The sequence below is a fragment of the Muscardinus avellanarius genome, assembly GCF_963383645.1.
Source record: "Muscardinus avellanarius genome assembly, chromosome: 10".
NCBI classification, from domain to species: Eukaryota; Metazoa; Chordata; class Mammalia; order Rodentia; family Gliridae; genus Muscardinus; species Muscardinus avellanarius.
In genome coordinates, this window is record NC_137796.1 from 16,593,253 (window position 1) to 16,737,431 (window position 144,179).

Genomic DNA, 144,179 nt, shown 5'->3' on the forward strand with positions numbered 1-144,179 from the left:
ACAGGCGTGCGCCACCACACCTGACTAACCCAGTCCTTTTTTGAGTGTGTGTGGTACTGGGGATGGAACCAGGGGCAGTCTACCTCTGAGCTACACCCCCAGCCCTATTTTTTTATTCTTTTTTTGGAAACAGGGTTTTACTGATTTGCAAAGGGCCTCACTAAGTAGGTGAGGCTGTCCTCGAACCAAGATCTTGGTGTCTCAGCCTTCCAAATGCTGGGATTACAAGCGTGTACCATGAGCCCAGTCCTTTATAGATTTTTTTTTCAGACAGGGTCTTGCTAAATTGCCCAGACTGGCCTCAAATTTGAGATCCTCCTGTCTCAGCCTCCTGAGTAGCTGTGATTACAGACATGTACTACTACACCTGGTTTAAGCTTCTTTAATAGTATATTCATATTCCTCTACCATCTGTATTACTATTTTTCTTTAACTTTCTCATTGTCTAGTAGGTGAACACATTTTTTTTTTTAGTTAAAAAATCGTATTTAAGCCAGGTGTGGTGGCGCACGCTTGTAATCCCAGCATTCAGGAGGCTGAGACTGAAGGATCGCGGTTCACAGACAGCCTCAGGTACTTAGTGAGGCCCTCTGCAACTCAGTGAGACCTGGTTTCAAAATAAAGAATAAAAAATAGGGCAGGGGGTGTAGGTTGGAGGTCGAATGCCCCTGGGTTCCATCCCCAGACCCGCAAATAAATAAATAAATAAGTAAATAAATAAATTGCTGGGCATGGTGGCACATGCTTGTCATCCGCGCGCTTGGGAGGCAGAGACAGAAGGATCACGCAGGTTCGAAGCCAGCTGCGCTGGCTTAAGAGACCCTGTTTCTAAATAAAATATAAGAAATAGGTCTGCGAGTGTAGCCCGGAGGAAGAAGAGTTTCCAGGAACCCCAGTACCACCAATAAATAAATAAATAAATAAATAAATAAATAAATAAATAAATAAATAAAATAAAATGTCATATTTAAAATGCTTATCTGTCTGTATTTGGGAGGATGAGAAAAGAGGATCACAGTTCACAGCCAGCCTCAGCTACTTGGTGAGGCCCTTTGCAACTCAGTGAGACCCTGTTTCAAAATAAAGAATAAAAAATAGGGCTGGGGGTGTAGCTCAGAGGTCAAATGCCCCTGGTTTCCATCCCCAGTACCACACATACACACACAAACCCCCACTTAATCTGTATATTACCCGACACCATTTTGAGTACCACCAGTGGTTTTATGTATCACTCTAGTAAACAGTAATTTGTGTATATGGAAATATCTACCAAAATGAAAAGAGATTACCTTTGGGTGTAGAATTGAGGGGTAAGGAGACTTGGTTTTCATTAAAAGTACCTTTATAAACTGGGTGTTGTGGCACACATTTATAATCCCAATACTTGGGGAGGCTGAGATATGAGGATCACAAGTTCAAAGGTAGCCTCAGCAATTTAGCGAAACCCTGTATACAAACAAACAAAAAATAGGGATAGGGTAGCTCAGAGGTAGAAAGCTCCTGGGTTCAATACCCAGCACCACAAAAAGAGAAAGGGCAGGGAATTTAGCTTAAAGGTAGAAAACCCCTAGGTTATCCTCCCTCCCTCCCACCCTCTCTCCCCCTCCCCCTCCCCCTCACACACACACACACACACACACACACACACACACACACACACACACACACAAATTAAGCTGGGCGTGGTGGCGCACGCTTGTAATCCCCGTGCTTGGGAGGCGGAGACAGGAGGATCGCGCTGGTTTGGAGCAAGCCTTGCTGGCTTAAGAGACCCTGTTTCCAAATAGAGATGGGGATGTAGCTTGGAGGTAGAATGCCCCTGGGTTCAATCCCAGTACTGGGGGGAAAAAAAATTAAGCCAGGTATGGTGATACATGCCTGTAATCCAAGTATTCGGAAGGCTGAGACAGGAGGACCTCAGATTTGAAGCCAGCCTCACCAACTTAGGGAGGCTCTCAGTAACTTAGCAAGACTCTGTTTCCAAATATAAAAAAATTTTAAAAAGTAGGGCTAGAGTGTAGCTCGGAGGTACAATATCCTTCAGTTCAAACCCCAGTACCAACATAACAAAAATTAAATAAGTAAAACATAAAAACTGTCATACTTGTACTTTATTTATTTATTTTATTATTATTTTTTTGTGGGTCTGGATATGGAACCCAGGGGCATTTGACCTCAGAGCTACACTCCCTGCCCTATTTTTTTATTCTTTATTTTGAAACAGGCTCTCACTAAGTTGTGGAGGGCCTCACTAAGTAGCTGAGGCTGTCCGCGAACTGTGATCCTCCGGTCTCAGCCTCCCAAATGCTGGGTTTACAAGTATGTGCCACCACGCCCGGCATAGTTGTACTTTACCTGGCAAAATGGTAAGCACAAAATCACTACTAAAAAAGATTCCTGTATTTCATGTCTCCTTCCTAACGACTGTAATTTCAACTACTTACGGTGCTCAAAACCAACATTCATTCACATACACAAAGTCTAAGGAAAAAAAGACTGTTACCCACTGCAAAATGAAAACTTTCAATGTTTTATTTTTTGACTGCAGCTGTTTACAGAAATATAGTTGCGAGTATACAAATGTTCCAATAGAAGCAAAATATCTTTTTAATATTTAACAAGTTATCACAGAGAGCTAAAAACGTAGATGCAAATGAAATTCCCCCATAGAACAAACAAAATATCTGGTGTCAGTGCTCTGAAATCCCAACTATGAAAGCCACATACACAAAATGTAACCCTTATGTCACTGCAGGACAGTGGAGGAAGGCAGTCCAGTGGTTGATCAGTGCGCTCGAGCAAATAAAACTAAATCCAATTGAAAATGGCAGAACGGCAGCTAAAGCACTTGAGAACAGGCAAAGGAAGTATCTGTAGTATTCTTATTGAGACCGAGTTAAAGACGTGAAAGAAACTCAGTAAAAGTTGTCCAATAAGTAGCAACTACTTGGAGCTTATCAGTAGAAGGAGGGAAGGAGGTGAGCAGATACATTCACTGATCAAAAGAAATGAGCTCCAGGCTGTTGGGATCAACCTGAACTGGTTGAGGGCACAGTACCTTCAGTGCAGGACAGTTCTTTTTTGTGTGTGCGCGTGTGGTGGTAGGGACTGGACCCAGGGGCATTCGACCTCTGAGCTACACCCCAAACCCTGTTTTATTTTTATTCTGGAACACGATCTCACTAGGTTGATGAGTCTCACTATTTGCTGAGGCTGTCCTCGAACCTGTGCTGTGATTCTTCTGTCTCAGCCTCCCACGTACTGGAATTACAAACGTGCACCACCACACCCGGCTAGAACATATACTGGAACCCCAGCTCTTAATGGGACACCTAGGTCTGATTCCAAACCCACGCTCACATCTGAGAGCTGTGTGTATGTGTGTGTTGTCCTGATGTTCATTAGCTAAAATAGTGTTAACAAGCAAACAAGGCAAACAACTTTGAGGGGGCTGAAAGGAAATGCTGTGAGTGGGCATGCAGGAGTGATGTGGATAAAAACGGCTCTTTTTAAGAAGCATTACCATTAAGGCAGAATGCTCTGGGTGCAGGACTAGATTGCAACACGGTGGGAAAGGGAGTGAGAGAGGAATGTAGGACAGCATCTCCCGACAGTTCCCCACGGCTCGCCAGCACCAGTGTAGAGTATGCCATTCGCTCTTCCACTGCCAGTACTAAGGAAAGATAGCAGCAGTAATTTTTAGAAGTGATTATGCATTTATTTTTTATTCTGAAAATTTTTCTTCTATGAGTTAACTAATTAGTGATTTGTCAACAATGAAAGATTAGATTATGGAGATACTGAATTACACAAATGAACACAAATAAATCTAGTTATCTTGAGGTTAGTTTATATTTACCTTGATATATATATAACTGAGAAGGGAGAAATGCCCAAATTATATAATGCATTATCTTATTTGGTATTTGTTTTCATAAATAACTCTTATCTGAAGCATAAGCTCCAAGGATAGCTGTATCTCTATTGCAACATTCTTATACCAAGCAAGCTACTTTTAAGTTTTACCTATTAAAAGAACAAATGAAATGAGGTGCTATCCTGGTATGGCCAGCCATCTTATCTACTATCTCAGATTCGGATGCAGTGATAAGGAAGGATGACTTCGTTCTGAGAGTCAGGAGAGCCAGAGCAAGACTGTGGCCTGCTGGTAAAGTGAGAGGCAATGAGGAGGATTGTATTACACTGCCCACAATGTACCCATCTTATGGGTAAACAGAGACTTTAGCACCCATCAATTGTATTAGCTGTTTTAAATGTCATAACCATTCAAAGAAATATAGAATGTTGCACCTATTTATTTAAATCAGTCCGTTAATGTAAACTTTTTGGTAATTTGTAGGAAAATGTCAAGCTAAGTTAACTGAATTATCAATAAGTAGACTAAGTGTATATGTACATAAAATATATATATTTCTTAGGCAGTACTGAGAATTACCATTGCCAATAAATGATTATAGATAATCAAGTTAAGCTGAATTTACATAAAAGCAATGTATAACTTTATAAGTAAGAAAATAAACTTTCTTGCTCTCGCTAACATAGTTTATGCCAGTGGTTTTCAAACATCAGTGTGTACTAGACTCACATGGAGGGTGTGTTGAAACAGATTGCTGGGCCCCATTCCAGAATTTCGGATTCAGACTATCTGGGATAAGGTCCAAGAATGTGCATATCCAGGTGATATTGATGCGAGTTGGTGGGCTGAGGACCAGACTCTGAGAACCGCTGGTTTATATAAACTGCATATGTAGAAAACTATAGTTTCTAATGTTCTTATATACATGACACAAAATATATAGGAAGGGAGATGGTTTTACTTCCAAACATATAGATTAGCAAACTGAACATCTTAATGTTTCTAAATGATTTTCTCAAGTATCATAATTTCTTCTTAGAGTCCATTACATTTCAATCTAAGGCCTACTGTACAGTAATTTCAGAAAATATTCACATAACACCTACACCAAGTTAGCTCCCAAATGAAAAGGGACTCAGTCAAGAGTAAAGATCTAAGGTAAGGAATCATCACTAGTCAGCATTCTCTGCTTCTCTGGAATGATTAAAGTGCATGTCAGGAGTATTAGAATATTGCATCAAAGTCTGCAGTATTCAGTGCCACTAACAGTCACAAAAATATTTGCACAGAGAAAGCAGCTCTAGCTCAAAGGTCCTGCTGTCCTGACCTGTTCCGAAGGCCCTTTCACCCAGCACCACCCCTGTGGTAAGGAGCCAGAAGAGAAGCAAAATTAACAACAACAACAACAACAACAACAACAACAAAAAGGACACTCAGTCCAATTGGATCTGGTAGGGAGGAATTATTATCTTAGATATGAACTCAAATATAATTTCTTTCTCATTTCCTTCGACACTAGTTTACTTAGGCAAATTAACTGAGGTTCTGATGGGCAAGAAGTATGCTATAATGAACTATACTTTGCCATTTAGTTAGAAAAATTGATATTATCAGGCCTCGCCTACCTATTTTCATCCATCTAAGATCAGAAAAGATGCTATAAATGGTCTTCTCTTGACATTTAACTACATACATTTATGTGCATAGGGTTTTACAGAGAGTAAAATTTTCATTAGTATTCAGGTAAGAACTATTATTTGTTCATTGAGCTAAAGACAAATTTAATTTATATAAATGTAAGTAGTTTATAATTCTGAGAGAAAGTCATCTTTTACTTACTCTTCCCAAAGAATCAATTCTAGCAATGTGTCTTTTCTGCTATTCTTAAGCCAAGGAAATTTATGAAGTTGCTGTCTATGGTGATCCAGAAATGAAGAATAGCTAAAGGGAAAAAGTGAAAGTTGGGACCTATTAAGAGTTGTTCATATGTTTTTGGTAATAGTGAAAAAATACAATTATAAGGGGGCACTCTCAGGGTAAAAAAAGGCACTTTTTTTATAAACATTTAATCTACATATAAAATATTAATGTAAAAAATTTCCTGAAATAGCAAGTGGAGTAAAAACAATTGTATTAATAAACAAGGCTGAGAATGGCATGACAATAAAGATTAAAAGAGTCATTAGACGTTGGGACAACTCAGAAATGATACTATAGATATTATACTGATATATGTCACATTATAAACATCATCTCTACCACTTAGCTCTAATGATACAAAGAGGCAGAAAAAATTTTAACATGAGGCTCAATTAATCCTCTCATATATACTCTAAGTTCTGGCCTCTCACACACTACCCCTGAGCTACACTCCAGCCCTGTCCTTTTCTAATATATCATCTGAATTATAGTTTCTCTCTTTGACCAAGTTCTTCCAAATAATCAAAGGCATGCAGATTTAAGTTATGTTTTGGTTAGAGATGGAACCAATACTCAAGATACAGAGTAAAGTTAATAGGTTTTACATCATTTTTAGTAAAATTAAAAAAAATTATGAAAAAGAGAACAGGAATTTTCACTAGAACAATGAAAAATTCTAATTATTTCTAGTGAATATTTATAACTGCTGAATTTAAGCACTTAATTATTAAATCATTTTATTTGGGTCCTTAGTTGTTGATACATCTAACAAATTACATTTTTCCCAGACAAGCATTTATGATGGCTTAAAAGGTCAAAAGGTATTATTATCTTAGTTCTGGAGGGCATAATGCGGCTTCTTCCTCATTTCTTTCGACACTATTTTTCCTAGGTAGATTAGCTGAGGTTTTGATAGTTAAGAAATTCATTGTAACAAAATTCCAAACTATAGCACATATGTTATTTAAAAAAAGAAAGGAAGGAGAGAAGAAATAAAGATCCCTCATTAATACTGCTTCTATAATAAAGCCCTTTCAGAAGCTGTTCTAGAGACTGTGCAAAAGAGATTTGCACTAACTAGATAACAACATGATATACTGTAATCACAAAGGTAACATGATAAAGCTCAGAAGCCAAGTGTGACTTTTAATTATCTTCTCCCACTCTTGGATTTATAATGGAATGACAATAAGGAATAACAGAGGAGGGGGGAAGAAGGGGGGAGAAGAGGAGGAGGAGAAAGAGATAAGCTCCAAGCATTTATATGAGTTGCTGAAAGCAAAAACAATTGAATGTACCCAATAAAGAAATAAAATGTAGTTCACAGTTTATTTAGGTCCTTCTGCCATAAATAAATTTAATAAATTGTTGTTTCCAAGGCCTTTGCTGGCTTACTAAGTCTCTCCCATATGGGGCTGTAAATTGTAACAGTAATTGAGAAACTGCATTATTAGCACAAGTATCAACCACTGAGCTAGCTCTTCAATAAGAAGACAAATACTCTTTGTAACCAAATCATATACTCAGAATGTTGTATTTAACATTGACCTTTAGGGGTAAGGAACATTTAACAATGCAAAAAAAAAAAAAAAAAAGGAAAAGAAATAAAAAGAAAAAGGGAAAAAAAAGAATAGACTGAACTATCATTATTGAATAAGAATATGGTAGTATGACACAGCCCTTGTATAAATAACCACAAAATTTATGAGAATAAGAATTGGGGTTCCTATCTCCATCCAATCAAACCACTATAGTTCAGGTATATGTTCTGCTCTAAACTTACATATTATAAAACAGAAAATTGGTCCCGGTGACTTAGCATTGCCAATCAGTCTTTTCTAAGGATAAACCTCTTGCTAAACCATAGAACAGTACAGGTCACCACACAAGCCAGTCTTCTTGCTACTACGTTAGCCACGTGCAGTGTTAAAAGCATCCTAACTGGAATCTGGAGAGTCTCCTATATGATCTCAGAGAAAAAAATTTCAGAAAATCTAAAAATAAACATTTAGCAAATTTCTATTACTCTCTTTTAAAAAAATGTCTTCTTTTAATACCTCTGGGTTTTCTTTCTCTGACACTGCAAGTGATTCTTCAGGGGTAGAATTCTGCAGTTTAAAACTGAAGCACTGGATTGTGTGGTTGACCCTCTTTACAACCTGAACTAGATATTGGGTAGTTTTTCCCAACAGGGGCCAGGGGAGAAGAGATATATTGAGGGAAATACTTTCAGTTCAGAGAATTTATAAAGTAGCTCTGGATATTACAAGATGGGGAAAATGTTATTAAAATTACAAACATGGTTTTTTTAGTGTCTTTATAAATAAAAGGCATAGAATACAGAAAGCCAATTAATAACAATAACAACAATAATAAAATATTAAATATATAGTGAGCAAAGACTGAATGGCTCATTCTTGTGAAACACCATCTGACACAACTGCCTCAATCGGTCTCCTTGCTCTTCCACTCTGCGAGTGAGAGATGCAGCCCACACACAGGAAGCTAGCTGCCTGAGCCCACCTCTAACATCAAGGACTGCCTGATGGAATGGCTACAGATGAACAGGTCATTTGTTTCAAAAGGTACTTAAATACTCAATAAAGACATAACAAACCCCCCCTTCACTGTTATCAGACGCCACGTTGTGGTAGAACATCAGACAAACTCACAAATTTACCACAAAAATGTGTGGCAAAAAAGAATAGTTTATATATATGTATATATATAAATTTCTATATTTATGCCAATGTACTCACTCAGTACAAGTAGCAAAATAGTATACCATTTCCTAAATACAAAATATAGCTTTCCAAAAAAATGAAACACACATTAGATATAAACCATCCAAAACTTGAACGATTGAAAACTGTATTCAAAATTAAATGACCTAGAGTAGGTCTCTTTCTGAAAAGTTCCCTTCATATCGGCAAGAAGCCTGTACTACTGAAAACGTAATTCAATGCCTCTCAATCAGAGAGTGAAAGAAAGAAAGGGTTGAGGGTGGAGGGAAGAATACAAGAGAATGAAGAGATAAAAAAATTAGAAGAGCACATTCAAAGAACAAAGAAAGGCCATCGCAAAAAGGGGGAAAAATCAGGCCATATAAACAAACCAAACACCACAATTCCACACAGCTCAATTAAACATATAAGGCAGACAGACAGACAGACAGGCAGAAAAAAAAAGAGAGAAAAGAGCCTTCAACAACAACAATTAACAGGCTATTTTTTGTACACTTAAAAAAGAAAATGGACAAGGATACCAGAACATTTTTCAACACGTAGAAGCCACACACATGTTGGCCTTACACTGAATTGACAGCTTTCCACATGCCCAAAGGAAAATGAGACATAAGTACATGTCCAGATACGATGGTAGTTAAAGCAGGCATCCCACGGGTGATGAAAACACCCAAAACTCTTTAACTAATGCTACGACTGCAAGTTGTGGAGTGTTATTTTGCTCTTTACAGATGTAACATGAGTTAACTCCTCATTTTAAGTCAAATGATATGACCCTGTAAAGCCCAAGGCTTGTGGGAACCATCAGGTAAGTGACCACTTGGAACCGTAAAGCACTGAGGTGACAAGTGAATTACACTCACTGCAGCTGAGGGGGAAGTGATGGTTCAAGAAATTTTAGTTTGCCTTTTTTTTTTTAAATGAGCATTTGTTTTGTTTTCTATTAAAGGGAAATATTTAAAGACTTCAGAACAGCACCGTTCATGGGGGGAAAATGCACTATTTTCTCAGGAATTAACTTCAATAGTTCCTAAAAAAGAACTCCTTGCCTGCGCTGCAGGATTCCTAGGTCACCCTGGATCAAAATGGCCTTTACCTTTAAGGTGCAGCAGGGTCACAAAGCCAGGAGTATGTTAATATTTGTCTAAATAAAGTGAGGAGGAGATGAAAAATAATACAGATGCATATAAAAGGGCACATCAGTCTCAGACTGGGTTAAGAAGAAAACACTCAAATGACTGTCAGTTTACACTACTTTAGGAGAATATTGGAATATAATTTACCATATATATTATCCCCTTTGTTTTTCATAGAGCAAAATTATGATTTTTCTATGCAGTTATGGCTAAACCCCTTAGTAGAATCAGACAACTAACAACTCTTTGAAAATAAAATCAATAGCATTCCAGCTGTCCCCAGTTTTTAAGTCTATCACCTGCCTTTGTGTTTAATCAAGAGTCCTCTTATCTGTATAGAGTTCTTAATATAGCTTAACTTGTCAAAATATTACCCCTTCAGTTTTCCATAAAAGCTGAAAAAAAAAAATTCCTTCACTTTGGCCAGCTGCTGTGCTTTTATATTAAAAAAATCACAGCCTTAGTTATTACTAAGTTTTACTTTTTCATAAGCCATTACTTGACTAAAATAATGCAGGAAAGAAAATAAAGAATAACAAAAGTAAACATGACAAAAATTATTTTCCAATAGCAATAATAACTGAGTGGTCCAGCTTTAAACTATACTTTTAAAGAAATTACACCTAGGAAAATAGCAACAATTCTGTTAGCTGGAAACTCAAATAGATTCTCAGTCATCATTGTTATTAGGAATAAAAATAGGAAGATGTTAACATTGGTAGCTAATCACTGCAACAGGTAGCATGGTGTGCTCTTTTGCAGTCAGAGTAAAATCTACTCATTTACTCAAGTACAATTTTTCATACTTTGTTTTGTTTTTAAAGTAACAGTTCAATAATCTTCATGGAACAATAAGATCGCAAGACATCTTGGAATCACAATTGTCTTCATGGAGTTTCTGAAAAAGAAAAAAAAAGCTTTAAAGCTTTATTCATTAGGGAAGGAAATATTTTATAACGTATCTGTCACCCTGGTGTTGAGCCCAAGTATGCTGTAGTACTACAAATGAAACTTGCTCATCGCTTATTTATTCTCTGCAGACATTTATAACTCAGCATTTCCTGATGAAGGGAGAAATGAGACCTACGCATACCGAATGTATGGTATAAGGGAAACAAAATTTGATTTTGTCAAATTAATGAGACTAAGCTGGGCGTGGTGGCACACACTTGAAATCCCGGCATTTGGGAGGCTAAGACAGGAGGACTGTGGTTCGGGGACAGCCTCAGCTACTTAGTGAGGCCCTGGGTTTTTTTTGTTTTGTTTTGTTTTTTTTTTGGTGGTACTGGGGTTCCTGGAAGCCCTTCTACCTCCGGGCTACACTCCCAGACCTATTTTATATTTTTTTATTTAGAAACAGGGTCTCCTAAGCCAGCGCACGCGGCTGGCTTCGAACCCGCGCAATCCTCCGGTCTCTGCCTCCCAAGCGCGGGGATTACAAGCGTGCGCCACCACGCTCGGCCAGAGGCCCTGGTTTTTTTTTTTTTTTTTTTTTTTTCCGAGTCTGGGGATGGAACCCAGCCAGGGGCATTCGACCTCCGAGCTACATCTACTGCCTTATTTTTGATTCTTTATTTTAAAACAGGGTCTCACTAAGTTGCAGAGGGCCTCACTAAGTAGTGCCCGGCTTATATTTTACTCTTTATTTTGACCCTTAGCAATTTAAGACTGTTTTTGAAATAAAAAATAAAAAGGGCTGGAACTGTAGCTCAAAAGTACAATGCCCCTTGAGTTCAATTCCCAGCACCATAAATAAATAAATAAATAAATATATAAATAAATAAATGGAAGAAGTCAAAACATAGGATTAGAAGCCAGGCATGGTGGCACAGGCTTGTAATCTCATACTTAGGAGGCTGAGACAGAAAGAACACAGGTTTGCGGCCAGCCTCAGCTACTTGTGAGGCCCTCTGCAACTTAGTGAGACCCTATTTCAAATACAAGAATAAAAAAATAGGGCTGGGCCACGTGTGGTGGTGCATGCTTGTAATTCCGGCATTCGGGAGGTGGAGAACGGAGGATCGCAGTTGGAGGACAGCCTCAGCTACTTAGTGAGGCCCTTCGCATCTCGGTGAGACCGTTTCAAGAAATAAAAAAGAATAAGCTGGGCGTGGTAGCGCATGCTTATAATCCCAGTACTAGGGAGGCTGAGACAGAAGGATCCTGGTTCGCAGCCAGCCTCAGCTACTGAGTGAGGCCCTCTGCAACTTAGTGAGATCCTGTTTCAAAATAAAGAATAAAAATTAGGACCGGGGGTGTAACTCAGAGGTGGAATGCCTCTGGGTTCAGTCCCCAGTCCCCAGTATCACCAAAAAAAAAAAAAAAAAAAAAAGGGCTGGGTTGGGCATGTAGCTCAGAGGTAGAATGCCAGAGTTCAATTGTTCAATCCCCCAATACCACAAAAGCAAGAACAAAAACAAAACCATAGGATTGGGGCCGTAGCTTAGTGGTAGTGTGATTGCCTAGCTAGCAGGCATGAGGCTCCAGTTCTAACCCCAGTTCTGAAAAAAAGGAAAAGAAGCCAAAACCTAATACTTACATCTCCAGTTAGAAGGAGCCAGTAAGGTTGTTGCCTTGGTTTTGTAATGAAACAAGCAGATCAATCTTCTCCATGTTCTGGCTGGTATTTATTGATGATGCCAGTGGGGAGCTCTCTGGCATCGGTTGAGAAAGAAGTGTTGTCACAGGTGACTGGCCCTCATTTTGGGGTTGGCCTGGCTGACTTATGGCCATCAATTGATCAGGTAATGTAGCTGGTCCGGAGGTTAAAAGCTGACTACAGTCTGCAGAGACATTAAAATCAGAAGCTACCTGATTAGTTAAGATTCATGAGAAAATATATATTAAAACATATTTATTAGCCAGGCATAGTGGCGCACGCTTGTAATCCCAGCATTTGGGAGGCTGAGACTGAAGGATCGCTGTTCGCAGACAGCCTCAGCTACTTAGTGAGGTGCTCGCAACTTAAGACCCTGTCTTGAAATAAAGAATAAAAAATAGGGCAGGGGGTGTAGCTCGGAGGTCGAATGCCCCTGGATTCCATCCCCAGACCCGCAAATAAATAAATAAATAAATAAATAAATAAATAAATAAATAAATAAATAAAATTATATACTAGTCGGGCATTGTGGTGCACGCTTGTAATCCCCACACTTGGGAGGCTGAGACAGGAGGATCGCACAGGTTCAAAGCGAGCCTCAGCTACTTAGTGAGACCCTGTTTCCAAATAAAGTATAAAATAGGTCTGGGAGTGTAGCCAAGAGGTTTGAAAGCCCCTGGGTTCCACCCCCAGTAACACACACACACACACACACACATACACACACACACACACACACACACACACACACTCACTCACTAGTTGCCAGGGAAAATTTATTACTGTGTTCACCCAATATATTACTAAAAATGGGACACCAAGCTGGGCATGGTAATTCATGCTTGTAATCTCAGTACGAGTAGTATGAAACGAGAATTGCAGATTTGAAGGCAGCGTCAGTAAATAGTGAGACTCTCAGCAACTTAGCAAGACTTGTTTCAAAACTAAAATAAAATAAAATAGGGACTATAACTCAGACATAGGATGTCTTCTGGGCTTAACTGGAAAAAAAAGGCACCAAGAAAAAAAGGTATTAAGCCTAGTGTAGTGGCGCACGCTTGTAATCCCATTTGAGAGGCTGAGACAGGAGGATCACACAGGTTCAAAGCAAGCCTCAGCTATTTAGTGAGGCCCTTTGTAACTCAGTGAGACCCTGTTTCAAAATAAAGAATAAAAAATAGGGCTGGGGATTTAGCTGGATATAGAATGCCCCTGGGTTCCATCCCCAGTACCGCAAAAAAAAAAAAAAAAAAAAAAGTATTCACAAAATGTTACTGGAACTCTTAGGTTTATTCTAAGCAGTATAAAAATACAACTTTTGGGGGATGAGGATTTACTCAGTGGCAGAGTATTTGCCTAGCATATGCAAGACCCTGGATTCAATCCCCAGAACCAAATAAAGCACCAACTTTTCTTTTCTTTTTTAGGTACTGGGGATTGAATCTATGGGAATTCTACCTCTCAGCCAGCCCTTTATTAATTAATTAATTAATTTATTTATTTATTTATTTTGGTGGTACTGGGGGTGGAACCCAGAGGCCTTCTACCTCCGGGCTATATTCCCAGACCTATTTTATATTTTATTTGGAAACAAGGTCTCACTAAGTTGCTGAGAGCCTCATTAAGTAGCTGAGGCTGGCTTCGAACCTGTGCGATCTTCCTATCTCAACCTCCCAAACACAGGGATTACAAGCATGGGCCACCATGCCCAGCGTTTATTCTTTTATTTTGGAACACAGGGTCTGAGTTTCAAAAGGGCCTCACTAAGTAGCTGAGGCTGTCTGTGAACTGCGATCCTCTTGTCTCAGCCTCCCAAATGCTGGGATTATGAGTGTGTGCCACCACACCGGGCTTATTCTTTATTGTTTGAAACAGGGTTTCACTGAGTTGCAAAGGGCCTCGCTAAGCAGTTGAAGCTGTCCGTGAACTGTGAACCTCCTGTTTCTGCCTCCCAAATGCTGGGATTACAAGCGTGTGCCACCATACCTGGTTAAGCACCAACTTTTCTTAGCTATTTTAAGTCCTTTGTAATTCCTTGATAAACATTAAGTAATTGAGAGCTCTACCACTGAGGTATATCCATACCTGAACCTTTTTTCTAAAAATTTTGAGACAGGATCTCACTAAACTGCCAGGCTGGCCTTGAACTTGCAAGTCTCCTGTATTAACCTCCTGAGTAGCTCGGAGTATAGGCGTGTGCCACTATGCCCAGCTTAACACTGATACTATCTGCCATTCTTACTTCATTTTCCTTTCAAGTTTATAGTTTAAAATGATAAACACATACATTTTTATCCATTACCAGATTTAATACTCCCAAAATCCGTGTCAAGTATGCAAATATTACCACTGATTTAGATACAGAAATTTAGGCTCATAAAAGTCAAATATCTTGTTGAAGATCTCATAGTTCTCGATTGGCAGAATTCTACATACAACTGTGCCCTTACAACTACTACATCTGCTGAGACAGGAGGATTGGAGGCTCAAAGCCAGCCTCAGCAACTCAGCAAGGCTCTTAGCAACTTAGCAAGATGCTGTTTCCAAATAAAAAATAAAATAAGGGGAAGGTATAGTCTGGAGGTAGACTACCCCTGGGCTCAATCCCCAGTACTGCAAAACCTAACAAAATAAAAAACCCAAAAAACAAAAAACAAAAAAAGCCCAAAACAACAACATCAACAAAAAAAAACTATGTATGAGCTGAGTGTGGTGGGATACATCTGTAATCTCACTACTTGAGATGCTGAGACCAGAGGATTCATAAGTTCTTGGTCAGCCTCAGCAACTTAATGAGACTCTTATCAAATCTAGCAAAACCCTGTTTTAAAATTTTAAAAAAGGGTGAATTCATTCGAACTACCCCCTCATGGTACCCTTGGGTACATGAGGCTGTAACTGTCTTCTGTATTTCTATCTTTTTAATAAACTTCAAGTCTACTACTACTACTACTGATAATCATCATCATCATCATCTCACCATTTCAAGTAAGTAATAAAAAAATTAAGAGTTTCTTACTATTCTGAATGCCAAATAAGAACATTCCTGAAGTCTGCTGAGATGAGCCAGGAGAGTTCTGTAGCTGGTTCATTGTACCTCCTGCAGTATTGTGAAATAAAGTAGCCTGCGGCTGAGGTGAAGATGTGGCTCCTTGGAGTCCAGGCATGTTGCTCTGAGGGGAATAAAGAGGAGACTGTTGCATTTCTTGTTGGTTTATGCTAGTCTGCAAGGCAGACATGGATGCTGGAGAGAGGAAGAGTGTGACTTGCTGCTCTTGAGAACTAGGTGCCCCTTGTACCAACTGAATCTGAGGAGAGCTATGGAACAAGGATGTCTGTGATGACTCAGACTGGGCAGGCCCTGGGTTCTGAAGCGAGGAAACTGTGGGCTGATTCTGAAATTGCATGGGTTGCTGCTCTTGGTTCACTGGGGCCATATTACTTTGTTGGTGAAAAATCGACTGGTTCTGTTGCTCCTGACTAGCCATTGGATTCTGATTTGGGCTGAATATCATGTTTGGTGGTGGTTGCTTTTGAGATGCTATTGTAGCCATGGTGTTCTGGTTACTGAATAACATGTTCTGTTGCTGCTGCTGCTGCTGTTGCTGCTGCTGCTGCTGCTGTTGTTGTTGCTGTTGCTGCTGCTGTTGTTGTTGCTGTTGTTGTTGCTGCTGCTGCTGCTGCTGCTCCTGGGATGGAGAGTTACTCTGTATGGCAACTATTGAGTGCTGTGATTGGAAAATTGTTCCTTGTTGGTTTGGAGGCATTGGATTAGGTGGAAGGGAGCCCAGGGACACCTGAGGCTGAAATAAACCTTGCTGGGAGGGTTGTGCCTGTTCCTGGGAAAGCATGGGTGACTGGATGTGTGATATTGGAGCCTGCTGTTGGAAAGCAGCTTGCTGTTCAGTGTTCGGTGGTGACTGAAGTGGAGCAATTGAGTTCTGTGCTGCAAAAAATGAAATCTGTTCCTCTTGGGCTACTGTGTTTGTTTGAAGATTGCTCATAGGGGCTTGGGAAAGAAATATGTTGGGTGACTGCTGGTCTTGTGGAACTGAAGAGCCCTGTAACACAGTAATGGTGTTCTGAGAGTGAAACATCGGAGGCTGCATCTGCTCAGAGGAGGGTGTAGAAGTCTGACTATGAACAATAGGACTTGGACTGTGAAAAATAGAACCTTGAGTTTCCTGGGAAAGGTTCTGAGCATCGGCAATAGGATTTTGAGGATGAAAAAGTTGAGCCTGTGAATGAGAAGACTGCTGCAAAAAATTCCCAGACTGAAGTGACATCATCTCATTCCCTTGCTGGAATAAACCATTACCTTGCTGTTGGGTACCACTATTTTGAACATTCATCATGTTTTTTGTGGAAGAAAAAAGGCTAACTTGGGGTTGACTGTCTCCACTATGCTGCATTTGGACCATGGTCTGAAAGACGCTGTTCTGCATCTGTTTTGCTTGTGCTCCAGTTTCTTCTCCATCTCCTGAACTTGATGCCTGAAACATGGTGGTGCCAGGAGTTGCAACCTGCTGTGTGGGGGTTGTAGATGTTTCGTTTGCAGAAACTGCGGGAGAAGAAAACAATTCACACTGCATTTGCATGTCCTCATTAGTGGATAGTGCGCTCATCATGTGAGCTGGCTGCTGGTACACTGGTGACTGCTGGAGGTTTCCGTTTGCTGAAGCAGTTGAAGGGAACAACTCGGACTGAATCTGGGCAGCTGCCTGGCAGATACTCTGCTGCATCTCCATCACCATTGCAGCGGACGAATCCATCACCTGCTGCTGCTGCTGCTGCTGTTGCTGCTGCTGCTGCTGCTGGGTAGACAGTGTGCTTTCAGCCTGTGGATGAACACCTTCAGCTCTTCCAGGTAATAAATTATCTGGTCTGGTATGGACTGTTGGCTCTGATGAGGAAAACATTCCAGGGCTTACGCTATTTTGAATTTGACTGACCTGTTGAAAAATGTCTGCACTAAGCTGTTCTTGAACATTCTCATTACCGTCTGGAGCAGAAAATAAAACTGAAGATAACTGCTGTTGTGCCTCTAGAACTTGCTGGACCAAGTCAACGCTCCCACTGCTGCCACCAGCAGGGCTGCCTGTAAAGCCTCCTGCCTGCAGCTGCTGAATGGTGCTTTGTAGCTGGCTCACACCGCTCGGTGGTGGGAAGATGCTTGACGGGATCTGCTGCTGCAGGGCCTGCGCCTGCTCCTGCAGCGGCGGCTGTGGCTGCTGCTGCTGCGATGCCTCAGTCAGCTGTGACAAATTAACCACGGTCCCATCTGACTGCAACACTTCTCTTGACTGAGTTTCTCTTGTCTGAAACTGTGCAGCTTGTTGTAGTAGTGCGTCACTGCTGGGCAGCTGACTCGAGGCAGAAACTGCTGGGAAGGTCCCAGGCTGTGAGATGTCTTGGGCTTGAATAGTTGCCAGGGTCTCTGGGTTGTACGCTTTGGGTGGAAGCTGCTGCTGCTTTTCATTTTCAGAAGGTAAGTGGGAAGATGATGGTGATGAAAAGGACCCATTTCCTGCTATGCTAGAGATGTTTTCTAGAGTCTGTTGAGTTGATCCAACTGTTTTTGTAGTCTAAAAAATAAACCCCCCCAAATAACATTACATAAGCACACAATACTTTAAAAACATTAATAATATAAATTACTTAGATTTTATTATTGTCCTGCCAGGTATGTTGGCACATGCTTGTAATCCCAGCATTTTGGAGGCTGAGACAAGAGGATCATGGTTTGTGGACAGCTTCAGCTACTTAGTGAAGCCCTCTGCAACTCAGTAAGACCCTGTTTCAAAATAAAAGAATAAAAAATAGGGATGGGGGTGTAGCTTGGAGGTAGAATGCCCCTGGGTTCCATTCCCAGTATTGCAAAATATAAATAAAAAATTATTACTGTTCTAAAAATGTATATAAGACCAGTTTTTTCTTTTCTATATACAATAACTCAGGTAACAGACAATGATTTTCCATGATAAGATAATGTCTGATTTTAAAATATTATAAGCAAAGATTGTCAAGCAAGAAAGTAAAAGAATTATCAGCTATTGATATGCTTAGGCAAATTAAGGGTAATAAGTGAACATTAATTCTACAGTTCATTAATTACAGACTTCAAATACCTCTATTTTACGGATCTGCACAGTGGGGAAAAACAAATGATAAATGGAGGACTTATGGGAAAAGATTAGAAAAGCTGGGCACAGTGATGCACGCTTATGATCCTAGGACTTGAGAGGCTGAGACTGATGGATTGCAAGTTAAAGGATAGCCTCAGCTACTTAGTGAGGTCTCAGCAACCTACTGAAACTGTTTACAAATAAGAAACAAAAAAATCAGTTTGGGGCTGTGGCTCAAAGATAGAATACCTTTGGGTTCAATTTCCGGTACCACCACAAAAGAGAGAGAGAGAAAGAGAGAGAGAAAGAGAGAGAGGGGGAGAGAGAGAGGGAGAGGGAGAGGGAGAGGGAGAGGGAGGGAAGCTAGGAAATAAAATTAATAAAAATGTTTCTAATTCTGAAAATGCTAAAATTAGTACTTTTGTTAATCCCTCTTCCTACAGGTATTAATTCCTCCCTTGTCAAAAAGTTGTTTTGCAGATAATTTTGTTGAAATGTAAAGCATTCACCCTGAAAATCAATGAAAATCAAAATTCATTAAGTGTATCCAATGCAAAGTGAATGTGAGAGCCGGGCATGGTGGCGCACACTTGTAATCCCTGTGCTTGGGAAGGTGAGACAGTAGGATCGCGCAGGTTCAAAGCTGGCTTTAGCTACTTAGTGAGGCTCTCAGAAACTTAGTGAGACCCTGTTTCCAAATAAAATATAAAATAGGTCTGGGAGTATAGCCTGAAGGTAGAAAGCCTCTGGGGTCCCAGTACTACCAAAAAAAAAAAAAAAAGAATGTGAAACAAGAAAAGTCTCTGGGCCTGGTGACACATGCCTGTAATTCCAGCATTTAGGAGGCTAAGACAGGAAGCTTGCAAATTCAAGGCCAGCCTTAGCTTTTTTTTTTTTTTTACGGTACTGGGGATGAACACCCCAGCCTTATTTTTTATTCTTAAGTTTGAAACAGGGTCTCACTGAGTTGCAGAGGGCCTCACTAAGTAGCTAAGGCTGTCCGTGAACCCGCGATCCTCCTGTCTCAACCTCCCGAATGCTGGGATTACAAGCCTGCGCCACCATGCCCGGCTAACCTTAGCAATTTAGCAAGACTTTGTTTCAAAATAAAAATAAAATAGGTTGGGAGTATAGTTCAGAGGTAGAATGCCCCTGACTTTAATTTTAATCTCTAGTCAAAAAGAAGAAGAAGAAGAAGAAGAAGAAGAAGAAGAAGAAGAAGAAGAAGAGGAGGAGGAGGAGGAGGAGGAGGAGGAGGAGGAGGAGGAGGAGAAGGAGGAGGAGGAGGAGGGGGGAGGGGGGAAGAAATTTGTAAGTAGCAATTTTTATATGTGAGGTAACACTGGGGCAATAGTTAATATAACTCACCTTAAAAATAGAAGAAGATCTCTTTTCTGCTGTTACTTCCATTGGAGTAACGTCTTCACTCTTAATCATGCTACTTGATATGAGTGGAGTGATCAGGGCATTAGGAAGGATATTTACCTTATCTAAGTTACATCCAGTATTTTTCATTGCTGCACACATAAAAAAAAAATGAAAGAAAAGTTTAAAACCATAGTAACAAGTATTCTGTAATTTTTGACTATAAGTCATGATTTAAGTGTATGTTTTTTCTTGTTATAATGATACAAAATTAGTAAATCAAAACGTACCTTCTGCCGGGCGTGGTGGCGCACACTTGTAATCCTAGCATTTGGGAGGGTGAGACCAGAGGATCGCGGTTCGCAGACAGCCTCAGCTACTTAGTGAGGCTCTCTGCAACTTAGTGAGACCCAGTTTCAAAATAGGGCTGTGTTGCTTGGAGGTCAAATGCCCCTGGGTTCCATCCCCAAACCCGCAAAAAAAAAAAAAAAAAAAGTACCTTCCTTTTTTTTTTTTTTTTGTGGTACTGGGGATGAAACCCAGGGGCATTCTACCTCCGAGCTACACCCCAGCTCTATTTTTTATTTTTTATTTTGAAAGAGGGTTTCACAGAGTTGCAAAGGGCCTAAGTAGTAGTTGAGGCTGTCCACAAATCATGATCCCCCTATCTCAGCCTCCCAGATGCTGGGACTATAAGCATGAGCCCCACAACTGGCCTGTACCTCCCTTTGAAATATACAGCGTTGAGGATTTCTGGAATGGCCTAATAATGCAGAAATACTTGGGGGGCTTAGATATGAGGTCACAGGTTCAAGGCCAGCCTCAGCAACTTAGTGAGACTTTGTTAAAAAAAATAAGAAAGAAAATAGGGCTAGGGGTGTAACTCAGAAGTGGAATACCCCAGGTTCAATCCCCAGTACAAAAAAATAAATTTTTTTAACTAACTAACTAACTAACTAACTAACTAAGCTGGGCATTTTGGTGCATGCTTGTAATCCCAGTACTTGGGAGGCTGAGACAGGAGGATCATAGGTTCAAAGTCAGCCTCAGCTACTTAGTGAGATTCTATTTCAAAATAAAGAATAAAAAATAGAGCTAGGGGTATAGCTCAGAGGTAGGATGCCCTTGGGTTCAATCCCTAGTACCACAATAAATAAATAAATGAATAAAAGAAACAAAAATAGGGCTGGGATGTAGCTCAGAGGTAGAATGCCCCCTAATTCCATTCCCAGTACTGGGAAAAAAAAAAAAAAGGGAAAAGAAAAAAAATTAATTAAATAAAATAGGGTTTAGGGTTGGGAATGGTTTAGCTTCAGAGGTAGAATGCCCATGGTTTAAATCGCCAGTGCCACATAAAGTAAAATAAAATAATCAAAAAGAGCTGAAAGTACAGCTTGGAAGTAGGAAGCCTTCGGCTTCCAATCTCAGTATCATGTACAGGGAAAGGAAGGGAGTAGGGAGGAGCCAGGGGGAATCTTACCAAGTACTGTGTGCATGTATTTCCCTATCAATCTGAAGTACAGAATAGGAGACTATAATGCACCAATAAAAGTGCATATAAAATAATAAAGAAAATGTAAAGTTGCAAAACAAGTCTCTGGATCCAGTAGAATTAAGTACATATTTATTTTATAACATAGAAGATATCCTGCTAAGAGTTACAAGTACATAAGAGTAAGCAGAACATGAAGGTTTCCCAGATGCAGCAGATAGAAGCACTTAATTATAATTTTTGAGAAGAATCAACTTGGTACCTTTCATGGCTTCTTCAAAAGAGCAAGGTCTTGCAGGACTAGTTATTTCCTTCTTCACATTTACATTCAAAGCACCAGCTGCTGCTATTAAAAAAAAAAGTTCATGTATTTATTTAAATTTATTCATCCTAACAAAACATGTATCTTAAAATTCTTCAGTTGAAATATTTTCCACAGAATATCACTAACTCATTAGCACAAATTTTCATTGAAATAAATGACAGCCAGAAGTCTATCCTGTAGAACTCACTAATCTCCAAGCTGGTAGAGCATATACTAGCCTATCAAAAAAAACTAGCAAAACTAAAGTGATTTTCGAGGAAACTTCTTATACCATTATACACATTACCAATACCACAGGAAAATACTGGCCTCAGAACATATGACATTTAAGACATACTAAATATGTAAGATCCCTAGCAAGAAAATAAATTTGCTACATAAGTTGTTAAGTACTAATTGAAAAACATTGTAGTCAATGTTTCAGCTACATCAAAATAACTGATGAACATACCAAATCTATAATACTATGATACTTTTATGTGTGTGGTGCTGGGGATTGAACTCAGGGGCATTCTACTTCTGAGCCGCAACACCAGCCTTATTTATTTTGAAACAGGGTCTCATCAAGTTGCCGAGGCTGACCACAAACCTGTGACCATCCTGTTGTAGCCTCCCAAGTACTGGGATTGTAGGCATGTGCCACCACACTCAGCTCTGAGTTTATTTGTAATGTATTATCCTTTTTTCTACTCTTTGGTATTAGCGATTGAATCCAGGGGCAATTTACCTCTGTACTAGACTCTCCAGTCATATATTTGAGTATGTGGCACTGGGGATTGAAACCAAGAGCATTGTACCTCTGAGCTACATCAACCCTTTTTTTTTTTTTTTTTTGATACAGGGTCTTGCTAGGTTGATAAAGAGTCTCAGTACTTGCTGAGGTTGTCCTCAAACCTGTGATCCTCCTGTCTCAGCCTCCCAAGTACTGGGATTACAGGCAGGCACCACTACACCCAACTTTTATTTGTTATTTTGTAACAGAGTCTCACTAAATTACTGAGACTGGCCTCTAACCTGTGATCTTCCTGTATCAGGCTCCCAACTACTAGGATTATAGGCATGTACCACCATGCGCAGCTAATGTATTATTCTTGACGTGACAATGTCAATTTTTATTTATTTATTTTGGTGGTACTGGGGATGAAACCCAGGAGCTTTTCTACCTCCGGGCTATACTCCCAGACCTATTTAATACTTTTTTGGAAACAAGGTCTCACTAAGTTGTTGAGGGCCTCATTAAGTAGCTGAGGCTGGCTTCGAACCTGTGCAATCCTCCTGTCTCAGCCTCCCAAGTGCTGGGATTACAAGCGTGCGCCACCATGCCCAGCTCAACAATGTCAAATAATGATTATATAAAAATCAATAAAGAGAGCCAGGTGTGGTGGCACATGCCTATAATCCCAGTACTTGGGAGGCTGAGACAGGAGGATCACAAGTTTGAGACCAGCCTCAGCAACTTAGTGAGACCCTGTTTCAATATAAAAAATAAAAAGGTATGGGGGTATAGCCCAGAGATAGAACACTCCTAGGTTCAATCATCAGTATAAAATTAAATAAATAGAGGGCGTGGTGGCACAAAAAAAGTAAATAAATATTAAAAAGTAATAGATGAAGCTTGGCATGGTGGATACATGCTTGTTATCCCAGTACTTGGGAGGCTAATACAAGAGGATTATAGGGTTGTGGCCAGCCTTAGCAACTTAGTGAGACCCTGTTTCTAAATTTAAAAATAAAATAAAATAAAATAGGGTACTGGCTATAGCTCAGAAGTAGAATGCCCTTGGATTCTATCCCTAGTAATAACACACACACACACACACACACACACACACACACACACCCATATACATCTGCAAAAATGAAGTTAACTAACATATTGTAATATGTTACATAAGAGGCCCAACAAATTATTTATAAGAAATTGAGCCAAAGCCAGGCATGGTGGTGCACGCTTGTAATCCCAGCACTTGGGAGGCTGAGACAGAAAGACTGCAGTTCACAGACAGCCTTAGCTACTTAGTGAGGCCTTCTGCAACTTAGTGAGACCTGTTTCAAAATAAAAAATAAGCTGGGCGTGGTGACGCACGCTTGTAATCCCAGTACTTGGGAGGCTGAGACAGGAGGATCTTGCAGGTTTGAACTCAGCCTCAGCTACTGAGTGAGGTTCTCAGCAACTTAGTGAGACCCTGTTTCCAAATAAAACACAAAATAGGTCTGGGAGTATAGCTCGAAGGTAGAAAGCCCCTGGGTTTCACAACAAAAATAAATAAATAAATAATTTAAAAAATAGGTTGGGAGTGTGCTTGGAGGTAAAATGCCCTTGGATTCCATCCCCAGTAGTGTCAAAATGAAAAAAGAAAAAAAGAAAAAGAGAAGAAAAAAACTGAGCCAGGCATGGTGGCACATGCTTGTTATCCCAGTACTTGAGAAACTGAGACAGGAGGACTGCAGGTCCACCCTCAGTACCAAGGACAGCCTCGGCAACCTAGTAAGGCTCTCAGCAACTTAGCAAGACCCTGCTTACAAATAAAAAATAAAATAAGGCTGGTGGTATAGCGTGGAGATAGAAAGCCCCTGGGTTCTACCACCAGTACCACATATACATGCAGAAAAAGAAAATGAAAGCTAGGCATGGTGGTACATGCTTATAATCCCAGGCTGAGTCAGGAGAATTGCAGGTCTGTAGCCAGCCTCAGAAATTTAGTGAGGCCCTGTTTGAAACTCAAAAATAAAGTAGGTCTGGAGGAAGCTGGGCGTGGTGGCGCACGCTTGTAACCCCCGCGCTTGGGAGGCTGAGACAGGAGGATTGCGCAGGTTTGAAGCCAGCCTCAGCTACTTAGTGAAGCTCTCAGCAACTTAGTGAGACCCTGTTTCCAAATAAAGTATAAAAATAGGTCTGGGAGTATAGCCCGGAGGTAGAAAAGCCTCTGGGTTCCACACCCAGTACCACATTAAAAAAAAAAAAAAAAAAAAAGTAGGTCTGGAGGTACAGCTCAGAGGTAGAATGCCTATTCAATCCTTAGCACCAAAATACAAATTGGGGAGGGGGGGGGTGTTTGGAGATAAAACTCACTGGTAGAGCATCCCTGGGTCTGATCCCCCATACTGAATACACACACAAAAGGCAGCAAAATAAATGCTATGAACAAGTATTATATCCCCATTTCTTATAGGAATCACAAGCATGTGCCACCATGCCCAGCCCAGGATAGAAAAAAAATTTAAAGCTATTCCTTGATATACAACCCCCTTATCCTCCCATATAACTGATGCCTGAGTACATCAAGAAAAATTCTTAACCTGGTGTGGTGGTGCACACTTGTAATCATCGTGCTTGGGAGGCGGAGACAGGAGGATCTTGCAGGTTCAAAGCCAGACTCGCTGGCTTAAGAGACCCTGTTTCCAAATAAAAATATAAGCCGGGCGTGGTGGCACACGCTTGTAATCCCAGCATTTGGGAGGCTGAGACCGGAGGATCGCGGTTCACGGACAGCCTCGGCTACTTAGTGAGGTCCACTGCAACTCAGTGGGACCCGGTTTCAAAATAAAGAATAAAAAATAGGGCAGGGGGTGTGGCTCGGAGGTTGAATGGCCCTGGCTTCCATCCCCAGACCTGCTAAACAAAACAAAAAAACAAACAAGCATAAAAAAAACAAATAAATATATAAAAAATAGGTGTCCAGGAGTGTAGCCCAGAGGTAGAAAAGTTTCCAGGAACCCCAGTACCAAAACAAACAAACAAACAAACAAAAATAAAGAATAGAAAAATAGGGCTGAGGGTGTAGCTCAGAGGTAGAATGTCTCTTGGTTCCATCCCCAGTACCACCAAAAAATAAATAAATAAATAAATAAAATAAAATAAATAAAATAAAATAAAATAGAAGTAAAGCCGGGCATGGTGGTGCACACTTGTAATCCCCGCGCTTGGGAGGCAGAGACAGAAGGATCGCGCAGGTTCGAAGCCAGCCACGCGCGCTGGCTTAGGAGACCCTGTTTCCAAATTTAAAAAATGTAAAAATAGGTCTGGAAGTGTAGCCCGGAGGTAGAAGGGCTTCCAGGAACCCCAGTACCACACACACACAAAAAAGTAAAAATAAAAAAGAAATATATTCTTATGTATTAAGTATGTTATCCTTTCCCCACATTTGCTCATTCTTCTACAAAATATTGTGTATCAGTATTTAGTAATTAGCAGTTATAAAAGTGCTATAAGTACCATTATTTATTTATTTTTCTATTTTAGAGGCCTGAGAAAAAAAGCCACCAATTATTTAGTATCTGAATATAATCTTCGTTTTTCTATTTTTGTCAAAGTTATATTATTTCTAAATTTTGCCTTTTTAGCCCAAAGACTTTGTGACTTTTTATCCTGAGACAAATAACAGAGGAAATTTCATTAGTGCCATATACTGTAGCATTACCTTGTATACAAAACAGTGGGAAAAAAACAATATTGCAAAATTCAGACATGACTGGAAAAACAAAAAAACAAAAAAACAGAGCCAGAAACAGTAACACATGCTTGTAATCCCTGTATTCGGAAGGCCGAGACAGGACGCTCACAGGTTTGTGGCCAGCCTCAGCAACTTAGTGAGACCCTGTTTAAAAACAAAACGAATAAAATAGGGCTGGGGGTATAGCACAGAGGTAGAATGTTCCTTGGTTCCATCCCCAGTACCACATTAAAAAAAAGAGAGAGAGAGAGAGAGAGAAAACAAAAACAGAATTAAATGAATTGAAAAAAATTACCAAGAAATTGTAACTCTATCCTAGCTTTGTTTCTCTTATTTTTATTTTTTTGAGAACAAAAATGAAACAGTACTTGGAAGGTTGAAATAGGAGAATCACTCCACCTGCTTTAGCCTCTCACATAACTGGGACTACAGGCATGTGCTGCCACACCCGGATTCACCGCCCTCACTTTTGTATGCCAGGGCTTTCTTTCCCTGAGTCTACTCTACTCTACTCCTCTCCTCTTTCTCTTCTCCTTCTCCTCCTCCTCCTCCTCCTCCTCCTCCTCCTCCTCCTCCTCCTCCTCCTCCTCCTTCTCCCTCTCTCCTCTCTTCTTCTCCTCCTCCCTCCCTCCCTCCCTCCTACCCCCCTCCCTCCCTCCCTCCCTCCCTCTCTCTCTGTGGTACTAGGGATGGAACCCAGGGGAATTTTATTTCCAAGCTTTACCCCCAGCCCTATTTTTTATTCTTTGAGACAAGGTCTCACTAAATTGCAGAGGGCCTCAATAAGTAGTTGAGGCTGGCCATAAACCTGCTATCCTCCAGTCTCAGCGTCCCAAGTGCTGGGATTACAAGTGTGCACCACCACGCCCAGATCCTTTCCTTTACCTTCAATCTCACTGAATCCTGAACATATCAGTAAACTACAGATACAGAAGAACTACTAAATCTGAAGCATGCCTGAGACTGGAATGAACTGAAAAAACAAAAACTATGACAGGAGCCAAGCCTAAGGCAATAAAACATACAGAGAGTTTCCATTAAAACCTGTTCTCAAGCCGGGCGTGGTGGTGCACGCTTCTTATCCCCGCACTTGGGAGGCTGAGACAGGAGGATCGCGCAGGTTTGAAGCCAGCGTTGGCTACTTATAGTGAGACCCTGTTTCCAAATAAAATATAAAATAGGTCTGGGAGTATATCCTGGAGGTAGAAAAGCCTCTGGGTTCCACCCCCAGTACCACAAAAAACAAATAAACAAGCCAGAACCTGTTCTCCCTATTGCCAGAAAAGTTTTCTCTTCTCCAGGTAACTAAATTAATGTAGGGAACACTTCATAAGATATTCTTTAATCAGGTATCATCTAAACTTTCAACATTCTGTTGTTCTTGCTGCTCTGATGTCTAAACTATATTATTTTACCTAAAAGCTAAAAATTATAAAATATTTACCAATAGTCTAACACAGTTTTTTTTGTAATACTGGGGATCGAGCCCAGGGGCATTCTACTTCTGCGCTGCAGCCCAGCCCTATTTTAAAAAATGTTTAGTTTGAAACAGGGGTCTCACTAGGTTGATGAGTCTCACTACATGCTGAGGCTGTCCTCAACCTGCAATCTGCCTATCTCAGCCTCCCAAGTACTGGGATTACAAGTGTGCGCCAACATGCGTGGCTAGTCTCTGACACTTTCATTTTTTATCACTCCAAGCCTATCCCTCACCACCTCTCTCAAAACCCGCCCTGGGTTGCGGGAGGTACCTCAGTGGTAGAGCACATGCTTAGTACACCCAAGGCCTTGGATTCAATCCTAAGTGTGGCCAAAAAAAAAAAAAAAAAAAAAAAAAAAGGCAGCACTGCCTGCTGTCTGCACTTAAGAGGTACTCAGAGAATGGCTATCTCTACTAGTGACCTGCAGGGAAGCTCTGGAGAGTTCAAGGTCATGCTTCCACTTAGCATGAGAGCACTGGTGGGAATGATTCTGCTAACATAGGAGTAAAGTGCTATCTGATGGCTGCTTTTTAGGAAATAATACCATCTCCGAGATAAATTAATACTAGTTAATCTTAGTAATATTTCTTTTTGGTTGGCTGGTACTCTTCATACCTTTCTAAACAACTAGAATTATTCATTTTAGTTCAGAACTGTGTATTTTGACGTACCTGGGTCCGGAGTGTAAGTGAATGGCTGAACATCATGGGATCTTCCAGCATTGGTTACCACATATATCCCCACTGATACAGGCAAAGTTATGTGTTGGTCATGGTAAGGGGGAACCTTCACAATAAGATGGTTCTAATTTAAAGAAAAATGCAAGAGTCAGAAAAGAAGCAATATTTAAGTTAAAAAATAACTAAGTATGTTTCCTGCTTCCTGTAAAGTTGTAAAAGTCAAATTAGGGGAAAAATGAGAGAGAGAGAGAGAGAGAGAGAGAGAGAGAGAGACAGACAGACAGACAGACAGACAGACTGTGGTATGGTGTGGTGTGTGTGTGTGTGTTTTGCTGTTGTACTGGGGATTGAATCCACGGGCATTTTTGCCTCTGAGCTACACTCCCAGCCCTTTTTCTTGTTTTGAAACAGAGTCTCACTAAATTGCTGAGTCTTGCTAAATTTTGAGGCTGGCCTTGAACCTGAGACCCTCCTGCTCAGGATCCCAAGTACTGGGATTACAAGCATGCACCAACCATGTCCAGCTCCAAGCCATTAATCTTAAATTTTTTTTTAAGGTAAAATCCAAAAGTTTTCGGTGTCTTACTAGGTTCCTGCTTTGTCAGTTTTGTATCATTTCCACCCTCCCCTTGGCTTAACTACACTCTAGCCACAATGACCTCAGACCAGTTAGATTGGCAATCATCAAAACTGCAAACAAAGCCAGGTGTGGTGGCGCACGCTTGCAATCCCAGCATTCAGGAGGCTGAGACCAGAGGATCATGCTTCGCAGACAGCCTCAGCTACTTAGTGAGGCCCTTTGCAACTAAGTGAGACCCTGTTTCAAAAATCAAAGACTAAAAAATCAGGCTGGGGGTGTAGCTTGGAAATACAATCCCCTGGGTTCCATCCTCAGTACTGCGGGGGGAAAAAAAAAAAAAGAAAAAAGAATGCAAACAATAGTGTGGAGAAACAGAAACGCTTACACTGTTGGTGGGATTATAAATTAGTACAAACACTTTGGAGATCAATATGGAGGTTCTACCAAGTGTGGTGGTGCGTGCTGTAATCCCAGCATTCTGGAGGCTGAGACAGAAGGATAGAGGTTTGTGGTCAGCCTCAGTTGCTTAGTAAGGTCCTTTGCAACTCATACTGGAGATGGAACTCAGGGGCAATCTACTTCTGAGCTACATACACGCCAGCCCGATTTTTTATTCTTGATTTTGAAACAGGGTCTCATTGAGTTGCAAAGGTACTCACTAAGCCACTGAAGCTGTCTGAAAACTCAGCCTCCCAAATACTGGGATTACAAGCTTGCGCCACACCTGGCTCACAAAAAAGAAAAAAATTAAATTAAAAAGAAGAGGTGCCTCAGAAGACTAACAACAGAATCACCTTATAACCCAGCCATACTACTCCTTGGTATCTTTCCAAAGGAACTGAAGTTAGAATACCATAGTGATACATGATTACTTGTGTTTATAGTACCATGATTTACAACAGCTAAATTATGGAACTAGTCTATGTGTTGTTCATCAACAGACAAATGGATAATGGAAATGTGGTATATACACACATGGAATTTTACTCAGCCATAAAGATCAAAATTATGTCATTTGTAGGAAAATAAATGGAACTAGAAAATATTATGCTTAATGGTATCAGCCAGTCTTAGAAAGTCAAGGGTCTTATGCTTTTGGTAGTATATAGAAGCTAGAACAAAAATAAAAAGCAAAAGAGACTTCAGTCAAATGAGGAGAGAAACCAATAGAATAGATAAAGGGGACTGAAAAGATGAAGGGGCCTGGAGAAGGAATATGGGAAGGGAAAAAACGAGGACTGAGGAAGGGCACAGTTTGGGGTCCATCTAGGGACGCATAACCAATCTCATTCACATATATGGAGAAAGGAAGAGGGAGGGAGGCAGATATAGGGAGGGAACTACACCAAGTGCTGTGTGCTTACTATGATGTATAACCACATTGTAGCAATAAAAGTATAAAAATTTTCATGTTGTGGCGCAGGCTTGTAATCCCAGCATTCGGGAGGCTGAGACCGGAGGATCAAGGTTCACGGACAGCCTCAGCTACTTACTGAGACCTCTGCAACTCAGTGAAACCCGGTTTCAAAATAAAGAATAAAAAACAGGGCAGGGGGTGTAGCTCGGAGGTCGAATATCCCTGGGTTCCATCCCCAGACCCGCAAAAAAAAAAAAAAAAAAAAAAAAAATAGAACAAAATTGAATTGCTTATAAAAAGATTAAGACTATACCTGATGAAACAATTCCATGTCAATCTCAGCTTCAGATTTCCAAGAGTTTTCATCTGGTTGAAAAAACAAAAAGAGCGATTAAGTTTTTGAACAAGTTTTTCTACTCTATAGACAACTGTGTCTCTACAACAAAGTAAACATGCAACAGTATCTGTACCACTAATCTGCCTACTTACCAGAAACATTTTCTTGGAAAATAACTTTAGTTCCTTTCAGAAAGTTCTTGCCAATTAAAAACACTTCTTCCTCCCCTTTCACTGAACAGCTATGCAAGCTTTTCTTTAAGATCTCTGGCACTCCTGCTGGTTGAGCTGTGGGCACAGGAAAACATTTCATGAGAAGAACCACCAACATTTGTATCTTACCTAAAATCAACAGTGCAATTAAGTATCCAATTCTATAAATTGTCTTTGACCTTGTTGACCTTGGATTTAACTTTCTTTAGCTTTGTTTTTGGTGGTGATGGTACTGGGGATTAACCTAGGAGCATTCATCTCTGAGCTGCAACTCCACCTTATTTTACCTTTTATTTGCAAATAGGGTCTCCTCTAAGTTGCTCAGTCTCACCATGGTGCTGAGGCTATTACAGGCATGCACCACCATGCTTGGCTTGGGTCATGTTTTTGTTCTCTGTTTTAAAAACTTAAAGATAGCAGGGCGTGGTGGCACACGCTTGTAATCCCAGCATTTGGGAGGCTGAGACCAGAGGATCGCGGTTCAAGGACAGCCTCAGCTACTTAGTGAGGCCCTCTGAAACTCAGTGAGACACTGTTTCAAAATAAAGAATAAAAGATTGGGCAGGGGGTATAGCTCAGAGGTCAAATACCTCTGGGTTCGATCCCCAGACCTGCCCCCCCCAAAAAAAAACACTTAAAGATAAGCTTCTCCCACAATATCAAGCCTTTAAATTTCAAATATACATTACATTGTAAGATCTCTGAAGCAAGCAATGAGGGGTAAATGGGTGATTCTGAGGTTTTTTTTTTTTTTTTTTTTTTTTTTTGGTGGTACTGGGGTTCCTGGAAACCTTTCTACCTCTGGGCTACACTCTATTTTATGGGTTGTTGTTTTTTTTTTCCCAGGTCTGAGGATGGAACCCAGGGGCATTTGACCTCTGAGCTACAGCACCGTGATCCTCCAGGTCTCAGCCTCCCGAATGCTGGGATTATAAGCGTGCACCACCACGCCTGGCTCCTATTTTATGTTTTTTTTTTCTTTCTTTTTTTTTTTTTTTTTGGTGATACTGGGGTTCCTGGAAGCCCTTCTACCTCCAGGCCACACTCCCAGACCTATGTTTTAATTTTTGGAAACAGGGTCTCTTAAGCCAGCGCGGCGAACCAGCGTGATCCTCCTGTCTCCGCCTCCCAAGAGCGATGATTACAAGCGTATGCCACCATGCCCGGCTTGAGAATATTTTTATAGATCTAAACACAGGATCCAAGAGACCCTACACCAAAAGAATATCTACAAATATATTGAATCCACTTTGGAACAATTCATTCTATCAGGTGGTTTCCCTGAACTAGGAAACCCTGAGGTTAAAAACTAAGATGGGCTAGACATGATGGTGAACAACTGTAATCCCCATGTGAGGCTGAGACAGGAGGATTACAGGTTTGAGGAGAGCCTCAGTTACTTAGTGGGACACTTCGTAATTTAGCCAAACCCTGATTCAAAGTAAAAAAATTAAAAAGGCTGGGCATATAGCTAGGAGGTAGAATGTCCCTGGGTTCAATCCGCAGTTCCACAAAAAAAAAAAAAGAAAAAAGAAAGAAAGAAAGAAAGAAAGGAAGAAAGAAAGAAAGAAAGAAAGAAAGAAAGAAAGAAAGAAAGAAAGAAGAAAGAAAACTATGCCTGGAATTTTAACAAAGGGATAGTTATATTGATATCCTTGATGATATTATCCTTTTCCCAAAGTTATGGGACAGATTGAAAAAAAAGGAAGCAGAAATTGTTAAATTCAGTCATATTTTGGGGGGAGGGTACTGGGGATTGAACTCAGGCATATTACCTCCAAGCTATACCCCCAGGCACAATTTTATTTCTTATTGGGAAACAGGGTCTCACTAGATTGCTCAAAGCCTCACTAAATTGCCAAGGCTGGCTGTGAACCTGCAATCCTCCTGTCTTAGCCTCCTATGTACTGGGATTACAAGCTTGTACCGGGTCGGCTCAGAGTCAGATTTAATTTTTTTTGTGGTACTGGGGATGGAACCCAGGAGGTATTCTACCTCTGAGCTACACTCCCAGCCCTAATTTTTATTCTTTATTTTGAAGCAGGGTCTCACTGAGTTACAAGGGCCTCACTAAGTAGCTGAGGCTGTCCATGAACCGAGATCCTCCTGTCTCAGCTTCCTAAAGGCTGCAATTACAAGCGTGCACCACCACGCCTGACTTATAGCTTTCTTATATATAGTATTAATATGTATTAGGTTTTACCTTATAATGCTTATTAAATTAAATCTGATGCTTCAGATTTAATTAATTTAAAATTGGATCATATGTATTAAATTGAATCATATATATATATGAAAGAATGAAATATAGGGCTGAGGGTGTAACTCAGAGGTAGAACGTCCCTAGGTTCTATCCTCAGTACCAACACACACACACACACACACCCCTTGATGTAGTAATCCTATCCTCAGTACCAACACACACACACACACACACACACACACACACACACACACACACACACACACACACACACTTGATGTAGTAATCCTAGTACCTGGGAAGCTGCGACAGGATCAAAGAAGCAAGCCTCAGGTGAACACAGTGAGGCTCACATCAACTTAGTGAGACTCTGTATCTAAATAAAAAGTTATTTTTCCTATAAAAATTATAGGGGGGCTCTCTTTCTTTCTTTCTTTCTTTCTTTCTTTCTTTCTTTCTTTCTTTCTCTCTCTCTCTCTACTTCTCCTTTTGAGCCTGCTGCCTAAATAAATCTCTTGGCTATAAAAATAAATAAAAATAAAATAAAATTATAGGGGGTTAAGATATGAAAATCAGTATCTTAATTTGAGGCTAGCTTCAATAACTTAACGTGACATAACAAAATATTAATCAGAAAAGATCAAAAGGCCATTGATAAACCAACATTTCAAAACAAAATTTAATTGATTTTTTTGTTTTTTTTTTTGGTTTTGTTTTTGGTTTTGTTTTGTGGTGCTAGGGATTGAACCCAGGGGCATTCTATGTCAAAGCTACAGCCCAGACCTGTGACCTATCTTATTTTTATTTTTAAATAGGGTCTCATCAGGTTAATGAGAGTCTCACTATTTGCTGAGGCTGTCATTGAACTTGCAATCTTCCCATCTCAGCTTCTCAAGTACTGGGATTACAAGCATGCACCACCACACCTAACTAAAAATTATATTTTTAAGGCCATAAGCACAGTATAAATTCTTGCATCAGGCATTCTCTGCACTGAGAGCCCAGTCTCTAGGTATCAAGGACCTGTTTCCTCTCCTTTATACCTCTGTTTCTACCCCTCATCTCTGTTTCCTCCTATCTCCCAACTGCAGCCTTTCTCACTAACCTGTTCTGTTTTCATTTCATTCTTTTCCAATTGCTCAACCCTGCCAAAAAAAAAAAAAAAAAAAAAAAAGGCTATACTTAAGGAAATAAAACACAAACCAGATGGAACTTTGTGTGTGTGTGTGTTGTGTGTGTGGTACTAGGGATTGAACCCAGGGTTATTCTACCTCTGAGCTACAACTCCCAGTCCTTTTTTATTTTTTGTTTGGAAACAGGATCTCTGTAGGTTGCCAAGAGTCTCACTAAATTGCTGAGGCTGTCCTTGAACCTGTGGTCCTCCAATCTCAGCCTCTTAAGTACTGCAATTACAGGTCTACACTACCACACCGGGCTTTATTTATTTTTTTTTTAATACAGATTTTAAAAACAATAAAACTGTCTTCTGTAGTCATAAAATACATGTTCAGAAAAATGTGAGACAAGAAACTGTCTACCATATGATCAGCAAAGGCACTCCTGGGTATCTAAGAGAACTAAAAACATGTCCATACAAAACTTGTGTACATATGCTCACAAAAACATTTGTCACAAGAGCCTACAATCCTCCTGCCTCAGCCTCCCAAATGCTGGGATTACAGGCGTGCGCCACCACGCCCAGCTTTGGCTTTGCAGTTCAATTCTGGTAACTTATTCAAATTATTCTTTTTGTGTGTGTGTGTGTGTGTGATACTGGGGCTTGACCCCAGGGGTATTCTACTTCCGAGCTAAATCCTCATCCCCCTTTTTATTCTTTATTTTGAAACAGGGACTAAGTTGCAGAGGTCCTCACGAACCTGTGATTGCTCTAGACTTCTAGTTCTGGGATTACAAATATAGGCCACTAATAAGTGTAGGTTTATTTTTTAATACTGGAGATTCAACCTAGAGCCTATCTCCAAGCTACACCTCTAGCCCTTTTTAATTTTTTAAAATTCTGAAACAAGGTCTTGATAACTTCCTGAGGCATACCTCAAAACTGCAATCTTCTTGTCTCAGTCTCCCAAGTACTAGGATTACACGTGTGTACTACCATGCCAAGCTTTAAAGTAGTGTGTGTGTGTGTGTGTGTGTGTGTGTGTGTGTGTGTGTGTGTGTGTGTTTTACTGGAGATTGAGCCTAGAAGCATTCCAGCTTCAAAAGACACCTACAGCCCTATTTTATTTTTATTTAGGTTGAAAGGATTCACACTACTTGCTGAGCCTATCCTGGAACCAGCAATCCTCCTGTCTCAGCCTCCCATGTACTGGGATTACAGGCATATACCACTATGCCTGGTTTCAATTTACTTTTAAAATCAATATATAATGGTAACAGCAAACTATGAAATACTACATAATTTAATTTCTTTTTATTTATTTATTTTGGTGGTACTGGGGTTCCTGGAAGCCCTTCTACTTCTGGGCTAAACTCCCAAACCTATTTTTTTTTTTTTTTTTTTTTTTTGTGGTACTGGGGGTGGAACCCAGAGGCCTTCTACCTCTGGGCTATACTCCCAGAGCTATTTTATATTTTTATTTGGAAACAGGGTCTCACTAAGTTGCTGAGAGCCTAAGTAGCTGAGGCTGGCTTCGAACCTGTGTGATCCTCCTGTCTCAGCCTCCCAAGCACGGAGATTACAAGCGTGCACCACCACGCCCCGGCTCCAAACCTATTTTATACTTTTTATTTGGAAACAGGGTCTCATAAGCCAACGCAGCTGGCTTTGAACCTGCGCGATCCTCCTGTCTCTGCCTCCCAAATGCGGGGATTACAAGCATGTGCACCATGCCTGGCCATAATTTAATTTCAATCACACACCTTTAGTTTAGTCTAGAAAATATAAATACCACTTTTTGGTTTTTGTCTAAAAAACAAGGTCTCACGATGTTGCTCAGGCTGGCCATAAACTTCTGAACTCAAGTGATCCTCCTGCTCCAGTCTCCCAATTAGCTGAGACCACAGGAACACTGCTCCCAGCTCTACACCAAAGCTTTCAAAATATTTCAGATAGTGCATGATCATCAAGTTGGAGGGTATGAAACAACTAAATTTGAGATGCCTATAAGATTAACAGAAAAACTTAGAACTCTCCATATACTTAGTATAGCCATATTTTCTTACTTACTACACAAAATCGGAGAAGAGGGTGTTTGCAATGTCAAAGTAGAGCCGTCTTTCCTCGTGATGTTAACTCGAAAAACCAATCTGGCACGAGTGCTTTTTTTCTTGGAACCAGCAATTCCTATTCTGGCTTCAACATCAGCATTTCTCAACTTCAATATCCCTACACAATCCACCCTAACACAGAAAAAAAAGACATCAATTAACATTTTCTTGTTAACATTTTGTGTGTGTGTGTGTGCTGGGGATAGAACCCAGGGGAGTTCTACCTCTTTTTTTTTTTGGTACTGGGGATGGAACCCAGGGGCATTCTACCTACAAGTGACATCCCAGCCCTATTTTTTCTTTATTTTGAAACAGGGTCTCACTGAATTGTAAAGGGCTTCACTAAAGTAGCCGAGGCTGTTGGCAAACTGTGATCCTCCTGTCTCACCCTCCATATGCTGGGATTACAAGTGTGTGCCACCACGCCTGGCTGTTCTACCTCTTAACTGCATCCTGCTTTATTTTTTAGTTTGAAACAAGAGTCTCACTTGAACACAAAGCTGTGATCCTCCTGTCTCAGCCTTCCAATTACTGAGGTTACAAGAATGAGCCATCACACCCAGCCAAGAGTGTTAATCATACAACTGTGCTCATCTATTAATTCTTTAAATATGTAATATAGTAATATGATTTCAACCAAATTCAAAAAGCACAGACAAGGAAATTTTAAACATTTCATAGTTCCTAATCTTAAAAACTTCTATTTATAATAATAAAAGAAATAGTAAAAAAATAAAATCACTATTTTAAAATATGAACCAAGAGCAGGGCGTGGTGATGCATACTTGTAATCCCAGCGCTTGGGAGGCTGAGACAGGAGAATCGCACAGTTCGAAGCCAGCCTCAGCTACTTAGTGAGGCTCTCAACAACTTAGTGAGACCCTGTTTCCAAATAAAATATAAAATAGGTCTGGGAGTATAGCCTGGAGGTAGAAAGCCCCTGGTTCCCACCCCCAGTACCACCAAAAAAAAAAAAAAAAAAAGAACCAAGCCGGGCATGGTGGTGCATGCTTGTAATCCCAGCACTTAGGAGGCTGACTGGAGGATCGTGGTTCATGGACAGCCTCAACTACTTAGTGAGGCCCTTTGTAACTCAGTGAGATCTTTTCAAAAATAAAAAAGACTAAGCCAGGTGTGGTGGCGCATGATTGTAATCCCATCATTTGGGCGCTAAGACCAGAGGATCGTGCTTAGTGGACAGCCTCAGCAACTTAGTGAGGCTCTTTGCAACTAAGTGAGACCCTGTTTCAAAAAGAATAAAGATAGGGCTAGGGGTGAAGCTCAGAGGTAGAATGCCCCTGGGTTTCATCACCAGTACCAAACAAAATAAAATAAAAAGACTAAAAAATAGGTCTGGAGGTATAGCTCAGAGGTACAATACCCCTGGGTTCCCTCTCCAGTACTGGAAAGAAAGAAAAGAAAAGAAAAGAAAAGAAAAGAAAAGAAAAGAAAAGAAAAGAAAAGAAGGAGGGAGGGAGGGAGGGAAGGAAGGAAGGAAAAGAAAGAAAAGAAAAGAAAAGAAAGAAAGAAAGAAAGAAAGAAAGAAAGAAAAGACAGACATGAACCAAGTAATGGCTTGCAAGAGACTTACTTTTTTAAAAAATAAATTTAGTCTCTTTTTTGCCACTAATTTATGTATTAAAATAGAACCAAAGAGCCGGGTGTGGTGGCGCATACTTGTAATCCCAGCATTTGAGAGGCTGAGATAGGAGGATCTCAGTTTGTGGACAGCCTCAGCTACTTAGTGAGGCCCTCTGCAACTCAGTGAGACACTGTTTAAAAATAAAGAATAAAAAGCCGGGCGTGGCGGAGCATACTTTTAATCCCAGCATTCGGGAGGCTCATATGGGAAGATCACGGTTGCCTCAGCTACTTAAGTGAGATCCTGTACAACTTAGTGAGACCCTGTTTCAAAATAAAGAATAAAAAAGTAGGGCTTGGGGTGTAGCTCGGAGGTAGAATGCCCCTGGGTTCCATCCCCAGACCCACACACACAAAAAAAAAGAATAGGGCTGGGGGGGTAGCTCAGAGGTAGAATGCCCCTGGGTTCCATTCCCAGTACCACACCAAAAAAAAAAAAAAAAAAAAAAAAAAAAAGAGAGAGAGAGAGAGAGAACCTAACCAGGCAGGAACGGTGGCACATACTTGTAATTCCAGTACTCAGGAGGCTGAGACAAGAGGATGTAGGTTTGAAGACAGCTTCAGCAACTTGTGAGGCTCTCAACAACTTAGGAAGACCCTGTTTCAAAAAAAAAAAAAAGGCTAAGGCCAGGCGTGGTGGCACATGCTTTTGGATGTACCAGCATTTGGGAGGCTGAGACGGAAGGATCGTGGTTCAAGAAGAGCCTTAGCTACTACTTAGGCCTTTTGCTACTCAGTGAGACCCTGTTTCAAAATAAAGAATGAAAAAATAAAGAATGAAAAATAGGTACTGGGAAAAATTTCCCAGTACTGCCAAAAAACCAACAACAACAAAAAAAAACCCTAAAAAATAAAAAAAGGTCTAGGGGTACAGCTTGGAGATAGAATGCCCCTGGGGTTCAATTCATTATACCACCCCCCAAAAAGGTTATTTTTTTGGTACTAGGAATTGAACTTATGGTCCTTCTACCTCTGGGCTACACCCCCAGCTGTGTTTTGTTTTTAGGTTGAAATAGGGTCTCAAGAAGCTGATGAGCGTGGGTTCAAATACATGATCCTCTTGTTTCAGCTTACCAAATATTGGTTACAGGCATGCATAGCCAAATCCCACTTCTCTTCTTTTTTTTTTTTTCAGTATTGGGGATTGAAACCAGAGGCATTCTACCTCCCAGCTACACCCCTAGCCCTCCCTATTTTTTATTCTGTATTTTGAAGCAGGGTCTCACTGAGTTGTGAAGGGCCTTACTAAGTAGCTGAGACTGGCCACGAACCGCGATCCTCCAAATGCTGGGATTACAAGCGTGCGCCACCACACCCAGCTCCTGCTTCTCTTTACGGCTAGCAAAAGCAACTCAGAAAAGCCTTCAGCAAATTAGTGAGATCCTGGTTTCAAATTAACAATAAATTAAAAGGGCTGGAGAACCCAAGCATGGTGACCCACGCTTGTAATCCTAGTATTTAAGAGGCTGAAATAGGAAGTCCATATTGTTCAAGGACAGCCTCAGCAATTTAGTGAGGCTCTCAGCAACCTAGTGAGACCGTTTCCAAATAAGGAATTAAAAAAAAAAAGGTCTGAGGAAGTAGTGTCAGCTAGAATGTCTCTGGGTTCAATTCCCAGTAGCCACACACACACCAAAAAAAAAAAAAAAAAACCAGCCGGGCGTGGTGGCGCACGCTTGTAATCCCCGCGCTTGGGAGGCGGAGACAGGAGGATCGCGCAGGTTCGAAGCCAGCCGCGGCGCTGGCTTAGGAGACCCTGTTTCCAAAAATGAAAATGTAAAAATAGGTCTGGGAGTGTAGCCCGGAGGTAGAAGGGCTTCCAGGAACCCCAGTACCACAAAAAAAAAAAAAAAAAAAAGGCTGGGAGTAGTGTCTTGAGATAGAATGCCACTGAGTTCAATTCCCAGTACCAAAAAGAAGCATATCATTATATTTAACAATAGGGAAAAATGCTTGTATATTAGGTGAAAAGCAAGTTACAAAATGATGGAGACACTATGACCTCAATTTTATCTAAAATATTCTTTTTTTAAATTTTTTGGTCGTACTGGGGATGGAACCTAGGGGCCTTCTACCTCCGGGCTACACTCCCAGACCTATTTTATATTTTTATTTGGAAACAGGGTCTCTTAAGCCAGCTGAGGCTGGCTTCAAACCTGCGCAATCCTCATGTCTCTGCCTCCCAAGCACGGAAATTACAAGCATGCGCCACCATGCCAGGCTCAATTTTATCTAAAATAAACTGGGAAAATTAACATCAAAATAGTGGTTATTCCTAGAAAGTCAGATTTTAAAGGATTCTTTTTTGTTTGTGTGTGGGTTTGAGGATGGAACCCAGAGCATTTGACCTCTGAGCTACACCCCCTGCCCTACTTTTTATTCTTTATTTTGAAACCGGGTCTCACTGAGTTGCAGAGGGCCTCACTAAGTAGCTGAGGCTGTCCGCGAACTGCGATCCTCCGGTCTCAGCCTCCCGAATGCTGGGATTACAAGCGTGCGCTACCACACCCGGCTAAAGGATTCTTTTAAAAAGCTTTTTATTACTCTGTGTTCTCAACTTATTTTTTATATTTTGGTGTTGGGGATTGAACCCAGAGGCAGTCTACCTTTGAGCTATACATCCAGCCCTATTTTTTAAAAATTAATATCCCCTTCTAATTAACTTTTTTTTCCCCTTTTTTCCCAGAGATTGAACCCAGGGGCTTTCTACAACCCCAAGTCCTTTTTATTTTGTAGTAAGGTCTTGCTAAGTTGTTGAGGGTGGCACTAAATCATTGAGGGTCTTAAATTGCTGAGATAATACTCAAATCTGTGATCTTCCAGTGTTAGACTCCCAAGTACTAGAATTACAAGCACCACACCCAACCCATAATTAACCTTTTATCAATTTATTCTAAATGGTTTCAAAAGGAATCTGAAAAACAGGTGGAGAAAAGTCTTTAGCAGCTATTCTTTAAAAGTAATTACAGCACAGACCTAACCCAGGACAATGCATTTGCTGCTGTCCTGGTTCAATTTTAGGATTAAAGATCCTTTACAAAAGGGTTAAGTAAAAATAACAACAAAAAAAATTAAGTCATTAACACCTGAAATATTTTTCATGCAATGAAAATTCATAAAATTAAAAACACATGCCGGGCGTGGTGGTGCACCTCGTGCTTGGGAGGTGGAGACAGGAGGACTGCGCTGGTTAGGAGCAAGCCTCACTGGCTTAAGAGACCCTGTTTCCAAATAAAATATAAAATAGGTCTGGAAGTGTAGCCCAGAGGTAGAAGGGCTTCCAGGAACCCCAGTACCACCAAAAAACAAACAAACAAACAAAAAAACACACATATGGTCTCAGGACTTAATTTTTTAATAGAGGAAAATAAAAACGAAGGGAAATTTACACCAGCAATATGCTTTTCACATTAAGATGTGTATTCATATGCCAGGCGTGGTGGCGCACGCTTGTAATCCCAGTACTCAGGTGGCTGACACAGGAGGATCACAGTTCCTCCTACTTAGTGAGCCCCTCTGTAACTTAGTGAGATCCTGTTTCAAAATAAAAAATAAAAAATAGGGCAGGGGGTGTAGCTCGGAGGTTGAATGCCCCTGGGTTCCATCCCCAGACCCGCAAAAAAAAAGATGTGTATTCATGGTATTTATTCAACAATTTCTGAAGCAAACATAGAAAGAGTAGAATTTAGAAAAGCCATCCAGAGCCAGACATAGTAGCTCACAGGTTCGAAAATAGCCTCACAATGTACAAAGACTCTCAGCAAACGAGTGAGACCTTGTTTCAAAACAAAAAAATAAAAAGAACTGGAGGATGGAGCTCAGAATGCCCCTAGGTTCAATCCTCAGTACCAGAAACAAAAACAAGACCAAAAACCAGCAAATCAAATTGTAATTTTTTAGCTGGGTGTGGTGGCACACACTTGTAATCCCAGTACTTGGGAGGCTAAGACAGGAGGACTGCAGATTTGAAGCCAGCCTCAGCAATTTAGGCTCTCAGTAACATAGTAAGACCCTGTTTCCAAGTAAAACAAAACAAAACAAAAAGGTCTGCCGGAATAGCCTGAATGTAGAAGGCCCATGGGTTCCATTCCCAGTACCCCTCCACACACACAAAAAGTAATTTTTATTTTCAATGATAATATTATAAACCATAATAAGTCTATACTTCTCCAAAAAGCCAACATTCTAATTAGCTTTCACCATGTAATATTTAAAATATTTTAATAAAATACCCCAAATCTTCCTTAATACACTAGAAACTGAATTTCTGTCCTGCCTAAAAAAAAACATAATTTAAGACTTCTTGTGAAGTACTTACGCCAGTGTCATGTTGTTGCTAGGATCGAGGCCAACTTCGATCACAGTGGTGCCTTCAATGTCCACCTCTTTGCAGGGGGTTGTGTTTCTTCCAGTTACCCTGCAGGCCTGATAAAATCCATGTGGCTTCACTCGGCCAGAGTCATTGCCCACAAACACCTGCAATACCACTGGTTCATTATGGCCTTCCAGCTGAAACCAGATGAGATGAGGTGGGGCAGAAACACATATTAGCATTTCAAATAAGGTAACTGTATAAAATCAGACACGTAAGACCTATATTTGTAACTAGATTGCATTAAAAATTTAAATCCTCAAGAAAAATAGAGGTAATACAACCTTAATAATGCAGAGTTGGCTGTTTCTACAAAAAACTATAGTTTTCATTCTGTAGTAACCATACTGTAGTTAAAATTTTAGATGTTATTTGATATAAATGATCATTTCTAGCTTATTTGTACCAGCAGATAAGAATGGTTACTATTCCTTTAGACACTGTAGGCTGCCCAGGACATATCACTGTCATTGGCAGAAGATTTCACTGTACTGGTGGCATGGTCTTCATCATTAAATGAGAGTATGTTTACTAAGTTTTTACTCTCTATAGTTGAGTAGAAAAGTATTTCAAGTGGAGGTATATGAATAATAAAGGAATGAAGCTCACTTTTTTTCTGTTTTTGTTGTTTTTGTGGTGCTAGGGATTGAACCCAGGGGCTTTGTACCTCCGACCTACATCCCCAGATCAATTTTTTATTTTTATTTTGAAACAGGGTCTTGCTTTGCTGAGGTTTGTCTTAAACCTGTCTCAGCCTCCCAAATACTGGGATTCTAAGTGTGCACCACCATGCTCGGCTTGAAGCTCATTTTCAAAGATAAACAAATAAAATATCAAAATCCTGGGTCAAAACATAGCTAGAAAATCTTTCTAGTTCAAACCAGGGTCCATGTATACTTACTCATCTCTAGCAAACCTTTCAAAAATTAAATTATAATTCATATATGGAATAATACTTAAAAGCATATGAAAACAATGTTTCCAATCTTGATTCTTGATAAGACTTGTATGTAGTTAAGCACAGAAACTGATGACAGAGAATGCAGAAATCACAAAGTAATATATATGTATGGACACAAAAGTGCTCTCAAACTTGTATCTTTTCTATCCTAGTAAAGTGGTATTTTGGTGAAATAATTATCCTAATGAGACAAATATGCAAACTATTCAAACTGTTAACAATACTGAGACCAGGATTGAGTAGAGGACATAGAGAGGTATAATATTTATTCATTCATTCGTTTATTTATTTATTTATTTTATTATTATTATTATTATTTTTTTTGGTGGTACTGGGGTTCCTGGAAGCCCTTCTACCTCTGGGCTACACTCCCAGACCTATTTTTACATTTTTATTTGGAAACAGGGTCTCCTAAGCCAGCACGCGTGGCTGGCTTCGAACCTGCGCAATCCTCCTGTCTCTGCCTCCCAAGCGCGGGGATTACAAGCGTGCGCCACCACGCCCGGCTCATTTGTTTATTTATTTATTTATTTTCGTGGGTCTGGGGATGGAACCCAGGGGCATTCAACCTCTGAGCTATACCCCCTGCCCTATTTTTTATTTAGGAACCGGGTCTCACTAAGTTGCAAAGAGCCTCACTAAGTAGCTGAGGCTGTCTGCAAACCACGATCCTCCTGTCTCAGCCTCCTGAATGCTGGGATTACAAGCGTGTGCCACCACACCCAGCTCTATAATATTTATTGAATGAATGAATAAATAAGCTTTTAAGGTCAGCTAATTCATTTTCTACCATAATCAGAGAATTAGCTTAACAATATATCTAACTAGGTAAATTCTTAGACAAAGCCTAATTAAAAGTCAAGAAAAATAGGTTAAATGACCAATGTATCGTAGTTTTAAGGAGTAGGAACACTTGTTAACCTTCACACCATTTTTTTTTTGGGGGGGCAGGTCATATGATATTTGACCTCCAAGCTACACCCCCTGCCCAATTTTTTATTCTTTATTTTGAAACAGGGCCTCACTAAGTAGCTGAGGCTGCACCCGAACTGCAATCCTCTGATCTCAGCCTCCCAAATGCTGGGATTACAAGCATGCGCCACCACGCTCAGCTTCACACCACATTTTTTTTTGTTTATCTTTTATCACTAGGGATTGAACCCAGGGGCATTTTACCTCTGCGCTACACCCCCCAGCCCTATTTTTTTTTATTATTACTATTTTAAAACAGGGTTGCCGGGCATGGTGGTGCATGCTTGTAGTCCCAGCACTTGGGAGGCTGAGACAGGAGGATCACACGGGTTTGAAGCCAGCCTCAGCTGGTTTAAGAGACCCTGTTTCCAAATAAAATATAAAATAGGTCTGGGATTATAGCCCAGAGGTAGAGGCCCCTGGGTTCTATTCCCAGTACCACCAAAAAAAAAAAAAAAATTAATTAAAAGAAATAATAAAACAGGGTTTAACTAAATTGTGAAAGACCTCATTAAGTAGCTGAGGCTGGCTGTGAACCTGTGGTCCTCCTGTCTTAGCCTTACAAGTACTGGAATTAAAAGCATGAACCACCATGTCTGGATTGTTTTATCTTTCAAAAGAAGTATTCTTTATATTTTATATCAAGATATCTGATTTTTTTTTTTTTTTTTGCGGTACTAGAGATTAACTCTACCTCTGAGGTACACCCCTAGACCTTTTTTTGTGTGTGTATGTGTGTGTATGTGTGGTACTGGGGTATGGAACCCAGGGGGCTTTCTACCTCCAGGCTACAATCCCAGCCCTATTTTATATTTTATTTGGAAACAGGGTCTCACTAACTTGCTGAGATCCTTACAAAGTAGCTGAGGCTGGCTTTGAACCTGTGTCATCCTCCTGTCTCAGCCTCCCAAGAACTGAGATTACAAGTGTGCACCCACCATGCCTCAACTCCCAGTCCTATTTTTTATTCTTTAATTTGAAACAGGGTCTCACTAAGTTACAAAGGGCTTCACTAAGTAGCAAAGACTGGCTTTGAACCTGTGATCCTCCTGTCTCAGCTCCAAGTACTGGGATTACTAGCATGCTCTACCATGCCCAGCTAGTTCTGAAAATTTTAAGACTCAAATGATATTCTACTTCTTAAACTAAGACTTAAGTTACTTATCAACCAATTCTTTTTTCAGTTAAATAGTTCTGATTAATTTTATCCATCTCAAAAATCTCACTTTCCAGTCAGGCATGGTGGCACACATTTGTAATCCCAGTACTTGGGAGGCTGAGACAGGAAGATCCAGGTTTGCGGCCTCAGCTACTTAGTGAGCCCCTTCGCAACTTAGTGTGACCCTGTTTTAGAATAAAGAATATAAAATAGGGCCGGGCATGGTGGCCCACACTTGTAATCCCAGCGCTTGGGAGCGACAGGTTCGAAGCAAGCCTCAGCTACTTAGTGAGGCTCTCAGCAACTTAGTGAGACTCTGTTTCAAAAAAAAAAAAAAAAAAAATACAAAATAGACCTGGGGATGTAGCTCAGAGGTAGAATTCCCCTAGTTTCAATCCCCAGTACTGAAAAAAAAAATCTTACTTTCCAAGTCTTTAATAAAATCTAGTATATCTTTGCATTCACATTAAAATGTGAATATAATGTTATAATGTTTCAAGTCAGTCATGGTGGAACACATCTCTAATCTCTGAGTCCTATGTTACCAAATAAAATAATACCTTTATTGTAGGAAAGCCTTGCTGTGTTCTATCTTTTACTGAGCCACGACTGCCTTCAGTTAGGTACCGAGCTCGGTGCTGGGTCTCAGGTTGTACAACTATTTTCAGCTCCTTTCCCTCACTTTTAACAGGATACTGTCCACACAACATAGGGCTCTTCTTTACTCCAGTTCCTTTTTGGCTGTCTAATGTTCTGAGAAATCAAAGCACAACATGAAGAAAATATCAAAAACACTTTTCTATAAAACTCTCTAAGATAAGGGAAGAAACAGAACAGGCAATGACATTTAAAACATCTACTTAGCTTACTGACAAAATAAGACACAGCCTAAAGGAAGGTCCATTCCATAATTAAAGCTTGTTTAAATTTTTTAACAAAATTTTTACGATGCACAAAAGAAAGATGGACGGGAAAGAAAGAGACTGTATAGGAACAGGAGGAGGAAGGAAGACAGTGCAATAAACTATGCCACACTGTGCTTCAACCAAAATAAAGTTACATATATGTGTTTTACATAAACTTAAAAGATTAAGTTTTATTACTTTCTAATCAGACTTGCAAAGAAAGAAAAAAGTGGGAGTAGCAAAAAGGAAAACAAAACAAAACCCCTAGCATACATATACACAACACACAGCTTGAAAATTAACAGTGAAGGTGTATGTAAGCAAATTCTTTTGGATTTCTTTCTCAGTAAATAAAAATGAGAAAATTATAATAAAAATCAACAACTCACTTTTTATTGGGAAATTAGCTTTACTCTAAACTATCTTTCCCGGAAATATGATTTTTCAGAGTATTTATATTTATTATTTGATAATTAAAACTCTCAATAAAAATTTATGTGAGCTTTACAGCATCAGCAATCTAACAATTTTTCAAATTGTATTTTTAACATTACTTGGTTAATAATGCATTTGGGAGGTGGAATGTATGTTCTAAAGTAGCAATATCCCAAATGGTAGTTAGGATTTCAGATGCACATTTAATCTGTAATGCAGCTAAATTATTTATGTAATAAAAATTAGACGAAAATAATAGTTTTTTTTTCTTCTGAGCAATATGAAATAGATCTAAATTATTATCCATATATATTTTTAAATAGTCAGGACCTATATAATGCCTTTTGACTCATACCAAAGATTCGGAAACCAGAAAACACTGCAGACACTATTTCCTTGCAAAGTAACCAAGTTCTTGGAGGAATATAACTTCAAATACAGAGAAACTAAACAGCCTTAAACCTGGTTCTAATGTTTACCCAGAGGGTGAAACCAAGTTGTTGCCTTAATCATCAAGAACAGAGGGAAGAAAGGCAGCATCTCAATAGAAATGAGGACTGAAGCGAACCCCTTGGCTAGAAAAGGGGTAGAAGAATGGAAGAAAGAAAAGAAGGAATGGAGACAGAAATGCAGGAAGGCTGATTAGACAAGAGGACAGTTCTTGGGGCACGTGCTGGGCTTGACTGTCTTCATGTGGCCTGAACCATGAAGAGATCATGAATGTATCAGGAGCTGAAGAAGTGTTTGTTGATGAAGGTAAATGGGCAGAAGGAAAAAAAAAAAAAGGACAGAAGAAAGGAAAGCAGAGAAAAAAGGGAACTTCTATAAGGGTAAAATGAGAAAGACCAGATCCTAACTGGACAAGGAATACCATTCATATAACTGATATAATTAGCCAAAGATTAATTGTGCAAATCATTTAAAAGGTCCTGGAAGAACAAATTCTATGAACTGAAGTATCAAGCTAGAACAGGAGACTTTAAAAACCATATTTTTCTTTTTATCACTCTGGGTTAGAAATTCAAACACTTGGTCTGAATAATGTGCAAATTTTTACATATGAAATTATCTATTGTCCTTTTTATTTATTTTAATATAAAAACAAGAATATTTAGGGGCACAGTACTGGGAACTGAACCCAAGTTTGCTTTACCATTGAGTCATATCCTCAATCCTTTTTATTTTGAGACAAGATGTTGCTATGCTGGCCCATCTGGCCTCAAACTTAAAATCAATCCTCCTGCCTAGGTCTCCTGAGTAGCTTACAGATATACATCATAAAGTCTGGCTAAAAAATTCATGTATTAAAACTACGTAAAAGCATCTCCCATATACACATACTGAGGGACAAAAGATAATGAGGCTGAGTAACTAGATTACAGGTTATTTATTTTCTTGTATTTTTAGTGTATTTGTAATTCATATCTATTAATTTTTTTTATTAAAAAAGTGAACTTTAGCATGGCGTAGACGGATGCTTGTAATCTCAGTACTTGGGAAGCTGAGACAGGAGGATCACAGGTTCAAAGCCAGCTTCAGCTACTTAGTGAGGCCCTCTGCAATTTAGTTGAGAATGTTTTCAAATAAAGACTAAAAAATAGGGCTGGGGGTGTAGTTCAGAGGTAGAATGCCCAAGTTCAATCCCCAGCACTGCAAAAAAAAAAAAAAAAAGTGAACTTTTAGTTTGAAATACACTGAAAATGTATAGAAATGTCATTTAACTTGGCAAGAAAGGGTTTTTTTTTTTTAAATATTCACTTACAACAGTCAAGCGAATATTTTATGAAGGGAAATAAATGAAGATGAATTTTACTATTTCAGTAAAACAAAATATCTTATATGGGATGTAGACTGTGGAGTGAAAGACAAAGTTATGTACATTGAGGCTTTTTAAAAAAGCAATCAATGTTCCCAACCTCTAGGAGGCAGAAGCAGGAGACTACTAAGTTCAAGGCAAGCCTCAGCAGCTTAGCGAGACCCTACCTCAAAATAAAAAATTAAAAAAGGATGGGGATATAGCTCAATGGTAAAGAGCCATGCTAGGTCGAATGCCCCAGGGTTCAATCCCCAGCCCACAAAAAAAAAAAAAAAAAAAAAAAAAGTTTTTATTCTCTAAGTTTAATCATGGAAAACATGCATATTTGAGCTATACACATGCAAAACAATGAAAATATCTAATTCTCATAAGTCATTCAAATTACAAATCCTTAAAGTACAATGGCTTAAGAAAAAACAAGAAAGTAGCAATTAGTTACATGTAATTTCCCTTTTTCCTTTTCTTTCTTTTTTGGTGGTATGCTGGGAATAAGACCCAGGGTCTCTCCCATGCTAGGCAAGCACTCTACCCCTCATCTATATTCCAAGCCATTATTTTACTTTTAAATGACAGTGAAAAAGGAAATCTACCGCTGTGGCATATTCTATTCAGAAGTCTTAAAATAACATCTTTTTGTGGGTGTGTGGTACTGGGGATTGAAGCCAGGGGCATTCTACCTCTAATCTACACACCTAGCCCCATTTTATTTTTTACTTTTTAATTTCTTTTTGTGTGTGACACTGGAAATGGTATCCAGGGGCATTCTATCTCCGAGCTACACTCTCAGTCCTATTTTTACTCTTTATTTTGAAGCAGGGTCTAAGTTGCAGAATGTCCTTACTGATTAGCTGAGGCTGGCTGTGAACCTGCGATCCTCCTGTCTCAGCCTTCCAAGTACCGGGATTACGATCCTCCTGTCTCAGCCTTCCAAGTACTGGGATTACAAGTGTGCGCCACCACACCTGGCTCATTTTTTTGAAACAGGATCCCACTAAGTTGTGGAGGACCTCACTAAACTGTTGAGGCTGGCTGCGAACCTGTGATTCTCCTGTCTCAGGCTCCCAAGTACTGGAATTACAAGTGTGCGCCACCACACCCAGCTTATTTTTTAGTTTTGAAACAGGGTCTCGCTAAATTGCTGAGGCTGGCCACAAACCTGCAATTCTCCTGACTCAGCCTCCCAAATACTGGGATCCCAAGTGTGCACTACCACACCTGGCTTAAAATGACATTCTAATTCCTTTGGGCTAGATAATCTTTGTAGTAGTCTAGGTCACAAAAATAATATTCACAGCCAGGTGTAGTGGCACACGCTTGTAATTCCAGCATTTGGGAGGCTGAGACTGGAGGATTGTAGTTCAAGGACAGCCTCAGCTACTTAGTGAGGCCCTCTACAACTTAAGGAGATCCTGTTTCAAAATAAAAGAATAAAAAAAAAAAATAGGGCAGAGGGTAGCTCAGAGGTCGAATGCCCCTGGGTTCCATCCCCAGAACCACACACACACAAAAAAAATCAACTATAAAATGTCTTAAGTTTCATATTCACATGGCAATATATAGTAACTTCTTAGAAGAGACATGGATATACCAGGAACATTCTACCTCTGAGCCGTATGTCAGCCCTTTTTATTTTTTCATTTTGAGACATGGTCTCACTAAGTTGACTATGCTGGTCTCAAACCTGTCATCTTCTTGCCTTAGTCTCACAAGTAATGGAATGATAGGCATGAACCACAATACCTGGCTTAGATTTTTCTTAATAATTTTTTTTTTTTTTGTGTGTGTGTGTGTGTGTGTGTGTGTGTGTGTGTGTGTGTGTGGTACTGGGGTTCCTGGAAGCCCTTCTTCCTCCGGGCTACACTCCCAGACCTATTTTATATTTTTGAAACAGGGTCTCTTACGCCAGCGCGGCTGACTTCGAACCTGCGCGATCCTCCTGTCTCCGCCTCCCAAGCGCGGGGATTACAAGCGTGTGCCACCACGCCCGGCTTCTTAATAAAATTTTTAGCATTTTCTTTTCTTTTCTTGTTTGGAACTGGGAATTAAACCCAGAGGCAGTCTATCTTCAAGCTACACTCCTCAGCCCCACCCCCATATATATATATATGGCTTTGAACCTGTGATCCTCTTCTCTGTCTCCCAAGTACTGGGATTACAAGCATGTTTACCATATCTGGCTTAACTTTTAACATTTTTTTAAACTAAAAAATGGTATTTCCATCTACAGGCTATCAAGATTTCTGTGTGGTACCTTGAAGATCAATAATATGCTATATACATAATTGAAAGCACATTTTTTAAACACTTAGCATTAGGTAAATTGTAAATTATAGCATATTGAATCTAAGGCTACAGAATTTATTTCTCAAAACATTTAAAAATTCCATGTTTCTAACATCTTTCTCATTGTTAAAGAATATAGGCTATTAGCTTTAGATGATCTGAAAATTGTTTTCAAGGCCTTTTTAAAGTATTTTGCATATGGTTTCATCCTTTTCTCCATAAAGTTCTTATAAATTCAAATTTTAAACTTCTTCATCATTTCCATATACTAGTGTCAAATAATTTTCCATTACCTAAGAAGCTGGACATTTCTTCTGCTGCTGGATGGAGTTTCTGCTCCATGAATTATTTCATGAAAGATTTGTCTTGACCAATGTCATTATACCTTCCCTGGGTAACCCCAAATCATTTCTAAGATATATCTATCATACAAAAGCAGAAGCAGAAAAGACGTAGGTCAAGATATCTCTTTAATTAGCAACTGCAAATCATTAAGTAGTCTATCCCTAAGTCAAAATTTTGTTCTTAATTTGAATTTCCAACATCAATTTTAGTACAAATATGAAAATCTTTTATTGAAACTTTATAAAAGACCTTTTCCATTGAAGCCCAAATAAACACATATTTAATGACATTCACAAACCTTTGAGATCTGTGTTGCCAGTCACATATACTTAGGTGAACTATGAAACCCATTAGGTTTCAAAGCCTTATACTATATATAACACTTGCAGGTTTACAAATGTTATGTCTGGGATTTTTGACTGTTAAGTGGCAACATTTTAGGAATGGATATATCTGTTCTGTTTTAGGAAATTTCCTAATCTTGGCTTCCTAAAACGAAAAAGCATTTAAATGTGCATTTTTAAATCACCTCAAAGGAGTTTTCTGTTGTTGTTGTTGTTATTGTTTTGTGGTACTGGAGATGGAACCCGAGCTACACCCCCAGCCCTATTTTTTATTCTTCATTTTGAAACAGGGTCTCACTGAGTTTGAAAGGGCCTCACTAAGTAGCTGAGGCTGGCAGCGAACTGTGATCCTCCTGTCTCAGCCTCCCAAATGCTAGGATTACAAGTGTGCGCCACCACGCCTGGCCCCAAAGGAGTTTTAAATGAAAATATAAAAGATATCAATATAGACTAGTTGTTGATTAAATGATAGGTATTACTTTTTAAATATACAGAGGGAATATTAAGGGTATTTAATATATGTTAAGAATTTTTCTATGATATTCAAAAAGATTTTTAATACAAGAGAGATCAATGATATCATCATAAACTAATCTAAAGCTTCTGGGGTGCTGTTTGTGACAAATTAAAATTGTAAGAGATCCCAGGTTAAAAAAAAAAAAAAAAAAAAGAATTATACTCTGCCTCCCAAAAAAAAAAACAATTCTCAAAATCCAATGAGTTACATTTTACTAAACTATACGTTGAATGTACTGTAGGAAAATCAGTTTTTAAAAATCTAGCAATTAAATATAATTAAAGTACTAAAAAATTAAAAGTCTGAAATGAGTCATACTAGTCTGTATTATAGCAATGAATACTCTGTAACATAAGTTACTGAAATATATTTAGTAGTAGTGTGAACTGCCACAAATGTTGGACATTTAAAACCTAATCTTGTTCCATTATCCTCCAAATAAGTAACCTGGAATCACAAATCACAGGGGGGAAAAAAGTAATAACTAAAAAAAAAAAAAAAAATCCTGAGTTGGCATAATGTATCGAAGGAAAAAAGCTTAAAACATCTGAATCTAAATGACAAAAATCAGACAACTGGTTTAGTTTTTTCTTATTTTCATTAAGTAAAGAAAAAAATAAATAAATAAAATCTAAAATCCTCTAAAAAATATAACAACAAATCATAGGAAGATAAAATCTTAGAACACAATTAGCTTTTGAGGCATTACATTGCTTCTTATTTCTATAAGTAAAACTATTTTAAAAATATAAGTCCACTTGAAATTATAAGTAATTTCGATTAGTTTTCAACTACCTGTTCTTATAATATACCTATTCCTAGAATCTATTATTTTATCAAAACTTGATAATTTTAAGGTAAATTTTCCATATCTTTCAATGCAAGCTAAAACTTTTGCTTTCTTTTGCAAACTTGGGCTGAGCGCTTAAGAAAAGTTGGGAACTTTTTTTTTTTTTTTGCACAAGGCGATAGAACTTTAGAAAAGTGAATACCAACCCATTTCCAGCTTTTGAGCTGCCTTTGCTGTCCGTGGCAAGCTGGGAAAGCACATAGTGAGGTGCCTTGGCACTGTCGGCATCAAATATATCCATGTTAGATTCTTCACAATCTCGGCGTTTGACCCCCGGCCTCTGCTTTGGATTTCGCTTTCGTGATTTACGAGGTACCTCAGTGTTATCATTGTAGGAACTGGTGCTCATGTTACTGAAGTTGGAGGGGGAATCCTCCATCCACATACTGCAGCTCTGCTCAGACTCCAATGCACACCCCTCATCCTGGCAGGACATCCGACTGTTATCCAGCAAGTCCTCAGGTGGTGGTGAGATGTACAGAACTGTGTGCCTCTTCGGGGTTGATGGATGCTGCTGGGCTGTGTTACTGGTTAACTGCTTTTCACTTACCCCTCTGTTACTTACCCCCACGGCTGAGGAGCAGCTCTCCACTTGCATAGCCTTGCTGTCGGTGACTGAGGTAGAATAAATGGTAGGGCTGGAAGAGGTGGTAAAGGAGCTGCAAGCACCGCCCATGGAGGAAGAGGAGGGAGCTGAAGCATCTGCGGTGTACAATTCAACAGTAAATACAATATACACTCTTTGGCCTGTGCTGGCTAGCAGTCCCATTAAAAATGTGATTGTGAACTGATTGCTTCTCCCCAAAATGAGTAGTTGGAATTTGGTTAAGTTTTAGAATATAAATGCTTCAAGCAAGACATGGCCTAAGAAATGCAATTTTTAAAAACGTCCAAATAGCATTATTTTACTTGGTTATAATTGAAAGATTTTTAAATCTAATTTACTGTTTTAAGCTGGAAAGCAAGAATAAAGGTTTTATTGCCTCAGCTGGATGTTCTGTTGAATTTTAATCATTTAAAGCAATAAAGAAAACCCCAATATAAAATATATACTTGTGGTTCATATTCAATGCCAATTAAATAATTCATTATAGAATTTGAAAAGTGGGACTGTGCTTAGCCACAAAATATTAAAATAAGTTTCTAACCTATGAAGCAGAGAACTACAGGTCATTTTTAATGCAGACACTCCCTGCTTCAGAGGCAAACCCTGGAATAAAAATATGAGAAAATAAATGAGAAAAGAGCTGCTGATTATTCCAGATATCAATTATAAAATGATAAATAAATAAAAAAAATATAATCAACTGAATTGGAGGCGAAATGGAACTGGTACCATCACTATGACTGGACGTAAAATTTAGGAGAGTAATAGTAAGAAAGGATTGACTTGGGAGTATGTGGAGCTGTAGAAGATAAACAGCATAACTCCGACTCCAGAGGGTGAGAACAGTAGTTCAAAGTCCTGACCTCTAAATACACAATCGATCCGCTAGGACTGAATGTAAAGAAGAGAGAGGGCTGATCATGGGATGAGTTTCTCTTTTAAAATACTTGATTACATGCTCAGAAATTGGTTACCACTGTCTATTTTCTTTCTTTTTTTAAAGGGGCCTGCTTAATTGTGACTACTAAAAAAATCTCTAATAAAATAATTAATAGTTGGCTAAATTCTAACACAAAAAAGTTAAGCAAGAAAATACAATCAGAATTGATTTCTACAAAAATATTTTTTATAAAACCATTTATCATTTATTTTGCCTACCCCCAAAAATTTTTTTTCAAGTAAATCTTTTTGGATTGTGTGGCAACTGGCAGTCATAACTGAGAACAATACTACTTTAGTCCTTTAAAGATAACCTGAGTCACAATAATCTTGCGTTTTGTTGAAAGTTTTTACTTATAAAATATTACAAATATCATTTTATCTTGTAAAAGCTATGGAGTATTATAAAACTACACAAAAATAAAAATAGGCAATGTGACAGACAACTAAAAGATATGTTTATATCTAAAATTAATTTGTATCTATTGCCATTTATGCCAGTTTTAAGATGTAAATTAAAACTTCAAACTCTGATGCACCATTAATAAAAATGCAATACTATGTAAACTATAAAATGTAAGAATGCCAATATTTAGATAATTAAAAGTCAATTAAAGCCAGGCATGGTGGGGCACGCTTGTAATCCCAGTACTTGGGAGGCTGGGACAGGAGGATGCAGGTTCATAGCTAGCCTCAGCAACCTAGCAGCGAGGCCCTCCATAACCTAGTGAGACCTGTTTCAAAATAAAATAAAATAAATAAAAAGTGCTAGGATATAGCTCAGAGGTAGGATACCCCTGATCTCAACCCCCAGTACTCCAAAAAGCAAGACGAAAAGAAAAAAAAAGAAAGAAAATATGTGTCAAAACACACAAATCACTTGAAGGAAATATGGCCACCCAGAAGCTTTCGGTGCTGTCAAGGCTAAAGAGCACGGTAATTAGTGTTAGTGATCTGGAATGTGAGCTATACAATGGCACATTGGAAGATTGTTCCCACTACCATAAGTCAAAGAACCTAAAGCAATTAGATGATACCAGTTCCATTTTCCAGTTTGTATCCTTGTCAAATGCAGTAGCTGAAATTAGAAAATTCAGTCACTTTTAAACTGCATTCCAATTTAAAGAAAAATTTACTGATTTTGTATCATGCATTAATGCAATGTTTTTGTAGCAAATAAATATTTTAAAGATTTGTAAAAACTACAAACTCTAGATGCTAATGTCAGTTCAAGGAGCTGATTTGTAGCCACTTTGGGTTTAAAATAAAGTTTTTTCCCTGCTTTTTGAAAAAATACTAAAAAATCACTTTAGAGAAAATATGAAAGATATGTCTAACATTCCTACACCTGTTCCAACTATTGGCAAAAATGAATTTTCTTGTGTGTATGAGCCTACTTTCTTCATTTTCAGAGAATACTAGTAGGCAGCTCACAGCATTGTAGTGGAACACACACAGCATTCAAACATCAGCGCTGTGGACTTGTTTTTCTATAAAGCAGCTTTCTCCCATCCTTCCTTTTTGAATCTAAGCATCATGTACACAGAAGGCAGAACATGAACATCTCAGGGATCACTGTCCAGGACAGGTGGAAAGTACATGTGAAAAGCAATAATCAATTCAAAAGCAAGTTATATGGCTGTGATATCATGACACAAATATTTTGACTTTCATCCACAGTTCCTGAATTATAGCCCTTATAACTCCTGCAATTTCTGGTGACTAGAGGAGTAAGAGTAGCTTTGGTTAAAATTGTGGCCTTCTGCTTCAGAGTGATACAGGTGAAAAACAATCTTCTGCGTTATTTATAGCAAGCCTCTTCCAATCACTACTGAGCTTATATCAATAGGGTGATTTCTAGAAAGTGTCTAGATAACTACATGATTGGGGGGCTAGTTGCCAGGGAAACCAACCATGTGCTTAGACAGAACTCATAGCCCCATCCTCCCACCACAGGGGAGGGGAGAGGGATGAGGGCTGCACTGATCCCCAATTGGCTAATGATTTAACCAATTATACCTTCATAATGAAGCCTTCATAAAAATCAAAAAGGACTAAGTTCAGGGGCTTCCAGGAAGATAAACAAGAACACATCTATGTGCCAGGAGAGGTGCACCCAAACTCCACAGGGACTGAAGCTTCTGTGCTCAGTACTCTTCTAGACCTGGCCCTATGTATCTTTTCATCTGCTACTCATTTATATCCTCTAAAACATTCTTTGTAATCAACCAGTAAATGTAAGCCCTCCTCAGTTCTGAGCCATTTTAGTAAATTAACTGAGCCCAGGGAGGAAAACATGAGAATTTTAACATATAGTCAGCCAATTAGAAACCAAAATTTGATATGTGTATTATGCTGTTTAATTGGCAAATAAACATAGGATGAAGAAAAAATTACTAGTCAAAATGCTTTGAGCATATATTATTATAACATCTGATACGTGAAAAATTCTAAAGGCTTAGAGGTAACTATTTACTGTTCATACAGAATGATCTAATAACTTTCTTCCAACTATATATTAGCCAATTAGTTACTTCTATATTAATCCATAAATGTACCATGAGTAAAAATATCCTTAATATCATCCAATTAAATATAAATATAATATTTAAATATAAAATAATGGTATCAAGAACATTTTATAGTTCTAAAAACTCATTTAGTAAGTGCAAACATTCCCAGAAAAACACTAAAGAATATTTCTGGGATACTGTATATTTAAAATACCTATAAAGACCTTTTAGTCATTATATCATAAATAAAATTTAAAGCTGGCTAAATTGACATTTTATAGAACTGAAGTGCTAATAAAATCCTGCCCACTTTATATATTCTTATTCGTAAGTTCCTTATAAACAAAATATGTTAATGACTCTCATTTTTGGTGCTGAGTCTCTGATAGGCATATAGAGTTAATGATTAACTGATACATCTTAAAAATACAGAAACTCCAAGGCAAAAATGTTTTAATAATTGCTTTCATTTCCTCATTGAGTAGAATAGATATTTTTTACTTTCCCTTAGCTTATAATATATTTTACTTCATAGCTTTATGATTTTGTTCCTTGAATATCTTATTGATAATTTGTAAACCTAGAAGTTTTTCTTAAAATTTTTCTAAAAATTATCCTCTCATCTTAGTGGCATGTGAATAAATGTTCACTGATATTTTTTCTTTTGTGAAATAATTACTTTGAACCTAGTCTAGTTTACATAGAATTTTATTTCTCCAAGGCAAATATTTTCTATGGCCACAGAGAATACCATAAAGCAAAAAGAAAACTGATATACTTTTAGAATCTCAGAAGAATAGATTAAGTTTTTACACTTAAAGTGAAGCATTATATCTACACTGTCCCATACTTAAGTCCAATAATTCCACTATTACCAAGTAGCCAATTACAGAACAAAGCCAGTAATGGTGATGAACTTTAGTTAGGTATGTATGGCTTCTTTTAAGAAGTGATGGAATGGTCTAGGGTATGTAGTTCAGAGGTAAAGCACTTGTCTAGCAGGTATGAGGCCCTGAGTTCGATCCCCAGCACAGTGTGTGTGTGTGTGTGTGTGTGTGTGTAATATGTGTGTGTTTGTGTGTGTGAGAAGTCATCACTAAGTAGACTATGAATAGTCAAAGTAGTTGGGGGGAAACTAGCAAATAACATTGGCATGAAACACATGGATATCCCAGAATTTGTATTATTAATTTGATGAGAAAGATGAAAAGAAATGTGTGTGGGGGTAACTGGGGGTGGAACCCAGGGCATTCTACTTTTGAGCCACACCCCCAGCCCTATTTTTTATTCTTTATTTTGAAACAGGGACTCACTAAAAGTAGCAGCTGAGGCTGTTCTCGAACCGCAATCCTCCTGTCTCAGCCTCCCAAATGCTAGGATAAAAAGCGTGCGCCACCACGCCCAGCTGAAAAGGGATTTTAATATAAAATCTATATAATTTTTATATACATCCCTTGTTTAAACTCTATTTTAAAATTAAGAACTATTAGCTCAGATATGTTAACTAGAAGTTAACCACGATATTTTCATGTTTAAAATGACATGAAAAAAATTATATTTTATATAGGACTAACTATACTTTTAATTAAAACTTTTAAAATTAGAAACATTAAGGTGTACAAAATAAGCCAATATCTTTCACTGATTTGAAATATACAGCAGAAATGACATTGATCGAAGCTTCCAAGATCCAATCTGTTTCCTAGAGTTTAAATATGCATTATATTTTAGTTTTTCAACATCTGTGCAAAATTAATTAATTATTTTCAAAAGCCATTAAACAAAAGCCATAAAATTTTTTAAGTGTACTAAGTGAGCCAATAGTGGAACAGAGAAGGAATAAATTATTGACTATTCAGAAAATAAAAACCAACATAGAATATTTGAAAACAATTTTCAATCTAAAATATATTGTTGAACCTTACTTATTCTTTGTAAAGACTATATTGTTCTTACTGATATCAATAGCTTTAATTCTAAACATCTTGTCCAATAAAAATTACCAGATACAAGGAAATTTTTTCAGATTAAAAAAAATTTGGAGAAAAAAATCTGAAGTCAACAGTCATGTTGCCAAGAGAATGAAATATTCAGAAGACACAAAGTGGCTGCAAACCCGCTTCGTCAACACCTCACATGCCAACCTTCATTTTCTACTTTTCTTCTTCTTATGTTAATGTAAAGTTTAAAACTTTACAAAAGGGTTTAGTTTCAATCAATAACAATCCACTATTTAGAAACAAAAATAAATAAATAAAGGAAGGAAGGAAGGAAGGAAGGAAGAAAGGAAGAAAGAAAGAAAAAAAGACTTAAGAAGTCTGAAAACGAGACCGACCTATACCCTGGGTGAGATTGGATGGGTTAAGTGTCTCTGGCACTATTTGTCTTCACTATTGACAGACACTGTCACACAACCCACCACACGATGCCTGTCTCTGAATGGCGAAGCTAGAATGCAAGTTAAGTGTATTAATAGAAAAAACAACTAGCATCCCAGCATATAAAATAAGCAATCCAGATTACTTTACAAAAAAAAAAAAAGCCCAAATTGCAGGGTTGATCATTTAATTTACATATTTAAAACAATTTCCCATTTGTACTTTTCCCATCAAACATAAGTTTACATGCTACAATAAGCAATGTTTTAAAGCAAACTTTAAAAATTAAATTGTTAACATCTAAATAAATGCATGTGGGAAAATTTCTTATGCAAAAATTTCATTAACTCATATTCACCAATTTGTTCTTCTATGTACAAATACAGTCTAATCCATAAGCCAGAATGCTCTTTCATGTATTTTGTAGGCTCTGCTCTTACCCAAACTCATAAAGAGTGGAAAATATATCCTGAACAATACACTAGAGCTATGGTAAATACCCATATTTTAGCAGCAAAAGAAGCTTTTCATTTCTCAGGCCACACTGATTCCCACATAATTTATTACCTCATAAAAAAAAAAAAGCGACCAACTTACAATTTTAAATTAGATATGCTACAAAGTACAGAATGTTATTCAAAAGCCTCTATTTTAAAAAGTGGCCCATGCTTGTAATCCCAGTACTTGCGAGGCTGAGACAAGAGGACTGCAGTTCAAAGACAACCTCAGCTGCTACTTAGTGAGGCCCTTTGCAACCCAGTGAGACCCTGTTTCAAAATAAAGCATAAAAAAGAGGGCTGAGGATGTAGCTCAGAGGTAGAATGCCCCCGGGTTCCATCCCAGTGCCGCAAAAAAAAAAAAAAAAAAAAATATATATATATATATATATATAATATATATATATAATATATATATATATCACTATTGTTGAAGATCTAAAGGTTTACTATTTTTTTTTTGGGGGGGGGTACTGGGGGTAGAACCCAGGGACTTTCTACCTCTGGCCTATACTCACTGACCTATTTTATATTTTATTTGGAAACAGGGTCTCACTAAGTTGCTGAAAGCCTCCTCACTTAGTAGCTGAGGCTGACTTCGAACCTGTGCGATCCTCTTGTCTCAGCCTCCCAAGCGCGGGGATTACAAGTGTGCGCCACCACGCCCGGCTAAAGGTTTACTATTAATTTACTAAATAGCATCTTTTTCTTCGCAGTCTACTGAATTGTGACTCATGGCCCAAATACTGTAAAATAATTATCTTTCTAGTTTTTTATCTAAATTCTCCTAAAATATAGTCATGTGTCACCTGACTTTTCAGTCAACAATGTACTGCATATTAGAAGGTAGTCCTCTAAAATGGTATCACTTAGTAGATGTAGCCAAATTAGTGCAAACTCTATGATGTTTGCACAATGTTAAGATTGCCTAATGATGCATTTCTCAAAACTTACCCCACTGCTAGGTAATGCATGACTAATTATTCTTACCTTGTCAGAATATAATATAGCCACAAAATATTTACTAATAAATGCTTCCTGGAAAATAAAAAGCTTTAACTGACAGGAAAAATTTTTAAATGAATCTCTTGTTCTAATAGCACAAAATATCTAAGCATAGCGTAAAACATGTACGAGGGCACATGTTAAATAACTGTTTTGTCTGTTTGTTTTGTAGTGCTGGGGACTGAACCCAAGGCCTCACACATGCCAGGCAGGTGCTTTAGCTGGAGCTCCATCCCCAGACCAATAATTTGCTTTTTAAATAATTGTAAGTTCTTTTCTACTGAAACATAAAGAGTTTCTGCCATATAATAACTAAAATATTTCTGGGTAGCAAGCATTACTGGGTGAAGAGAATAAAGCTTAGATATAATCCTCTACATCAAGTATTTTCAATCAAAAAGATATACTAGTTGATAAATACATTTATGTGGTGCTGGGAATTGAACCCAGAGCATTCTACCCCCTGAACTAAACCTCAGCCCTATTTTATATTTTATTTTGAAACAGAATCTCACAAAGTTGCTAAGAGCCTCGTTAAGTTGCTGAGGTGCCCTTGAACCTGCAATCTTCCTGTCTCAGTCTCCCAAGTACTGGGATTATAAGGGTGCACCACTGCACTCAGCTGATAAATACATTTATTATATTGCAAAAGACTCCAAAAAACACAAGCTAAAAAAACACAAAAAAACTACATATAGTAGTTGACTTGAAAGGCAATCCCACTTTAAGATTAAAACAGAGATCATTAAAGCTAAAATAAAAATTAGAGAAACAGCTCCAGTGTCAGCTGAAGGACACTTTCATGCTTCATCATATATTTTATTTTTTTTTTTTTTTGATGGTACTGGGGTTCCTGGAAGCTCTACCTCCGGGCTACACTCCCAGACCTATTTTTTACTTTTTTATTTAGAAACAGGGTCTCTTAAGTCAGTGCGGCTGGCTTCGAACATGCATGATCCTCCTGTTTCCGCCTCCCAAGCGCGGGGATTACACGCGTGCGCCACCACGCCCAGCTCATCATATATTTTAATATGGTTTCTTTGTGTGTGTGTGTTTGCATGGAACTGGAGATTGAACTCAAGGACATTCTACTCCAAGTCTTATCCTCAGCCCTTCTATTTTTTATTTTAAAACAAGTCTTGCTAGGTTGTTGAGTTTTGCTAAATTGCTGAGACTGACTTTGAATCTTCAATTCTCCTGTCTCAGTCTTCCACAAACTGAGATAACAAGCATTTGCCACCATGCACAGGTGAAATCTATTTTTTAAAGCCTTACTAACAAATAAAGTAAGAAGTACATGAGGAGCTGGGCGTGGTGACACACACTTGTAATCCCAGCATTTGGGAGGCTGAGACCAGAGGATCACTGTTCACAGACAGCCTCAGCTACGTAGTGAGGTCCTTTGCAACTCAGTGAGATCCGGTTTCAAAATAAAGAATTAAAAATAGAGCTGGGGTGCAGATAGATCATTCTACCACACACCAAAAAAGTAGTACATGAGGGAGGAAGGTCAGTGTTTATTAAATAATCACTAAATGTCAGGTGATATTATGGCTTCTTACATATTTATCTTAATAACCCTAACAGAAAGTTGGTATTATTTAATTACAAAAGTAACATTATTAGAAGCTGAGCGTGGTGCCACAGGTTTATAATCCCAGAACTTGGGAGGATCACAGGTTCATAGCCAGCTCTCTGCAACTTAGTGAGACCCTGTTTCAAAATAAAAACTAAAAAATAAGGCTAGGGGTGTAGCTCGGAGGTAAAATGCCCCTGGGTTCCATCCCTAGTACTGCAAAAAAAAAAAAAAAAAATTTTAATAATAATACTATTAGAAATTCATTTAACTTTACCAAGATTCTGACTATATGACATATAATATAATGACAATGAGATACAAATTAGGTCTTTATTATTCCAAAGACTATTAGTTTCAATTCTTTTTTTACTTAATGTTAGAAAAAATAAGTAACTGAAACTATATATATGTGGATATGCATGCATGTATGTGGGGTGCTATGAATCTAGAAGGTTCTTATACTTTGAGGTCCTCCCTCTCTCTCTCTCTCTCTCTCTCTCTCTCTCTCTCTCTCTCTCTCTCTGCAGTACTAGGAATGGAATCCAGAGGCATTCTACCGCCGGGCTACACCCCCAACCCTATTTTTTTTTAAATAATTTATTTCAAAATAGGTTCTCACTAAGTTACTGAGAGCCTCACTAAGTAGCTGAGGCTGGCTTCGAGCCTGTGCGATCCTCTTGTCTCAGCCTCCCAAGTGCTGGGGTTACAAGCGTGCGCCACCACACCCGGCTGACACTAATTTCTTATAAGTATACAAGACAAATTAATATTCCCTCTATAAATTTCAAGGCTAAATGGCTAGATAGTACTGCCAGTGAATATTGTCAATAAATATTGCCAATGAATTTTGTCACTTGTAGTGACAAAAATGAATATAAACTTACTTATGCCACAAGTAAACTCATTCATTTAACAACTAATTTATCCAATACCTTTGCTTTTTAGGGGTGGGTACTGGAGATGGAACCCAGAAGCATTGTACCTCCAAGTTATAGCCCCAGTCTGGTTTAATTTATTTGGAAATTTGGAGACAGGGTCTCACTAAAGTTGAAGAAGGCCTCGCTAAATTGCCAAGGCTGGATTCAAAGCTGTGATCCTCCTGTCTCAGTCTCCCAAGTACTTAAATTACAAACGTGCACCATCACATGGTACTTTTTTTTTTTTTTTTTGGGCGGGCCTGGGGATGGAACCCAGGGGCATTCAACATCTAAGCTACACCCCCTGCCTGCCCTATTTTTTATTCTTTATTTTAAAACAGGGTCTCACTAAGTAGCTGAGGCTGTCTGTGTACTACAATCCTCTGGTCTGGGAATGCTGAGATTATAAGTGTGAGCCACCACGCTCAGCCTTGCTTTGGTACTTTTGAAGAGCATAGTTGAGTGGGCATATTCCTAAAGGCTTCTTTCCTTCCTTCACTCATATTTGAGAGGGGTCTTACTATATTGCTCAGGCAGGTCTAAAATTCACGCACTCAAGTGATTCTCCTTCCTCAGCCTCCTGAGAAGCTGGAACTAGTGGTGTACCACCATTTCCAGCTTATAAGGCATTTTTTTAAATACTGGGAATTGAACCCAGGAGCATTCTACCTCTGAGTTATACCATATATATATATATATTATTCTTTATTTTGAAACAAGGTCTCAACCATCTTTGCAAAAATATATATAAAAATAGGTCTGGGAATGTAGCCCGGAGGTAGAAGGGCTTCCAGAAACCACAGTACCACCACCACCAAAAAAAAAAAATCTTAGCCAGGCGTGGTGACACATGCTTGTAATCCCCGCGCTTGGGAGGCAGAGACAGGAGGATCGTGCAGGTTCGAAGCCAGCCGTGCTGGCTTAAGAGACCCTGTTTCCAAATAAAAAATATAAAATAGGTCTGGGAGTATAGCCCAGAGGTCGAAGGGCTTCCAGGAACCCCAGTACCACCTAACTCAAAACAAAACAAAACAAAACCAGGGTCTCAAGCCAGGTGTGGTGGCGCACGCTTGTAATCCCAGCATTCGAGAGGATCAGAGACCGGAGGATCACAGTTTGCGGGCAGCCTCAGCTACATAGTGAGGCCCTCTGCAACTTAGTGAGACCCTGTTTCAAAATAAAGAATAGCCGGGCGTGGTGGCAAACGCTTTTAATTCCCGCACTTGGGAGGCAGAGACAGGAGGATTGCGCAGGTTCGAAGCCAGCCGCGTTGGCTTAAGAGACCCTGTTTCCAAATAAAAATAATATAAAATAGGTCTGGGAGTGTAGCCCGGAGGTTGAAGGGCTTCCAGGAACCCCAGTACCAAAAAAAAAAAAAAAAAAAAGAATAAAAAATAGGGCAGGGGGTGTAGCTCTGAGGTTGAATGCCCCTGGGTTCCATCCCCAGACCTGCAAAAAAAAAAAAAAAGAAAGAAAGAAAGAAGAAGAAAAAAGAAAAAAAAAAAAGAAAAAGAATCTCACTAAATTGCAAAGAACCTCATTAAGTATTTGAGCCTATTTGTAAAGCTACAATCCTCATCTCAGCCTCCCAAATACAAGTATTGTAAGTGTGCATCACCATGCCTGACTTATTGGGCATTCTGACTTACTAGTTTAGTTATCTGGTATATAGTTCTTTTATTCATCCATTCATTCATGCATTTATTTATTTGTTTGTTTGTTTTTATGGTACTGGGAATGGGATTAGGGGCATTAGGGCCTAGAAATCTACCTCTGAGTTATATACCTTAGCTCTAATTTTTATTTTTTATTTTTTGCGGTATTGGGTATTAAATACAGGGGCATTCTACCTCTGAGCTACACCCCCAGCCCTGTTTTTTTTTTTTTTTTCTTTTTTTGGTGGTACTGGGGCCTTCTACCTCCAGGCTACACTCCCAGACCTACTTTATATTTTATTTTGGAAACAGGGTCTCTTAAACCAGCTGAGGCTGGCTTTGAACCTCGCGATCCTCCTGTCTCAGCCTCCCAAGAGCAGGGATTACAAGCCTGCGTCACCATGCCTGGCTCTGTTTTTTTTTTTTTAAAGTGTGTGTGTGTGTGTGTGTGTGTGTGTGTGTGTGTGTGTGTGTGTTACTGGGGATGGAACCCAGGGGCTTGCTACTTCTGGGCTAAACTTTCAGTCCTATTTTTATACTTTATTTGGGAACGGGGTCTCACTAAGTTGCTGAGAGCCTCACTAAGTAGCTGAGGCTGGCTTCAAACCTGTGCGATCCTCCTGTCTCAGCCTCCCAAGCATTACAAAGACCTCAGCAGTTAAGAGAGGTATCTTGTACCTAGAAGGACTGAGATATGGTTACATAAGATGATATGCAAATTGCCTGTCACAATTCCTGTCATATAGTGGGAACTAAAAAATAATATATTTTCTTTTTCTTTTCTTTTCTTTTTTTTTTTGGCAGTACTGGGGATGAAATCCGGGGGCATTCTACCTTCGAGCTACACCATCACCCCAATTTTTTATTCTTTATTTGGAAAGAGGGGCTCACTAATTTGTGGAGGACCTCACTAAGTAGCTGAGGCTGGCTGTGATCCTGATCCTCCTGTCTCAGCCTCCCAAATGCTGGGATTACAAGCGCCACCATGCCCAGCTAAAAATAATACATTTTCTTCACCTTGTTTTTTTGTAGTTTTGTTGGTATTTAGAAACTCTTATGAGTTGAGTTGATTAAGGGGTCTCAAACAAATTAAATCAGGTCATTCTTTGGTTAGGACATTGATTTAGTTCTCTAAAATCATTTCCTCTAGTATAAACAGCACTCAATTAAGTTTTTCCAATATAGAAAATATGTTACATAACTGAGATTTATTAATTTCCATGACATATAATTCAAAGCACTATTTAGTAAGGCTTTCCCAAAAGTTTGCTATATGGATCCTGTTATATAAAGTTATAAACTTATTGACTTAAGAACCTAAGTAAATCAACTAGTAGAGATATTCAACAGATCATTCTTTTCTTTTTCTTTTTTTGGGGTACAGGGGATTGAACACAGGGTCATTTTATTTTGAAACAGGGTCTCACTAAAGTAGCTGAGGCTGGCTGTGAACTTGCAATCCTATTTTAGCCTCTCAAATACTGGGATTCCAAGCGTGTGCCACCATGCCCCACCTCTTCAACAGATTTAATCTTTCTTCCTTTTTTTTTTTTTTTTTTTTGTGGTACTGGGGGTGGAACCCAGGAGTATTTTACCTCCAAGTTACATCTCTAGCTTTATTTGTTTGTTTACTTATTTATTTAGTGGTACCAGGGATGAAACCCAGGGGCATTATACTTCTGGCTGAGTTCAACAGATAACAGATATTTCTTTCTTTTTTTTTTTTTTTTTTTTTTTTTTGGTGGTACTGGGGTTCCTGGAAGCCCTTCTACCTCCGGGCTGCACTCCCAGACCTATCTATTTTTACATTTTTATTTGGAAACAGGGTCTCCTAAACCAGCACACGCGGCTGGCTTCGAACCTGCGCGATCCTCCTGTCTCTGCCTCCCAAGCGTGGGGATTACAAGCGTGCGCCACCACGCCCAGCCCCAACAGATATTTCTAATGTACATGTTTCGTTTCATGACTGTGTATACCTATACATGTTAAAAACTGCTTTGAAGCCGGGTGTGGTGGTGCACACTTGTAATATCAGCATTTGGGAGGCTGAGACAGGAGGATTGCTATTCATGGACGGCCTCAGGTACTTAGTGAAGCCCTTTGCAACTTAGTGAGACCCTGTTTCAAATAAAGAATAAAAAGTAAGGCTGGGAGTGTAGCTTGGAGGTAGAATGTCCCTGGGTTCCATCCCCAGTATTGAAAGAAAAAAAAAAAAACTGCTTTGAAGTAGTGAAACTGTATTACTTACTTTTTTGTGTGTGTATGTGGTACTGGGGATTGAACCCAGGGGCATTCTATCTCCAAACTACACTCTCATCCCTATTTTATTATTTTGAAACAGGGCTCACTAAGTTGCAGAGAGCCTCACAAATTACTGAGGCTGGCCTCAAACCTAACATCCTAGCCGGGTATGGTGGCGCACGCTTGTAATCCCCGCGCTTGGGAGGCAGAGACAGGAGGATCGCGCAGGTTTGAAGCCAGCAGTGCTGGCGTAAGAGACCCTGTTTCAAAAAAATATATAAAATAGGTCTGGGAGTGTAGCCCAGAGGAAGAAGGGCTTCCAGGAACCCCAGTACCACCAAAAAAAAAAAAAAAAACCCTAACATCCTCCTGTCTCAGCCACCCAATCATGCACAACCACTCCCAGCAAACTATATTATTTCGTGTGTGTGTGTGTGGCGGGGGAATACTGGGGTGGAACCTAGGGGCTTTTCTACCTCTTGGGCTATACTCCCAGACCTATTTTTTTATACTTTATTTGGGAACAGGGTCTCACTAAGTTGCTGAAAGTCTCACTAAGTAGCTGAGGCTGGCTTCGAACTTGCGTAATCCTCCTGTCTCAGCCTCCCAAGCGCTGGGATTACAAGTGTGTGCCACCACGCCCGGCTTGCAAACTATATTACTTCTAAACAGAACACTAAACCAAACAAGTATCTTATTTTCAAGTCATTCCACTATGTCGCTCTGATGTAGTGCTTTTCTGTCCATCCCTAGTACTGTTAAAATAAAAATAAAAATTTTTGAACCAGTCAATCTAGCAAAATAAATATATACATATATATGTATGCAGATAGATAGATTGATTGATTTGGGGAAGTGCTGGGGGTTGAACCCAGGAAATTCTACTTCCAGGTTATATCCCTAGTACTTGTTTTTATTTTTTTATGCTGAAACAAGGACTCACTAAGTTGCTATGGCTGGTCTTGAACCTGCGATCCTCTTTTCTCAGCCTCCCAAGTACTGAGATTACAGGTATGCACCACCACACCCAGCTCATACACCCAAATGAAGATTAACAAAGAGCCTAGTATAGAACAAAATAATTTGATTTCTTAAAATCAAAGACTAGATGTTATTGCTGACCCTTGTGAAAGACTTCATATTATAAATAAAGTAAATCTAAGGATAAAATCTGAAGATGAGCAATTAAAATGATAATTATATGGCATGTGAATTATATCTCAATAAAGCTGTTAATAAAGAAAAAAAAAAACCAAACCTTCCATACCTCATCTTAAAACCTCAAATCTAGTATGACTGTTTCAATTCTCTTAATATCTACATTTTAGTTCTTCATAACCTATGGTACTATAGAATTCTCAAAAAAAAAAAAAAAAAAAAAAGAAGCAAAAGCAAAAGAATCCTTTTATGAGCCGGGCATGGTGGCGCACACTTGTAGTCCCAGCATTCGGGAGGCTGAGGCCGGAGGATTGCGGTTGACGGACAGCCTCAGCTACTTAGTGAGGCCCTCTGCAACTCAGTGAGACCCGGTTTCAAAATAAAGAATAAAAAATAGGGCAAGGGGGTAGCTCAGAGGTCGAATGCCCCTGGGTTCCATCCCCAGACCCACAAAAAAAAAAAAAAAAAAAAAAAAAGAATCCTTTTATGACTTGCATTTCTCTTTTACCTTATTTGGATAAGAAATACCATCAATTCATTTAGATAAATTTGTTTACATAAATGGCTTAATTTTAAGTCATGAAAACTGAGAATCTACAATGCTGTCCACACAGTTTCATTTCTGAAGCTTTCATTTACTGACACATTGAACTTTAAACTCTTAACTATCTTTACTTGGGAAAAAAAAATCAGAAGTCTTAAAAATGGGGAGGTGAACACATTTCAAACTGGTGACTCTCAACTGTATTTCTTAGATTCTAACACTTGGCCCTATGGAGAGGAGAGGAACTGTCTTAGCCCTGGGATCCACAGGATAAAAACATATTACTGATGGGGTGGAGGGTATAAAGGCATGAATGGTAGAGAGAGGTAAAAAAAAGGGGAGTTAAGAGATACTTCTTCACCCAATATTCTGGATTATGGATTAGTATCATGTTTATTTATGCCCTTAGTAACATATGAAGAGGAAAAATATCTCTATTGGTGAATCTGAGAAACCAGTTTTTAATAAATAACAAAGTACTTCCACGAACACCCACATACCCAGTCTCTCCATTTTAAATTTTAAATTGATTTAAAATTTGTGAAACACAAACCTTTATGGCAGAACTAGAAGTCTGTTCCCACCAGGCCCTCATACCTGATAGAGGCCAATCCGGCTCCTTCAAAACTCTGAAGAATTAACTACATCAAGAGTCATCATTTTTATGCATTTCATATTTAAACAGCAAATGCTATAGATTAAAAAAACTCAAAGAAATTTAAATTAATATGCATTTCCCTAGACGTTTAGTCTTTTGGCCAGAAAAACATTGAATAACTTGGTAATATACTCCAAATCTGTCTCTTTGACAGTTATATCACCAAGAATATTAATATGTCAAATAAAAATGTGACTCTAATAATATATACTAACTAATTTACCTATACTAATTATTCTGTAATTTAAACTCTCTTACTGGTATATGATAAAGAAATCTTTCTACCAAAAAGAAATTAGAAAAATAAACTACATTGGTTACTAAAAGTAAATTATGTTTAAAAAAAGATTGCAAATCACTTAGGTTTAGGTCACAGAAACTTTCTATGTGAATTAAAACTGTCAAGGTTACCTCCTTATTCTTGTTACTATCTTTATATTTTTCATAATTTCAAGATAATTTATTATTTCAGAATACTTCTTTTAGTCAAATCTCTTATTTTCATGATTTTCAGCTCATAGTTTTCTATTTAATTTATTTAAAAAGGTTTCTCAATTACTAGGGGGTGAGTATCATTTCACTAGTGACCCCAAAAATCAAAAAATTTTTATAATATTTATATATAGGAGTTTCTCAAAATGAGTTTGATACTATCCTTTTACCAACCCTAGTGAACATTTTCTCAGCTTTTAAAAGGAACTGAAACAGATGTTAAAAAGCACAGAAGAAACAGACTTTTAGTTCTACACAGATTCAACATGTCTTTAAAGATCATTCTCAAAAGATACAAAATCAATCAATTTCTACATGTGGATTTAAAGTGAAATACTTATAAAAATATTTTATTTTCTCATATAATTTTTAAACTAGATTTAAATTCTTTTTCCAGAAAAAGAATATTCACAGCAATTTTAGAAGTCAGTGGACATAAAGTGAACCAGATTGTCTTATCAATTTGATTACTAAAAAGTTAAAAAAAATACACAATTAAATCCACAGAAACTGTTAGAAAATATCTGGCAGTACATGAACAGTGAGTAGGGCCAATAAGTTTCTTTGTCATATATAAAGTTTTCCAGCCCTCAACCACAAAGGCCTCAGACTGTATTACACAGTTTGGGAAAGATTGGTACAGAGGTTATCGGTACATAGGTTAATGCATATGAAAAGAATATTTGAAGTTATACTGTAGTACCAAAATCCTCATTTAAATCACAATCTCCCACTTTACTCTTCTCTATCCAAAACTAAAAAAATTTACTGAAAACAAAACTCTAATGGACTTTTAGTACCATTTTAAAAGATGAGAGGTATCTTATTAGGCAAGAAACCTCCAATTAGAAGGAGAGATAAAACTTCAAAACAGCCAGGCGTGGTGGCGCACCCTTGTAATCCCCGCGCTTGGGAGGCTGAGACAGGAGGATCACATGGGTTCGAAGCCAGCCTCAGCTACTTAATGAGGCTCTCAGCAACTTAGTGAGACCCTGTTTCCAAATAAAAATATAAAATAGGTCTGGGAGTATAGCCTGGAGGTAGAAAGCCTCTGGGTTCCACCCCTAGTACCAAAAAAACAAAAAACAAACAAAAAAAAAAACATAGACGTATTTTTCTTTCCTTTTTCTAAAGCAAACACACTTAGCAATATATAATCCCAATTTAAGAAAAAGAAAATAAGTGCAATTGGGAAAGCCAATATTATGGAAAGTATTAATACTAATCAAGACTTTTTTCTATTAATTTATCTGTCAATCTTTTATTCTAAATCAAAGTAAAAATTTGAACCAAATCTCAAAGTGATTTGAGAGCTGAGTAAAAATCAACTTAATAAATTTCAGACATTAATTTTTTCATTAATACAAGAAAATGCCTTTAAGTCAATATTAGATTCAAATATTTAAAAACTCTCAATGAATTTAAAATAATTGTGATGTCACATATATTTTTAAATGTAGGGAAAACATTATAGTAGTATGCTATAAACAGAAAACAGTCTTGAGAGTTTGAGTTCTTTTTGAAATCATACAAAATAAAATACTTTTATCTTTGAGCAAAATCTTTAACAACAACTGTTAAAACAGCCAAATGTGGTGTCGAATGCCTATAATCCCAGCTATTTGGGAGGCTGAGTAAGGAAGATCACAAATTTAAGGCCAGATTAGGCAATTTAGTGAGACTCTGGTTCAAAATTAAAATGGTGAGGATGTAGCTCAGTGGTAGAGTACCACTGGGTTCAGTTTCCAGTACCACAAAAATAATGTGATATAGAAATTCAAATATAATTTTCTACCCACAGCTTGGTATTTAGCCTTCTTAAATATGGTCAGCAAAGGTTTTAAACTGGTTCCCATATTTGAAAACAAGGTCCACTTTAGGAGATGGCACATTTGCCAATGTGAAATCATAAGAAATAATAATTATATCAAGAAAATTACACTAAAAAATTTTAAGGTGAAAGGCATATATTTTTAAACCTTCTAAAACAAACCCTCAAATGACACTCTTTTTGAAATGAGCTTTGCCAGCACTGTTCATGTTGGCCAGATAACACCCTAGTTTTCTTTAATAAAAGTCAAATGAAATGCATACCAGCAGCAACTACAGCTGGAGGAGGCGAGCCTGCCTCACCACCACTTGTCTGACTCATTGATGCTACAGATGTTTCACTAGATGGAGGTAACTGTAACTCCTTTGGCAGAAGATCATAGACAGATTCTGTGGAGAAAAATGGGAGGAGAAAAAAATTTTAAGAAAGTCAGCCAACAAACTAATGATATATGCATGAAATCAATGTCTTTTCTCTAAAAATTAGTATGTTATTCATAAAAAAAAATCAATCCAGTGCTGGGCATGGTACAGCACACCTATAATCTCAGTACTTGGGAGGCTGAGACAGGAGGATCACAAGTTTGAGGAGAGTCTCAGCTACCTAGTAAGATCCTGTTTCAAAATAAAATAGAACTGAGGGTATAACTTAAAGACAGAAAACCCCTGAGGTTCAATCCCTAGTACAATAAATAAACAAGCAAACCCCATATCATTAATGTTATGAGTTATTGGCAAGTATTTTTCTTTTAGTGTATAATTTTTGTTTGTGTATGCATGTGTGAAGCGCTGGGGATTAGCTGGGGCTTTCTACTTCCCAGCTAAACCTCCAGTTCTATTTTACTTTTTACTTGAAAACAAGGTCTCACTAAGTTGTGGAGGGGTTCATTAAGTAGCTGAGGCTGGCTTTGTCTTAGTGTACAATTTTATTTAAAAATGAATAATAAATTTTCCTTTCACTCTGCTCCTTGTTCTTTTTTATTTGGGGAGGGCTTTATTCTTTATGTTCAAGATAGCTCTAAATCTTAAAATTGGATAAAACTGGACAGAATAGAAAAAATGTCAATAACCCATGATGGTCCAGTATCTATAATAGTTATCAGTGTTAACTTGCCATCCTTTATATATCAGATGGCATATACTAGTACAGCAGCTTTAAATTGCCTTCTCTGCCCGGAATAGTGGCACATGCCAGTAATCCCAGTACCTGGGAGGCTGAGACAGGAGGATCCCAGGTTCAAAGCCAGCCGCAATAATTTAGGGAGGCGCTCAGTAAGTTAGTGAGACTCTGTTTCCAAATAAAAAATAAAATAAAGTTGGGCATGGTGTCACCCACCAGTAATCCCAATACTTGGGAGGCTGAGACAGGAGAATCGCTGGTTGGAGAACAGTCTCAGCAAATACTGAAACTTTCATTAACCTAGGGAGACCCTGTTTCAAAACAGCCGGGCGTGGTGGCGCACGCTTGTAATCCCAGCCTTTGGGAGGCTGAGACATGAGGATCCCACAGATTCAAAGCCAGCCTCAGCTACTTAGTGAGGCTCTCAGAAACTTGGTGAGACTCTGTTTCCAAATAAAATATAAAATAGGTCTGGGAGTATAGCCTGGAGGTAGAAAGCCTCTGGGTTCTACCCCCAGTACCACCAAAATAATAATAATAATAATAATAATAATAAATATAAATAAAGTCAGGTGAGGTGGCACACACTTGTAATCCTAGTACTTGGGAAGCTGAGACAGTAGAATTGCAGGTTCATGGCAAGCCTCAGCTACTTAGTGAGGACCTCCACAACTTATAAGACCTTGTTTCAAATAAAGAATAAAAAAATATGGCTGGGGTTACCTCAAGGGTAGAATGCTCCTGGGTTCAATCCCCAGAATACAAGAATAAATTAATTAATTTTAAAAGTAGGGCTGGGAGTGCAACTCAGAAGCAGAATACCCCTGGGTTCAATCCAGACTACCACAAAAAATAAAACCAAACTAGGAGTGTAGATCAGAGGTAAAAGGCCCCTGGGTTCAATCCAGACTACCACAAAAAGGAATTGGTAGCCAGGCATGGTGTCGCATGCTTGTAATCCTAGCATTTGGGAGGCTGAGACAGGAGTGTGGCAACTGCGTACAGCCTCAGCTACTTAGACTTTTTGCAACTCAGTGAGGCCCTGTTTCAAAATAAAGAATAAAGAACAGGGCTGGGAGTGTAGCTCAGAGGTAGAATGGCCCTGGTTCTATCCCCAATACAGCCAAGAAAGAAAAGAAAGAGAGAGAGAAAGAAAGAAGAAAGGAAGGAGAGAGAGAGAAAAGAGAGAGAGAGAGAGAGAGAGAGAGAGAGAGAGAGAGAGAGAGAGAGAGAGAAGGAGGAGGAGGAGGAGGAGGAGGAGGAGGAGGAGGAGGAGGAGGAGGAGGAGGAGGAGGAGGAAGGGAGGGAATTGGTCTTATGTTGGTGGGATAGTGCGGAGCCTAGGGCAACTGGAAGAAGGAAGTGGAGGAATGAAATCACTATTTTCAGATACTGAAAGCAAATTAATTCTTCCCAAAGTTGGGTGGAAAGGCAACAAAGTAAAATGGGTTGGCTGGCAGATTATCTGCTTGATTATTCTGTAAACTCTAACTGATTCATTTTTGTCACTGATTATTTCTGGGTCAATGCAGCCCTTTATTCTTCAACACCAGCTATGAGAGAGTGGAAGAATCTCACTATAAGCGCATCATGCTCAAAGTAGCCAGCCTAACCTGAGGGCACAAGACAGAGAGAGAGAGAGAAAATTGGTAACTGTATAGTGCAGCTTCCTCCCCTTCTCAGTTGTGCACTCTATGATCACCAAATCCCACTCTCTACTGCTTCAATCTCTTCCTGCTTCCTTTTACTTATTAAATATACAAGTGAATGAATAAACACAATAAAAGCGGAACTATGCGTGCATAGGGCCCAGTCTCACAGAGATGCTGTAAGACTTAAGTAGGATGACCTGCTAGAAAGGACTCTAAGTTATTATGCCTTTTTGGAATATCCATCTCAACCTCACCCTGTTGACCTGAAAACTAGCATTTAATTGCTCTGGAATCAGAGAATAAAGCCCCAAATTGTCAGAGTCCATCCACTTTATGACTTTTTGAAAGGCTATCTTATTTACTTGCAGGTACACAATAATCACTGCTGACTTACATCTATGCAGAGATGGAAAAACAATAAGGATTGAAGCTGGGCGTGGTGGCACATGCTTGTAATCCCAGCACTGGGAGGCTGAGACTAGAGGATCACGGTTTGTGCACAGCCTCAGCTACTCAGTGAGACCCTGTTTCAAAATAAAGAATAAAGCCGGGCGTGGTGGCGCACACTTGTAATCCCAGCATTTGGGAGGCTGAGACAGGAGGATCGCGATTCAAGGACAGCCTCAGCTACTACTTAGGCCCTTTGGAACTAAGACCTTGTTTCAAAAAAAGGAATAAGAAACAGGCCTGGGGGTGTAGCTCAGAGGTAGAATGCCCCTGGGTTCCATTCCCAGTACCACACACACCCACACACACACACAAATAATAATAATAATAATAATAAAATAAAGAATAAAAATAGGGCAGGGAGTATAGCTCAGAGGTCAAATGCCCCTAGGTTCCATCCCCAAACCCGCAAAAAAAAAAAAGAATAAAGTTTGAAAATGCTATAAATAAGATGTCTCTGTTCAATTATCAAGCAAGCAGCTAAATGAAAATATTTGCAGCAAAAAAGGATGTTTCTTTGTATTAGGAACGCTTTGAAAAATGTAATAAAAAGCCGGGTGTGGTGGCACACACTTGTAATCCCAGCGCATGGGAAGCTGAAACAGGAGGATTGGACAGGTTCAAAGCCAGCCTTAGCTACTTAATGAGGCTCTCAGCAACTTAGTGAGACCCTGTTTCCAAATAAAGTATTAAACAGGTCTGGGAGTATAGCCGGGAGGTAGAAAAGCCTCTGGGTTCCACCTCAAGTACCATCAAAATAATTAAAAAATTAAAAACTGTAACAAAAAATAGAAGTGTTTAAAATGATAATGAATGTTTCCTGATATTAGCAGCAGATATTATAATACTGAAAAATTCATTTGTAAACACTGTTCCCTTGTTTTAAATATAAGGGTTTGCCTTTTTTTAAAACTCTAAATAAAAAGCTACCATAAGACATCTGCAAGAATTTTAAGACTTTCAAAAAGAAAAGTTTGGGAAAAAACTATCTTACTCTTCCATTTTTTCCATTAACTATCTCAATAAGCTGGTGAGTCCCAAGGCTATGGTTTCACATCAAACATTCTAAAACAAAGCGCCTGGCATCTCTGATGTGCCAACATACTTTTGTGCTAAAAGAGACAGCATTCATTTTGTTAAAAAACACTTCAGGCTTGATAGCCATCATACTTGGCATCTCTCTTGGAAAAATGTCCTGGCTGCAGGTCCACTGGATATTTGGTTTCTGAAAGATTATGGAGTCTAAGAATAAATGGCGGGTGATGCTCTGTTGTAACAAATTTTCCCAATTTTTAAATTCGAGTCAATTTACTAGTCTGCCATCACATATTTATTTATTCACATTGCTACTTCCAGATTGTATTTTATTGTTTTTCTAAAATAATTTGTGTTCTTTGGTAATTTTGAGTAATATGCAGCAGTATACATTATACCAAACTGAGGAACAAAAAAACTAACTAGAGGGCTGGGGGTAAGCTCAGTGGTAGAGTATTTGCCCAGTAGTCACAAGGCACTGGGTTCCATTCCCAAAGCTGGGAGAAAGAAAGACTAACTTCAATTTCTCAGTCTTTATAGGATCGTCGTATATTTTTTCCACTAGGTATTACTTTTCACTTAAAAATATCATAATTATTTTCCAAATAACTTCTTAGCATGAAAGAATGTAATATATAATTAATTTACTATAATTGTCTATATTTTAATTTCTTCCTTTTGGTACTGAAGGTTGAACTCGGGACATTCAAGCTCTGGCCTAGACTACCAGCCCTATTTTTTTTTTTTTAATTCTGAAATAGGGTCTCATTAAATTACCACATGCTAGTCTTAAACCTGTGATCCTCCTGTCTCTTCCCAAGTATTGAGATTATGGATGTGTGCCACCATACCTGGCTCCATTTTAAATTTATCTATGTTATTTTCTAAAGAAATTACTTAAGTCTTTCCTAAAAGAAAAAATAAAATCAAGTCATAGATAGCCCATATATCATTGATATATTATTTTAATTTTAATCAATAAATTGTTTAAAATTATACAGTAGCTTTTAAAAATACAGATACTTAAGCCGGGCATGGTGGCGCACGCTTGTAATCCCAGTACTTGGGAAGCTGAGACAGGAGGATCACACAGGTTCGAAGCCAGCCTCAGTTACTTAGTGAGGCTCTCAGCAACTTAGTGAGACCCTGTTTCCAAATAAAGAATAAAATGTAGGGCTGGGGGTATCGCTCGAGGTAGAATGCCCCTGGGTTCCATCCCCAGTACCGCAAAACAAAAACAAAAACAAATAAAAATATAGATACTTAAAAAATAAAAATTAGCTGGGTACGGTGGTATATGCTTGTAATTCCACTATTTGAAAGGCTGAGATAGGAGGATCGCAGGTTCATGCCCTGCCTCAGCTATTTAAGGGAAGCACTCTGCAACTTAGTGGCACCCTTTTTCAAAATAAAGATAAAAAACAGGGCCCAGAACAGGAGTGGCTGGTGCATACTTGTAATCCCAGTACTTGGGAGGCTGAAACAGGAGGATCCAGGTTCACGGATGGCCTCAGTTACTTAGGTCCTCTGCAACTTAAGAAAGCCCTGTTTCAAAATAAAAATAAAAAAAACTTGGCTGGGGGTATAGCCGTGAGGTAGAATGCCCTTGGGTTCAATCCCTAGCACCAAAAAAAAAGGGGGGGGGGCTGGGGGTGTAACTGGGAGGCAGAATCCCCCTACGTTCAATTCCCAGAACTGAAAAAACTAAATAAGTAAATAAACATTAGCGGGCTTGGTGGCGCACGTTTGTAATCCCAGTACTTGGGAGGCCGAGACAAGAGGATCAGGCAGGTTCGAAGCCAGCTTCAGCTACTTAGTAAGCTCTCAGAAGCTTAGTGAGACCTTGTTTCCAAATAAAATTAAAAAAAAAAATAGGTCTGAGAGTGCAGCCCAGAGGTAGAAAGCCTCTGGGTTCCATCCCCAGTACCAAAAACAAACAAACAAAGAAACATTAAACTTGCCCACAATCTCACCATCCAGGGGAGTAGCTATTAAAACTCTAGTATACTTATGCTTCCCTTCTATATTTTTATGCAAATTTTAAAAAGCTAAATAATAATGCACATAAACTTAGTATCAAACTCTTCACTGGGCTGGGAATAGCAGCACATCAGAGTTGCAGCACATGCAGAATAAGGTACTTGGGAGATTAAGATAGGCTGATCCCAGGTTCAAAGGCAGTATCAGCAATTTAGCAACACCCTCAGCAATTTACTGAGCCTGTTTTAAAATAAAATAAAATAAAGTCAGGTGTGGTGGCACACACATTCAATTCCAGTACTTGGGAGGCTAAGAAAGAGGATGGCAGGTGTTTTTTTTTTTTGTTGTTGTTGTTGTGGTGGTGGTGGTGGTGGTGGTACTGGGGTTCCTGGAAACCCTTCTACCTCCGGGCTACACTCCCAGACCTATTTTTTATACTTTTTTATTTGGAAACAGGGTCTCTTAAGCCAGCGCGGCTGGCTTCGAACCTGCGATCCTCCTGTCTCCGCCTCCCAATAGCGGGGATCACAAGAGTGCGCCACCACGTCCGGCTAAGAAGGATGGCAGGTTTGAAGCCAGCCTCAGCAACTTAATAAGACTGTCAGCAATCTAGCGAGACCTTGTTTCCAAATAATAAATAAATACAGGTATGGTGCAGCTCAGAAGTAGGATATCTCTAAATTCAATCCCCAGTACCACAAACAAACAACCCAACAAACAAACAGCAAAATAAATAAAAGGTGGTGTAGCATAGACATAAAAAGCCTCTGATTCCCTAGTATCAAAAAAATATATGTCTACTTTACAAATAATCTATTGGAGAGTTTTTTTGGTATAGCAGTGGAATAAACTAAGATACATGCTAAAGAGTGAGGGAAACTCCATATTGTATGAATTCTGTAAAAAAAAAACACTGGATTAACTTAGATATTTGGGGGGGAAAGAGTAAATCTTGCAAAAGTTCTAAAAAATAAAACCTCTGTACAGATATAAAGTGCATCCTTTATACTCTAGGCAAAAGAAAAGATTTAAAAATAAAAAGACAGGCATGGTAGCCCACGCCTATAATCCCAGTACTCGGGAGGACTATAGGTTTGAGGACAGTCTCAGCAATTTAGCAAGAATCTCAGCAATTTAGCAAGACCCTGTCTCAAACTAAAAGACAAAATGGGGCTGGATAAAGCCAGGCATGGTAGTGTATGCTTGTAATCCCAGCATTTGGGAAGCTGAGACAGGAGGATGATGGTTTGAGGACAGCCTCAGCTACTTAGTGAGGCCCTTTGCAACTCAGTGAGACCCTGTTTCTAAAGAATAAAAAATAGGGCTGGGGTGTAGCTCAGAGGTAGAATGCCCCTGGGTTTCATCCCTAGTACCGGGGGAAAAAATGGGGCTGGGTACAGCTTGGAGATAGAATGCCCCTGGGTTTAGCCTCCAATACAGAAAGAAAGAAGAAAGAAGAAGAAAGAAGAGAGAGAGAGAGAGAGAGAGAGAGAGAGAGAGAGAGAGAGAGAGAGAGAGAAGGAGAGGACGGAAGGGAAGGAAGAAAGAAAAGAAAAGAAAAGAAAAGAAAAGAAAAGAAAAGAAAAGAAAAGAAAAGAGGGAAGGCAGGCAGGCTGGCATGCAAGCATGCACGCGCACAGACACAGTAGTGGGCTGGAAGTAAAGCTCAGTGGTAGAGCACCTGCTTAGAATGCACAAGACCAGGGTTTAATCCTAGCACTCCAAGAAAAAGAAGAGACAGAGTACTTACTATCCTCAAAGAACTGAAAATCTAACTGAAATATGGACACACACACACACACACACACACACACACACACACGTGAAACATTTAGAAAGTAAGAATAGGCTGTGCAGCCTTGATAATAAGTATAACTAAAGACCAGAGACAGGAATCAAAAGGTCTTGAGTAATCAACATAAGACTCTTTGAAAAGATGCCATTTGAGTCAGCTCTAATAGAGCTAGCACAAACCTATCACGCAGCAGTCAAAAGCAACAAATATGGACCCGGAAACCATCTAAAACCTTGTGGGTTTTTTGATAGTACTGGGAATTGAACCCAGGGTCATTCTACCTCTGAGCTCCACCCCAATCCCAATTTTATTCTTTATTTTGAAACAGGGTTTCACTCAGTTCAGAGAGCCTCTCAAGTTGCTGAGGCTGGCCTCAAACCTGCAATTCTCCTGTCTCAGCTTCCCAAGTACTGAGATTACAAACATGCACCACCATGCCAGACCTAAAACCTTTTGATTGTTCATAGAATAGTGAAAACTGGGCTATTAAATCTCATAATTATGTTCTAAGTACAGCTATAAAATAATATGAGCACTAATTATTTGCATTTATGAATGCCTCTTTTATGAATCTATGATGTTAGCCCTCTCTCCGTTTTCATGTTTCCCTCCACATTCTCATGAAGATACAGTGATTTTAATTTTTTCAGCCATGTTCTCCCTAATCTTTTTTATTTGTAAATGTTATTGTTTTTGCCTGAAACACAGATATTCCCACAGCATTTGGGAGGCTGAGACAGAAGGATCACAATTCGAGGACAACCTCAGCTACTACTTAGTGAGGCCCTTTGCAACTCAGTGAGACCCTCTTTCAAAAATACAGAATAAAGAATAAAAAGTAGGGCTGGGGATATAGCTCGGAGGTAGAAAGCCCCAGGTTTCCATCCCCAGTACAATGATTTATAATAAATAATAAAACGTAGCAATCCATCACAAAAGGATTAGCTAATTAAGTAAATTTTGTTATTTATTTTATTTATTTTATTTTTAGTGATACAGGGGTTCCTGGAAACCCTTCTACCTCTGGGCTACACTCCCAGACCTATTTTATTTATTTATTTATTTATTTATTTATTTATTTATTTATTTATTTATTTATTCATGGTGGTACTGTGGGTGGAACCTGGAGGCTTTCTACCTCCAGACTACACTCCCAGACCTATTTTATATTTATTAGGAAACAGGGTCTCACTAAGTTGCTGAGAGCCTCACTAAGTAGCTGAGGCTGGCTTTGAACTTGTGCAATCCTCCTGTCTCAGCCTCCCAAGCACAGGGATTACGAGCGTGCGCCACCACGCCCGGTTTCAGACCTATTTTATACTTTTTATTTGGAAACAGGGTCTCTTAAGCCAGTGCAGCTGGCTTTGAACCTGAGCAATCCTCCTGTCTCCACCTCCCAAGAAAGGGGATTACAAGCGTGCGCCACCACACCCAGCAAATTTTGTTATTTAAATGTAATACTTTGCAGCCATTATAAACATTAATAGATTTTAATATGAATAAACCAATAAAACCTTTATTGTATAATCCTATTCATACAGAAATATATAAATATGTAGATGTGGATACAGATTGTCTGAAAGAATCACCACTATATTAACAGTGATCATTATCTAGATATGGTAAGATCTCGTGTGATTTATCCTTGTTTTGTACTTTTACAGAATTTTAAAGATGAGAGAGAGAGAGAGAGAGAGAGAGTGTGTGTGTGTGTGTGTGTGTGTAAATTCTACCAGATTACACATAAGGCAGTACCAGCAGGGAAAAGAAGTACAAAATGATAAAAAGACCTTTGGAGGGTTAACCTCAAAGATAAAATAAGCTTGTGTTTTGAAAAATTCCTTTTCTCTGCCCCTACTGCTTTTATGTTATGTTCATCGTATTAATCACAACCAATCCTGATCAGCTCTAACCCCCTATCTTCAATAATCCTGAACCATAGCTTCTAGGTCTAATGGAGAAAATCAAAACAGGCAGACTAAGCCAGGTGTGGTGGCGCACGCTTGTAATCCCAGCATTCGGGAGTGAGACTGGAGGATCGGGGTTCGTGGACAGCCTCCGCTACTTAGTGAGGTCCTCCACAACTTAGAGAGATCCTATTTCAAAATAAAGAATAGAAAATAGGGCAGGGGGTATAGCTCAGAGGTCTAATGTCCCTGGGTTCCATCCCCAGACCCACAAAAAAAAAAAAAAAAAAAAAAAGGCATACTAGTATTCCTATGAATACACGATCTTTCTCCAAGTACCTCAAGGGCCCTTTCCTGTGGAAGGGTGAGATACTAAGGATTGAAACCGGGAGCTTTCTATCTCAGAACTATACCCTAAGCCCTATTTTACTTTGAAAAAGGGTCTGGCTAAGTTGCTGAAGGTCTCACTAAACTGCTAAGGTTGGCCTTGGCCCTCAAGTACAGAACTACAGGTGTGGGCCACCATGCCAACCAACCAGGGCTATCCCTTGTCACTTTACCCAGCAATTCCTCACAATGATTCTATTAAAGCCACCTCCCTGTATCTATCATACTTGGCAAGTTAGAGTTTATTTCTCCACAGATGAAATCAGTTATAGCTCACAAATTTCCCATACTTCCTTTCCCAGATATAAATGATTGCTACCTTTGGGCTAAAAAATAAAAGAACCCTGGATACTGAGTTCCCTTTCCTTTCTGAGCTTCAAAAAAAACTTTCTTCTATTAATTACTCTTATCCTTTATCTTCAATTCCTGCCTACCACAAAATATTCTTTTTCCTATTGGCATCCTTTACTAGCTTCCACTCTCTGCCTCTCTTCACAACCACCCCTAGCACACAGATGTTGCCTTTGCTAACTGCCCCACTTCCTCTATTCTTTCACGCTACTCAACCAACTACGACTTGGCTTCTATTCAAAGGACTCTGTTACCAGCTGGGCGTGGTGGTGCACACTTGTCATCCCAGCACTCGGGAGGCTGAGACAGGAGGATCGCGGTTCACGGACAGCCTCAGCTACTACTTAGTGAGGCCCTTTGCAACTCAGTGAGACCCTGTTTCAAAATAAAGAATAAAAAATAGGGCTGGGGTGTAGCTTGGAGGTAGAATGCCCTGGCTTCAATTCTCTATTCTGGGGGAGGGGGGGAGCACTCTGTTACCAATAAACTTTGAATTGACTTATTTCCACTTTTGTTTTGGGAGGTTTTGTTTGGCTCTAAGAATTGAACTCAGAGGAATTCTACCTCCAAGATACACCTCGAGTCTGATTTTATATCATATTTGGAAACGGAGTCTCACTACGTTGCTGAGTCTAGCTTTGAACCTGTGATCTTCCTGTCTCAGCCCCCAACCAAGTACTGGGATTACCACACCCAGCTCTATTTCCAATTTATTTTTCTTTTCTTTCCCCCCCCCCCCCCCAGTACTGGGAATTCAATTCAGGGCATTCTTCCTCCGAGCTACACCCCAGCCCTATTTTTTATTCTTTATTTGGAAACAGGGTCTCATTAGGTTTCAGAGGGCCTCACTAAGTAGCTGAGGCTGTTGGTGAACTTGTGATCCTCCTGTCTCACCCTCCTAAGTACCAGGATACAAGCGTGCACCGTGGGCCACACATGGCTCTATTTCCAGTTTCTAACTTTGTTAAATACTCTTGCTTTCAGGAAACTCCTCACTATCTTCTGGTTTTTTTTCTAGTTTATCAGTTTCTCTTTAAGTCTAGTCCTTTTTTTCTGCAATCCTTAAGTATTCTGGTAGTTTTCTTTTTTGCAGTGTGGTGGTAGGGATCAAGCCCAGGGCCCTCACCTATTAAAGTGCTCTACCAGAGAGCTCCATCCCCAGCCCTTATTTATGTGTTTGTTTGTTTGTTTGTTTGTTTTGCGGGTCTGGAGATGAAACCCAAGGGCATTTGACCTCTGGGCTACACCTCTGCCATATTTTTTATTCTTTATTTTGAAACCAGGTCTCAATGATTTGCAGAGGGCCTCACTAAGTAGCTGAGGCTGTCCGCGAACCGCGATCCTCCAGGTCTCAGCCTCTCGAATGCTGGGATTACAAGCGTGCGCCACCACGCCCGGCTCCCCAGCCCTTTTTATTTTGAAACAGAGTCTCCCTAAATTACCATGCTGGCCTCAAATTGCAATGCTCCTGTCTCAGCCTCATACGCACTGGGATTGCAGAGGTGCACCACCATGTCTGGCTCATCTTTCAATTTAATCTGCTTTCCTATAATTTCATCATTCTAAATACCAACCAGTCTTAGAATCATGACCCTCTTGAATTCTAATAATTATTTTGTTAAAAATAGAGCTGTGCACCAGGCATGGTGGTATATGTTTGTAATCCCAGTCCATGGGAGGCTGAGACAGGAGGATCGCTGGTTCACAGCCCAGCCTCAGCTAGTGAGGCCCTCTGTAACTGAGTAAGACCCTGTTTCTAAATAAAGAATAAAAACAGGATTGGTGATGTATCTTGGAAGTAGAGTGCCCCTGGTTTCAATCCTCAGTACCACAAAAAATAAATAAATAAATAAAATGGAAATGTGCCTTAATACCAGAGGTGAATTAAAGCTATTTATTTGGTAAATGTCATTCATTCAAGCTTCTATGCACAGCATATGAATTATTTTTTACAAGACACTTAATATTGGCAAAGTCAGGTAAAATGCTATTGCAGTAGATATAAATTGGTACACACTCGGGAGGCTGAGACTGGAGGACCATAGTTCACAGATAGCCTCAGCTACTTAGTGAGGCCGTTAGCAACTCAGTGAGAACCCGTTCCAAAAATACAAAGACTAAAAAATAGGGCTGGGGCCAGACATGGTGGTGCAGGCTTGTAATCCCTGCGCTTGGGAGGAGGAGACAGGAGGATCACGCAGGTTTGAAGCCAGCCTTGCTGGCTTAAGAGACCCAGTTTCCAAATAAAAATATAAAATAGGTCTGGGAGTGTAGCCTGGAGGTAGAAGGGTTTCCAGGAACCCCAGTACCACCAAAAAAAATAAAAATAAAAATAGGGCTGGGGGTGTAGCTCAGAGGTACAATGTCCCTGGGTTCCATCCCCAATACTGCAAAATAAATAAATAAATAGATACACACTTTTGAAAGCAACAGAGTATCAAAATCCTTTAAAATGTATACATGATTTCCCCTGGGAATTATTAATCTAGAATTTTCTTCCATAATTTTTCAGCATCTCAATATGTTGCTCAGGCTGGCCTTGAACTCAGCCTCTGAAATTGCTGGGATTAGAGGTAGATACCACCACACCTGGCTTATAAATTTAAATTAAGTAAAGAATTCAGCTAAATATACAAAGACATATGTATATTAAAATACTCTCTACAGAGTGTGTGTGTGTGTGTGTGTGTGTGTGTGTGTGTGTGTATGTGTGTGTGTGTTTTACTGTGAATTGAACCTAGAAGCATTCAACTTTTTTTTTTTTTTTCGGGTCTGGGGATAGAACCCAGGGGCATTCTACCTCTGAGCTACACCCCCTGCCCTATTTTTTTTTATATTCTTTATTTTGAAACAGGGTCTCACTAAGTTGCAGAGGGCCTCACTAAGTAGCTGAGCCTGTCCGCGAACCATGATCCTCTGGTCTCAGCCTCCTGAATGCTGGGATTACCAGCATGTGCCACCACGCACAGCTAGCATTCAACTTTTCAGCTACACCCTCAGCCCGATTTTATTTCTTATTTGAAAACAGGTCTTGCTAGGTTGATTTGAGTTCACTACTTACTGAGACTGGCCTTGAACTTGCGATCCTGTCTCAGCCTCCCAAGTACTAGGATTACAGGTGTACGTCATCACACTCAGCTTCTCTACAGACTTTTTAATAAAAGCAAAAACTATAAATACCCAAATGTCATGCCAGGGATGGTGGCGCAAGCTTGTAATCCCAGTACCTGGGAAGCTGACACAGGAGGACTGTGCAGGTTTGAAGTCAGCCTCAGCTACTTAATGAGGCTCTTAGCAATTTAGTGAGACCCTGTTTCCAAATAAAATAGAAAATAGATCTAGGAGTGTAGCCCGAAGGTAGAAAGCCTCCAGGTTCCATCCCCAGCACCACCACCACCACAACAAAAACCCAAATGTCATCAATAGAATAATCAAATAAATACTGACACACATTATGAAATACAATGCAATCAGTAAAATAAAAACCATGTATCTAAGTGGGCACAACAATACATGCCTGTAATACAAGAGGCTTTCAGGAGGACTAAGCTGGAGTTATGACTAGGTGGCACAGAAAAAACTGTCCCAAAATTTAAAAAATTACTAAAAGACCTATTTAAAACATATAAACTTTCTGCAATATGCTATTAAATGAAGGAAGCAGTCAACAGTCAGTACAAAATCCTATTTAAAATGATCTCATCTCACCAGACATGGTGGCGCACAGTAATCTCAGTACTTGGGGGGCAAAGACAGGAGGATTACACAAGTTCATAGCGAGCCTCAGCTACTTAGTAAGGCCCTCCATAACTCAATGAGAACCTGTTTGAAAATAATAAAAAATAGGGCTGGGGGTATAGCTTGGAGGTAGAATGCCCCTGGGTTTAATCCTCAGTACCATAAGACAAAAAGGGAGCCAGGCATGGTGACGCACCCTTGTAATCCCAGCATTTGGGAGGCTGAGACCGGAGGATCACGGTTCACGGACAGCCTCAGCTACTTACAGGTTCTCTGCAACTCAGTGAGACACAATTTCAAAATAAAGAATAAAAAATAGGGCAGGGGGTAGAGCTCGGAGGTCAAATGCCCCTGGGTTCCATCCCCAGACCCGCAAAAAAAGAAAAAAAGGGGGGGACTGGGGCTGTAGCTCAAAGGTAGAATGCCCTGGGGTTCAATCCCCAGTAACACACACACACACACACACACACACACACACACACACATTTTTAAGAAAATTAAATCTACAAGTAATATCAAGTTTTATTTTCCATTGACATGCTTGCTTACTTGCTTGCTTGTTTGTATTTGCCAAACTGAGGGTTGGACCCTCAGTTGGAGCTACAAACCCAGCTCTATTTTTTATTTTTTATTTTGAAACAGGGTGTCACTAAGTTGCTGAGAGCTTCAGTAAGTAGCTGAGGCTGCCTTCGAAATTGACAATCCTCCTGTCTCAGCCTCCCAAGCACTGGGATTACAAGCGTGCGCCACCACACCCAGCTCACAAATTTTAAAGATGAAGTTCACTTGTGGAATATGACATAATTTTAAATTACAAGATTAAAGCTAAGCATGGTAGCATACACCTGTTATCCCGATACATGGGATGCTAAGACAGGACACTCTTAGTTTCCAAGCCAGACCCAGCAATTTAGCAATTTACTGAGACCTTGTTTCAAAATAAAAAATAAAAAGGGCTGCAGGGGTAGCTTGGAGTTAGAATGGCCCTGGGTTCAATCCCCAGTATGAAAGAAAGAGGAAGGAAGGGAGATTCAGCAGGCATGGTGATATATACCTATAATCCCAGCTCCTCAGGAAGATAAGGCAGGAGGATTACTCCAGTCCAAGAGTTGGATATCAGGCTGGGCAACATAATGAGACCCCCATCTCAAAATAAAATTAAATTTTTTGTGGTACGGGGGATTGAACCCAGCCCTATTTTATTGTTGTTGTTGTTGTTATTATCATCGTCATTATTATTTTGCGGTACTGGAGATGGAACCCAGGGGCATTCTACCTTCGACCTAAACGCCCAGCCCTATTTTTTTTTTTTTTTTTTTTTTTTTTTGGTGGTACTGGGGTTCCTGGAAACCCTTCTACCTCCGGCCTACACTCCCAGACCTATTTTTATACTTTTTAAATTTGGAAACAGGGTCTCTTAAGCCAGCGCGGCTGGGGGTAGAACCTGCGCGATCCTCCTGTCTCCACCTCCCAAGCATGGGGATTACAAAGCGTGCGCCACCACGCCCGGCTAATTTTTATTAATTAAAATGTTCATTTTAGACCAGGCATGGTGGCACATGCTTGTAATCTTAGTACATGGGAAGTTGAGATAGGAAGACTGCAAATTTGAGGACAGCCTCCACAAGTAGTTAATATCCTCATCAACTTTGAGAAACCCTATTACAAAATAAAACAAAACAGGACTCTAGGTGTAGCTTGGAGTTAGAATGCCCTGGATTCCATCCCCAGTACTAAAAAAGATTTTTTCATTTAATAGTTGTTGGGGGTAGGTTGATATGAGTGATCTTCACACACACCCACACCACTTCATTCTACCCAAGTCCCAGAGAAAGCATGCTAAGTAAAGATTTGAGAAAGCTCAGTTATGTAAAGCTGATGTTGGATAAGAACCCCATCTCCAGTTCTACAATCACCTTATATTGGCTGGTTACATTCTGTTCTATGGGACACAGACGAAAATTTTTATTTATTTAGACCTATTCCAAAATGAATCCTTCCAAACACAGAGGGGAAAGCAAGTCCAGCTGGGAAAAATTATATTTTCAACAGACATATTCTATACCATAAAACTTAAACTCACATCTCTAGCTTTAAATCCATCATTTCTTTCTTTCTCCCTTTCTTTCTGTGTTTGTTTTATACCAGGAGCATTTGACCTCTGAGGTATACCAGCCTTTTTTTTCTTTTCTTTTTTGGTTCTGGGGATTGAACCTAGGAGCATTTTACCTCCGAGCTACACCCCAGCCCTATTTTTTATTCTTTATTTTCAAACAGGGTCTCACTGAGTTGCAAAGGTCCTAAGTAGCTGAGGCTGTCCATAAACTGCGATCCTCCAGTCTCAGCCTCCCAAGTGCTGGGGTTATTACAAGGGTGCGCCTCCATACCCAGCTTAATAAGCATTCTATATTCTGATTTTTTTTCTCTCTAGAAAAAGCTGAAGATATAAAATCCCCTAAGAGAACTTTTGCTCATCATATTACATAACTATACATTTTGCCCTAAAGCTACATCTTTAAACCTCAAGAGAATGTTCTGATTCTAATATTTTGGTTTTAGTGAAAAAAATCTACTTCCATTTTCATCATACGTCTATGAATTCTTGCCTTTACAGATTAAACAATTTCAATTCCTTAAAGGCCTAGCTCTTCATCTGTAGTCAATTTAAACCACTTATTATTCCAATTGAAGTTTTGCCACATGGCTTTGTACAACTAGAGCACAATCTTCTCAGATCCTTCCTTCCTTCCTCCTCTTCTGGACAGTGTCCATGCACTCATTCATTCACTCAATGAGCAGTAAGAGCCTGTCATATACAAATCACCTGTACCAAGTATATGAGAATGCAGGATAAAGTCACTGCTCTTGACACTCTTAGATTTACCAAATGAACAAGCAAGATTAGATATCTAGAAAATCCATGCAGGTCCATTACAAAGCAGGGTGAAATAGGTATGTTTGCAATTCGTGCTCATCCTGACTTTGTAGTTCAGGAAGACTTTATGAAAGCACTAAGAAAAGTGGCTGATTCTAAGAAGCTAGAGTCTAAATTGGACTACAAATCTGTGTGATTTACCCTAAGGTTTTTGTTGGCTGCATGACAGATACTGACTTAATATAAAAATAAAATTAAGGAAAATAATAAACAAGCAAACAAAAACCGGTGGTGCGCACCTTTAATCCTAGTACTTGGGAGGCTGTGTCAGGAGGATCACGGATTCAAGTTCAGCCTCAGCAATTCAGCAAGGCCCTCAGCAACTTAGTGAGACCCCATTTCAAAATAAAAAATAAATAGGGCTGGGAATGTAGATCAGAGGTAAAATTACCTGGGTTCAATTCCCAATACCAAAACAAAAACAAAAACAAAACTAGACTATACTAGATGTGCTTTATACATTACTGCTTGTTTTCTTATTTCTCTCTCCATGGTTGATTCTAATATTGCAAACAATATTTGAGATTTGGATATCTATTTCTGAACACATGCATATACTAGTCCCCCCTTATGCAAGTGAAAACATTCCAAGACTCCTAGAGGGTGCCTGGAACAGCACATAGTACAGAACTCTAGTTGTACTACATTTTTCCCTATGGAATTATAACTATTATAAAGTTTAATTAAAAAAAAAAAAAACAGCCGGGCGTGGTGGCGCACGCTTGTAATCCCCGCGCTTGGGAGGCAGAGACAGGAGGATCGCGCAGGTTCGAAGCCAGCCGCGTGCGCTGGCTTAGGAGACCCTGTTTCCAAATAAAAATGTAAAAATAGGTCTGGGAGTGTAGCCCGGAGGTAGAAGGGCTTCCAGGAACCCCAGTACCACCAAAAATAAATAAATAAATAAAAATAAATAAATAAAAATAAAAAAACAGTAAGCCGGGCGTGGTGGCGCACGCTTGTAATCCCCGTGCTGGGGAGGCAGAGACAGGAGGTTCATGCAGGTTCGAAGCCAGCCACGCTGGCTTAAGAGACCCTGTTTCCAAATAAAAAGGATAAAATAGGTCTAGGAGTGTAGCCTGGAGGTAGAAGGGCTTCCAGGAACCCCAGCACCACAAAAAAAAAAAAAAACCAACCAGTAAGAAATTAGTAACTAATAATAAAGCTGAATAATTTAACAATCTACTGTAATATAAGCTATGTGAATGAGGTCACTCTCTCTTGACAAAGTCAGGACAATTATTAGTATTTTCTGACTACAAATGAGGTAACTGAAACCTCAGAAAGTAAAATCATGCAAAGGGGAACTACTGCAGTCTGATGTGGGGGTTGGGGTGGGGACTGGACTCAGGCATTCTACATTTGAGCTACATCCCAGCTCTTCTTTTTTATTCTGAAACAGTCTTGCTAAATTGCTGAGTCTGGCCTCAAATCTGAAATCTCCTGTCTCAGTCTCCCAAGTACTGGGAATACAGGCATGTGCCACCACATGAGGCTGCAATCTGATATATAAATATGAAAGCTTTCTTAAATTTTGAGGGACCACTCCTCAATTTTCACAATTTTATTAACACTTAAAAACCAGTGATTGAAAAAAATGAAGTACTTAGAATGTGTGTGTATGTGTGTGCGCACACACACGCGTGCATGCGTTACTGAGGATTGAATTCAAGGGCAGATTACAAGTGTGCACCACCATGCCTAGCTTTATTTTTTATTTTGAAACAGGTTCTCACTAAGTTGCAGAGGGCCTCACAATGTTGCTGAGCCTGGCTATGAACCTGGATCCTCCTGTCTCAGCTTCCCAAGTACTGAAATTATAAGCATGTGCCACCACTCCTGGCTTCCACTTAAAATTTAAAAAAGAAAAACTTCAAGAACACTAACTCGCCAAAACAATCTTATTCTAAATATATAAATAAAAGGTAGCCAGATGCAGTGGTCATCTCAGCAAACACCTGCTGAATATGTAGGCAAATTTGAGCATTATTGCTGTTTAATAATACAGTACATTAAATCTTTTTGTCTATAAACATGTGATTTTTTTTCCATATTTAAGGTCTTAGGTTTTTTTGAACAATATTTTAAGCCAGGTGTGGTGGCACAAGCCTGTAATCCCAATACTTGGGAAGCTGAGACAGGAAGATTGCAGGTTTGAGGCCTACCTACTTCAGCAATTTAGTGAGGCTATTGGCAAATTAGAGACCTGTTTCTTTTTTCTTTTCTTTTCGTTTCTTTTCTTTTCTTTCTTTGTGGTACTGGAGATTGAACCCTGGGATAAGACTGCTGAGCTACCCTACTCCCAACCCTACTTTTTATTATTATTATTTTTTTTTTTTTGCAATACTGGGGATTGAACCCAGGGGCACTCTTACCTCCAAGCTACACCCCAGTCCTATTTTTTATTCTTTATTTTGAAACAGGGTCTCACTGAGTTGCAAAAGGCCTCACTAAGTAGCTGAGGCTGTCCTCAAACCACAATCCTCCGGTCTCAGCCTCTCGGCCCCAGCCCTATTTTTTACTCTTTATTTTGCAGTACTCGGGATGGAACCCAGGGTCATTCTACCTTTGAGCTACACCCCCAGCCCTATATTTTTATTCTTTATTTTGTTTTTTGTTTTTGTTTTTTGGTGGTACCGGGGATGGAACCCAAGGGCCTTCTACCTCCAGGATACACTCCCAGACCTATTTTATATTTTATTTGGAAACAGTGTCTCTTAAGCCAGCTGAGGCTGGCTTCAAACCTGCATGATCCTCCTGTCTCAGCCTCCCAAGCGCAGGGATTAAAAGCCTGCGCCAGAATGCCTGGCTTTATTCTTTATTTTGAAACAAGGTCTCACTGAGTTACAAAGAGCCTCACTAAGCAGCTGAGGCTGTCCTCAAACCACAATCCTCCTGTCTCAGCCTCTCAAATGCTAGGACTACAAGCATGCGCCACCACGACTGACCGGCTCTTTTATTCTTTATTTTGAAACAGGGTCTCACTGAGTTGCAAAGGACCTCACTAAGTAGCTGAGGCTGTCTGCGAACCATGATCCTCCTGTCTCCACCTCCCAAAAACTGGGATTACAAGCATGTGTCACCACACCCAGCTCTTGTTATTTTATTCTGAAACAGGGTCTTACTAGGTTGATGAGAGAGTCTCACTACTTGCTGAGGTTGTCCTCAAACCTTCAATACTTCTGTCTTAGCCTCCCAAATACTGAGATTACAGGCATGCCACCATGACCATCTTGAAAGACTGTTTCAAAGCAAAAATAAAAATAAAAAGGGCTGAGGGTGTACTCATAGGTAGAATGCCCTTAGAATTCAATCCCTGGTACCACACACACACACACACACACACACACACACACACACACACACACAGACAGCCTGAAAAAATGAAACAAAAACTTCTAGAACACTAAATAGCCAAAACAAATTTATTTTAAAAAATAGACCAAGCTGGGCGTGAATTTCCCTATACTGGAATTTCATGGGTGTAGGCCCCCTCCTCTGTGTGTGTGTGTTATGTGTGTGTTACTGGAGATTGAACCCAGGATTTTACACTTCCGAGCTATACCCCCAGCCCATTATTATATTTTTATTTAGAAACAACATCTTCCAGGAGCCGGGCGTGGTGGCGCACACTTGCAATCCCAGTGCTTGGGAGGCTGAGACAGGAGGATCGTGCAAGTTCAAAGCCAGCCTCAGCTACTTAGTGAGGCTCTCAGCAACTTACGTGAGACCCTGCTGCCAAATAAAATATAAAATAGGTCTAGGGGTATAGCCCTGAGGTAGAAAGCCTCTGGGTTCCATCCCCAGTTAAAAAAAAAAAAAAACAGACCAGGCAAGCCGGGCGTGGCGGTGCACACTTGCAATCCCAGCACTTGGGAGGCTAAAACAGGAGGATCACACAGGTTTGAAGCCAACCTCAGCTACTTAGTGAGACCCTGTTTCCAAATAAATTATAAAATAGGGCTGGGGTATAGCCCGGAGGTAGATATCCCCTGGGTTCCACCCCCCAGTACCACCAAAAAAAAAAAAAAAAAAAGATCAGGTATGGTGGTACATGCTTGTAATTCTGGTATTTGGGAGGCTAAGATAGGAGGATTGCAGATTGGAGGACAGCCTCAGCAAGTAGTGAGGCTATCATCAACCTAGCAAGACCCTATTTCCAAATAAATAAAATTGAACAGGGGTGTGGCTGTAGGTAGAATGCCTACAGTTTAATCGGCAGTATCATACATTAATTAATTAATTAATTAATTAAATAAAGGTGTAACCAGACAGTGACTGTAATCCCAAAAGACATCTGTAATCGTAGCTACGTCAGTGGCCAACGCAAGAGGATAGGGAAGTTTTAGCATGACAGATGAGAAAACTTTGCAAGACCTAGCCTCAAAATAAAAAATTAAGTCAAGCCGAGTGTGGTGACACACACTTGTAATCCCCGTGCTTGGGAGGCTGAGACAGCAGGACTGCACAGGTTTGAAACCAGCCTCAGCTACTTAGTGAGGCTCTCAGCAACTTAGTGAGACCCTGTTTCCAAATAAAATATAAAAAAATAGGTCTGGGAGTGTAACCCAGAGGTAGAAAGCCCCTAGGTTCAATCCTTAGTATCACACGCAAAATTAAATAAATAAATAAATAGGGTTTGGGATGTAGCTCAGTAGTACCGCACTCCTGGGTTCAATCCCTAGAACCACAAGGGAAATAAGATGAGAGGGAAGGGTAAGAGGGAAGGAAGAGTTGTTGTTACAGAATTCATACTTCCTTATTTCAAAACTTACTACAAAGCTATAATAATCAAAACAGTATGGTACAGGCATAGGATAGACAGATGTACAAGTGAGAAGAACAGACTGAGTGTTGATAAATAAACCCACACAACTATGCCCAGCTGATTTCTTGCAAAAATGCCAAGACGATTCAATGGGAAAACAGTTTTTTCAAAAATGGTACTGAAGCAACTGGACACACACAAAACACAAACACACACACACATACACACACACACAAACATACACACACAATGAAGTTATATGACTCCTACCTTCATATCATATGCAAAAATTAACGCTGGGCGTGGTGGCGCACGCTTGTAATCCCCACACTTGGGAGGCTGAGACAGGAGGATTGCACAGGTTCGAAGCCAGCCTCAGCAACTTAGTGAGGCCCTTTTTCCAAATAAAATATAAAAAAAATGGGTCTGGGAGTATAACCTGGAGGTAGAAAGCCTCTGGGTTCCACCCCAGTACCACCAAAAAAAAAAAAAAAAAAAAAAAAAATTAACTCAAGTACTAGGAGCATAACCCAATGGTAGAACTGTATCAGATAATATAAAAATTAACTAGAACTAGAATAAAATAGAACTAGAGTGTATACTTGCAGTCCCAGCTACTCAGGAGGCTGAGGCAGGAGGACTGCAACTTTCAGGCCAACCTGGGCAACTTAACAAGACCCTGTCTCAAAATAAAAAACAAAAAAGCTGGGGATAGGGGATATAGTTTAGTGCCCCTGGATTCAATCACAGGCACAGCAAATTAATAACACAAGACATACCATCTGACTTCATACCCACCAGGATATCTACAATAAAAAAAAAAGTAATAACAAATATTGGCAAGGATGCAAAGAATTCAGAACCCTCACATATTGCTGGCAAAAATGAAAAATGGTGCAGCCACTATGGAAAGGAGTTTGGCTGTTCCTCAAAAAGTTAAATATAGAATTACAATATGACCCAGCAATTCCACTCCAAGAAAAAAGAAAACATCTGTCTCCAAGAAACGTGCATGTGAATGGTTAACAGAAGCACTGTTTATAACAATCAAAATGTGAAAACAAGCTGGGCATGTGGTAGACACCTATAGTCCCAGTACTTGGGAAGCTGAGACACAAGGACCACAAGTTAGAGCTAACTCATAGATACTTAGCAGAACTGTTTCTTTTAAAAACAGTGCTGGCAAAGTCAGGCATGGCATGCTTGTAATCCCAGCATTTGGGAGGCTGAGACAGGAGGACTGCGGTTCACAAATAGCCTCAGCTACTTAGTGAGACCCTTTACAACTCAGTGAGCCCCTGTTTCAAAATAAAGAATAAAAACAAAAGGGCAGGAGGTGTAGCTCAGAGGTCAAATGCCCCTGGGTTCCATCCCCAGACCCACACACACACACAAAAAAAGTACTAAATAAAAACAGGGCTTGGGGTGCAACTCAGAGTAGAATTCACCTGGTTTTAATCACCAGTACCCCCCCACACACACACACAAAAAAAAAAACACACTGGGAAAAAGTAAACCTTTAATAAATTCTTTAAGACTTCTAATTACAAATCCATGGTGAAGAATAGCCAGAATCTTGTTAGTTTAAACCTAATGCTTGGCTAGCTCACTGTCAGTAGACATACTTTACCACAACCTGTTTTACTGACTTGTAATGAAAATTTCAATTCAAACAAATAATTAGAGTTGTATTATTAGGCCTCTATTAAAAAACATTTAAGTGTTTCATCATGTTGCTAATAAAAGTATTTTAATGTCTTCAAATTCCAACCAGCAGTTTAAAATACAGTACATATGATTACTGAACAAATTTGGAATTTATTCAGTCAATATAACATATAGAGCCAGGCGTGGTGGCGCACGCTTGTAATCCCAGCATTCGGGAGGCTGAGACCCAGAGGATCGCCTCAGCTACTTAGTGAGGCCCTCCACAACTCAGTGAGACCCGGTTTCAAAATAAAGAATAAAAAGTAGGGCAGGGGGTGTAGCTCAGGGGTCGAATGCCCCTGGGTTCCATCCCCAGACTCGCAAAAAAAAAAAAAAAAAAAAAAAAAAAATATATATATATATATATATATATATATATATATATAAAATCATATAGTTAAGCAAAAGATCATACTCATTTTTAAAGGCTCAAAAGCTCATTTTATTTTTATTTTATTTATTTATTTTCATGCTTTACTATGAAAATTAGAGTACATAATCTTCATAGGATCTTCAACTATGACTAAATCGAAAACTTTTTTTGGTCATACTGGGACTAGAACCCAGAAACTCTCTACCATGGAGCTACACACCCAGCAACTCTCATTGAAACATTAAATAGAGAGCCCTGGCCTTGAACCTGAGATTCTCCTCTCTGCGGCTCCATAACACTCAGGGTTTTTGTGGGGTTTTTTGTGGGTTTTTTGTGGGGATTTTTGGTACTGAGGATGGCACCCAGGGGCATTCTACCTCCAAAGTATATCCCAGCCCTATTTTTTATTCTTTATTTTGAAACGGGGTCTCACTGAGTTGCAAAGGCCTCACTAAATAGCTGAGGCTGTCTGCAAACCTCAATCCTCCAGTCTCAGCCTCCCAAATGCTGGGATTACAAGGGTATGCCACCACGCACACACACAATTTAAATGTAAACTTTTTTTTTGGGGGGGGGTACTGGGGATGGAACCCAGAGGCACTATACCTTTGAGATACACCCCACCCCAATTTTTTTTTTAGTCTTTTTTTTATTTATTTATTTATTTATTTTTTTTTGTGGTACTGGGGTTCCTGGAAGCCCTTCTACCTCTGGGCTACACTCCCAGACCTATTTTATATATTTTTTGAGACAGGGTCTCTTAAGCCAGCCCGGCTGACTTCGAACCAGCGCGATCCTCCTGTCTCCGCCTCCCAAGCGCGGGGATTACAAGCCTGCGCCACCACGCCCGGCTAGTCTTTTTATTTTTTGAAATAGGATCTGAGTTGCAAAGGACCTCGCTAAGTAGCTGAGGCTATCCGTGAACCTCATTCCTTAGGTCTCCGCCTCCCAATGCTGGGATTACAGGCGTGTGCCACCACCATGCCTGGTCTTTTTTTCCTGTACTGAGGATAGAACCCAGTATTCTACTCCTACCTCCTAGCTCAGAGGTAGAATGCCCCAGGGTACCATCCTCAGTACAAAAAAAAAAAAAAGAACACTGTGTGCTAAGGAGAAGCAGAGAGGAGAATCTCCGGTTCAAGGCCAGGGCTCTATAAAAAATAACATTACGGATAAGCAATCTACATTTGCACATAAATATCAAAAATCTGAAACTGAGGGGATAGGGATATATTTTAGTTGGCAGAGTGCTGGCCTAACTTGTGTGAGGCCACAGGTTTTATCACAAAACTAAAAGTTTAAAAAAAAAATCAATCCTTGAGAAATCTATACTTACCTATTTATAGAATATTATAAACACATGTGAAAGCCCAGTATGCTGGTCCATGCTTGTAATCTCAGTACTTGAGAGACTGAGACAGGAGGCCAGTCTCTGCAACTTAGCAAGACCCAGTTTCAAAATTAAAAACTGAAGCCAGGGTTGGTGGCAAACGTTTGTAATCTCAGTACTTGAGAGGCTTAGATGGGAGGATCACAGCCTCAGCAAGTAGTGAGACTCTCATTAACCTAGGGCTGGGGGTATAGCTTGGAGGTAGAATGCCTCTGAGTCCAATCCCCAGTACCAAAAAAAAAATTTTGAAAATTGAAAAATAGGACTCAGGGTGCAGCTCGGAGGTAGGTTGTCTCTGGATTCAATTTCCCCAATTTTTTTTTTTTTTTTTTTTTTTTTTTTTTTTTTTTTTTTTTTTTTTTTTTTTTTGCGGGTCTGGAGATGGAGCCCAGGAGCAAGTGACCTCTGAGCTACACCATCTGCCCTATTTTTTATTCTTTATTTTGAGACAGGGTCTCACTAAGTTGTGGAGGGCCTCACTAAGTAGCTGAGGCTGTCTGAGAACTGTGATCCTCCAGTCTCAGCCTCCCAAATGCTGGGATTACAAGTGTTCATGATCATGCCCGGCACAAAAAAATTTTTTAATAAAAACTTAAAATTAAAGAAAGAATATATGAGCTGGGTATGGTGGTGCACGCTTGTAATCCGCACACTTGGGAGGCAGAGACAGGAGGATCGCACAGGTTCGAAGCCAGCCTCAGCTACTTAGTGAGGCTCTCAGCAACTTAGTGAGACCCTGTTTCCAAATAAAGTATAAAAAATAGGTCTGGGAGAATAGCAGGAGGTAGAAACGCTCTGGGTTCCATCCCCAGTACAAAAAAAAAAAAAAAAGAATATATGATCCAGGCATGGTGGCACAAGCCTGTAATCCCAGCTCTTGGAAAGCTGAGACAGGAGGATTACAGGATTGAATCTTGCATCAGCAAGAGCCTCAGCAACTGAAGGAGACCCTGTTTCAAAATAGAAAGGGTTTGGGGATGTATACTAGAGAAAGAATGTTCCTGGATTCAATCACCAATATCAAAAAATAATAAAGAGCTGGGCGTGGTGGCGCACGCTTGTAATCCCCGCGCTTGGGAGGCGGAGACAGGAGGATCGCACAGGTTCAAAGCCAGCCTCGCTGACTTAAGAGACCCAGTTTCCAAATAAAAATATAAAATAGGTCTGGGAGTGTAGCCCGGAGGTAGAAGGGCTTCCAGGAACCCCAGTACCACCAAAAAAAATAAATAAAATAAAAATAAAAGTATTACTTTTATGCCCATTTTTTAAATACCATATTTCCTTTTAAACGATTATGGTGTTTAAACAATAAAGAGTACATATTGTATAAATCCATTTATATGAATTCTAAAAAAAGGTAAAAATAATCTATGGTAAGGAAATGTACATCAATAGTTGCCTGGAGCTGAGTGATCGAGATTATCGGGATTTTCTACAAAAGAACAAGAGGCAGCTTTACTGAGTGATTAAATGTTCTATACCTTGATTGTGGTGATTTTTTTTTTCTTCCAGTACTAGAGATTGAACCCAGGGCATTCTACCTCCAATCTATACCCTCAGCCCTTTTTTTTTTTTTTTTTTTTTTGCGGGTCTGGGGGTGGAACCCAGGGGCAAACGACCTCCGAGCTATACCCCCTGCCCAATTTTTTTTTTTTTAATTCTTTATTTTGAAACTGGGTCTCACTGAGTTGCAGAGGGCCTCACTAAGTAGCTGAGGCTGTCCGCGAACCGCAATCCTCCTGTCTCAGCCTCCCAAATGCTGGGATTACAAGCGTACACCACCACGCCCGGATCAATTTTTTATTCTTTATTTTGAAACTGGGTCTCACTAATTTGCAAAGCTCACTAAATAGCTGAGTCTGTCCACAAACCATGATCCTCCAGTTCCAGTGATCCTCCAGTTTCAGCCTCCCAAATGCTGGGATTACAAGTGTGCGCCACCACGCCCAGATGCTTGTGGGTGATTATACAAATGTCTATACTAGTTAAAACCTCTTGGAACATTTTAAATAAATGCACTTCACTACTTATATAAAGGTTTGTGTGTGTGTGTGTGTGTGTGTGTGTGTGGTAGTGGGCGTGGAACCCAGGGGCTTTCTACCTCCGGGCTATATTCCTAGACCTATTTTATATTTAATTTGGAAACGGTCTTATTAAGTTGCTGAGAGCCTCACTAAGTAACTGAGGCTGGCTTCGAACCTGTGCAGATCCTCCTGTCTCAGCCTCCCAAGCGTGGGGATTACAAGTATGTGCCACCATGCCCAGGTTATAAAAGTCTGTTTTTAAGGAGAAATAAAGGATACAAAGAATAATAGGACCAGCCAGGCATGGTGGCGCACTTGCATGGTAATGCACACTTATAATCCCAACATTTAGGAGGCTGAGATAGGAGGATCTGGGTTTGTGGCCAGCCTTAGCTACTTAGTGAGGCCCTTTGCAACTCAGTGAGACCCTGTTTCAAAATACGGAATAAAAAATAAGGCTCAGAGTATGGCTCAGAGATAGAAAAATAGGGCTCTAGCTTGGAGGTAGAATGCCCCAGGGTTCCATCCCAGTACTGCAAAAAATAAAGAATAAAAAATAGGGCTGAGAATGTAGCTCAAAGGTAGCATGCCCCTGGGTTCCACACCCATACGGCAAAACAAATATATTAATTAAATAAATTAAAATTTTTTTAAATAGGGCTGAAGGCCAGGCATGGTGGTGCACCCTTGTAATCCCCGCCCTTGGGAGGCGGAGACAGAAGGATCCGGCAAGTTAGAAGCCAGCCAAATAAAAATATAAAAAATAGGTCTGGGAGTGTAGCCCAGAGGTAGAAGGGTTTCCAGGAACCCCAGTACCACAAAAAAAAAAAAAAAAAAAAAAAAAAAAAAACCAAAGGGCTGCAAGTATGGCTCAGAGGTAGAATACTCCTGGGTTTAGTCCCAAATACCACAAAAAAAAGAAAGAAAAAGGAAGAACCAAAGTAAATTAATAGGACCCCTTGATAAACAACAGTATTCATATAGCATTTCATAGTTTTCAAAGCCCTCCAATATTATTTAATTTCCTCATAAATTTGTGTTGGGATAGGATGGTAAGTGGGGACTGAACACAGAGGCATTCTACCACTGAGCTGCATGTGCTCCCAGTCCTTTTAATTTTTTATATTTGGAACAGAGTCTCACTATGTTACCACACTAGATCCTCCTCAAATCTTGAATCCTCAGTGTCAGCCTCCTAAGTACTGGGATTGCAGGTGTGCACTACTCCATCTGGTTCTCAAAACTCTTCAAAAGTAAGCACTGATAATGCCTCTGCTGAAGAAAAGGAGTGCTTCAGTGATATCCTAGTCTCGGGGCCAAACTAGATTGAGAAACCCAATCTTCAAATTCCTAACACAACTACAAGTTCAAGAAACAGAGACCACTACAGAAAGTACCAAGAATCTAAAGGCTCTTGCAAGTACCATTTCTTCTGTTGATCATTTCATCTCAAATTTACTTTTTGTCTCTGAAACATACTAGCAGACATGAGGATTGCCAAAGAAATCAAAAGCCCCAAGCACCTCATTCAAAATTCTCCTTGGAAACCTGAGGATTCTGAGGAAGTCCAGACCTCCACTCCTGCTGTGCACCCCTACCCACCCCTTCATAGAGATCTCCTATAAAATAAGAACTGTAAAGACCTCCAAAGCACCCCCTCCCTCTTGAGATGGCCCACATTCTCCCTTGTATGTGTTTCCCCTGCTTTCCTAAATAAACCTGTCTCTGAAAAAAAATAAAGAACCTGTCTCTGTCTCTAGAAAAAATAAAGAAATTCTCCTTGGATGGTGGCAGAAGCTTACCCTTCCGGGTTTTTTTGTTGTTGTTTTTTTGTTTTTTGTGTTTTGTTTTGGTGGGGGTCTGGGGATGGAACCAAGGGGCATTCGATCTCTGAGCTACATTTCCTGCTCTATTTTTTATTCTTTATTTTGAAACAGGGTCTCACTAAGTTGCGGAGGGCCTCACTAAGGAGCTGAGGCTGTCCACAAACCATGATCCTTCTGTCTCAGCCTCCAGAATGCTGGGATTCCAAGAGTGTGCCACCACGCCCGGCTTACCCTTCCACTTTTTACTTCTGATTTCCACTATCAGCTAAGATAGAGGGTTTTCAACCAGCCCTCTACTTCAACTAAATCTTAGAAACATTCACCAAAGCCAGACAATAATTTGATAATTGTGAATATTAAAACATTCCTCAAAAGGGTCATTATCATATTTGTACTAATTTTGTGTGGCTGAGTTTATTTTATGGAAACTGCTTGAAGATTCTTATACAAACCAGATATGGTAGAACAAGCCTATAATCCCAGTACTAAGGAGGCTGAAACAGGAGGATCACAAGTTGAAGGTCAGAGCAAGACACTCAGCAACTTAGCAAGACCCTGGTTTTTTTTGTTGCTTTGTGTGGGGACTGAACCTGGAGCATTCTACCTCCAACCTAGATCCCCAACCATATTTTAAGGTTTTTTTGTTTGTTTTGTTTTGCTTTTTTGGTTTTGCAGTACTGGGGATTGAACCCAGGAGCAATCCTACATCCAAGCCACACCCCCAGCCCTTTTTTATTCCTTATTTTGAAACAGAGTCTCACTGAGTTTCAGAGGGCCTCACTAAATAGCTGAGGCTGTGTGCAAACAGTGATCCTCCTGTCTCAACCTCCCAAATTCTGGAATTACAAGCATGCACCACCATGCCTGGTTCACAGTTTTTTTTTTATTTTAAACAGCTGGCCTCACTAAGTTGCTGAGGCTGACCTCAAATCTGTAATCCTCCTGTCTCAGTCTCACAAGTATGAGGATGACAGGCATGTGACACCATGCCTGGCAAGACTGTTTCAAAATAAAATGTTGCTAGCCAGAAGTGGTGGTGCACACTTGTAATCCCCAGCTTGGGAGGCTGAGACAGGAAGATTGCACAGGTTTGAAGCCAGCCTCAGATACTTAGTGAGGCTCTCAGCAACTTAGTGAGACCCTGTTTCCAAATAAAATATTAAAAAATTGCCAGGCGTGGTGGCACATGCTTGTAATCCCCGCACTTGGGAGGTGGAGACAGGAGGATCTTGCAGGTTCGAAGCCAGCCGCGCTGGCTTAAGAGACCCTGATTCCAAATTTTAAAAAATATAAAAATAGATCTGGGAGTGTGCCCCAGAGGTAGAAAGGTTTCCAGGAACCCCAGTACCACCAAAAAAAGAATATATATATATATATATATACACACACACATACACACACACACACACACACACACACACACACACACACACATATAATAGATCTGAGAGTGTAGCCCAAAGGTAAAAAAAAAAAAAAAAGGGCCTGGGTTCCACCCCCAGTACCACCAAAAGAAATGATAACAATAAAATAAGATAAAATAAAATATTGCTGGGCTGGGGTATAGCTCAGAGGAAAAATTGCCCCTGGAGTATTGCCTAGAGAGGTAGAGTACCTCCAAGTTCAATCTGCAGTACAAAAAAAAAAAAAGGATTTTTTTATACCATCTGAATAATAGTATAATCTTATTAGGGCCCAAAGTGTATATGTCAATTATCAAATGTCTACACAAAGTCACAACTCCAGAGTAAAACTGCTGAGGCTCACATTCCAGCCTAGTCCACTAGCTACATAATCTTGGAAAATTAAATTAAATCCTCTATACCTCAGTTTACTCATTTACCAAATAGGAATACTTACATGGCTTAAATGATTTTTTCTGGGAATTAAATGTGAAGAGTATCTCTGAAACCCTGATACACATTAACACCTAAATTGCTCAGAAAAGATTCAATTATTACTAGAACTAAGTTTATTATCCTTTCTTCCTTTTGTGTGTGTGCCAACCACACCCACTACTAGGCATTGAACCCAGGGCATTCTACTTCTGAGCTACACCCCCAGCAAACTGTAGTTTTTATTTTGAAACAGGGCCTTGTTAAGTTGGGGCCTTGTTAATTGCTGAGGCTGATCTTGAACCTGAAATCCTCCCATCTCAGCCTCCAAAGTACTGGGTTGCATGTGTGCCCCAGCCCTTTTTATTTTTAAACAAGGTCTCCCCAAGTTGCTGAAGGTCTAAGTTGCTGAGGTTGGCCTCAAATAGGCTATACTCCTGGCTTAGCCTCCCAAGTACCTATAACAGCTACTCAGGAAGCTGAAGTTCAAGTCCAACCTAGGCAATTTAGCAAAACTAGTCTCATCAAAAATTTTGAACGAGCCAGGCGTGGTGGTGCACGCTTGTAATCCCAGCATTCGGGAGGCTGAGACTGGAGGATCGTGGTTCAAGGATAGCTTCAGCTACTTAGTGAGGCTCTCTGCAACTTAGTAAGGCCCTGTTTCAACGTAAAGAATAAAAAAAAAAAAAAAAAGGCAGGGGTATAGCTCAGAGGTTGAATGTCCCTGGGTTCCATCCCCAAGCCCGCCAAAAAATAAATAAATAAATAAAAATTGAACAAAAATGTAGTTGGGCATGGTGTCACACACTTGTAATCAGCATTTGGGAGGCTGAGACAGGAAAATCCAGGTTCGAGGACAGGCTCAGCTATTTAGTGAGGCCCTTTGAAACTCAGTGAAACCCTGTTTCAAAATAAAGAATAAAAAATAGGGCTGGGGTGTAGCTTGGAGATAAAATGTCCCTGAGTTCTATCCCTAGTTCTGCTAAATAAATAAATAAATAAAAAGGAATAAAATATTGGGCTAGAGGTCAATCTCAGAGGTATATTGCCCCTAGCTTCAATCCCCAGTACTACAAAAATAAAAAAAGATAAATATATAAAAAAATAAAACAGGCTCAGAAATAGAGTGCTTCTGAAGCCGAGCATGGTGGCGCACGCTTGTAATGCGCACGCTTGTAATCCCCGCGCTTGGGAGGCTGAGACAGGAGGATCGCACAGGTTCAAAGCCAGCCTCAACTACTTAGTGAGGCTTTCAGCAACCTAGTGAGACCGTTTCCAAATAAAATATAAAAAAAGTCTGGGAGTATAGCCCGGAGGTAGAAAGCCTCTGGGATCCAACCCCAGTAACACACACACACACACACACACACACACACACACACACACACAAAAAAAAAGAACAAGAAATAGAGTGCTTCTGGGTTCAACCTTTAGTACCCCCCCCAAAATAATGATACTAGTGTATGTCTATGGGCTGCTTATATGTACAAATACAATTAATATAATCCCCAGTACTGCGAAAAAGACAATCCCAGTACTGCAAAAAAAAAAAAATCTTTTTATATGTTCTAAATTATACTATTAAAACATTTCAAACAAAAAATTAACCCTCCTTTGTTTAGCTGGGCGTGGTGGTACACACTTGTAATCCCCCCCCCCTGCTTGGGAGGCAGAGACAGGAGGATTGTACAGGTTCGAAGCCAGCCACGCTGGCTTAAGAGACCCTGTTTCCAAAAGTATAAAATAGGTCTGGGAGTGTAGCCCAGAGGTAGAAGGGCTTCCAGGAACCCCAGTACCACCAAAAAGAAAATAAAAGGAAAAAAAAAATTTCAAGGCCGTTGCGTGGTGGCTCACGCTTGTAATCCCAGCATTTGGGAGGCTGAGACCAGTGGATCACTGTTCGGGGACAGCCTCAGCTACTTAGTGAGGCCCTCTGTAACTCCGTGAGACCTGGTTTCAAAATAAAGAATAAAAAAAAAAAAAAAATAGGGCAGGGGGTGTAGCTCGGAAGTTGAATGCCCCTGGCTTCCATCCCCAGACCAGTTAAAAAAAAAAAAAAAACATTTCAGGTGACAGTAAAGGGAGAAAAAAAACTAAATTTATTAAGCTAGGCACTGTATTAGGCACTTTAATACATATTAGCCCATTAAAATTAAGAGATGCCGGGCATGGTGGCGCACGCTTGTAATCCCCGCGCTTGGGAGGCGGAGACAGGAGGATCGCGCAGGTTCGAAGCCAGCCGTGCTGGCTTAAGAGACCCTGTTTCAAAAATATAAAATAGGTCTGGGAGTTTAGCCCGGAGGAAGGAGGGCTTCCAGGAACCCCAGTACCACCAAAAAAAAAACAAAAACAAAAAAACTTAAGAGATATGTATTTTTAGCCTGGCATGGTGACATATGCCTATAATTCCAGTACTTGGAAGTCTGGTACAGGAAAATCACAGGTTCAAGGCCAGCATTAGCAACTTAGCAAGACCCTGTTTGCAATAAAAATAAAAGGCTGGAGTATAGCTTGGAGGTATACTGCCCCTGAACTGGATCCCCAGTAACAAGTGGCTTAAGAGATATCTATTTTTATTGATAGAATATTAAAGTTTAGAAATGTGCCAGACATGGTGGCACACGCCTGTAATCCCAGTACTTGGGAGGCTGAGACAGAAGATTACAGATTTGAGGATAGTCTCAGCAAGTAGTGAGACTCTCATCAACCTAGCAATACCCTGTTTCAAAATAATAAAATAAGGCTGGGATGTAGCTCAGAGGTAGAATGCACCTAGGTTCAATCCCTAGTACCACCACAAAAAATAAAATAAAATAAAATAAAATAAAATAAAATAAAATAAAATCACCTGCCCCAGAGTGAATATGTTGTTTAACTGGTATCCAAACTTAAACTCAATTGAAACATCCACTTTATACCAGATTATCCCACTCTATACCAGACTATTTCTAAAGAAGGTAAAAAATCTATACTCCAGACAAACAAGTATTAAAAGCCTTTTTAAAGTATTTAAAGCCTTTTTAAAGTGAGCCACCAGAAGCTGGGCATGGTGGCGCACGCTTGTAATCCCCGCGCTTGGGAGGCTGAGACAGGAGGATCACATGGGTTCGAAGCCAGCCTCAGCTACTTAGTGAGGCTCTCAGAAACTTAGTGAGACCCTGTTTCCAAATAAAGTATTAAAAAAAAAGGTCTGGGAGTATAGCCCGGAGGTAGAAAGCCTCTGGGTTCCACCCCTAGTACCATCAAATAAAAAATAAAAAAATAAAATAAAGTGAGCCATCAAGTGTTTAAGTTACTAACTAGTGATATATGTATTTCATATGTCAGCTTAGGTTTGGGTAAGGAGCCCTAAAAGCATTGTTTCTGCTACTGTGGGACTTTCTTTCCCAAGTCTCTTAATTTCATTGTTTCTCATTCTTATAATGGTAAAATTAATGTCCTTGCTGTCCAATTCCTGGATTCCAAGATTCAAAAAGAGAAATGTGAAATCTACCAAATCTATTGAATATACACATAAAGAATATCTTAGGTCTTAAAATGCTAAAAAAGAAAACAGAAAATAAAACTTTTTTAAATTGTCAGCTGTTTATTCTACAGATTCTATTAACATTTTCAGAACTTTTCCTAAGCATGGCTTAATCATTATCTCTGATACTTGGTTTTTCTTATTCTTTTTTTTTTTTTTTTTTTTTTTTTTGTGGTACTGGGGTTCCTGGAAGCCCTTTTACCTCCAGGCTACACTCCTAGATCTATTTTTACATTTTTATTTGGAAACAGGGTCTCCTAAACCAGCACACGCGGCTGGCTTCGAACCTGTGCGATCCTCCTGTCTCTGCCTCCCAAGCGCAGGGATTACAAGCGTGCGCCACCACGCCCAGCTTTTCTTATTCTTAAATGTAATAGTAATAACATCAATGGTTTTGTAAGTAAATAATTAATATGTCAATTTAAAATACTAAGCATGCAGCCGGGCGTGGTGGCGCACGCTTGTAATCCCAGCACTTGGGAGGCTGAGACAATAGGATTGCAAAGGTTCGAAGCCAGCCTCAGCTACTTAGTGAGGCTCTCGGCAACTCAGAGAGACCCTGTTTCCAAATAAAGTACAAAATAGGTCTGGGAGTATAGCCCAGAGGTAAAAAGCCCCTGGGTTCCACCCCCAGAACCACACACACACACAAAAAAAAAAAAACAACTAAGCATGTAAAAGTTCTAAATTTCGAGTCTTCAAACTAAGTATGTGTTTGATGTCACGCTCTTAGTTATTAATTCATCATCTTAATGTTTGAGCCTTTTCACACTTAGTTTGTATGTTAAAAAAAAAAGACAAAAGGTCTGCAATTCTAAAGTAGAACACCCAACACATAATTTTGAATGATTTTTGTGATTTTTTTTTTCCAAGGCTTTTCAAAGCAAATACAACAGCCAACAAGCACTTCAAACACAGCAACAAATCCACTGAAACATTAAGCTGCTCTAAAAGAAGGATCAGACTCTTTAGGAGAAAACTACATTGTGTGAGTTTGCAAAGTTTCACCCTTTCCCATTTAAACTCCATTTCAGTGAAAATCTTTGCATACTAACACAATATGCTTTAAAATGGCACTTTGCTGACCTTCCAATAGTCCAGCTCTATGAAAATTCTGTGATGGGTGTAACTTCAGAGAATCTGAAAAACACAAAAAGCATTAAGTACTTTTTATGCTGAATGAGAAAAATGCCAAGGATAGCATACATTTCTTATGTAACTATTATGTATTTTTAAGAGCTAAAGCCCATTATTTGTGCCTATACTCCCTGCAAAAGAAAGTTGAATTGCCTCTACATTGGTATCTAAACTAAGCTTAGGTTTTGATAAAGCGTTTGTTTCATGGAAAATTATCTGATGATTACTGCCCAAATGGTGTTAGTGTCTTGACTATTTTTAGCACCCAACTGTACCACACTAGCCCTGCTCTAAGAATCATCTCTTGATATTGTCTCTTCTTTCTGATATTCCAACTATGATATTTCTAAACTACTTCAAATTAACCGAAAAACATCCTACAGGACGGTGACTGCCAACTAAGAAGTGATCGGAGCAACAGACAATGGCTACACTTACTAAGTAGGACTCTGTGTACAAACTCAATAGTCAGTCTATAAAGCCCAGCACCTTCCACAGTAAACCATCTTACTCTGAATCACTTAAAACAATTTAAGTACATTAATGTGAAGCTGAAGTCGCTTTTTGGTGTTCTCTTTTGGAGGGGTTAGTATCAGCGGATTGACACATAAGACCAAGAAGAGAAATACATAAAGCCAAAATTAGAAGAAAAGCTGAATTTCTCAGAAAAAGGGTTCACAATGGCACAATTTTTTAATACGCTGAAATGAGTAGTTCACAACCCGGTATGCCTTTTGCCCTCTCCCGATGGTTTACAGAGAGTGATGAGTGCAGTGGCAGTGTTTTGGTTTGATGCCCCTCGCAAAGGGAACCTGTCCTGACACATTCTTGTGGTGTCCAGTACAGGAATTTAACGCCAGGAGAGATCTAGCTCAAGTGTTAATATTTGAGACGCTGGGAATCCCCTACCGTAGGCCTTGGCCAAAAAGAGTTTTTAAAAGGGAATCCGTCCAGTGCCCCCTCCCTGCAAGGAGCCCTTGAACGGCAAAGAAGAGGAAATTCTCAAAAGGACAGGTTCTGCGCCTGAGCCTGGTGCTCCAGGGATAGGAGAGGAATAAAACTAACCGGGCGATAGATGGATAGATAGATAGATAGATGGATGGATGGATGGATAGAGAGGGGGGGGGAGAGAGAGCGCGCATCCCTGCTGTTGGTCAAAGAGGGATAAGTCGCTGGTCAGAATGCCACGGAGGTGGGAAAAAGAAAATTCGGGCGCTTTCCAGCGAAGATGACGAGGAAAAGGAAGAACGCCGGGCCGAGGGGGGCCGTCCCGACAGGGGAGGGCGCGGACTAGGCCGGAGGGAGAAGGGGGCAGAGAGGCGGCGCACCGGCCAGCCGGGGGGCTGAGGACGGGGCCGGCGGAGCGGGGCCTGGGCCGGCGCGGGCCCGGGCGGGAGGCCGCGAGCGCGGGGGCGGCGGGCCCGGGCCGCCTGGGCCGCCCCCGCCGGGACCCCGCGGCCTCCCCGCCCCCACCGCGCCGCCGCCCGACTCACCTCGCGAGTAGAGGGACTTGGGCGATTCCAGGTCTAGGTCCGCGCTGAGCAAGGAGATGAAGTCCGAGGGCATCGCAGCTCGACCCAGCCCGGCCCGAGGGCGGCGGGAGGGCGGGAGCGGCGGTGGCGGCGGCACCTCCTCTCCGGGGCCGCGGGCACCGAGCCGGGGGCGGCCGGGCGAGGGCGGCCGCCGCTGCCGCCGCCTCCTCCTCCTCCCCGAGGGCAGCGACTTCCCCCGGGCCCAGGAGCGACGCGGCGGCGGCGGGCTGGAGGGGAACTCCACGGGCACCGACTCCCGACGAGCCAGGACCGAGGCTCGCGGCGGGGAAGGGGGCAGGGGGGAGAAGCCGCGGGTCCGCTCCGTGCAGCTCCTCAGCGAAAACTGACGGCCGCCGCCACCGCCGCCGCCGCTGACAGGAATCTGGGCCCCGCCCCCGGGGCTCTGCGCATGCGCGCGCGGGCGGCGCTGGGGGGGGGAGCGCGCAGCCCGGAAGAGCCGCGCGGCCGCCGGAGGGCGGAGCGGCCCGCCGCGGAACAGCATCAACAAGGGCCTCGCTTCCTGCCGCAGCTGCCCCGGCTCCTGATCCCGAGCCGGGAAAGGGCTCCGCCGGCGGGGAGGGAGCGAGGGAGGGAGGAGGGAGGCGGGGAGGCGGCCGCACGCTGGGGCCCAGAGCAGGGAAAAGGTATTTGCATGGACCTGGTGCCTGCAAGCCCGAGGCCTCCCTGGGGCCGCGGGAGGACACCGACCCCAGGGAGCCGAGGTGTCTGCAAAGGAGGGGTAGGACCCCCAGAGACTCGCAGCCACCGAAGCTGCCTTTTTTGCAGGGGAATTGGGAGTTTCGTTGCTTGGACAGGGACCAGCCCTTTGGGGTTTTCATAGCAGTGTCTATAGTGAGCTGGCCAAAGGACTGTCAAACTCATTTCTTAATTAGGAAATGGTAGACCATATCCGAAAAAAAAAAAAAAATAAACCCAAATTATTGCTTCTCGTTAATTAAAGTACTCTCTTCCCCTCCCACTCCGGCCTTTGGAAACTGAAATTATTTTTTTTTTAATTTTATTGTGCCTGGAGCGTCTGAATTTACTCCAGAGTAGAAAATAGAATCATTTTAAAATTGAATCATGTGAATCCACCTGGCCGTTCTAAAGAGAAAAAAAAAAAAGAAAAAGAAAGAAAGAAAAAAGCAAACCTAAAATGCTGCTCTTCCAAACAGGTTTTCTTGTTTTTGTTTTTGGGCTAGCCATGGATGGAGGAAGAACACACGCAAATGGGTTTTTGCTATTCTGTTCATGGGGGCCAAAAGTTTCCGTTGCAAAAACAGCAATCCTCACCTACACCGCAGACCGTTTCCTGACGCTAATAGACTTCTGGGAAATTTTTAATCAAGTTATTAAAATATCAATTGGAGCTCGGGGTGTGCGTCTTGGGAAATAATTTTAATCTTGTGTGGAATATTGATGTCGGCCAGCCGCAGACACAAGGCTTTTGAGCTATTCCAATTGGTTTTAGTTTCTGTTTGTGCTGCTGTATGTTACAAAGAGAGTTACAAAGCATAAAAATGAATCCGTTGTATAATGTACTTGTAATTTACAGACACCTCCCCCCTCCCAAGTCCTCCGTGAATTTGACACTTCGTCTGGATTTGGAGTGCTAGGGTTGAAGGAAGAAGTTTCATCCAGGGATGTCCCAGTGTAGCTTAATGTCTCTGGGATGGGCCCTTTACAAAGTTCTACCTGCAGACCTAGGATTTAAACTTGTGCCATCAGAATTTAAACTTGTTGGCCAATCCACTGAATTCTGGTAGTGATGAGTCAGCCCTGGTTGACCATTTGCCTTTTGTCCGAGGTAAGAAAGCTTTCCAGGGCCACCCCAAGATGGCAAAACAGTACAGGCAACTACCTGCAAGTTTCTATGGCTACTGTATAATAAGTCCCAAGGGAAGTCCCTTCATAAATGGCAAGAGACCCATGCACTGGAGGGGAGAAGACTCAAATGTCACAGTACCCAACAGGCTAAGACCCACTGAAATCCCATAGCTTTTGAGTTGGATTAAACACCTGTTGGAGACAGGCCCCCCCTCCATTAGTCACTACATAATTTGAGAAGAGGAAATCGCGATATGCCAGGCAAAGCCCCAATGCTAGGAAAACTGGGTGAATCACTGAGTGTATTCTTTTTCCCTAGACCTGTGTAATCTCTCAACAAAAACAGAGTATAGGAAATCCCCTGTTATTGTCCTGACCCTAATTAACAAAGAAATGGTAAGGCCTCTTCCCCTTTACCCAACATTTCTTTGCCCTTTTGTGACTCTCCCACCCTCTACATTGTTGCTTATGTTAATCAGATTTCCCCTGTTTAGGTAAATGCAAAGTGAATAGAGGTGCCCCAAAGTGCAACTTCACCTGGACTGCGAATTTCCCTATACCGGGGTTTCATGGGTTTAGGCCCCCTCCTGTGTGTGTGTGTGTGTGTGTGTGTGTGTGTGTGTGTGTGTCTGTGTGTTTGTATGTCTGTGTGTGTTACTGGGGATTGAACCCAGGGGTATTATACCTCCTAGCTACACCTCCAGCCCATTATTACTTTTTTATTTAGAAATAAGGTCTCCCAGCTGAGCACGGTGGCACACGCTTATAATCCCAGTACTTGGGAGGCTGAGACAGGAGGGTCACAGGTTTGTGGCCAGCCTCTGCAACTCAGTGAGACCTTGTTTCAAAATAAAGAATAAAAAAACAGGGCTGGGGGTGCAGCTCAGACGTAGAATGCCTGTGGGTTCAATCCCCAGTACCACACATAAAAAAAAAAAAAAAAAGTAGGATCTCCCCAAGTTTCTGAGAACCTCATGAAGATACTGAGGCTGGCTTCAAACCTACGATCCCGCTGTCTCAGCCTCCCAGAACTGGGATTACAGGCATCAGCCACCACCCCGGCAGGTCCTCCTCTTTAAGCCCTGCAGTGAGCACTGATTATATCTAAGTAAATATTTGAAAATTCAGTGGTTCCCCCCACCCCACTCCTGCCTGGTCTTTTTCAGAGATAGAGTCTTTGCAAAACTACTTACATGGGTAGTATTTATGCCATGGTTTGCAGCAGCATAGAGACCTACATTTTCTTTTTTTTTTTTTTCTTCAAATTTCCGTGACTAAAAAAACACAGCTACTTCGTGAGGCCCTTTGCAACTCAGTGAGACCCTGTTTCCAAATAAAAAACAAACAAACAAAAAAAAAAAGGTAGGGCTGTGGGTGTAGCTCAGACGTAGAATGTCCCTGGGTTCCATCCCCAGTACCCAAAAAAAAAAAAAAAAAAAAAAAAAGACTGAAGGGAGAATATATAGCTCAGAGGTAGAACATCCCTAGATGCAATCTCTTGTACCAGAAAAAGGGGGGGGGGCCAACATGGCCTGCAAGATAGTCAAGTCAAGGTCATCAAAAATAACTGATCAGTGCATCTCCAGTGAACTGTATGTTCCTTCTAGTTTCAGTGATATCTCCTCTGTGGCCATTATGTCTCAGTTGTGTCCCCTTTTATTTGGCATTTGAAATAATGTGATGATAAGCCGGGCGTGGTGGCGCATGCTTGTAATCCCAGCATTCCGGAGGCCGAGACCTGGAGGATCACGGTTCGTGGACAGCCTCAGCTACTTAGTGAGGCCCTCCACAACTCAGTGAGACCCGGTTTCAAAATAAAGAATAAAAAATAGGGCAGGGGGTGTAGCTCAGAGGTCAAATGCCCCTGGGTTTCATTCCCAAACCCGTAAAAAAAAAAAAAAAATGAAATAATGTGATGATAGCCAGGCGTGGTGGCACATGCCTATAATCCTAGTACTTACGAGACTAAGACAGGAGGATCACAGTTTTGAGACCTGACTCACCAATCTAGTGAGACTCTGTTTCAAAATTAAAAAACTAATAAACTGGGCATGGTGGTGCTTGCCTGTGATCCCAATTCTTTCAACGGTGAGACAAGAGGATTGCAGATTCAAAGACAGCCTCAGCAAGTAGTGAGATTTTTTTTTTTATTGGTGCATTATATTCATACAACTTATTGGGGTAATAAACTTGTGTGTACAAACATGTACTCATCGCTGATTTAACCCCTACCCAAATACCACCCCATTCCCTCCCCGTCCCTCCCTTCCTTGCTTGGCTTAGTGATTGACTTCGATATGTTTAAGTACATTGTGTGCTTTAGAGATTTTTCTCTTCCCCCTCCTTTCTCTTCCTTTAGGTTATCTTGTTTGCTCCTCTTTTCTCCCTAACTCTCACATATTAGGGAAAGCATCTGATTTCTTATTTTTTGTGACTGAAGTAGTGAGATTTTTTATCAACCTAGAGAGACCCTGTTACAAAAGAAATAAAAGAGGAAGCTGGGCTTCGTGGCACACGCTTGTAATCCAAGTACTTGGGAGACTGAGATAGGAGGATTGCAGGTTCACAACCAGCCTCAGCAAGGTAGTGAGGCCCTAAGGGAGACCCTGTTTCAAAATAAAGAATAAAAAATAGGGGAAAAATAGGGCTGAGGGCATAGCTCAGAGGTAGAATGTTTTGGTTCAATCCTTAGTACTGGGGGAAAAAAAAGAAGATGAAGAAGAAGAATAAGGAGAAGAAGAAGACAATGATAAAGAAGGAAGAAATAAAATAAAATATTGCTAGAGGTATAGAAAATATTGCTAGACAAATGCCCCTGGGTTCAATCCCAGGACCACAAAAATAAATACATGCATACATACTAGATGGATAGATAGATAATGAAAAGGGACAGGGTGTAGCTCAAAAGTAAAATGTCCCTGGATTCAATCTCCAGTACCATAAATAATAACAACAATAACGTGATTTTATATGTGTGTGTGTGTGTGTGGTACTGGGGGTGGAACCCAGGGGCTTTTCTACCTCCAGGCTATACTCCCAGACCTATTTTTTATATTTTATTTGGAAAGAGGGTCTCACTAAGTTGCTGAGAGCCTCACTCAGTAGCTGAGGCTGGCTCTGAATCTGTGCGATCCTCCTGTCTCAGCCTCCCAAGCGCGGGGATTACAAGCGTGCGCCACCACGCCTGGCCGTGATGATATATATCTTTAGAATCATCCCGTCATCCATACTTCTTCATAAAACAGTGACGTGCACATTAAAACGTAAGACATGTAAAATCTGGAAATTTCCTCTCGGATAGTACAATGGGATCAGAGAACAAAACGTAGGACAGATTTAGTAGTGTGTAGAATTCCTTTGATTAGTCCCCAGTCATATATCACATTCCCTGGTCACTTGATTACAATTTCACAGGAACCCAGATTCAGCTCCACGGTCATGTAGATTATGCAATGAAGTCACGGTTTTTGCATGGATGGTGTGCTCTTTAGCCCCTCCTGGCTCCGTTTAGGCACTTTGGTAAACTGTGAAGTTGGATCTCTACTCTGAATGCAAGAGGTTCAGATATCAACCCCTGAAAAGGAATTAAATAGCTCTTACAGAACAGAGGAATGTGTTGTCACCAGAGCTACAGAATCTTGGTCATTGTAATACAATGAAGGCTGTTAAAATAATTTTAGTCACACATATATTGTAAGGAACCTGCTAAACAAACACAATGTAATAGGAAATTTTCCATAGCAATTCAAGTATTAGACAAAAAAAAAAAAGTTTAAACTGTGAATTATTTTTGCCCCACCTTAAGCACTCATTAATAATCATAGAGAACTAGCCGGGCATGATGGCGCATGCCTAGAATCCCAGGACCTGAGAAGCTGAGACAGGAGGATCCCAGGCTCTAGGCCTGTGTCAGCAACATCGTGAGACCCTCCGCAATTTAGTAGACTCTGTTTGAAAATAAAGAATAAAATAGGACTGAATTGATATAGCTCAGAGGTAGAATGCCCCTGGGCTCAATCTCTACTAACACACACACACACACACACACACACACACACACACACACTAATCACATAAAACAGATAATGGTGGTGAATGGCAGTGATCTCTCATTTGTGCTAAATTTTTTGTCAAATTATTATTGATTATAGTGTGTGTGCGTGTGTGTGTTTAGGGAGTTGAACCACCCAGGGGTTCAATCAGAGCTCAGAGCTACACCCCCAGCCTGATTTTTTTTTTTTGAAACAGGGTCTCGCTGGATTGATGAGAGTCTCACTACTAGCTGAGGCTGTCCTTGAACCTGTGATCATCCTGTCTCAGCCTCCCAAGTGCTGGGATTACAAGTGTGGGCCACCACACCCAGCTATACCTGGCTCTTATAGCAAGAATCTCTGAAGGCAAAATGTGTTCCTATCCACCAGGCTTGGTGGCTCATGCTTGTGACTTCAGCATTTGAGAGGCAGAGACCAGAAGATCAAGATTGGAGGAAGGCCTCATCTACTTAGGCCCTCCCTTAGCAACTCAGCGACACTCTGTTTCAAAAATATAAAGACAGCAGAGTGTGGTGGCAGGTGCACACTTGTAATCCCAGCATTCAGGAGGCTGAGACAGGAGGATCAGGGTTCACAGACAGCCTCAGCTACTTAGGTCCTTTGCAACTTGGTGAGACACTGTTTCAAAATAAAGATTAAAATATAGGGCAGGGAGCCAGGGCGTGGTGGCACACGCTTGGAATCCCAGCATTCCGGAGCCTGAGACCGGAGGATCGCGGTTCGCGAACAGCCTCAGCTTCTTAGCGAGGCCCTCTGCAACTCAGTGAGACCCTATTTCAAAATAAAGAATAAAAAAATAGGGCAGGGGGTGTAGCTTGGAGATAGAATTCCCCTGAGTTTCATCTCCAGTACCAATAAGTAAATAAATAAATAGACTAAAAATAGGGCTGGGAGTGTAGCTTGGAGGTAGAATGCCCCTGGGTTTTATCCCCAGTTCCGGAAAAGAAAAGAAAAAATTTTTGTTCTTATTCTATTTGCCCTCAAGCTTGGAGAATTCTCTTTTCATCTTCCAAAGTACCGAAACATTATAAGTTGGCATTTAATTTGCTTGTGTGTCTGTGGTGCTAAGGATTAAACCCAGAGGCATTCGACCTCTGAGCTCTATCCCCAGTCCTGTTTTACTTCTTATTTTGAACCAGGGTCTCCCTAAGTCACTCTGGGGCTCACCAAGTGTCCAAGACTGGTGACTGGTGTCAAACGTGGAAAGCTCCTGTCTCAGCTTCCCAGAATTTTTTTTTCTTTTCTTTTTTTGGCACTAGGGATTGAACCAAGGTATATTCTAGCCCTATTTATTAATTTGGTGATAGTAGGGATTGAAACCAGAGGCATTCTACCTTCAAGCTATACCCCCAGCCCAATTTTATTTCTTCTTTGGAAACAGGATCTCAGTAGGTTGCTGACTCACTACTTGCTGAGGCTGGCCTTAAACTTATGATCCTCCTGTCTCAGCCTCCCAAGTACTGGGATGACAGGTCTGTGCCACCACATCGGCTCCTTGTTTTATTTTAATTTTTATTTTGGGGGGGGTGGTACTGGGGGTGGAACCCAGAGGCTTTCTACCTCTGGGCTATACTCCCAGACCTTTTTTATATTTTATTTGGAAACAGGGTCTCACTAAGTTGCTGAGAGCCTCACTAAGTAGCTGAGGCTGGCTTTGAACCCGTGCGATCCTCCTGTCTCAGCCTCACAAGCGCAGGGATTACATGCGGCACCATGCCCGGCGTTTTATTTTAATTTTGAAACCGAAACTTGTTAGATTGATGAGGGTCTCACTAAGTTACTGAGGCTGTTTTTTTTTTTTTTTTTTTTTTCAATACTGGGGATGAAACCCAGGAGCATTGCACCTCCGAGCAACACCTCCAGCCTTTTTTTTTTTTTTTTTAGTCTATTTAGTTTTTGTTTTTGTTTTGTTTTTTTCCTGTGGTACTGGGGTTGGAACCCAGAGTCTTTTTACCTCCAGGCTATACTCCCAGCCCTATTTTATATTTTATTTGGAAACAGGGTCTCACTAAGTTGCTGAGAACCTCACTTAGTAGCTGAGGCTGGCTTCAAAGCTGAGGCTGGCTTCGAACCTGCGCGATCCTCCTGTCTTAGACTCCCAAATACAGGGATTACAAGCGTGTACTACCACTCCCGGCTGTCTTTTTAGTTTTGAAACAGGCTTTCACTGAGTTGCAAAGTACCTGAGGCTATACACGAACCATGATCCTCTGGTCTCTGCCTCCTGAATGCTGGGATTACAAGCACTGAGGCTGGTCTTGAACCTATGATCCTCTTGTTTTAGCCTCCCAAGTACTGGGATTACACGTGTGGGCAACCACACCCAGGCAGAATTTGCTTTTTTTTTTTTTTTTTTTTTTGCAGGTCTAGTGATGGAATCAAGGGGCATTTGACCTCCGAGCTACACCCACTGTCCTATTTTTTTTTTTTTTATTTTTTTTGGTGGTACTGGGGGTGGAACCCAGAGGCTTTCTACCTCCGGGCTATACTCCCAGACCTATTTTATATTTTATTTGGAAACAGGGTCTCACTGAGTTGCTGAGAGCCTCACTAAGTAGCTGAGGCTGGCTTGGAACCTGTGCAATCCTCCTGTCTCAGCTTCCCAAGCACTGGGATTACAAGCGTGCGCCACCACGACCGGCTCACCCCCTGTCCTATTTTTTATTCTCTATTTTGAAACCAGGTCTCAGTGAGTTGCAGAGGTCCTTACTAAGTAGCTGAGGCTGTCTGCGAACCACAATCCTCCAATCCTCCAGTCTCAGCTTCCCAAATGCTGGGATTACAAGCGTGCACCACCACACCCGGTTTAGAATTTGCATTTTAAAAATAACTTTCTAACTGGGCATGGTGGTGCATGTTTGAATCCCAGTACTTGGGAGGCTCAGACAGTAGGATCGCAGGTTCCCGGCCAGCCTCAGCTACTTAGTGAGGCCCTCCACAACTTAGTGAGACCCTGTTTCAAAATAAAGAATAAAAACTCGGGCTGGGGATGTAGCTTGGAGATAGAATGCCCATGGGTTCAATCCCAACACCACACACACACACACACACACACACACACACACACACATACACACACACACACACACACACACACACACACACACACACACACAATAGGGCCAGGGGTGTAGCTCAGAGGTAGAGTGCCCCTGGGTTCCATCCCCATTTCTGCATCAATCAATGAATCAATCAATCAATTGCTCAGGGCCCCACTGAGTTGCTGAGGTTGGTCTTGAATCTGGATTCTCCTTGTCTCAGCCTCCCACGTACTGGGATTTTAGGCATTGACTACCATCTAATTCACTTTTTTTTTTTTTAAAGATTTAAAGAAGTTTATTAGAAAGATAGAAATACAGAAAATAGAAATACAGCCCCATGCCAGAGTGGCATGGAGGGGTGACTCGAATGAATACATCCCTAATTCACTTTGATTAAGCACTTCTGCATTTTATGAGTTGGTTTGAGTCTGTTTATACCTGACATCTGTGTGTGTGTGTGTGTGTGTGTGTGTGTGTGTGTGTGTGTGTGTTTTACTGGGGATTGAAACCAGGAGCATTCTATCTCTGAGCTCACTCCCAGCCCTGCTTTCTTTCTTTTTTTCTTTATTGGCATTGGGGATGGAACCCAGGGGCATTCTATCCCCGAGTGACACTCCCAGCCCTATTTTTTATTCTTTATTTTGAAAAAGGGTCTCACTAACTTACAGAGGTCCTCACTGAGTAGCTGAGGCTGTCCTCGAACTGTGATCCTCCTGTCTCAGACTCCCAAATGCTGGGATTACAAGCCTGTGCCACCATGCCCGGCTTTATCTTTATTTTGAAACAAGGAGGTCTCACCAAGTTGCGTAGGGCTCCACTAAGTTGCTGAGGCTGGCCTTGCACCTGTGATCCTCCTGTCTCAGCCTCCCAAGTACGAGGGTTACAGGATGCACCACGAGGACTGGCTACAGCTGATGTCTCAAAAAGACCAGTTCAGTCTCTGAAGTCCTAGAATGAGTGCGAAGCCCGAGATGCAGTGAAATCAGCGTGAATCGGAAAGACTCAGGGAGCAGAGGGAGTAGGTGAACGCCAGAAAATTGCAAAGGAGGCAGATCGGGGAAAGTTTTAGTGAGAAAATGAAAACCCTAGCATCCATTAAGCCAAGAAAAGAAAGAAGATACTGGCATGGTGACGTATACTTGTAATCTTAGCATTTGGGAGGCTGAGACAGGAGGATCGCAGGTTCGCGACCAGCCTCAGCTACTAAGTGAGGCCCTCTGCAACTTACTGAGACCATATTTCAAAATAAAGAATGAAAAATAGGGCTGGGGGTGTAGCTCGAAGGCAGAATGTCCTTGGGTTCCATCCCCAGTACTGAAAAAAAAAAAAAATTAAGGAAAGATCAGGTGTCCAAAACATCCCAGCAACGGGCAAGCAAACTTCAAGCAAGTCCTCATCCATCCCAGCCTGAACACTAATTACATTTACAGAGATGCTTTTCCAGCTCTCATCACAGTGTTTATTGAGTCCGCTAGTAGCCCCACTTTAACTGTGATATTAGTTTTACCAGGAGTATGAATTAGTAAAGGATTTACAGTCCCTTATAATGGTCTTAATTCAGGGAAAGTGGGGTGTGTGTGTGTGTGTGTGTGTGTGTGTGTGTGTGTGTGTTTTGTTTTTGTGATTGAACCCAGGGACATTCTACCTCCAAGCTACACCCCCGGCCCTTTTTATTTTTTTATTTTGAAACAGTTTCTCCATTGGGTTGCTGAGTCTCCCTATGTTGCTGAGACTCGTGTTGAACTCGTGAACCTCCTGTCTCAGCCTCCCAAGTACTGAGAGTTGAGCCACGTGCACCATACCCGGTTGGTGTTTTGTTTTGTGTAGTACTAGAGATCAAACCCAAGGACTTTGCAAGCACCCTTTCACTAAGCTACAACCCAGAACCCAATTCAAGGAATTAGCCTGCAGTCCAGGAATAATAATAATAATAATAATAATAATAATAACTTCCCAATAATAATAATAGCTTCCCAAGTGCTGGGATTACAAGCGTGCGCCATCACACCCGGCTCTTATTATTTTATTTTGAAACAGGATCTCACTAGGTTGAATGAGTCCCACTACTAGCCGGGCGTGGTGGCATCCCAGCATTTGGGAGACTGAGACAGGAGGATCGCAGTTCATGGCCAGCCTCAGCTATTTAGTGAGGCCCTCTGCAACTCAGTGAGACCCTGTTTCAAAAATAAAGAATAAAAAATAAAAAATAGGGCTGGGGTGTAGCTCAGAGGTAGGATACCCCTGGGTTGAGTCCCCAGTAACACACACACACACACACACACACACACACACACACACTTTACAAAGATAAATGTAAGAAGTAAATTCAAGTTGGGTATGATGGCACATACCTATAATCCCAGTCCTTGGGAGGCTGAGACAGGAGGATAGCAAGTTCGAATCTAACCTTAGCAATTTAGTGAGTTCCTGTTTCAAAACAAAAGATAAAAAGGAGTGGGGGTATAGCTCAGAGACAGAATGCCCCTGGAGTCAATCCCTGGTACCAAGAAGGAGGAGGAGGAGAAGGAGGAGGGGGCAGGGGGAGGAGCAGGGGGAGGGGCAGGGGGAGGGGGAGGGGCAGGGGGAGGAGACTGCGTCCAGGCTGCAGGTGCACGTGTAAATCAGCACAAGCATTGGGTTACAGTTAGGCTAGAGCTCTGCATGGGTTTCTACAAATAAACTGTCCGTTTGCTTTCTTCGCGGACTAATAGGAAGAGGAAGGAATGCCATGTCACACGTCACAGTCTTTCTTCTCCTCCCACTCTCCTGGGCAGCTGATACCTCTTCATCCCAATAGCAATGGCCTACGAAGCTGAAAGAAGCCAGACATTGCGGGGCAGAGTCCTGAAACACTGATGCTGACGACGTGACGCATCGCAGCGATGATGCGTTGACGCAGATCTTTTAAGAAATACCTGGGCTTCGCTGGACTTTGCCAGTGGATAGTCCAAGACACACCGAGCGCCTTTATTTTAGCTGTGCTGAGGATTACGGCTAAATACTCAGGTTAAGGATGCAGTGGTAAAATAGTGGAATTGGCCGTCCACAATGAAGCCCCAAACTGAAAGGTAAAATTGAAGTTACTGGATAAACTAGGCTGATTTTAGAAATAACATAGTCTACCTGAGATGTAGCTGTTTTAACTAATAAGAAAATGTGAGCCAGGCGTGGTGGCGCTCGTCTGCAATCCTAGTGCTCAGGAGGGGTGAGACAGGAGGGTCACAGGTTCGAGGCCAGTTTCAGCAACTTAGAGAATTGTTCTCTCTACTGGGTTCATGTAGTGTTTTGTTCAAGTTGATGGTGTAGCAATCATCACAGGGAACTGCAGTCTGCGAGTCTCTCTCATAGATTTTAAACAGTTGTACAGTATCTGGGAAGGTAAAAGTAAATATTAAAAGCCAATGAAGCAGCCGAGCATGGTGGCACATGCTTGTAATCCCCGCACTTGGGAGGCTGAGACAGGAGGATCACACAGGTTCGAAGCCAGCCTCAGCTACTTAGTGAGGCTCTCGGTAACTTAGTGAGACCCTGTTTCCAAAAATAGGTCTGGGAGTATAGCCCGGAGGTAGAAAGCCTGTGGGTTCCACCCCCAGTACCACACACACACACACACACACACACACACACACACACACACAAAGCCAATGAAGCTGGGCGTGGTGGCGCATGCTTGCAATTCCCGCGCTTGGGAGGCAGAGACAGGAGGATGGTGCAGATCCCAAATAAAATATAAAATAGGTCTGGGAGTGTAGCCCGGAGGTAGAAGGGTTCCATCCCCAGTACCACCCCCACCCAAAAAAAAAAAAAAAGCCAATGAAAACTGGGTGTCGTGGTACATGCTTGTAATCCCAGTACTTTAGGTGGCTGAGGCAGGAGGCTTACAAGTGGTGGCCACTCAGCTACTTAGTGAGGCCTTCAGCATCTTAGTGAGACCCTGTTGTAAAATAAAGAATGAAAAATAAGGCTAGGGAGCCAGGCGTGGTGCCGCACACTTGTAATCCCCGTGCTTGGGAGGCTGAGACAGGAGGATCGCACAGGTTCGAAGCCAGCCTCAGCAACTTAGTGAGACCCTGTTTCCATATAAAATATAAAAAAGGTCTGGGAGTATAGCCCAGAGGTAGAAAGCCTCTGGGTTCCACCCCTAGTACCACCAAAAAATAAAAAAATAAGGCTGGGGGTATAGCTCGGAGGTAGAATGCCCCTGGGGGGCCGGGATGTACCTCAGTGGCAAAGAGCCTGCTTTGCAGGTGTGGTGCTCTGGGTTCGATCCCCAGTTCCAAATAAGACAAAAAAAAAAAAAAAAAAAGAACCACTTTAGAATGCCCTCTGGGTTCCACACCCAGTTACACACACACACACACACACACACACACACACACACACACAGAGGATTGGAAGTATAACTTGGAGGTAGACTGTTGCTGGGTTCAATCCCTAATACCAAAAAATAAATAAATAAAAATTAAATTAAATCAATCAATAAGAGAAAAAATCCACAGAGAGTAAATTCAATGAGTTTATCTATAGAAAGCAAAAGGAAAGATGTAACCTGTATTACTGCTCATGAGCAGGTCAACCCAAAACCCCAAATCAGACTCAGTCTTCAATGTTGGGGGCCATCTTTAGTCATGGTTACCCTGTGACGGTGTATGTGTGATAGTGGAGACTGAATCCAGGGGTGTTCTACCTCTGAGCTATATCCCCACTCTATTTTATTTATTTTGAAACAGTCTTCCTAAATTATCATACGTTGCTGGCCTCAAACCTGAGATCCTTCTGTCTCAGCCTCCCAAGTACTGGGATTACGGCGTGCACCCCCATACTCAGCTATGGTTGCCCAGTGAGTTCGAATTTCTTCTAGATTGATATGTTTTCTTTTCTCTGTTGCACTCTCATGCCTCAGTGATCAAAAGCTTCTAAAGGAACATGGAATCATTCATGTGATCCAAGGTAAGAGCTGATATTTATCTTGGATGCTGCCGAGACCTATTTATGTGCGGTTTATCAGTGGGCATTTAATAAGGTAGAAAGTGATCTGCTTTGGATCCCCAAGTCCCCGCTTCTAGTTCTCTGTTAACATCTACTGAGCAGGGCCTGTGCCCTTTTGCAATGCCCAGCAGGCACTGCCACCACTCCTGAGCCCTATGCCTTTCCGCCAGGAAGTTTCGACTTTCCCTCGAGGCTGGATCCTGGGGGGAGAGGGAGTAAGCCTGGAGCTGCGGGCACCACTTTGCCACAAAGAGGAGAGCACTTGTCTGCAGTCAACTCGTCAGTCCAAAGCAGGACAGAGAGATGAGGAGAGAGAAAACCCAGACTCAAGGAAGAAAAGGCGGGAGGGAAGAAAGAAGGAAGGAAGAAAAAAGAAAGAAACTGGTATGTTTTGTCTGGAATTATAGGCTTGGTGTCACACACTTGTAATTCCAGTACTTGGGAGGCTGAGATAGAAGGATTGCAGGTTTGAGGGTGGCACTGGGGATTGATCCCAGAGGCATTCCCTCTCCGAGTGGCACCCCCAGCCCCATTTTTTTTACTCTTTATTTTGAAACAAGTTCTTTTTTTAAACGTGTGGGGGGGTTACTGGGGGTGGAATCCAGGGGCTTTTCTACCTCCGGGCTATAGTCCCAGACCTAATTTATACTTTATTTGGAAACAGGGTCTCACTAAGTTGTTGAGAGCCTCACTCAGTAGCTGAGGCTGGCTTCAAACCTGTGTGATCCTCCCGTCTCAGCCTCCCAAGCGATTTACGAAACAAGTTCTCACTAAGTAATTGAGCTGAGATTGAACCTGTGATTTTCCTCTCTCAGCCTCCCAGGTACTGGGATTACAAGCCTGCACCACCATGCCTGGCTCTAGCGCATGTTGTTTTTTTTTTTTTTTTTTTTTTTTGGTACTTGAAACAGAGTCTTGCTAGATTGAGTCTCACTACTTGCTTAGGCTGGCCTTGAACCTACCATCCTCCTGTCTTAGCCTCCCAAGCACTGGGATTACAAGCCTGTGACACCATGCCCAGCTCAAAAAGACCATGTTTCAAAATCGAAAGGGCTGGGAGTATAATTTGGAGGTAAAGGCCTCTGGGTTGTTTCCAGTAAAACAAAGAAAAGGAAGGAAGGAAGGAAGGAAGGAAGGAAGGAAGGAAGGAAGGAAGGAAGGAGAGGAGGGAGGGAAGGAGGGGAGAGAAAGAAAGGAAGAAGTTTCTGGAGGAAATAATTCAGACCTTATCTGAATTGATAAATTCCTCATTTTTTGCTTTTTTGGGATTGGATTTTGTGTCATTTCAAAGTGAGAAAAATCTTAACTTGATACAATCTGCCCAGGTTTATGGAACTTTCTTGGGCCTCGGCTCCTCTCTGGGAAGTAAGTGGGTTAGATCATTTATCAGGCAGGGCTTTGTGCTTGGTTGCTAGTGACAAACACCAGTGGCTTAGAGGTTTTGTTTTTCTCCCACAAGACCTCTGGAGCGAGGCCATTCAAGGCTAATCTCCCAGCCCCACTCTGCCCCAACCACACGGGCTTCCTCCTCTGCCAACTTCAGAAGTGCTCTTGTTCTCATACTTAGAAGATGGCTGCTTCCTGCCGGGCGTGGTGGCGCACGCTTGTAATCCCCGCGCTTGGGAGGCGGAGACAGGAGGATCGCGCAGGTTCGAAGTCAGCCGCGCTGGTTTAAGAGACCCTGTTTCCAAAAATAAAATAGGTCTGGGAGTGTAGCCCAGAGGTAGAAGGGCTTCCAGGAACCCCAGTACCACCAAGAAAATAAAAATAAAAATAAATAAATTGCAGAGGACCTAAGTAGCTGAGACTGGCCGCAAACCTGTGATTCTCCTGTCTCAGCCTCCCAAGTACTGAGATTACAAGCATGGGCCACCATGCCCAGCTTATTTATTTATTTATGTAGTGGTAATAAACATTGAATCCAGGGGCATTCTATCTCTGAGCTACACCCCAGCCCTATTTTTATTTTTATTTTGAAACACAGTTTCACTACATTAGTGAGCATCTGCCTAATTGCTGAGGCTGGCCCCAAACCTGAGATCCTCCTGAGGGAGACCCTGTTTTTTATTTTATTTTACTTTATATTTTATTTTATTTTATTTTGTGGTCCTGGGGATGGAACCTCGGGGCATTCTACTGATGAGCTACACCCCCTGCCCTGTTTTTTATTAATTAATTAATTTATTTATTTTTGTGGTACTGGGGGTGGAACCCAGAGCCTTTCTACCTCCGGGCTATACTCCCAGACCTATTTTATATTTTATTTGGAAACAGGGTCTCACTAAGTTGCTGAGAGCCTCACTAAGTAGCTGAGGCTGGCTTGGAACCTGTGTGATCCTCCTGTCTCAGCCTCCCAAGCATAGGGATTACAAGCATGTGCCACCACGCCCGGCCTTTATTTTATTTTGAAACACTGAGTTGCGGAGGACCTCACTAAGTAGCTGAGGATGTCCGCGAATTTCCTATCTCAGCCTCCCAAATGCTGGGATTATAAGCGTGTGCCACCAAGCCCGGCTAGGAGACATTGTTTTTGTTTGTTTGTTTTTGTTTTGGGGATCTGGGGATAGAACCCAGGGACATTTGACCTCCGAGCTACACCCCCTGACCTATTTTTTATTCTTTATTTTGAAACAGGGTCTCACTAATTGTAGACAGCCTCACTACGTAGCTGAAGCTGTCTGCAAACCACGATTCTCCTGTCTCAGCCTCCCGAATGCTGGGATTACAAGCGTGCGCCACCTTGTTTTTAATTAAAAAAAATTAAAGCCCAGCCAGGTGGCACACACTTGTAATCCCAGTACTTGGAGGCTGAAGTGGGAGGATCACAGGTGCAAAGCCAGCCTAGGCAGTTTAGCAAGGTGCTCTAAAACTTAGTGAAACCCAGTTTCCAAATAAATAAAATCGAGCTGAGGGTATAGCCTGGAGGTAAAATGCCTCTGGGTTCCATCCCCAGTACAAAACATTTAAATAAAGAATTTAAAGCTGGGCATGGTGGCACACACCTCCCAGGTGCTAGGATTACAGGTGTAAGCCACTATACCTGGCTGCGGGAATCTACTTCGCTTGAATATAAGCAGTATATTCTGATCTTAAAATATTGATTGATGCCGGGCGTGGTGGCGCACGCTTATAATCCCTGCGCTTGGGAGGCAGGGACAGGAGGATCGCGCAGGTTCGAAGCCAGCCGCGCGCTGGCTTAGGAGACCACGTTTCCAAATAAAAAATGTAAAAATAGGTCTGGGAGTGTAGCCCGGAGGTAGAAGGGCTTCCAGGAACCCCAGTACCACCAAAAAATATATATATATATATTGATTGACCTCAAGCCATCGGGCGTGGTGGCGCACGCTTGTAATCCCAGCATTCGGGAGGCTGAGGCAGGAGGATTGCGGTTTGCTGACAGCCTCAGCTACTTAGTGAGGCCCCCTGCAACTTAGTGGGACCTTATTTCAAAATAAAGAATAAAAAATCAGGCTGGGGGTGTAGCTCGGAGGTAGAATAACCCTGGGTTCCATTTCGAGTACTGCAAAAGAGAGAATTTAAGAGGGGTTGGGAGATAGAGTTTAGAACCTCCCTAGGTGGGCTACTATCCAGTACCTCCACCCATACACTGGTATTTGCTGAAATACTTTTCTGTCCTTGAATGAAGAACCCCGCTGGTTCCAAGCTAAGTTCCCACTTTCTCACTGAGAATCCCCAAGTGAGACTCTGGACAAAACCGGGGACCAGTTGGCAAGGAATTGTGTAGAAGGAATGTTGGGTACCAAGCTACAACATCTGCCAAAGACTGTATAATAGCAAAGGTAACTTCCTTCTCTGGAATTCTGCAATTCTAGTCTTCTCTCTATTTTACCTAATCAATTCCTCTCTTCTTATCCTTCTCCTTTTTTTTTTTTTTTTTTTTAATTGTGGCACTGGAGATTGAACTCAGAGGCATTCTACCTCCACGCTATATCCCCAGCCCTATCTTTTATTTTTATTTTGAAACAAGGTCTCACTAGGTTGATAAGAGTTTCACTACTTGCAGAGGCTGTCCTTGAACCTGTGATCCTCCTGCCTCAGAGTTCCAAATAGTGGGATTGTAGGTCTTTGCCACGACACCCAGTTATTTTACGTTTTTTTTTTTTTTCAGTACTGGGGATGGAACCCAGGGATATTCTACCTCAAGACCTCCAAGCTACACCCCAAGCCCTATTTTTTATTCTTCATTTTGAAATAGGGTCTCACTGAGTTGCAAAGGGCCTCACTAAGTAGCTGAGGCTGGCTTCAAACCTGTGCAATCCTCCTGTCTCAGCCTCCAGAATACTGGGATTAAAAGCAAGGGCCATTAAAAGCAAGGGCCACCACCCTCGGCCTATTTTAGTTTTTATTTGAAACAGGGTTGAGACCCTAAATTGCTGAGGCTGGTCACAAACTTGTCATCCTCCGGCCTCAGCCTCCCAAATATTGAGATTACTGTGAGCTACCTGCCTGCGTCCCTCCCTCTCTTCCATCTTTTCCTTTTTCTTTTTTTTTTTTTTTTTTTTTTTTTTTTTCAGTACTGGGGATGGAACCCAGGGGCATTCCACCTCCAAGCTACACCCTCAGCCCTATTTTTTAGTCTTTTGTTTTTTAAATAGGATCTCACTGAGTTACAGAAAAGCCTCCCTAAGTAGTTGAGGCTGTCCGGGAACCGCGATCCTCCTGTCTCAGTCTCCCGAATGCTGAGATTACAAGCGTGCGCCACTATGCCCTGCTATACTTCTACCTTTAAGGTACTTGGCTTTTCCTTCTCGTTTCCAGCCCTTTTCAAATGGTTTCATATCTTGGCATTTTATCGCTCCAGCTAAATTAGAAACTTGTCCACAGACACCCAACACTTAGCACAATGCTGGGTTGATAGTGAGCAATCGAAATGTTTGAAATGAACGAACAAATGAATAATTAAAATCTGAGTTGCTACTTCTTTTCTCTCCCCAGAATTCCATCCTCAACGCCTGCTTGTTAACCATCTCTCAGAGTCATTACGAGGCAATTTGTGTCCAGGCAGCAGCTTTAGAAAGCCTTTTATTTTCTGCCTCCAAATATCCTCTCTATCATTATACAGCCAGGCCCATCCCAAAAGTCAGCTTGGAACTCCTGCCTCCCCTAATTGCTTCACTCAGTTCCCTTCCTATTTTAACAGATTAAAAGTCTTACCTTCGGGAAATTTTTCTCCATCTAAATTAAATTCCTTCCAGAGCCATTTCCTCTGTCTTGATTCTCTAAACTGACATAGTGCTACAGGTAACATGTTTAGTGTAAAGGCCTGACTTAAAAAAAAGAATTTTTTTTATAGAACTGGCGCATTTTATGGTACTGTGGGAATGCCCACAGGGACATTCTACCTCTCAGCTACATCCCCAACTTTATTATTATTATTATTATTATTTTTTTTTTGAAACAGGGTCTCTTAAGCCAGCGAGGCTGGAACCTGCACGATCCTCCTGTCTCCACCTCTCAAGCGCGGGGATTACAAGCGTGCACCACCACGCCCGGCTCCAACCTTAATTTTTATTCTTTCTTTTCTTTTTCTTTTTCTTTTTTTTGTGGTACTGGGGATGGATCCTCCAGTCTCAGCCTCCCCATGCTGGGATTACAATCCTGCGCCACCAAGCCCGGCCCTCTTTATTTTCAAACAGGATCTCACTAAGTTGTAGAGGGCCTCACTAAGCAGCTGAGGCTGTTTGCTAACCTTTAATCCTCCATCTTGGCTTCCTAGAATTGGGATTACAAACTTGCTACACCACGCCCGGTTTATTGTTTTTATTTTCAAACAATCTCTTGCTAGGTTGATGAGAGTCTCACTACTTGCTGAGACTGACCTCAAAATTTCGATCCTCAAGTCTCAGACCCCAAGTACTGGGATTACTGGCATGTACCACCACACACTGCTGTAAGAAGTATTTTTAAAATGCTTAAACCGGGTGTGGTGGTACATGCTTGTAATCCCAGTGTTTAGGAGACTGGAGGATCGCGCAGGTTCCAAGCCAGCCTCAGCTCCTTAGTGAGGCTCTCAGCAACTGAGTGAGACCCTGTTTCCAAATAAAGTATAAAATAGGGCTGGGAGTATAGCCCGGAGGTAGAAAATCCCCTAGGTTGCACCCCTAGCACAGAAAGAAAGAAAGAAAGAAAGAAAGAAAGAAAGAAAGAAAGAAGAAAGAAAGGGCACGGGGTAGCTCGAAGGTCTAATGTTCCTGGGTTATATCCCCAGACCTATGACAATAATAATAATAATAATAATAATAATAAGAAGAAGAAGAAGAAGAAGAAGAAGAAAAAGAAGAAGAAGAAGAAGAAGAAGAAGAAGAAGAAGGAGGAGGAGGAGGAGGAGGAGGAGGAGGAGGAGGAGGAGGAGGAGGAGGAGGAGGAGGAGGAGCCGGGCGTGTTGGCGCACGCTTATAATCCCAGGATTCGGGAGGCTGAGACAGGAGGATCTCGGTTCATGGACAGCCTCAGCTACTTAGTGAGGCCCTCCGCAACTTAGTGAGATCCTGTTTCAGAATAAAGAATAAGCCGGGCGCGGTGGCACATGCTTGTAATCCCTACGCTTGGGAGGCGGAGACAGGAGGATCTCATAGGTTGGAAGCCAGCTGTGCTGGTTTAAGAGACCCTGTTTCCAAAAATAAAAAGTATAAAATAGGTCTGAGAGTGTAGCCCAGATGTTGAAAGGCTTCCAGGAACCCCAGTACCAACAAAAAAACAAAAACAAAAAAAAAAAAAAAAAAAAGAAAGAAAGAAAGAAAAAGAAAAACACAGGACGTGGTTATGTACATTTGATTTGTAGTCCCAGTACTTGAGAGGCTGAGACAAGAGGACATTTTACCTCTGGGCTACACCCTATGGCGTATTTTATTCTTCATTTTGAAACAAGGTTCCACAAAATTGCAGAGAGCCTTATCAGGTTGCTGAGGCTGGTCAAGAACTTCAATCCTTCTGTCTCAGCCTTCCAAGTACTGGGATTATAAATGTGTGCCACTATGCCCAGTTTATTTATTTTTCATGGTGCTGGGAATTGAACTACCTCTGAGCTACACCCCAGGACTATTTGATTTTTTGTTCTTATACAGGGTCTCACTAAGTGGCTGAGGGTGGCCTTGAACCTATGTTGTTTCTGCTCTGCCTCCCAAGTACTGAGATTACAGGAATACACACCCTGCTTGGAGAGTATTTTTATAACTCTTGATAACTGATAAGTAATTTCTAATTTTTATTTTTTGGTGGTACTGGGGTTCCTGGAAACCCTTCTACCTCCGGGCTACACTCCCAGAACTATTTTTATATTTTTATTTGGAAACAGGGTCTCTTAAACCAGCGCGGCTGGCTTTGAACCTATGTGATCCTCCTGTCTCGACTCCTGGCTTAATCCTAAATTTTATATACAAGAATAAATAGCCCAAAAATAGTCCAGATAATTTTGAGGGGGAGGGAAAAGTTAGGAGGGAACTTAACCTACCAGATAAGAAAACTTTATCATATAGCCTTATTTTTAAAAACACTGCAATGTTTGTTTAGGGATAGACAAATAGATGAAGGAGCAGATAAGCCAGAAACAGCTTAAATACGTATGGGAACTTGGCAAAACCCCAAAATAACGATATAAAGAATTATATGACAAACTATAAATCAGCAGAGAAAGATGAAAAACATAGTTCTAGAATGATTAGCTATTTATACAGAATGCTAAATTTAATTAATTAGTCCCTTATATTAGATAAAAGAAACTCCAAGAGGACTAACATTTTTTTTTTTTTTTTTTGGTGGTACTGGGATTCCTGGAAGCCCTTCTACCTCCGTGCTACACTCCCAGACCTATTTTATATTTTTATTTGGAAACAGGGTCTCTTAAACCAGCGCGCTGGCTTCAAACCTGCGTGATCCTCCTGTCTCCGCCTCCCAGGTGCAGGGATTACAAGCGTGCGCCGCAACGCCTGGCCAACTAAAATTTTAAAGATGAAAACATGTACAACATGTTAGAAGAAAACAGAGAATATCTTTTTTTTCGTGTGTGTGTGGTAGTGGGGATGAAACCCAGGGGCTTCCTACCTCCTGCTGCACCCCAAACCTATTTTAATTTTCTTTTCTTTTCCTTTTTTTTCTTTTGTCTTGTTTGTTTGTTTGTTTGTTTGTTTGTTTTTTGGTGGTACTGGGGTTCCTGGAAACCCTTCTACCTCCAAGCTACACCCCCAGACCTATTTTATATATTTTTTTAAATTTAGAAACAGGGTTTCTTAAGCCAGAGAGGCTGGCTTCGAATCTGCGCGATCCTCCTGTCTCAGCCTCCCAAGCGCGGGGATTACAAGCGTGCGCCACCACGCCCGGCCTCCCAAACCTATTTTATATTTCACTTGGAAACAGAGTCTGACTAAGTTGCTGAGATACTTACTAAGTAGCTGAGGCTGGCTTCGAACCTGCAGGGTCGTCCTGTCTTAGCCTCCCAAGAACTGGGATTTCAAGCGTGCGCCACTCAGAGAGTATCTGTATGACATCAAAATAAAAAATAAGGTATTTGAAGACTTCAAACTACAAAGCCTAAAGAAAAATATGTAAAGTGGGCCTGGTGGGGATGGACCTGTGATCCCAGGACTTGAAAAAAGGATTGCAAGAATCAGGATAGCCTCAGCAAGTAATGCGACTCACATAAATCCAGTGAGACCCTGCTTCAAAACAAAAATAAAAATAGAGCCGGGCGTGGTGGCGCACACCTGTAATCTCAGCATTCGGGAGGCTGAGACTGGAGGATCGTGGTTTGAGGACAGACTCAGCTGCTTAGGGAGGCCCTTTGCAATTCAGTGAGACCCTGTTTCAAAATAAAGAATAAAAAGTAGGGCTGGGGATGTAGCGCGGAGGTAAAATGCCTCTGGGTTCCACCCCAGTACTGAAAAAAAAAAAAAAAAAAAAAAAAAAAGAATTAACCAGATGTGGTGGTGCAAGTTTGTAATCCCAGCATTTGGGAGGCTGAGGTGATCCGGGTTCATGGCCAGCCTCAGGTACTTAGTGAGGCCCTGTTTTAAAATAAAGAATACCAGGCATGGTTACAGGCTTGTAATCCCAGCATTTGGGAGGCTGAGACAGGAGGATAGCAGTTCGAGGACAGCCCCAGTTACTACTCAGTGAGGCCCTCTGCAACTCAGTGAGACCCGGTTTCAAAATAAAAAATAAAAGCCGGGCGTGGTGGCGCACGCTTGTAATTCCTGCGCTTGGGAGGCTGAGACAGGAGGATCACACGGGTTCAAAGGCAGCCTCAGCTACTTAGTGAGGCTCTCAGCAACTTAGTGAGACCCTGTTTCCAAATAAAAATATAAAATAGGTCTGGGAGTATAGCCCGGAGGTAGAAAGCCTCTGGGTTCCACCCCCAGGACCACCAAAAAAAAAAAAAAAAAAAAAAAAAAAAAGGCAGGGGGTGTAGCTTGGAGGTCAAATGCCCCTAGGTTCAATCCCCAGTACTGAAGAAAAAAAAAAAAAAAAGGAAGAAACTATACCAAAGTAGTAATTGTAATCATCCTTTTAGTCTTTCTTCTGACTTTCTTTTTTATTTTTGTGGTACTGGGGATGGAACCCAGGAGATTTCTACCTCTGAGCTACAGCCTCAGTCCTATTTTATTTTGAAAGAGGGTCTCATTAAGTTACAAAGGGCCTCACTAAGAGGCTGAGGCTGCCTCAAACCTGGGATCCTCCTGTCTTAGCCTCCAAGTAGAGGAATTGGAAGTGTGTGAGACCATTCCCGGCCTACCTTATGTACTTTTTTTTTTTTTTCGGGTCTGAGGATGGAACCCAGGGGTAGTCGACCTCCGAGCTACAACCCCTGCCCTATTTTTTATTCTATATTTTGAAACCAGGTCTCACTGAGTTGCAGAGGGCCTCACTAAGTAGCTGAGGCTGTCCGCGAACCGCGATCCTCTGGTCTCAGCCTCCCGGATGCTGGGATTTCAAGCGTGCGCCACCACGCCCGGCTTCCCTTCCATACTTCTATAGACATTCTTCCTAATACACAGTCCACTACCAAGTGTCTACAAGTAGGTCGGTGATGGAAAAGCCCGTCTTGTCTCCACAGCGTTCCCCCGCCATATAAGTGGGTTCAAGCCTCGTGAGCTAGATTCACGCAGACAGGAGTCACGCAGCAGATGTCAAGGCATATTCCTTTTCTTAGGACTAGAACAAATAGTTGCCTGCACGTGTGTATATTCTGAAACACGGATTTGCAGTTACCGCACAAAGACAATTGACACGTTCAAAACTAGTACTACGGCTGGAATTCGATAGGGTCCCCGCTCCCAGTGCGTTTTGTCATTCACGGCATCGATATTAACAGTTGGGTAACAGCAGGTGCGCCTGGGTAAAGGAACTCTAAATCCCAGTCACGTGGGGGAAGTCAGAAACACTGCATAGCACGGGAACCCTTCTCCTTCTGGAGCTGTCGGAGCAAGAGAAGCTCGGGTTTCCAAGTCTAGCGACAGATTTATTGTAATGTAATTGAGTAATCGGAGTTTTCCACTGCCAACGACTTTTATCCACTTCATTACTTAGAAGATTAAAAGAAAATGTGATCTGGTATTTTTATGAAGTTTTCTCTTCCCAGGGACCCAGAGAGGGAGCAAGTGGGAACACATGACCCTGGGTATTATCTGTTTCCGATGCATCGGACGAAGCACAGTCTTCGGGCACCACTGCTCAGGCCTTACAGCGCCTTTGCCTCTGTCCTTCCAGAAGGACTGGGTTTTAATGCTAGAGAAGAAATCTTAGAAATCACTGCCTCTCGCTCTCTCGCTCTTTTTATTGAACCCAGGAGCATTCTACTTCTGAGCTACACCAAAGCCCATCTTTTCTTCTTTCTCTCTTCTTTCTTTCTTTCTTTTTTTCTTTCTTTCTTTTTTCTTTTTTTTTTGTGTATGTGTATTTCTGGGGATTGTACTCAGAGACATTCTACCTCCGAGTTACACCCCCAGTCCAATTTTCTTTTTCTTTTTTGAGATATTAGCGATGGAATGTAGGAGCATTCTACCTCCGAGCTATACCTCCAGCACTATTTTTTTATTTTTATTTATGTATTTATTTTTGAGATACTGGGGATGGAACCCAGGGGCATTCGTTCTACCTCTGAGAGACACCCCCAGCCCTAATTTTTTTTTTTTTTTTTTTTTTTTGGTGGTGGTACTGGGGATGGAACCCAGGGGCCTTCTACTTCTGGGCTACACTCTCAGACCTATTTTATATTTTATTTGGAAACAAGGTCTCTTAAACCAGCTGAGGCTGGCTTCGAACCTGCGTGATCCTCCTGTCTCAGCCTCCCGAGCAAGCCAGCCCTAATTTTTAATCTTTATTTTTGAAACAGCTTCGCTAAGTAGCTGAGGCTGTCGACGAACCACGATCTTCCTGAATGCTGGGATTACAAGCGTGCGCCACCTCGCCTGGCCCCCCAGCCCTATTTTTTATTCTTTGTTTTGAAACAGGGTCTCACTTAGTTGCAAAGGACCTTCATAAAGTCACTGAGGCTGTCTATGAACCATGATCCTCCAGTTTCAGCCTTTTGAATGCTGGGATTACAAGCATAGGCCACCACACCCAACTCCAGTTTTTTATTCTTTATTTTGAAACAGGGGCTCACTAAATTGCAGAGGGCCTCACTAAATAGCTGAGCCTGGCAACGAACCTGTGATCCTCCTGTCTCAGCCTCCCAAGTACTAGAATTACAAGTGTGCCCCGCAACCCAGGGGCATGAGCTACACCCATGAGCTACACCCTTAGTCCCATTTTAGTTTTTGTTTTGAAACAGGGTCATGCTAGGTTGCTGAGAATCTCTCTAAATTACTGCGGTTTTATTTGTTTATGTATTTTACAAAATAAAAAAGCAATTATGGATAGCTGCGTGTGGTGGCGCACGCTTGTAATCCCAGCATTCGGGAGGCTGAGACTGGAGGATCGTGGTTCGCAGACAGCCTCAGCTACTGAGTGAGAACCTGTTTCAAAATAAAGAATAAAAAACAGGGCAGGGGATGTAGCTCAGAGGTCAAATGCCCCTGGGTTCCATCCCCAGACCCGCAAAAACACACAAAAACAACAACGAAAAAGCATTCATGGCCAGACGTGGGGGCGCACGCTTGTAATCCCCGCGCTTGGGAGGCTGAGACAGGAGGATCACACGGGTTTGAGGCCAGCCTCGGCTACTTAGCGAAGGTCGCAGCAACTTAGTGAGACCCTGTTTCCAAATAAATTATAAAAAAAATAGGGTTGGGGTGTACCTTGGAGGTAGAAAAGCCCCTGGGTACCACCCCCAGTACCACAATAAATAAATAAATACATAAATAAATAAATAAGCAAGGTGTGTGTGTGTGTGTGTGTGTGTGTGTGTGTGTGTGTGTGTGTGTGTTCTGGGAATGGAAACCTCGGGTATTCTACCTCCGAGCGACAGGCCCAGCCCTTTTTATTTTTTATTTTGAAACAAGGTCTCACTAGGTTGCTGAGAGCTTTGCTAAACTGCTGAGGACGGCTGGCTTCCAACCTGCAATCCTCCTGTCTCAGCATCCCAAATACTGGGGTAATAGGCGTGTACCACCATGTACAGCCTAACTTGGTCTTTCTCTTCTTTTTTCTTTCTTTTTTTTTTTTCTGTACTGGATATTGAATCCACACAACCAGCCCCTTTTCTTTGTTTCTATTTTTATTTTTATTTTTATTTTTGCGGTACTGGGGATGAAACCCAGGGGCACTGCACCTCCGAGCTGCACGCCCATTCCTATTTTTTTATTTTTTGAAACAGGATCTGAGTTGCAAGGGTCTTGCTAAGTAGCTGAGGCTGTCTGTGAACCCGTGATCCTCCGGTCTCCACCTCCCAAATGCTGGGATTACAAGCAGGTACCACCATGCCCGGCATTCTTTGTTTGTTTCTTTCTTTCCTTCTTTCTTCCTCCCTCCCTTTCTTTTTTTCTTTCTTTCTTTGAAACAGGGTCTCACTAAGTTGCAGAGGGCATCACTAAGTAGCTGAGGCTGGCCAAGAACCTGCGATTTTCCTATCTCAGCCTCCCAAGTACCGGGCTTACAGGCGTGCACCACCATGCCCAGCTCTGACCTAATCTTTAATTTAATTAATTTATTTAGTTAGTTATTGGTGGTGCCGAGGATTGAACCCAGGGGCATTCTACTTCCAAGCTACACCCCAGCACGATTTTTTATTCTTTTTTTTAGAAACCTGATCTCACTAAGTTGCAGAGGGACTCACTAAGTAGCTGAGCCTGGCTGCAAACCCACAACCTCCTGTCTCAGCCTCCCGGCCACTGGGATGACAAGCGTGCGCCACCGCTCCCGCTGACCTGGTCTTCAAGGGTTAGATAAGGAATACTTCCCCGAGGATGTGACAATATTACTTCCTCTTTGAGTCAAACATGTACTGAACCTGCCTGCCTCACACACAACTTTGAATGAACAGGCCCAGGACAATAGTCTAAAGGAAAGAAGAGAGATGTCAGTTTCTTTCTGAAGCACCGAGGGAGGTTGAGGTTTGTGGGTTTTGTGCTGAGAATCGAACTCAGCATGCTAAAGTCTGACCCTGCAGCTGAGCCACAACTCCATCCCGCGTGTGTGTGTGTGTGTGTGTGTGCGAGCACACACATGCTGTTGGTACTGGGGACCCAAGACCCGTTTTATTTTATTTTATTTTTTTATTTTGAGCCAGGGTCTCACTAATTGCTGATCCTCCTGTCTCAGCCTCCCAAGTCCTGAGATTACCAGTGTCCAGCCAGAAATGTTTAAAGAAGCGACAAATACAATTAAAAAGTCTGTTTTCTACCTTGAATTCTATCCCTAAATTCTCTCTTTTTTTTTTTTTTTTACTGGAATTACAAGCACGCACCATCATGCCCGGTTGCCTATTTATTTTTTATTTTGAAAGAAGATCATGTTAGTTGAAACAGCCCTACTTTTTTAAATTTTGAAATAGGGTCACTTTATTTTTATTTTATTTATTTATTTATTTTGCGGTACTAGGGATGGAACTCAGGGACATTCTACCTCCAATCTACACGCACAGCCCTATTTTTTTTTTTTTTTTTTTTTTTTTTGCGGGTCTGGGGATGGAACCCAAGGGCATTTGACCTCCAAGCTATACCCCCTGCCCTATTTTTTGTTCTTTATTTGGAACAGGGTCTCACTAAGTTGCTGAGAGCCTCACCAAGTATCTGAGGCTGGCCACGAACCTGTGATCCTCCTGTGTCAGCCTCCCAAGTACTGGATTACGTGTGTGCCACCAAGCCCAGCTCTTGTATGTATGTATGTATGTATGTATGTATGGTACTGGGGATTAAACCCAGGGGCATTCTGCCTCTGAACTACATCCCAGCTCTATTTTCTTTTCTGTTTGGAAATAGGGCCTGGCTAAATTGTGGAGGCCCCCGCTAGGCTGCTCAGGCTGGCTGCCAACCTGCGACGCTCCTGTCTCAGCTTCACAAGTAGCGGAATTACAGGCATACGCCAACAGGTGTTTTCTTTTACATTTATTCAAACACACAAACATATAGAAAGAGTATTAACATACTCTCTCTCATTTAACCCTCTAAACAATCATATACAATTGGTATTACCATCAAACGAGGAGACTGCTCAGAGAGGTTGGGGCCACACTATCCTTTCCCCAGGGTTCACGGGGCTTAGGGGTCGTGAGCAGGGTCCAGTCTGTGCTCCCTAAGTCGGACATTCGTGGACCAGCTGTGTCTGCCTGGGGGACCGGTATCAGGGCCCCCAGGCTAACACCAGCCCCGCTCTTTCCCTATGTCCTGTGCGGAGAGGAAGGCAGGGCTGGCCATGATACTGAGTGCCGGAGAAAATAAGGAGTGTGCCGGGCGCCGTGGCGTATCCTGTAATCTCAGTACTGGGGGGGGGGGGGGCTGAGACAGGAGAACTGCAGGTCCGTGGCCAGCCTCAGCTCAGAGGTCGAATGTCCCTGGTTTCCATCCTCAGACCTGCAAAAAAATAAAAAATAGGGCAGGGGGTGTAACTCGGAGGTCGAATGCAAATGCCCCTGGGTTCCATCCCTAGACCCAGAAAAAAAAAAAGGGTGGGGGGGCTAGCGGTATAGCTCGAAGGCAGAATGTCCCTGGGTTCCATCCCCAATACCACAAAATAAATAAATAAAATAAAATAAAAATAGGGCTGGGGTTATAGCTCAGAGGTAGAATGTCTCTGGGTTCAACCCCTAGCACCAAAAAGAAAACACAAAACAAAAAAAAAATAGGGCCGGGGGTGTAGCTTGGAAGTAGAATGTCCCTGGGTCCAATCTCCAGCATCTCACACACACACACACACACACACACACACACACACACACACACACACATTTTATTTTATTTTATTTTGCTGGTACTGGGGGTGGAACCCAGGGGTTTTCTACCTCCAGGCTACACTCCCAGACCTTTTTTTATATTTTATTTGGAAACAGGGTCTCACTAAGTTGCTGAGAGCCTCACTAAGTAGCTGAGGCTGGCTTCGAACCCGTGCAATCCTCCTGTCTCAGCCTCCCAAGCGCGGGGATTACAAGCGTGCGCCACCACGCCCGGCTCACACTCACATTTTAAAAAGGAAAGGAAGAGAAAAAGGAAATAACGCATGTGCTTTGGGATGTTTCTGGGTGCAGCTGGTGAGGGATGGGAAGGGGAGGTGGATCGTCAGCTTCGGGAAGCCCGGGGCTGTGGGATGTGGGCGCCTGCTAGAGCAAGCCCGGCCAGCGCGGCCACTTTCTGGGTCCTCCGGGGTTCACCAGAGCTGAGGATCCCAGGCCCGGACACCTTCAGCTCAGTCCCGAGTCCCACTTGCCAGGAATGGAATTTTCACACTTTTAAAGTCAAAGTGAAATTTCTGGGCGGGACCTCGGTGAATCACAAAGCCAGTCACCGCTCAGGGCTCTCAATGGCAGGAAGCGGGGACAATGTGGGGCCTCATCCTGCGGGGTGCAGAGGTCCTTCAGATGCCCGGCCGTGACCTCGACACAGAAGCACCACCTGAGGATGCATGCACACGGCCAAGCCAGTGGTGAGTGTTGCCCTTTAGAAGAGAGGAAACTATACTCGAGATCTGTGCGCGTGCAAAACCCCACGTGAAGCAATCCCACGTCTGTGCACTCTAGCTTAATCTCCACACAGCTCAGAGAATGTGCTCCTCCTCTCTCCCACTTCTTTTTTTTTAAATTATTATTATTTTATGGTGGTTTTTGAGATTAAACCCAGGGGCTTTCTACCTCTGAGCTACACTCCCAGCCCTATTTTATTTATTTCATTTTTGAAACCGACTCTGGCTAAATTGCTGACAGCCTTGCTAACTTGCAGAGGCTGGCCTCAAACCTGAGCTCCTCCTGTCTCAGCCTCCCGAGTACTGGGCTCACAGGCATGCGCCACCACGCCCACGCTCCGGCTTTCCTATTCCCATTTTTATAGTCAAAGAATCTGAGCCCAGAGAAAAGAGGTGTCTCACCCAAATGTCACATTCTCAAAGCAGCTGAGAAAGAAGTCCAACCCAAGTCCTTTGCATTTGACGCCAAAGCAGGTGCTTGTTCCAAATGTTTCAGAGGAATTTTGCAAACAAACTATATATTTTAATCTCCTAAATTAAAAAAGCGAAACCAAATCGCTTCCCCAGCATATGCTATCCCCACACTGCGGTTTATATTCTGAGACCAGATGGTAAAACAAAACTCAACGACGGTCCTCCCCAGCGCACATGGACGTTCTGGTCACACTTTTTTACCCTCCAAGGGGATCTAAATAAATTCAGTGTGAGGCCCAAGGTACAGATCGCACATTTTGAGCTTCATATAATGTCTTTACTTTCTCTAACATTCGCCCCATTCGCTCTTCAGTGAATAATCATGTCAACTAAAATAACATTTATTTGGTTTTTAAATTTTTTATATTTATTTTTAATTTTTTTGTGTGTGTCTGGGGATGGAACCCAGGGGCATTCGACCTCCAAGCTATACCCCCTGCCCTGTTTTTTATTCTTTATTTTGAAAGAGGTTCTCACTAAATTTCACTGAGTTGCAGAGGTCCTCACTAAGTAGCTGAGGCTGGCCACGAACCACGATCCTCCTGTCTCAGCTGGGATGACAAGAGTGCGTCACCACGCCTGGCTATTTGTTTTTTTTTAGGGGGGTGGTACTAGGGATCAAACCCAGGAGCATTCTACTGCTGAGCTACACACCCAGCCCTATTTTATTTTTTATTTAGAAACAGGATCTCACTAAGTTGCTGAGAGCCTCACTGAATTAATTGCTGAGGCTGGCTTTGAACTTATGATCCTCCTGTCTCAGCCTCTCTAGTACTGGGATTACAGGCGTGCACCATGCTGGTTTATTTTTATTTAGAAGCCAGGTATGGTGGTACCTATATGTAATCCCAGTATTGGGGAGGCTGAGACAGGAGTATCACAGGTTTGAGGCCAGCCTCAGCAAGTAGTGAGACTCATCAACCTAGTGAGACCCTGTTTCAAAACAAAAATAAAAGCTGGGCATACTGGTGCACACTTGTACTCCCTGTACTTGGGAGGCTGAGACAGGAGGTTCCAGATTCACAGCCAGCCTCAGCTACTTAGTGAGGCCCTGTTTCAAAAGAAAGAATACAAAATTGGGTTGGAGATGTAGCTTGGAGATAAAATGCCCCTGGGTTCAGTCCCCAGCACCACAAAAATAAATACATAAATACATACATACATACCAAAAATAAAAAGGGCTGGAGATATAGCTCTGAGGTAGAATGCCTCTGGCTTCAATCCTCAGTACCATACAGAAATAAAAAAAAATTAAAAAGAGAATGTTTCATGCATAATGGTGGGTGTGGTGGTACATACCAGTAATCCAAATACTTTGGAGGCTGAAACAAGTTGATTACAGGTTCGAGACCAGCCTCAGCTACTTAGTGAGGCTCTCAGCAACTTAGCGAGACCCTGTTTCCAAATAAAATATAAAAAAGGTCTGGGCGTATAGCCCGGAGGTAGAAAGCCTCTGGGTTCCACCCCCAGTACCACTAAATAAATAAATAAATAAATAAATAATAAATAAATAAAGGAAAAGGGTTGGGGGTGTAGCTTAGAAGCAGAATGCCCCTGGGTTCAATCCTCAGTTTCCCCCCAAAAAGATAATATTTTTCTTTTCCCAAAATTATGAGTAGTTTAAAATACAGACAGGTTGAAAGGGTTCTCTAGAAGATACTCATATACCCACGCTTAGGTTCTTCCATTAACATTTTACTGTCCTGTTTAAATTTTTTATTGTTTATAATACATGCCAGGAACTGTGCCTGGACTATCTCAACCCTTAAAAAAAAAAAAAACCTTTGAAGCTGGTACTCTTATATCTCACTTTTAATGGATGAGGTCATTGAAGTTTCACAACGTGGAGGAGCACACAAGTGTCTACGAACCGCTATATACAAAAGCACTGCTCTGGTTCTGCCCACAAAGATGGAGGCCAACTTGAGCCGTCTTTAATGGGATTTGATAGTTCAGTTAATGTTGGAGATTTGTGTTCTGAATCAGGGGAGTTTTGAGGTGTGAAATATTGCCAAAGAATCTATGTGCTAAGCAGGACGGGAGTTGTTCTTTTGGATTCCAAAGATAGCTTACAGCTGGGCTTGGTGGTGCACGCCTGCAATCCTAGTACTTGGGAGGCTGAGACAGGAGGATCACACGCCTCAGCGAATTAGTAAGACCCTGTTTCAAAATCAAGAAACTAAGATGGGAGTGGTGGTGTACACTTGGAATCCTAGCATTCGGGAGGCTGAGACAGGAGGACCATGGTTCAGGAACAGCCTCAGCTACTTAGGCCCTCTGCAACTCAGTGAGACCCTGTTTCAAAATAAAGAATAAAAAATAGCTCAGAGGTAGAATGTCCCTGGGTTAAATTCCCACTACAGAAGAAGAAGAAGAAGAAGAAGAAGAAGAAGAAGAAGAAGAAGGAGGAGGAGGAGGAGGAGGAGGAGGAGGAGGAGGAGGAGGAGGAGGAGGAGGAAAGGAAGGAAGGAAAGAAAGAAAGAAAGAGGAAGAAGGAGAAGGAGAAGGAAGAGAAGAAGGAGGAGGAGGAGAAGAGGAGGAGGAGGAGGAGGAGGAGGAGGAGGAGGAAGAGCAGGAAGAAACGTTGCATAGTTCTGTAATCTCAGTATTTGAGAAGCTGAGACAGGAGCATCGAAGGTTCAAGACCAGTCTCAGCAATTTAGCCAGCCTCTCAGCAACCCAGTGAGGCCCTGTTTCAAATGTTTCAAAACACAACAAAATAAGAGGACTGGAGGTGTAAGCTCAGAAGTTTGGAGGCAGAACGCCTCTGGATTCATTCTACACAGACGCACACACGCGAAGGCAGAAAAACTATCCTGGGTTTTTGGCTTTTTTTCTTTTTTCTTTCTCTTTTTTCTTTTTTCCCCCTCTTTTTTCTTTTTTCTTTTGGTACTTGGGATTCAACTAGGGGTATTTTACTTCCGAGCTACACCCTCTACCTCCAAGATATACACCCAGCCCTATTTTTTATTTTTATTTATTTATTTAGTGGTACTGGGGTTGGAACCCAGGGGTATTTTACCTCTAAGCTACACCCCAGTTCCCCCCTTTTTGTGGTACTAGGAATGGAACCCAGAAGCATTCTACCTCTGAGCTATACCTCCAGTCTTATTTTTTATTCTTTATTTTGAAACCGGGTCTCAGAGTTGCAAAGGGCCTCACTGAGTAGCTGAGGCTGTCCGTGAACCGTGATCCCCAGTATCACACACACACACACACACACACACACACACACACACACACACACACAAATGATTAGAATGTTCCTGGATTCAATTCCAAATATATATATTTAAAGTTAAATTCAAGCTGGGCGTGGTAGCACACGCTTGTAATCTCAGCATTTGGGAGGCTGAGACCGGAGGATGGCAGTTCACGGACAGCCTCAGCTACTTAGTGAGGCCCTCTGCAACTTAGTGAGACCCTGTTTCAAAATAAAGAATAAAAATTAGAGCAGGGGGTGTAGCTCAGAGGTCAGATGCCCCTGGGTTCCATCCCCATACCTGCAAAAACAAAACAAAAAAAGTTAATTTCATCTGCTTATTTTCATATTTTCTTAATGACATTACTGAAACACTTTATGTATGTGGCTCACATCTTTCATTTGCATATTTCTTTTTTGTTTTTGATCTGAGAATTAAACTCAGGGGTGTTCTACCTCTGAGCTAGATCTTTAGCTTTATTTTATTTTATTTTTTTGCAGTACTGAGGATCGAACCCAGGGGCAGTCTACCTCCGAGCTACACCCCCAGCCCTATTTTTTATTCTTTCTTTTGAAACAGGGTCTCACTGAGTTGCAGAGGACCTCACTAAGTAGCTGAGGCTGTCCGCGAACCGCGATCCTCTGGGTCTCAGCCTCCCGAATGCTGGGGTTACAAGCGTGCCCCACCACACCCAATTTATTTATTTTTGAGGTGCTGGGATGGAACTCAGCGACATTCTACCTCTGAGCTACATACCCCAGTCCTTTTTTTTTTGCAGGTCTGGGATGGAAACCAGGGGCATTCGACCTCCAAGCTCCAGCCCCTGCCCTATTTTTATTCTTTATTTTTTTGAAACAGGGTCTCAGTAAGTTATGGAGGGCCTCACTAAGAAGCTGAGGCCGTTTGTAAACCGCAATCCTCCGGTCTCAGCCTCCCGAATGCTGGGGTTACAAGCGAGCGCCACCACGCCTGGCATCTATTTTATTTTGAAATACGGTCTCACTAAGTTTTTTAAGGCCTCGCTAAACTGCTGAGGCTGACCGCAAACCTGAGATTCCTGTCTCAGCCTCCCAAGCGCCACTACATACTTCTCTCGATTACCGTTGATATAGATCATATAAACTTGGCTGTAAGACAAAAAAAAAAAAAAAAAAAAAAAGCTGAGTGGAAAAATACCAAACCCATCGCTACGATGGAGTCTAAACGATGGAATTATGGGTGGCTCTTTTGAGCTTCTTGGCCATCTCTGTGATCTCCAAATGTCCTGTGGGAGGATGATAGCCCTCTGATCATCTGGAACAGGCTAAGAAGAGTCTAGAATATCTCCACCTCATG

General features: G+C 41.1%; 1 protein-coding gene across 2 annotated transcripts; it reads right to left on the reverse strand.

The window, feature by feature from the left end:
- Nucleotides 1-12,104: 12,104 nt before the first annotated feature.
- NFAT5 (nuclear factor of activated T cells 5) lies at nt 12,105-109,224 on the reverse strand (the record flags this gene model as incomplete). 2 transcript variants are annotated; one of them, XM_080702054.1, is made up of 14 exons in its annotated part: nt 12,105-12,460; nt 15,296-17,861; nt 19,770-19,918; nt 21,521-21,604; nt 28,190-28,322; nt 30,449-30,501; nt 30,625-30,759; nt 36,075-36,247; nt 42,075-42,265; nt 45,781-45,973; nt 52,862-53,417; nt 71,993-72,118; nt 107,608-107,661; nt 109,152-109,224. In XM_080702054.1, the coding sequence occupies 14 exons, from the start codon at nt 109,222-109,224 to the stop codon at nt 12,225-12,227; spliced, it is 4,722 nt and encodes a 1,573-aa protein (XP_080558180.1). In that variant the 3' UTR covers nt 12,105-12,224. The 2 variants fall into 2 exon arrangements, with proteins under 2 accessions (XP_080558180.1, XP_080558181.1); XM_080702055.1 differs by lacking the exon at nt 107,608-107,661.
- Nucleotides 109,225-144,179: the final 34,955 nt, after the last annotated feature.